General features: G+C 42.9%; 8 protein-coding genes across 8 annotated transcripts; 2 read left to right on the top strand and 6 right to left on the bottom strand.

Annotated features, from left to right (window-relative positions):
- Nucleotides 1–9,885: 9,885 nt before the first annotated feature.
- On the bottom strand, nucleotides 9,886–28,314 carry EIF4E (eukaryotic translation initiation factor 4E). Its single transcript, XM_072336822.1, has 7 exons — nucleotides 28,196–28,314; nucleotides 19,649–19,755; nucleotides 17,918–18,013; nucleotides 16,611–16,674; nucleotides 14,604–14,717; nucleotides 12,095–12,234; nucleotides 9,886–10,232 (listed from the first exon to the last, which is right to left on the bottom strand). Exons 1-7 carry the CDS (start codon nucleotides 28,211–28,213, stop codon nucleotides 10,118–10,120), a joined length of 654 nt encoding a protein of 217 aa, XP_072192923.1. The 5' UTR covers nucleotides 28,214–28,314; the 3' UTR covers nucleotides 9,886–10,117.
- Nucleotides 28,315–37,440: 9,126 nt separating this feature from the next.
- On the top strand, nucleotides 37,441–61,658 carry METAP1 (methionyl aminopeptidase 1). Its single transcript, XM_072336820.1, has 11 exons — nucleotides 37,441–37,674; nucleotides 47,560–47,611; nucleotides 49,755–49,867; nucleotides 51,170–51,230; nucleotides 52,397–52,488; nucleotides 53,371–53,454; nucleotides 54,351–54,489; nucleotides 55,416–55,547; nucleotides 56,128–56,271; nucleotides 58,894–58,959; nucleotides 59,174–61,658. Exons 1-11 carry the CDS (start codon nucleotides 37,561–37,563, stop codon nucleotides 59,332–59,334), a joined length of 1,158 nt encoding a protein of 385 aa, XP_072192921.1. The 5' UTR covers nucleotides 37,441–37,560; the 3' UTR covers nucleotides 59,335–61,658.
- Nucleotides 61,659–63,909: 2,251 nt separating this feature from the next.
- On the bottom strand, nucleotides 63,910–71,647 carry LOC140251872 (alcohol dehydrogenase class-3). The gene is made up of 9 exons (XM_072336029.1): nucleotides 71,517–71,647; nucleotides 70,302–70,403; nucleotides 69,602–69,743; nucleotides 68,949–69,036; nucleotides 67,545–67,764; nucleotides 66,721–66,981; nucleotides 65,892–66,027; nucleotides 64,994–65,132; nucleotides 63,910–64,224 (listed from the first exon to the last, which is right to left on the bottom strand). The coding sequence occupies exons 1-9, from the start codon at nucleotides 71,526–71,528 to the stop codon at nucleotides 64,200–64,202; spliced, it is 1,125 nt and encodes a 374-aa protein (XP_072192130.1). The 5' UTR covers nucleotides 71,529–71,647; the 3' UTR covers nucleotides 63,910–64,199.
- Nucleotides 71,648–80,047: 8,400 nt separating this feature from the next.
- LOC140251410 (alcohol dehydrogenase 1-like) lies at nucleotides 80,048–84,120 on the bottom strand. The gene is made up of 9 exons (XM_072335144.1): nucleotides 84,103–84,120; nucleotides 83,416–83,517; nucleotides 82,173–82,314; nucleotides 81,812–81,899; nucleotides 81,491–81,710; nucleotides 81,116–81,376; nucleotides 80,718–80,853; nucleotides 80,198–80,336; nucleotides 80,048–80,072 (listed from the first exon to the last, which is right to left on the bottom strand). Exons 1-9 carry the CDS (start codon nucleotides 84,118–84,120, stop codon nucleotides 80,048–80,050), a joined length of 1,131 nt encoding a protein of 376 aa, XP_072191245.1.
- Nucleotides 84,121–87,600: 3,480 nt separating this feature from the next.
- Nucleotides 87,601–92,599, bottom strand: LOC140251425 (alcohol dehydrogenase 1-like). The gene is made up of 9 exons (XM_072335182.1): nucleotides 92,582–92,599; nucleotides 91,898–91,999; nucleotides 89,852–89,993; nucleotides 89,491–89,578; nucleotides 89,159–89,378; nucleotides 88,784–89,044; nucleotides 88,386–88,521; nucleotides 87,751–87,889; nucleotides 87,601–87,625 (listed from the first exon to the last, which is right to left on the bottom strand). The coding sequence occupies exons 1-9, from the start codon at nucleotides 92,597–92,599 to the stop codon at nucleotides 87,601–87,603; spliced, it is 1,131 nt and encodes a 376-aa protein (XP_072191283.1).
- A 4,989-nt stretch (nucleotides 92,600–97,588) lies between these two features.
- Nucleotides 97,589–106,472, bottom strand: LOC140251380 (alcohol dehydrogenase 1). Its single transcript, XM_072335087.1, has 9 exons — nucleotides 106,338–106,472; nucleotides 104,405–104,506; nucleotides 103,757–103,895; nucleotides 102,455–102,542; nucleotides 102,139–102,361; nucleotides 101,214–101,474; nucleotides 100,597–100,732; nucleotides 99,102–99,240; nucleotides 97,589–97,774 (listed from the first exon to the last, which is right to left on the bottom strand). Exons 1-9 carry the CDS (start codon nucleotides 106,353–106,355, stop codon nucleotides 97,750–97,752), a joined length of 1,131 nt encoding a protein of 376 aa, XP_072191188.1. The 5' UTR covers nucleotides 106,356–106,472; the 3' UTR covers nucleotides 97,589–97,749.
- Nucleotides 106,473–110,005: 3,533 nt separating this feature from the next.
- On the top strand, nucleotides 110,006–121,430 carry C4H4orf17 (chromosome 4 C4orf17 homolog). The gene is made up of 8 exons (XM_072336411.1): nucleotides 110,006–113,071; nucleotides 115,569–115,775; nucleotides 116,572–116,636; nucleotides 118,087–118,248; nucleotides 118,508–118,589; nucleotides 118,965–119,133; nucleotides 119,417–119,460; nucleotides 119,790–121,430. The coding sequence occupies exons 1-8, from the start codon at nucleotides 112,966–112,968 to the stop codon at nucleotides 119,960–119,962; spliced, it is 1,008 nt and encodes a 335-aa protein (XP_072192512.1). The 5' UTR covers nucleotides 110,006–112,965; the 3' UTR covers nucleotides 119,963–121,430.
- Nucleotides 121,431–123,885: 2,455 nt separating this feature from the next.
- On the bottom strand, nucleotides 123,886–133,316 carry TRMT10A (tRNA methyltransferase 10A). Its single transcript, XM_072335086.1, has 8 exons — nucleotides 133,230–133,316; nucleotides 132,321–132,598; nucleotides 131,389–131,551; nucleotides 130,245–130,316; nucleotides 129,726–129,800; nucleotides 128,595–128,744; nucleotides 127,307–127,412; nucleotides 123,886–124,437 (listed from the first exon to the last, which is right to left on the bottom strand). The coding sequence occupies exons 2-8, from the start codon at nucleotides 132,515–132,517 to the stop codon at nucleotides 124,271–124,273; spliced, it is 930 nt and encodes a 309-aa protein (XP_072191187.1). The 5' UTR covers nucleotides 132,518–132,598; nucleotides 133,230–133,316; the 3' UTR covers nucleotides 123,886–124,270.
- Between the last annotated feature and the right edge of the window lie 2,230 nt (nucleotides 133,317–135,546).

Genomic DNA, 135,546 nt, shown 5'->3' with positions numbered 1-135,546 from the left:
ACAATGCAGGAAATTCAGCTGCCATAAGGACATGTGAGACCAATACATGTGAGACCTGGAAGGCAGGTCAGCCATCAGCTATTACACAGGATGGTCCAGATACAAGGTGGCCTTTGCTGCCAGGAGTTGAGAAAGATCTGTAGTGTGATCTTTCATTTCTTAAGCTGTTTTTGTTCATCTGTCTTCATCCTCTGTTGGAAGCAGGAAACTGGTTAAGTCCGAGTTATAAGCAAGCTGGGCCAGCGTTATAATCAAGTCAGCAGATAGCAGGACATTTCAGTTCTCAGCCCCTTAAAACAAGCATGGTCAAAAACACAGGTAAGGCAAATGGCAGCGCTCTCAGCTGAGCCAGGAAAGTAATTTTCTGCATGAAATGCTCAGGGTAATAAAGCATCATTTTTGTAGCTTTACTTGCAATAATGAAAAACCTTTTAAAAGTCTCTAAAGGGTAAACAGGCCCTGATTTCACCTCCTGGAGAAGACTAAAGCTTACCAGCTCCAGTGACGTCCCAGTCTATGGAAACATTAATTTAACAGAAGAAAATTGCTTGTCAGCTGCAGCCTCGCGTAAATATAATTCATTCTTTCCTTTTCTACCACAATTGATAGATAATAATTAAAAATGTGAACAAAAATATCACAGCTTTGTCCTCCTGAATGGAACGGAGAGCAACAGCTACCTCAAATGGAGGACTGAAGACTGCACTGACATAGGCGCTGTCTGAACCCACCGTGACTGAAGAGTTACCTTTCTAACCATGACGGCTGTAAGGAGCTGCTGTACCTGTGGCAGTGCCAATGTCTTGGACTGCAGCAAGGTGCAGGAACATTCTCTGCAAGTTATTTTCCTTTTCACACATTTCATGCCAATAGATAAAGAGGAACAAGCCATCAAAAGTGCTTGGTGTAAAAGGCACCTCACGCCGCCATCTGAAGTCTATTGATTTTTCCAAATGTTTCTCAAGTCCCTCTTTCTCAGGCAGATCTAAGCACAGGGCATGTTCTGTGTGACCCTGCAGATGAACATGATGCCAAGTGGTGGGAAAATGCAAGTTGCTGCTGACCTGTAGCTCGCTTCACCTGAGCCTATCAGCAGGGCTGCTATGGGGATGCGCTGCTTGTTGTAGTGCAGAACAGCTGCCTGTGTTTGTGCACTTACTGCCCAAAACTTTCCGTGTTAATACTTTATTACTGCTGGAGGGCAGATAATAGCTGGTGACCAGCAGCTGGAAAATGTGCTCCTGCAGGTATTTGAATTAACATCCAAGCACACGAGTCAGGAAATAGGTGGGAGCAGGCCCAGCTGCTCAGCCTTCCCAGAGCAAATGTGAGGTGATTGGTGCACCTGGACAAGCTCTCACAGCTCTCAGTACATGGTCTGCAGCTGCAGGGAAATGTGGCCATGCTCCTCAGCTCTGCTCTTTGTGCGGGAGAGGGAGGGCACACAAAGCCCAGGGAGATGGCAGCCCAGCCGGGCTGGAGCAAGGGTAACCCATGCCACTGGCACACCATCTCGCAGAGGGAGCGCTTCACCCTGCTTGATCTTCCTCATTTCTGCCTCTTGCCTTTACCCAAAGAAATTCTTAATGTGTACCACCATATCCCCATCCCTTCTATGGGCCTCTGCAACAAGATGTAGATTCCCCTGGGCTGCCCTCACAGTGCTTCATGCCAGAGCACAAACAGTAAAGCTTTGCTGAAAGGAAAAGAGAGAAATTGAGTTTTTTTTTTAAGCTGTCACTGTTTTCTGCATGGGTGAAAAGGGAGCTAAGAACGGGGTAAAAGAACTTGAAGTTACAGGGCAGGAGTTACTGGAAAACAACTCAGCTATCAGTGTTTGCTGGTGTTTGCCAACAAACAAATAAATCAAGAGGCCCTACAGGTGACAAAACAAAATGCTCAGTAGCTGCAGTTGCATTTTCTACTCCAACAGTCTGCACACACTGACACAGAGACTGAACAGCCTTAGACCAGGCAGACCTCGAGGGAACTCATGCTTTTCTCTGCCTTTCCTACTACTTTCATATCACCCAAGGCCCAAGGAGTATGTTATCCTCATGACAGAGTCAAGGTCTGTCCAGAGACCAGAGGCCTATCCTCCTGTGGTTGAGGATTGGTGTTTCCACAGGGATCTCACTGCACAGAACTGCACGTTCATTTCCCCTCGTATAGGCTTTCTTCACAGTCAGTGGTCTCAGGCTCAAGAGAGAGCTCAAGACTATAACCTGGAAAATCTGAACTGCCCCATTTGATGAAACACTTGGGCTGCTTCAGTGAGGGAGAAGCACGGGGTGGATCACAGCAACCCGAAACATCGCATAAAGATAAGGAATGATAAAGCTGTTGTGTGCTCAACAGTCACCTCATAGAGCAGCTGTCCTAACAACTGGATTTGATGCTAGCTGATCAGGAGTAGTAAAACCTGTTCTACCTTTATCATGTGTGATTCAGGCTCAGCATCTGCCCAAGGGAATGCAGTGGCTCAGCTGCTTTAAAACGTTTGTCTTTGTGACCATCGTTAACACTGGTTTCCTTGTGGCAATTAATGCTCAGATGATGCTTGCTCGCCAAGTCCTCTGGCACAGAATCTGCAGTATGAGTCACCCGCACCTTCGTGCCATTACGAGGTATGGAACAGCTCACACAGGCTATGCCTCTGAGTTGTGTTGGAATTTCATAGCCAGCAAAGGACTGTTTATTGCACGCAGCCCAGCAGCTGCCTTCTAGCCCAGCAGATCACCTGGGAAAGCTTGGCGCTCTGGCTGGCACAAAGGAACACTGCACAGAGCTCCCCTGGTGCTGCTCATACTGCACATCAATCAGCTCCTCCGGACAAAACCTACAGATTCTAATAGGCTTTGGGTTATCTCTTAGATCCAGCAGGAGCTGTTCCACTGCCCCAGCAGCTCAGGCACAGCTGAGTCATAGTTTCATTACCCTTTGGCACGCTCATATGAGCTTTTGCTTCTTCTTTTAGCTGGACTCTCTTCCCTAGATTTTCCTGAGCACCATTGAAAGATTGTTACAACCACGTGCATTCTCCACATTGCTGCAGCTCAGCTTTGGAAAACCCTTTCAATACACACACCAGGCCCCATGCAATTTGTTTTCCCTGCCTTTCCCAGCAAGTATACAAACCACCAGCCCAAGTTTAACTGCACCCAGCCTGCACGCAGGTGCACTCACCAGCACTGCTCAGAGGTTTTAATGCTCCACTGCTGCCAATACAACCAGCTGGGGACTGTTATAAAACAACACTGGGCTTCAGCTGAAGCTCACCTACATTACAGTGAAGGCACGTAGACTTCAGGAAAGCCAAGTCTGTTGTGTAAACGTATAGAAATAATAAAAATGGAGTAGGACTAAGTCGCCTCAGATAAATGCTATTAGAGATGACCCTAAATTGTATGTTTCAGCGTGTTTGAAATGGGGTTGTTTTCTGTTCAGAATTAATCACATTCTGGCAGCAGACCTGGTATTTCACATGAATACTCGTCCTGGATTGTATCACAACATCAAAAGAACCCCCGCAGGTGACAGGTTTAGTGCAATAACAGCAGGTGGATCAGACCCAAGAGCACATTCTTGCGCTATAATGAGCCCAGTTAGAGGACACGACCTTGGAGGGCAGAGCTGAAAACCTCACCTCAATCCTGCAGCTTACAGCAGCTCACAGACAGCACACGTGGCAAAAGCTAACGTCCAGCTCCACAGTCCACAAAGATGTGAAAGAACCATCTGCTCTTTAATGTATCGTGTCTAAATGTTGAAAAATTCACATCCCCGTTACTGGCTTTTGCAGCTTTTGACTGGTATTCACCACTACTTCAAACTCCAGTGCATTAGTAATTCCCACTGTACACACTTCTCACCTTTCCCCTTCACTGCAATCTGAAGTGCTCACATTAACGAGGTGAAGTGACCACGATTTCGAGGTTTCATGCTCCTTCTGCAGCCTTCTGTGCAGTACAGTGCAACCTACTGCTGGGAACCTGCTTGAGCAGGGGAACCGGACTCCATCCCCAGAGATCCCTTCCTACCCCTGCAATTCTATAACGCTTAATGCTCCTGCACACGTGTATATGTCGACTCCAAAGCAGTGAGAAACATTCACTACACAACAGCCTTTAAAGAGAAGGGATACAGGATACCAGTTCCTTGCAGCAGAGCTGATCTTGGAATAACGCTGCTTCCCAATATTCCTCTGAACAACTCTCATGGCCTGGGAAAACCTTGGTTCCGGCCTTATCCTTCACTCCTCGCTGCCCCCACTTTGTGTGCACAGGGACACTACATCTCTGTTGATGACTAAGATTTGAGAGGCCTCTTCCTACTCTCTCTAAAACCTCCAGTATTTGGAGTGTATGTGTTCCCAGATCCCAGCTTGCAGACATTTCCACCTTGCTTTAGGGAATGAACCCAAGGACGAATTCACCAGGTCCAGGGAAGCCTTAAAGCAGCATTCCCCACTTCTCCAAGTGAATACTCACCATTTCCTGCCTACACAATAACACTGCCACTTCACAAGCACAAGAAAACTGCAGCCAAATGAATTTACAGCAGCAGAGTTTAATATCTACACTTGTATCCCAAGGAAGTCTTCAGTATTAAGCGAACAGCTGTGCAATGATATGCCTACAGGGCAAGGGCCTTTTACAGCCCCTCATAGGCCACCCACACCCAAACTAAAGCCTTTCCTGAGGGTTGCAGGTATTGTCTCCAACTTAAGATCAGCTGCAATGTTCTGTTAGCTGGTACCACCAAACAAGTGCATTTAGTCTCCATTCCTTCCTGCTGGAGAAACTATGGTAAGCAAGGGAAGAGCAGCCAGCAGCATTTTTAATCACGCTGCATGCAGTGTTTGGAACAAGGCTGCAGAAGCCCTCTCTGTACAGAAGCTCCAACAAACTGAAGAGCGAACGTATTTCAAAGCAGCAGCTTATTCATTTATCCCTGATTCACATTTCTCAACAGCCCATTCAGAGTCAAGAAGCCGAGACATTCAGTTCCTCAGAAGCTTTATTTTCATTCAAGCTACAGAAATAAAGTACCACCTTTAAATTGGTCATCAAACTTTCTGCATATTTATATGGCTCAGGGTGAAATGCACTAAGATAACTACCCTGTACACAAGAAAGAAAAGGCTCCAATAAAACATAGCTCTAATTCCAAGAACGCCAAACCTTAGATGTAAGGTTGGCTTCAACTCTTCAATAACGTAACATCAATAGACAAAACATAAGGAAAAAGAGATAGAGCTAAACTATCTACCATAAGCGAAAGCCAAGATTAATTACAGAAAGTCACCCAAAGAAACCTTTTAGAAATAACGGTATTCTACTCTGAAAAATAGAAAAAATAGATGAGTCATTTTTGCTTTTATATGATATATTCACACACATACTTTCAAGTATCATTTCCATTATTATCATACACGGCTAAAAAAGAAGTGAACCCCATAAGCAGACCATGCCAAAGAAGTCACAGTCTTTATCTGAGGGGAAGGGTTAAGCAACAGCTGGAATTCCATGTTGTAGCACTGTAGTGACCAAAAAAGCAGTGACTGGACTTCGTAGTTTTTACCTTTAGTTTAAAACGTTTTAGAAAGAGAGAAGCCATGGGAGCAGTACAGGCAGTCATAAACCCCACCTAGCTGTGGTTAAGCTCGTCACAGGCTCAGTACTAGCAGGGGGTAAGAAAACTGAGTTTAGCACGCAACTGATACCAACAGACTGACTCCAGATCGGTTGTTTTTACATTTAAGGCATCACACAAAAAGTGCTGGGAAACAAAACAATCGCCATGTGCAGTCACCATTCACACTGAACTCTCTGGACATCAGAATCTGCTTTATTTCTAAACAGGGAGGCTTAAGGGGCATCCCGTGGCCTTTTGGCAAAACGTAGAAATGACCACAAAAAGGGATTTGATTGATAGGAATTTAAGTGCTTATTAAAGGCTTTGCTGCAGAGCTGGATGCATGCAAACAAGTTCTGGCAGAATCCAAAACCTCCACAGCTGAAGGGTAGCGATACCATTCAAGCAGCTACGCTGTAGAGATCAAAAACACAAAGTCTTCAAATTACAGCAGCTTCTGGAGCTTTGAAATGGTACCGGGGAGGTTCAGCAGGTGCACAGATAGCTAAGGCTGGTTGGTTCCACAGCTTGCACTCCTGCTCACCTTGCTGGGGTAGACTCTTGAAACAAAACGGTCAGGTATAAACTACTGCGATGTCACTTTCAGATAACTGGTAGCTGAGAGATGGGGATGTGGAGAGAGTAGAGCTGTAGTAGAAGATCAATAATCTAAGCAAACTCTTGCCACACAGCCTCAGTTCCCAAAAATGAAGATGTCTTGCTGAGTATGAGAAAGAACACATTCTCCATAAGAACTCTGTGAGACCTAATTCAAACCTACGCACTGAAAATCATAGAAACCATTGACTGTTCTTAAGAGAGTAATGGATTCAATATGGAAAACATCTAAAACTAAGGACCAGACAGCTTGAAGGCTCTATGAGTTTCACCAGAAGGCTCAACCACATTGTTTAGTTCTCCCCAGTGCAGGATGCCCTTTAAAGATCTAGTTTTAAAACCATCAGGTCCAGACTCAGATGTAAAGCTTCTTGGAAACAATGGAGGTTTCACATACCGAAGCTAATCCATATCACTTTACTAGGTTCAAATCTAATGTTTTTGCTTTTATTAAAGGTCCCATTGAGTGTTTTTCTCAGCCTGTCGGACAAGGTATCATTTTGTTAGGTAGAAGTTTGAAGCTCAGCTTAAGCTTTGCTAAAAAAAAATGAAAATACTATTCTGAATTCTCACAAGTCGATCAACTCAGTAAAAAAATGAGTTATCCTGAGCTACAGACAGTCTGAAACCAGACAGTGAAACAGACAAGAAAGGGATCATGAAAAACACTGCCTATTCCAAGACTTACAGGAGACCCAGAAGCTGTTGATTCATATGTACTCCTCATCTTTAATCCCTTCTTCCCAGCCTGTATCTTTGAGCGCAGTCATTTATTTATTTATTTTCCTTGCTTTGCTGGTTTTGTACCATATAAAAACACTTCAAAATTGACACTTCAGACATTTATTGTCCAGTCTTCTCAGGCTCACTGAAACACATTTAGGTAAATGGTTAGCTGCTGCCAGAGTTTAATGACATTAAATACTTTGTACAAAACTAGTTATTTAGACCAATTTAAGCGCCTACTGCCTCTTGTTCTATAAGGCAGTGGCCATTTTATTAATACACAGAATGGACAGCTCTCAGGTTTCTCCCATAGTATCCTGTAAGAATACAGACTACACCATCATAACAACATTATGCAGCACAAAACAGTTGGCAAGTTTGAGAGAGTGAGGTTGATGGCCGCTTTCTGGCAAGAAATCACAGGCATAGGTTAGATATTTGATAAAGTAAATATGTAATTTAATTTCCACCCGAGTTTCCTAGAAACGCAGCAATTGATGTTTCAGCAATCAGAAGCTTCAAGTCAACCTACTGCAAATTTTCAAGCTATGGTGCGAGCCAGATGGCTTCTTAAGTAGGCTCAGAAATTTGAGACCACACCGGAACTACCATCAGTCACCTTCCTAGGTGAGCAAACGCAGCAACCCTGAACAAGATTCAGTTCAGTCTTGCAGTGAAATTAAACAAAACCAACACTATATCCTTCTCACAAGAGCATTCAGTTTAAACTTGAAGCTCTTCACAGATGGACAGTGCTACCTACAGTTTTGAATTACACTCACTTTAGCGAGTCTAGATCCAGTGCTCCCAAATTACATGTGCCTAAACACTCTAATTTTACCATTCAAGAGACTGATTCACCTTAACCTCTCCATGCATGCAAATCTTACTTATTTAGGATAAATACGAGCTTATTAGGAAGTGTCAAAGCTATTATAAACTTTACTCATCTTGGGGATTATGATACAGAACATAAATGGTTTAAAGAAACTTAATTTGAGCTTACTTTAATTGAAAAGATGACTACTGAAGTAGTAAGCCTGAAAACGGGTAGAGATGACTATATTCTATGAATGGCCCTATGAAACAAACTCATCTTGCTCTACAATCCTGCTGAATCAGGGCAGGCAAACAGTTACACCAGAATCTACAGAAACCAGCACACAAACAGCCTAATGGTGCTCCCCACCTTCAGTGCCCATCCTAGTTAATGACCAATACTGAAGGCATAGTATCATTAGATGTCACGGGATACAGTTATCTGCTATGTAAGTGTTTCTTTCTAGATAGAGATTCAGAAGCTAACATAATGCCTTTTTGGTATTATCTAATGCACTACTTTCTCATAAACTGTGCAAGAAAGTGTTCAAGTCTACCTACGCATGTAGAAATACTGAACCAGAGGCAGATCAAAAAGCCTAATTCAACTAAAGCTTCATCACCGGTGAGTGACTAAACTTGCTTTAAGGAATTTCATTAAAGACCAACAAACCAACACACATCTGCCTTTAAGTTTAAAGAGCTATAATAGTCCTGTTAAGATCCTTAAGGACTAAAAATTCAGAACGCCACAACACTGATTTGCTGTATGTTCTACTTTTGTACAGAAAAGGAAGTTCTAGTATTGTACTCAACATGAGAACTGAACTCAGTGGCCTTCTCCAAAATTCTCCCCTAATCCTGCACGTCATTCTAACCTGCAGCTCCCTCAGGAACTTTCAGACCAAAGTTTTGTTTCAAAATAAGACATGCAAAACAGACTGTCTAGTTCCTCATACATTTGTTCTGTCGCCATTTCCTAGTGCTCTTGACTTTTGTTTCACACAGCAATTATATACTTATAACAGAACCATTCACTTCAGTGCTTCTACTGCAACTGCCACCTGAAACCAGACGGCCCCTTAAATACCTTCAAATTTCTTGGTAGGCACCGAAGCCAAAAGAGAAACGGTGCAAACCAGCATCAGTTAGACCAACCACTAAGAGAAAACAGTAGCCACATCAATATAACTTCACTTTCTTTTAGGGTGCTGTCTAATGGATTTAGTAAACGTTTCAATAAACCACAGCTCCAGGCTCATCTTTCTTGGAAGACACTACAAGAGAAGCCACAGCAGAGACTGCCTTGTCACAAGAAGTACAAATACTTGCTGTGCAGATGGAGAAATAAAAGGACAAATCTAGTTGTCTAAAAGACAATTCACTGTACACATTTTATTTACAGTTTTGTACACTGTCTTAATATGAATGGGACCGCTTTTCTACTTGAGCCATTTTAACCAAAGCAAAATAAACCTAAGGAATACAAAGTGTTAAAATACAGCGTAAGATACAAAAACAGACATACTATTTCTAGGAAGGAATGTAAATTATGGTGTTACATTAAAAAAAAAAAATCCACAATTCTGATTAGGAAATCACACAAACAAATCACCGAATTGGACTGAAATGCATCAATTTGTATCAAAGCTTCGAAGTTACAAAAAAACAAAAAATTACCAAAGAATGCACAAAATTAATGTTTATTCCACCTTTGTCATATTCCCAGATTCTTCACCAATGTTACATGAGCAAAAACAACTGAAATCAATATATCACTAATGTTATCAAATAGGGAAAACAAATAAATTAATCTAGCAGCCATCAGCATAGGTTACAGCAAAGGTGATGCTGTATAAAAAAATTGCTAGAAAACTGTATGCACCATACTCTTTTCCAAACCAGCAAAATGTTACTGCATACAATGCAAATGTAAAACAGAGTAATTTCCTGCAGGTACAGAAATGCAACTTTTCTGAATACTGTGGATCAACAAATGGTTTTTTGTAATAGTAATGTTTCTACCAAGCTATTACAGAGTGGGCCAGGAAAACATTTATGACTCGGGGCGGGGGGGGAAGGGGGGTGTACTAAAGTTCTGATCGGTAATGGTTACTTCAGCCAAAATAGAAGAAAAAAAATGAACACAGAAGTACAAGACAAAGGCGAATTCGACTTCTCACAAATCTTAGCAACATTTAGATGGAAATCAAATTTAAATGTAGTCCACTCTGCTTTTGAAGAGGCTTTGGTTCAGCTCCCAAATCTCGATTGCTTGACGCAGTCTCCTATGAAAGAATACTCAGAAGGTGTCTTCTTAAACAACAAACCTATTTTTAGTGGTGGAGCCGCTCTTAGTAGCTGTGTCTGCATGGGACTGATAACCAATCACTATCTTTGGAGGAAGTCCTAATCTTTCCTTGTATACTCTCCTGGAGAAGAGAAACAGAAGAATAACTTAAGCAATGCTCTTCCAAAGGAATAGGTAACAGGACAGCTGCATTTAACATCTTCTGCCATTTCCACGCCTAACTACATGAATGCACTTAGCTTCCCCACTAACTGAAACAGTTTAAAAAGTTTCTTGGGTACAAGTATGGACTTTAAACATGAATTTTCTAGCTCACTGCATCAAAAAAACTGTAAAATTCTTACCAAACAATAATGTGCATAACTGTAAAATAAATGCATGAAAAATAATGTACATAACCGATTCTACTGCATTCACACGAGTATCATCAATATTGAGCTCTATTCACACATACAAAGAACTGTCAAGAAGCCATCATCCAGTTCCAGAACTGCAGAGATGGTTAAGTAACTTGCATGAAATGAAACAGCAATTCCCTGAACTACAGGCAGCTTACCACCACGCTTATCAGCTGAATTGACTTGCAGTCCTTCCTTTGAAAAGTTAAGGAAAGCAGGACCCTGCTGCCCCCAGTTCATTCAAGTACTGTCACAGACACCTGCCATACCAAAGCTTTAAGAGAATCTCAGCTTGGATGTTTTGACTTCAGAGATCAAGTCATCGTGATCCCCCCCATACACACACTATGCTGCTTAGTTAAGAGTATAGGATGTAAGCTAGTGGCTGTAGGTTGCAACCTCTGACTAAGCCATAGAACAAGCTTTCTCAGCACTGTTAAAATTAAGTTAATTATTTTAGCTTACCCTGATCATGATGGGACAGTTTACAGGATTATAGCTTACTCCAGTTTTAACTGTTAAATAAAAGCTTGACACAGTGCATTTGGAGTTATGGCAACATGGCAATAGGTAGCTTACTCAAGCTTTTGTCAGTTTGTAAAGTCTCAGCTTTTACGGGTAGATCTTTAATGGAGGCATCTTAGCTGCAAACAACATATTAAACTGCGCTCAATCTTACATCAAACCTAGCAGATATTTTCCATCAGCAGAAGATGTGTACCACAGCTGGTTGTTTGTTGTTAGTCATCTTTCAGGTCTCAACAAGATCATACTGTAATTAAATAGTTGCTGTAAGTCTGACCTCACCAGATTCAGAGGTCCAAGTGAGGCACATGCTAAGAGCTATCCTGAAAGTCACTATGCCTGACAGTTGAATTTTGGCTTAAGACTGGAAACAACCTGTGTATATTCAAGAGGCCTTCAATGACTGAATGAAACATTAGGTAACTTTGAAACATCAATATCACAGCAAAAAGAATCCACAGGTTTTATCAATATTTGTTAAATAGCAGACTAAATGCATTCTCCTTAACAAAGACAGTCATTGTCTTTTACCAAAACAAAGACCAGAACACACTATTTTATGTGTCAGATCCATGAAATCCAGCATTTGGTTTGTATGTAAGTAGACAAAATGAAAACCAGCTCTAATGAAATATAAGAACATGCTGGTGAGCTTCATCTCCCATTCCCAAGCATCCTTTTCCCCAAGAACAAGCTTACCAATGCTCTATTGTTAGTAACCAGCCAGCTTTACAAACTGGCATGCTGCAACAGAATTTACACCACTTACAGAAACTACTTACAATACCTCATTATGAAACTAAAAGCTCCTGCCAAGATCTGTGTTGAACTCTTGATTATTTCTATACTACAGCAAATAGAGTACAGTAGTTCAAAGAAGTTGCTGATGTAAGCCCACAAAAACTAAGCAGTAAAGCAAACAACTTCATAGTGAGTTACTTGAACTTGGGATACAGCTCTGCTCAGGTTACATTTGCCAGAAGCTCAGCTTTTAAATTAAGTAGCTTTAAATGCATTGTTACACTTCACATTTGTTTGAGAAACAAATCACATTACTTACCCTATATGCGTAACAGCATCCCTGTTTTCACATTCAGTTGTCCATATTGCTATTTTATCACCTTTAGTTCTAACATTAACAACAGCACCACATACATCATCGCTGTAGTCATCAAATGACTCCCCAATAAGGCACAGCAGCTACAAAACAAACATTAACAATTAAAATAGCAGCTCCAAGTCAGAATCCTGCTCCACAGACAGAACACTAAGTGCATGAAGAACTTTGAGGAATGTTATGTCTTATAGCCACTAGCCATACAGCAACAGTATTCTGCTGTGTCTTATCAAAGTTCCAAATGTTACAAGTGATCGTAAGCTCAGCTGGCAGTAGCATCTTCCTCAAGTTTCTCTTCTGTTTTGATAGATGATCACTTATGTCTCCCTCTCAGTCCTCAATCCAAATAGGTGCAACAATTAAAGGAATTTATTATTCTTTATGAAGTACACAGACAGACAAATGGGAAACTTTAGTCTACATTCATTAACTGGAAAGAACCTGTGAAAAACTATTCGAGCAATGCACATCTGTCTAAGATCCGACTTCAATTCTGAAATGCACCAGTTCAAAGGCAAACTAAGTATCACTTTTAAAGTTGTATCTAATGAAGTACTTCCTTAGGAAAATTCAGAGTTCCTAAGAACAGTGAATTGGGAATCAGCATCCTCAACTGTTCACAATGCACGTGCATCAACACTAGTGTGCAAGTAATACAGGACTGTCTTCCCAGATTTCTAATGGCCAAGTTTGGAAGTGGCAAAAATGATAACTTGATGTGAGGTTTCTAAGGAGTTATGTCACTATCTGAAAGTGATGCTTAAAAGCTTCGACTTTCAACTTGCGCAACACAAATTCAGATACTCAAAGCTGGTACGTTCTTGTAGTTATTGTTCTCCACACTGAAGTACTCCTCTCTAAACGGTCATTTCTTTGACTTCACTAGTGCATTACATTTTAAACATACTGGTTATTATATTTATTTTCTGGAGTCACTTGGAACATTTGGAAATGCAAAATATTAAACAAAGCAGGTCTTTCAGTGCTCTCGGGAGCTGCAAAGTCTGATTTCATCAATGAAATAAAAAGGACAAAGTGTGCTACTGAATAAATCAAGTATAACTACATATACCAAAGATCACATCCAGCAGCAGTACACACATCCACCAAGTGGTGAAAGCCATAAAGATTTAAGGCTAAACCATAGGAACATTCAAAAACATTGCTCAACAGCACATAAGTTAAGCAAAGACAACTACAACACTCAATAAGGACCAGTCAAGCAAATTTTTCATGAATGTTACACAAGAGGAAAGTCTTCTCAAATTCAGTTTAATCTCTAGTTAAGAATGGTAAAGGCTGTTACATTTTAACAAAAACCTGCTCCAAAGGAGAGTGATAAATACTGATTTCTATTGGAGATGGCTGGTTACAAATAATTATGGGAATCAGATAGACAGGATTACTTTAAAATACATCTCAGTCACCTGGCCATTTGGGCTGTGCCATCACTTGTTAGTAAACAAAAAACAGAGCTTTCATAGAATCACAGACTATATGGACTGTGCATTTCCAATGCACATGAAATGGCTATCAGGAGTCAGAAGGACCTTCACGTATGTTTAAATGGAGTGGTCAAATGCACATATCAAGAGTTTCGTTTACTCACGTAAAACCATATTTTGTCCATTACGTATAATGTCTAATCTTCCTTCCCTCAAACCACAGTTATAGTGACCAGAATCAACTTAAATGCTTTGGTATTTTGGACACCCTAACCTTGATTCCAAAGGCCACTCTTCTCTTTTAGGAAGAATACTAAGGCAAAGAAAAGCTACTTGGATTAGTTTAGTTTTAAAGAAATTGCTTTGCATTATATTGCATATAATAGCTGCCCCTAAAAAACACAGATCGTATCTTTTAGACTACTTAATTGGTTCCTAGGCAGTACAATAGCATTCTTTTCTACAATATATCTACTGCAAAACAGTATCTCTGAAAGTACACTTAACATTTAGGTAACAGCAATGGGGAAAAAAGCATTTTTTTACAGTATACAGGAAGATTTTGCTATTCCTTCCTTACTCCAGCATTAGGACAAGCAAAGAAAGAAGAAAAGACAATTCTGAAACTTGCTTCAGCAAGATCAAAACCTCGGAACTATTCACCTGTAGGAGAATTTGTAAAGAAATAATTACCTGTAAGCAGTTAAAGTAAACTTAAGAGATCAAGTATTATTCTGATAGTTGTGCAAATATGCTGAGAACATCCTCTGGGACAAGGTTTGTATAACAAACAGATCAGGAAAATTCTAAGAAAATAATCAATAGCACACAACTACATCAAGCATCTTGTTGAAAGATTGTGTTTCAAATGCAGCTTGTCAATAAATTGTGGGAATAATATGTTGGCATGAAACTGTGAGTCCAGAGTGGCACACAGGAATAACAGAGCACTTAAAATATTAAACACAAGTTTCTTCAGCTGCAACTTTTAAGGCCTCATTACTTACTGTCTCTAGCCAGAAGCGATCAAGGTCACTTCGTCTCTGCTGTTTGGTTAGTGTAATTAGCCATCGGCCTCCTCGCTTGTTTTTTTCATCTTCCCACATAGGTTCAATCCCATCCTGGAAAGAACAGTCAGAAGTTAAATCAGACTTGGCTTATACTTGTCCTTGGGTATAACCAAAAGACCAACAATAACTGAAACAGCACCAAGAAGTATAGTTTGAGATACATACTTGTCTAGAAATACCTCTGGACCAACACTAAAGTTCCAAAACTGCTTAAAAACCACACCTTTCCTAGTGGTTTTTTTTAGCTGTCGTTTGTATGAAAGATTCTCAGCCCAAGCTGAAGCTTTAGCTACACACTATAGCATGAAATACATTGCAAAGTCAAACATCCACCCTGCCCTCTCTGAAACCAGATAAAATTAGCAGCCACATTCTGGAGTCTTTATTTTAAGTCTTGGACTCAGCACAACATTGGCCAAGTGCTCCACTTATGCGTGAAGATTACTTCACTAAAAACACTCTGTCAGTCTCTCTCTGACTTCCTGCACACATGGGGTGAAAATAAAAGGGTTCTAATCACTAGGGCCACAAAAAAGAAATAAAAGAGAATCAGCAGACCATTGAGAAATAAGTCACAGCCTCATTCATGCACTACCAGTGGCCCTGTACAACATTAAATGACTCTGCATTGATGCGTTGCAGCCGCTCCCATATCTACCAGCTACACTGAACTTCAGGAAAGAAGGTCAGTCATTAAAAAAAGCAGGTAATTGTCTGGTCAGAGAAATTCAGACAAGAAATAGCTATGAAGAGAGCCACACTATAGAATTTCAACTGCAACCTAATTAAATGCTCAACCTACAGGATGGAGCAGAGCCAGTTCACTTTCTCAAATTTCACACCCTCGCTGGCAGCTGCAGAGCTCAAACTGCTTCATCATCTTTAAGAGGAACTCTTATGAGGTCACAATTGAAGGACAACAGTAAGAGATCACTCAAGTCCGCAACAGCTGACAACTCTATACCTGTTCCACATAGATGGAAATTGAAGTTTCCTTTGATAACATGCAAACACTGAATAGATGCACATAGAGACAAATTTAGGATTCAGACAAGAATACAAGCATGATCTGTATTTTCCCTAAGATTTGAAGGGATCTGTTTCTTAACATTTACCAGTAAAGTTTCTCACAACATAAATATTGTTACCTTCTCAAAACCAAGCATAACTACCTCTTCACTGCCCAAAGCTGCTGGGATTTACAATTTGCGTACAGCCTACTGAGGGGTCCCAGCCAGGGTCTGTTTCATAAGCAAAGGAGAAGCCAGGCATCAGTACTTACAGGATTATTTACGTATCTGAATCCAGAAAGGAAGCTGTATGTTAGAAGCACTTCATAGAGGTTAGGAATTAATTTAGAGCTCCAAATCAGATGTCCACTCCAGACAAGAGGCAGGATTTCATGTATAATTTCTCCTCGGCATTTTCTGCTAGCTAACTTGAATGCTCAATAACTTGTCAGCCTTGTGTACAGTTTTCTATTTCATGCCTAAGGAATATGGCACTTATGGTGTCATAAAAATTAATTACAGGAGTGCTTTGCAGCTGCCTAGTAGCGTTCATTCTGAATGCTGAAGTACATCACAATTCTGCATAGAACTCAGCCATTTTGGCTAATTTCATGTGACAGTGACAACTTGAAAAATCTATTTTCATAAAACTAAGACTTAATTATTTGTACAAACATCTAAAAGTTAGAATGAAGATAAACATAACTACAGATCAAAGTGTGCTGGCTTTAAAATGCTAAAGGAATTACTTGCATTTTTAGTATCAGTAACTGTGATTTTCAGAGTGCACATTTTTGGAACTTCCTAAAAATTAAGACTTTTAGGACATCTCCAGCTGTGCTCCTGCATGTCTGAAATGAAATGTTTGGATGCTGTCTTGCTTAGTTGGGAAACCATCGATCAACATGTGAAGAAAAATGGTTAGCAAGCATACCTTAAACAGCGAGTAGTCACAACCAGGCATTAAATTACTAGAGAGCTGGATATGGTTGTATAAACTATTGGAGGGAAAAACAGCAGGATTAAAAACGAAACATTATTTTAAGGTACAAAACTCTTAAAGAATTTAGGACATGTCTGAATAAAATACAAAAATTAAACAGCACTAAAGTTATTCAGAAGCAACCCTGTTACCTAGGTTTTTTTCCCCCAGGAGTACAAAAGAATTAGCTTTAAGAAGTGCTAGCTCAAAGCAGCAGAATGGAAGCAGGTTTCATCAACGCTTGCTGGGCTCCAATACCACAGCATTTCCCAGAAATACCTTTCCTTCTTCTAAACTTAGTTCTAACAGTTAAAAAAAACAAACATAACTTATTTGAACTTTCATGCAACAAAGGAAGTTCCGTGCATGTGTACTCTTCCTCTATATATGCATAGAATAACAATTTATTCTCCTATGGTTATTCTCTCTGCAGAGAGAGATTTTAAAAAGTATTCAATTAGATTTTATTCACTAACGTACTCTGTAGTTGAAGACTGTAAGCCCGATAATTCAAACTGAAATAAGAACTCATAAGGCAAGAGAACAGATGATTGGAAGAACAATACAAAATACAGCCAAGAATTAAATTCACGACTACACAATTGAGAGCTAAAAAGTTGAGGCAGTTTATACAGCCTCCTCACAAGGAGGCAGGTGCTTTTCTTTCCTGCACTGCTAAGGTGACACTTCAGAAGATGGTCTGCATCTAACACTAAACCATAGTTCAAGACCAATTAGCACTTAGGCATGGTCCAGTACTAAAAAAGAGAACGAATTACTTCAACTTATTTTATACCTTGGCTGGAGACATCTGAACACTTTTCCACTACAGCCTTAGATTACACAGCTCAAAAACTTACCCTTCACCAACTATACTGATAAGCTTCAAACAACTTATTACATTTCCCACCAGGGGGGTACAAAAACTGGTTTCAAGAACCGAGTCCTACTCCCCTCCCTCCAATGACTGCACTGACAAACATCAGCTTAAAATCTTCAACATGTTTCTTCTCTGATGGTGCTACTTTCAATGATGTGCATTAAAAAAAATATAAAGAACATCTCCAATTACACATAATTCAAAGGTTATATTATTCTAGGTTACATTCTGACAAATTCTGAATAATCAAGAAGATCTGGCCATTAATCTTATAGGTATTTCCAAAGAGTTGTGGCTAATGAACTTTATGCCTTCTGATTTTGGCATACATTTAGCTATCGCGTATCAGCATTGTGCAGACTGAGGCATGTTTACTTACGCCCAAAAATCTTCAACAGTATCAAACTTTGAGATCAGACGGAGGTTTGCTTGCCAAGTTTTGCTCTTGTCATTTTTAAAAAACCAGAGCGCCCATCTAAAGGAGAACAGAATACAAAATAATAGCACCTAGAATTAAAGTACGTTACAAATAAAATTCAGTACTGATTATATACCAAGTAATCCCAAACCTCAAGAGGTTATTAGCATGGAAAGCAGTTTTCATTAACAGGCAACGTGAAAAACTCATTTCTAAAATCTAGCTCTACAGCATGTATCCTAGAGTTTCAGCAGTCATGGGAGACTTGGCTATTATATCAAGTAATTATATCATATCAAGTTATATTATCATTGAGGTAATTATTTCTAATGTGTTTGGGTCACTTCTAAGACTAAATCTCTAAGCCTCAGATGGTTCCCCTTTTTGCCACTGGTAAACTGCAAAGTCCTCCCACCAGTAACAATCACGGTTTGAAGCGCTGCCAACTAGTCCAATCTGGAACTCAGCTGCCTATTCCATAATTCCTCTGTAAAAGTCAAAAGCTAATTCTAGTGTATGCATACAGATGAATGTCTCCCGAGCATTCAACCACCGGGAGAACAAATTGAAATAGAAGTCACTTGAATTCATTTTTTTTATAAAACTACCAGCTTAAGCTTCACTTCGAGTTTTTAGATTCACATACGTGAATACTTAATTAAATTTTCCACCCTATTTTCTTCAATATCTCCACTGAGTACAAGTTTAAACACATACTATTAAAAAAATAAAAATAAAAAAATAATCTTTATACTCAAAGACATTCCTTAGGAATCAGAAGAACATTGTCTAAAATGCTGGAAGGAGGCGTTTAAGAAGAGGCCTATTTCTCATGTTGATCACTTCAGGAGCATTGAGCTGACTCAAGTTAGCACTAGAGTAGATTTATCTTCCCACAGTACTCCTGAAATCATCTGGTGTCCATTTGCTGAGACTTCCTGACTATTTCAAACCTTGCTTTAGAAGTTAACTATTTTCTAGAAAAAGTCAGCAAAATAATTACAGGAAAACAGACAGAAGACAGGAGACAGTGAAGGGAAAAGATGAAACATGACATACAGTTCTCATTTGCTCAAAACAGAAAAGAGGTCTGACACACAGCAATATTCTATTTAGGGCAGCACTTAACAGCAACTCCACAACAGCTCCTTAGCTGAGGAGATGAACAACCAGCTGCTCTATTTGAGGTACATGTACACTGCTGCAGTCACTTTGCACATTTAAACAAATTCAACCTGTAAGCAGCTTAAAACTTCTGTAGAAAGTCGGTCCAAGTGCTAGTTTATCAAGAAATTTTATACTTGAGGAGTCCTCGCTGTCTCTGCAGCGAAGTCAGAAAGCAATAGTAGCTTACTAATTTAAGTAGTGCCTATGTCTGCACACTAAACATAGAATTTAATTAGGAGGGCTTGTATTTCTCAATGCCTCTTCTTTATTTCCAACTGCGACTCCATATTTTTCTCAATAAAATTGAAAATTCAGGTGCCCTACAGCTTTTTCCCTTAATGAGATATTAATACAAGCATATGCATTAGCTCTTTACAGTGTTTCTTCTGCTGTGCTTCCTACAGGTGATGACATTATTATTGTAGACACCAGCCATTCTGGATATTTCAAGTCTAATAAGTAGTTTGGCTAAATAAGGCAGCTTTACTACTTTCAGTTCCATATCATGGCTTTCATACTACTCACCTGTTTTGTAGTGGATGCTTAATATACTGTTCAGGGCTGGCAACCTCCTGAGTAGGTGCTGGCTCGGTTTTCTCCTCTTCTGAAGGTTGAGGGTTGGGAGTGGTTTCCTGTTTGAAGAAAGGATTTATTAATAAGTTCCTTCTCAATTTTCATTGTTGCACTTTAACTCTTCCAAGTAACTTTAAGACCGCAGAAACTTAGAATTCCTCTAACTCAAATTGGATTGGGGGAGTGTCAAATCACATCACAGAAGCACAATTTGTATCCCTTTATCTTTCACCACCTGAACAGGCCCTATAATACCAGTTGCAGGGGTTCCCATTGAGCTGTTCATCAACTTGTTGCCTCTGTCGTTTGTCCCCACCTCTGTTTACTGGACAAGTTTGTCTTCAACTAAGATGCTGCTGAGTTATTTCGGAAATAATATTGTACATTATCTAGAACAGGCAGCTCTAAATCAATTCCCGGAACAGTAATAGCTTCACAATGAAAATATGATGATTTTTGGATAAAATAAAGCATCACTGGAAACAGAAAGTCTGTGCTTATTTAGAAAAATGTGCTATTACAAGTCTGAGATAGATCCAGAACTTCTCAATATAAAATCACTACTATAGGCAGGGAAAAAACTAAAATGGTAAGCAGGTATCTTTATTTGCAACATTACTACTAACAAAGTTTCAGGCACCAAGCAACACAATTTAAACAGTTATTAGTTCTCAAACATCAAGCTGATATTTAATTTCACACGGTTTACCACAGGTTTGCCCAATTCTACGTTCCACACCCTTCCCCCTCCCCAAATCTCTACAGAGTGTTACAGATATCAAAAGTTTCAACACAAAAGAGAAAGAACATTCCCTTTGCACATAACCCCCCCAGCCAAGCTTGTCATTTGAGAAACCACTGTGTCGGGTTTGCAATTCTAATGGCATACCTTCAAAGCCAGAATACAAAGCTTTATTGTGAGGCCAAATGCTCTCTCCAGTTACCACCATCTCTCCCTAACCTGCAATTGATGCTAGAATATTGCAATAAGACAAGAAATGAGCAATAGAGTTCATTTCCTCCAGTTAGCCCAGAAAAAGCACTTCAAGAATACAAACAAATATGAACTACAGCAGACCCAAAGACCTTAGGCATTCCTAAATGTAGCAAAGCAAAAGCAGTACTTAAATTGAGATTAAAGTTTGTGGTCTTAAAAGAATAAAGTAACATAGGAGTGGATTAAGTAAATCAGGGGATTAAGTCTGTCATCTAATGGAGGGAGCAATTTCCAAGTTACTCAGTTCCTCACGACCAGAGCTGCTGAAAAGTGGAATGGATTTGAAGTGATAACAAGCAGCACTTAACCTTCACCGGACCAGCTGACAAACTCTCCTGGCAACATCAAGAGACCTGGCTTAACACAGACGTTCATTATCAATACATCTAGTGCTACTGCTTAAGAACAGCAGTATAGTTAACTTCAGACAAACTACACTTTCACGCCTGGGGAAAAAGATGCTTATTTTAACAGTCTACCTAGCAAAGACATTAGTTCAAAAGCTGAACATAATTTATACCACATTGAAGAAGGCTTTCATATGCTCCCATGCTCAGACTGAGATAGGAAGGCCTCATGGGGATGCGACAATTAGGGTACTGCTTCGATTCACACACTACAAGGGGTAGGTAGTACAATCACTCACCTCTTTTAAGGGAATAAATGCTTTCTAAAGAGTCCCTAACGAGGGGCCATCACTACTTAACACTGCTTTCTGCGGGCATGTCAATCTGTCCTATTTCCTCCAGTGAAATACTCTAACAAACAGAACAGTCCTTGATGTATTAAACAGAGGACCAGTGAGAGTTTCAAATCCTTTCTAGTGTAAGATTTACAGTCTTAGACACATCTATTTTTAAATTGATGGGATGGGATTAGATCCATACCCTTCCCTTTAATCACAAACAGGAGTCCCAGAGAAGAAATTAAGATGGTCAGTGCACAAAGGCGACCAAATACACCAAAGAAGTATTTCAGCAGCTCCCTTGAGTTACAGCTTGCAGTATAATACATGAAATCAAGGTGTACACAGAACACCCTGTCAAACGCTTAATTTGAAGGGTATAAATAATAATAATAAAATAAAATAAATCAGTATTTGGGAAGTAAACTAAGTGCAAGGGTTCGTGCTAATACTTGCTTTCATTCACATTATTCTACAGTTGTAAATCAATTCTAAATAGCAGGTATCAAATGCTAAAGACTTTTACATCCAACAGTGTCTTGTCAAATTGTACTTTCCAAACTCATTCACATTTGCTCAGTAAAGAGCTTTAAACCAACAAACAAAGAGCTGATCCTGGCATCTCCCAGGTCACTCTTCCAGAAACACAACAATCCCAATTGGAAGGATTAATGCCTTCCAATTAAACCAAGCACATACAGGACTACCATATAAATGTAATTTCTCATTTCTAATGGAAGACAACATCAGAAAGGCTTAAGATAGCACCTGCAGACAATGCAAAAACACAATGAGCCTCAATACCTACCCTGCACACCAAAGGTCACCCTTGACAGGGTAACCACATGAAAGTCCATTTTGGAACAAATGAAGACATCTGACTCCACAGAAGTGTTTTTAAGTCACCATAATAATAACTCTCTTAAGATGCTTTGAAAGCTGCGTAACTTTAATGAAACTCAGACTATCCATCCTTTCAAGCTCTTGCCCAAAGCAGCACATGACAACTCACTTCTAAGACTTGGCCATGGTCTCAGCTCAGGACCATGTAGTTGTTGAGAACGAGCCCAGCCTGAGGAGGATTTCATCAAGGATAGGCACAGCTGCACACACCACAGTAAACTTGGAAACAGGTGTAAAGTTGGAAGCAGAGTCTTTTATCACAAAACTTTTCTACTTAATCTAAAGCAGAAGCTTAAAGCAGCTTGTGTGCACTCTACCTTTCTTTTCCCAGCATTATCCATCAAAATAAAAAGACTTTCATTTTCAGTTAGTTAACCATACCGGCTCCCTTTTCTTTTCATCTCATTTATCTCACCATTCTACCCAAACAGAAGTGTTTGCATAGCAAAGTATTTCCCATTAATCAAACACAAAGCATGCCAGTTCAGTAACCTCCAGAATCCCTTTCTTGTGCCCAACCTCTTCCCAGCTACTGAAATCCTACAACAAACCACAAGCATGCACCCAACACTGCCTTTACATGATTCTATAAATACAGCATGAATTAAAGTTATGTTTTGTGTATTTTACCATTTCACACCTCGAAGTCTTGCAATTGCTGCACTATTAACTTAAAACCAGATCGTCTCCACCCACAGTTTCTGGGCTTCTAGACTTGTATTCATTTACAGTATTTTACTATTGCTCATAACTAATGCCTTCTTTAACCTAAAATTGACACTGCGTCTACTATTAAACCATCACTGGGTTTGCTGCTTTTAAAACAGATGTAATAAAAGAGGGTAGCATTACCAGCCAGACTGGAAAGCTTCAAATGGCCAATCCTACTCCTCAAACACAATACAGCACGTAATTAGGAGTGACACTTGCTACCCACATGCTTCTTGATGTAGGAATCAGCTTGCAGGAGTCTACGAAATATTCACCTACTCAGCATTCAGTGACTGTGCCTATCTGCAGTTACCTGGATTCTGACACTTGCAGACTTAATTGGTGTTATTCATTCCTTCTCCACAGCACATAACGACCAGTGTATGAAAGGAAGGTGTGCATGTCGCTGGGACAGGAAATGGGTGCTGCTCACTGCAAGAACTGCATAGTCAGGTTATTTAAAAGAAGCAACCCGCTTGACTAGGTTCCACCCAGTGTTCGCAGATACCGCCCCGACCACATCCATGATTTAATCATCTACAAAAGTTGTTTAGGAAGTCCAGTTAAAAGGATGACATGTATGTTCCAGAAGGATGCAACCTCACACCTTTGTGCATTCCTAATGAAACTTCGGAGAATCCAGCTTGCAGAAGAAGCTTGTGCAGTTTCTTTGAATTAAACCAAACTAAGATACATCCGAGAGGTTCCACCCCCTCGCTTTGGGTGTCCAAAAGAAGAAAAAAAATGTGTGGCCCAATTTGCAGATGTCTATGACAAAAGTACATCACTTATCTCCTGATGCTTCTTGTAGATACCCGTACTGCACCATAGTTAGGACAGCTATTCACAAAGTACCAAAATCAAGAGTTACTTATCTCAAGTACTCTAGAAAAAAAAAGGATTTAAGCCCTCCCACATGCTGAGAGAAGACAAAACTACCATGGCATTCTACAGATCAGCAGGACTGATACCCAACTCAGAGGAATGACTACACAGAGGTAAAAATCACAGAGTATATGTGTTACTGATTGGAATAAAGGTACCAGTAGCACCACACTGCAAATCCAGCAATGTAAAATGGCTTTTCAGACAGCAGAACAAAAAATGTTCTAGGCATAACAGAACCAAGGCCTAACAGGGAACAACCACCCTGACAGTGTTTAACTTAGAACACCACAGATTTCTAGAAGGCATTCACCATTAGAAAACAAACATGGCTCGTGATTTTAAGTGAGTGATACCCCAACAAATCAGGAGAGAAATGCAACACGAGTACAGGAGGATAGGAACAAGAGATTGAGCAAGTAATGCCACATCTCACAGCAGTCTGTGCTCTGCTGCTGCCCATGCTACTGGAACATGAAACCTACAGGTGGGGAAAGATGACTAACAACCCTCAGTGCTAAACCCTAAGATACACACACACAAAAAAACCCTCCCCCAGAATTGCTGAGAACAGCTCCAATAACTCAAGGAAAAAAAGTTGTGTGTAACATCTCTCATTTCCATAATCAACTACTCTACACAACAGACAAAAAAGTACCCCAATTACTCTAAATATATAGAGCCGTTCTTGCAACTAAGGCTGGAATTGCACATTATCAACTGAAAAGATAAGATACTCAGTTTTCAGAAATGAATTTCATAATGTAATAGTGTAAGGATGCTTGGGAGGTCGCTCCTCAACCACAGAAACCAAACTGATAAGCCCAATTAAAGCAGATAACATACACAAGCAAACAGAACAAACAGCACTAGATGCAAGAAAAATGGAGCACTGATTAAAAGATTATGCGCTTGAACAACTGTTCCACACATTTAGAAAAAGCTTCAATAGTTAAAATTTTACAGCCTTACATCCATTACATAATAATCAAGGACAAGTGTCATCTTCAGGCAGTTAACAAAACATTAAATTGCACATAAATCTATAGACAACACTTTTAATACCTCCACAATATGAACAATTTTCTTCAAATTTACATTAATATTACATGTAATATCTAATATTACATTTTAGGATTTAAAGAATTTCCCTTTCATGCATCACACTGCCTTCTAGCACTGCTCATTTGATTCCCTGCACCGCTCATTTGACTCCCTGCCCTGTCCATTCAAAGCTCACATTGATCTTTACAGAGCTACCAAAGGGTCACACTTCATCTTCAACACTTCCTATGTATCCCTAGACCTGAAGGTTGAATCAACAGAAGCAGCATTAACACAGTCTCATAACTATTTTTAATGCATTAGCTCGAAATAAGTTTGAAATTCTATATGCACTGTGAAATGTATCTGTTCTTAAACTGCTTTCAGAAAGATGTTTATCTCAGTTACAAGATGTCCAACGCATTCCTTCTCTTAAAATAATACAGGAGGCATTGTATTGCCAGAAATGTAATCTACAGTGAGGAAGTCAACTTGTGCTCAATTATTCAACAGCACAGAAACATTTATGTTCACTGTACAATACGTGAGCTCTGTACAGATTTCAACCAGAGCTGGACAAGGCTATAGCTGAAGTATCTAGTAATAGGAGTAAATCTAAAGCTGAACCTGGCCTGCACTGAATGTACACACTAGTTCTCTGTCGCTAATACCTCTCAGCACACCTTGTATTTGAAGAGCTATTTCGAGCTTCCCAGAACGTCAAGACCCTATACCACTGTGCTTATATCCCTTCAGGAGTAATACCATTTCACTCAAAGAAAGATCAGCTCAGTTTTGAGTCCTACTTACTATTTTGCCCAAACAACTGTTTCTCAGGCTATATGACTTGAGTATACTCTTGAAATGGGAAGACAGATATCTAAGACCTACATTTGACCAAGTGCAAAAGTAGCTGTCACAAACCAAACCAAAGAACCATAACGTTTGTTTCCAATCTGAGCAATAAGGGATTAACTGCTCCCACATAAATTACTTCCACACAACTTACCCCACTGCACGTTCGTTTCTCCATGGCTACATTTTAAAGTCACCTTTGGTAAATTACTGTTTACTAAAGCACTACTATTTATTTTGTTGTTGACTTTGTGGACTTTTGTACAGTGCCATCTGATCACATTTAAGGCTACAGATGAACAAACTAATAGGACACACCTGCATATTTGGGCAAATCAATCTACAAGTCTTAAAAGAGCAACCGTCCAGGACAGCACAAGAACAAAATACATCCATAGTTCCTACTTCTCAATTTTGCAAACCATCACATTTTCTTTGCAGTGGAAGTATGAGCCACTGTACAACAGACTTACACATATATAGAATAATCTTGCTTTCCTTACCAGCTTCCATTGGAGATTCTGGAGTATCTCCGCCTCAAGTCTCAATATTCCTAAACAGTTCCAAAAAGTTTTTTCCAGCCCCTTAACATGATATAAAACATTTCTAGAACTTGCATGTTACTGAAAACATGCATCACCATTTTTTAGCAAGACCCTGCTAAACCTCAGACAACATTTTGAAGGTCTACAGGAAAAGAGACTCCCTGTGATCACAAGGTAATCAAATTCTTAATATCCCCATAGAATTAATTTGTTCAGTGGAATATTATGCAGTATTTATGCAACACTAAGCATCTAAGATCTCTGTTACTATGTGGGCTTGACTCAATGCTTAGGTAGAAACGTGAGACACCTATAAGAATAATAAACAAAGGTTTAGCTATTTAAAGACATTTAAAATGAAGCAAGCATAGCTGATAGTTGTTTCCTGAAGGAAAGCATATTTCATTGCAAGAAGACTCTTTGGCAGCAATGCTGCTTGAACAGTCATAAGTGTTGGTCCATCCTCTGCCCTCAATAGGTCAGTACAACTTCTTATCATTGCACAATAAGCTGGATCTGGGGAACCAATCTCACTGGGAAATGGTGTGACAAAAGCCATTGTTTCTATCTGGCTCAGTAAGGCCCCAGATCTAGTTCAGTATGCGATCACACACTTGTGCAATGGAGAGCAATTCAGAGATGATCGTGCTTGTGCCAGCATCACAGCTAAGGAAGTTACAAAGCTATGCTCTTTGCGTAGCTCCCATTCCAGCAGTCATCAACATCACATCAATATGACACACTGTTTATCCCAACACCTGCCAAGCCCAGCAACCATTACAAAGCAGTGAGTTGACACAAAGCTCTCACCTTGGGAAACGCGTCTATGGGACACCAAACCCAGAGCTCAACACTGTGGCTGGTGACCGTGGGCAGAGTACTGCAGCTCGCTGTCCTAACAACTGCTGCCCTGCCTTCCTGGAACTGCCAGGCAATTTACAGATACTGACCAACGCCATTGCTTCTTGTAAATAAAGGCACTTATTTTGTTCATAAAAGAAAATTGTGAGAGCCAACATCCTTTACAAAAGGGTATAGGACCATCTCCCTTACAAACTATCATTAATCTTTATTGAAAAACAGCAAAGCGGTTGTTGGATTTAAACACCAAGTGCTACAAAGGAGGCACCGGCTACTGAGGGTCGGTAAGCCGCAGCCACAAAGAACCCTTCCTTCAGCCTCTCCTCCTCGCCCTATAGCCAGGCGGTCACCCAGGGCCTACGGAGCGCATGGGACCAGAGCAACGGCAGGCCTGGGCCAGCTCCAGCTGCTCCAGTTCTTCGGGGAGACGCAGGCAAGTCCGGCGCCCGTAAGAGCGCGGTACCACGAGCACACGTAGGAAAAAAAAAGAATGACGTTTTTAGTTATGAACGAGTCCCCAGAAAGCTTCCATCCAACTGCGGGCTTCGAGGCGGAAAGGCGCCGTCCCGGGAAGGACGGACGGACGGCCCGCCCGCTCCGCCCTCCGCCGCTCTCACCCGTTAGCGCCGCCGTTAGCGGCGGGCCGCGCCGGCCCGGCAACATGGCCACCCCCGCGCGCCACACGCGGCGCCGCCGGCCTCCTCCTCTTCCCCCTCCGGCCGCCGCCGCTCACCTCCCGGCGGCCCCCGCCCGCCCCGGGCCCGGCACAAAGGGCGCCGCCGCGGCCCCGCCGCCTCCCGCGCCGCGCTCCCCTCCCCTCCCCCCGGCGCCGTGCGTGCGTGCGTGCGCTCCGCGCCGGCCCCGCCGCCCTGCCCGCCCCCGGCCCGGCACCGCGCGGCCCGGCCGGCACCGCCGGGGAACGGCGGCGAAAGGAACAGAGTGCGGCGGGCGGGAAGGAGGGGGCGGCGGGGCGCGAGGGAGCGGCGTGCGGCGAGCGGGAACGAGGCACTCACCGGTTCCACGGTCGCCATCTTAGCTCGGTCTGGCCGCAGCAGCCGCGGGGCGGGGAAGGGGCGGGGGGAGGAAAAGGGAAAAAAAAAAGGAAGGAAAAAAAAAACGGCTACGAACCCGGTTGGCCGCGCGGCGGTCACGTGGGCACCGCGGCCGTTTGGGAAGGGGGAGGGGCGGGCGCCGGCCGTCGGGCGCCGGGCGCGGCGAGGCGGCTGCCGGGAGCTGTAGTCCGGGCGCGGGGCAGGCCGGGAGCGCGAGGGCGCGCGGCGCCGCTCCGCCACGCGGGTGGCCGCGAGGGGCCCTCTGGCGGCCGGTGGGTCCGCGCGGGGAAGCCGGGCGTGCTTCGTCGTAACCGCGGTGCGCTGTGAGAAGGGGTAGAGCCGGGCCAAGAGGGGTCTCTAACGGGATACAGACGCGGTTGAGCTCGTTTGTAGGTCTGCGGGGGAGGGAAAGGGAGAAGCGCTCTCCACCCGAAGAATCAGGCAGATCGGAGCTTAGTCTGGTGCTGAATCTTTAGAGGTGGTGAGTAAACGAACGTGAGGCCCCTGGGCTCGTTCAGCCCGGAGCGGAGCAGGCCGAGGGGAGGCCTCGTGGCTGCCTACAGCTACCACGGGCGGCGGAGGGACGGCGCTGAGCTCTGCTCTGTGTGGCAACGACAGGACCTGAGAACGGCGTGGAGCTGTGTCAGGGGAGGGGCTGCTGAGGGTTAGGGACAGGGGCTGCACCAGAGGGCGCTGGGCGTGGAACAGGACGCCCGGGGCACTGGGCACGGCCACAGCTGCCAGAGCTCAAGAAGCGATGGATAGCGCTCTCAGGTCATACGGCCTGATGTCTGGGTGCTGCTGTGTGGAGCCAGGAGCTGGACTCCCTCATCCTTGTGCATCCCATTCCAACTCGGGATGTTGTTAATTAGCAAGTCCTGGGCACGTGGTCCAGTCTAGATCAGGAATTTGGTCGAAGTGTGCTGCATATCCCTCCTAGCTCGTGTGCCCTTGTTTCCTTCTTGCGTCATAAGGAGCAGAAGCAGAAAATGAACAGCTGCATCTACTCCCCCCAGAACGCTTTGGTTGTTGGCAAACGAAGCACAGATATTCTCGACTCTTAGGCACGTGTCTGTCGGGCATAAAACACTCTCCCCTATAATTCACTGCCATGAATCGTAGTCCGCTCCACAGCCAAGCCTCTACAAGGGCAAGGGCTGCATGGGTACTGCACTGCTGTAGGAGAGCTCCAGAGTCAGCTCTCACCCTCCTGACCATGCAGAGCTTGGTGTTCCTCAGCCCCTCTGGCAGTTCGTGGCACTGCAAGGCTCACCTGGGCACAGTGACCTCCAACCAAATGCCTAGTGTTCAGTGGGCCACAGAACATCTGGGGTTTAATCTGCAGTCACGCTTGCACATGAGCTGTCGTGCAGATGTGTCACCTTTCCTTGGTCAGGAAGTATCTGAAACTACAGAGGCGGGCTTACATTAAACATCTGGATGCCCATAACAACTCTAGAGTTGTTTTACTGGAAAGCTATGCTGCTAGGAGACCAATCACGTTTTATCCTATCAGATGGTAATATCTTTAAAGACAGAATCCCAAGAGGTGGGGTCCTCTTAAAGAGAGAAGACGAAGATGAAAGGGCTGCCATTTAAAAAACAAAAGGCTTTACCACTTGATGTTTTGCTCCAGTGTTTTAGCTGACTTTGTCCTGCTGCGAGTTCATTGTACATCTAACCACAACTAGGGGGTTGCAGCAGCTGTATTTTCCCACCCCTTGGCCCTTGATTAAATAAATTACAAGTCCTGAGAAATTTATCCCAGCCAAGATGAAAGAAAACTACCGCTTTGCTGTGTGCAAATAGCAGGGTGCAAGGAATCAAGCACAAAATGAGACCTGCCGCTGCTCAGATTGTTGATGGTTTCATGGGAGATCGAAAGAAGTGAAGGCTGCAGCACCCCTAATTCACCAGAATGGGCCAGAAATTAAGTGGAGCTATTCTTATAAATAATATCCTCATGCAGTAGAGTGCAGCCCATATTTTAGACTGCTATTCATGATGAGAAAATGCCACTTGCTCAGGTGAACAATAAAAACCCAGCAGTATGAGAGGGATAATAGTATGTTTGAGCCTTATGTTGGTTCCTTGGAAAAAGGCCGTAGAAGTGCAGAGAGAGCCTTCCTAGAGAGGCATTTCATTTTCCTTCTGAAATGTTCCCTTCACAGAGCCTGGTGTAGGCTCTGCATACATCCATTCTACTTTACCTGCTATTTGTTAGCAATCAGGGTATTTTCTGGCTTCCAGCATAGGTTTACTTATGCACATTCACGTAGCATCCCTTTTGTCAGGGAGATTTAGCAGATGAGGACTACTGTTTGTAATCACAATGATTAGAATGCTTTGCGGCCCCCTTAGAAATCTACCTTTTAAAGCTCTTCCCCTTGAAATCACTTTCCAGAGCCTGACCAATATTGCTCATCTCATAAAAGAAAGGAAGTACGATGTTACAGTCTTAAGGGAAGGGTAAGCTAGGAAGGTGACAGAGGGACTGAGCTGCACCACACTCAGCACGAAGTCTTAAGAGAACCAGATATTTCAGGAAGGTGTTGGGAAGAGGTGAGACAAGCAGCTGTTTAGCTGTTAAGCAATGTGAAATTGGAAATAGATCTTCCAGATACTTCAGCTAGGCTTGCATTCCCTTATCTGCTGCAGGCAGATAAGTGCAACTAGGCTACACAAGTCACTCCTTACAATGTGCAGGTTGACTCTTCCAGGAATTCAGTAGATTCATAAGAGAGATTTTCCCTCTACAAAAGTCATGTTGTCTCTGCAAAGTAAATAATATTTATCCAGCTGTCTACTGGTTCTGGAGAGTGAGCAGACTTCCTGGCCCAGCCTGTCAGGCTCCCTGCCTTCCCAGCAGCCCTTTTTAGAATTTGGCATCAAGTATGCAATCCTGCAGACACTGCTAGTAACTCCCATCTGTTCCTCATTGTTTCTTACTGCTCACGCTACCAGTTTTAGCAGTTTCCACTGGATATCTACTGGTGAATCTCCCACAAGGGTTTCCCCTTTCCTTCACTGGGAAAATTGACTCAGATAGTTTGTGAAGTTCTCTGGTTATCAGCGATACTACCAGTCTGGAAGGCGTCCCATTCCTAAGGTTTGAGGAAAGATTTATTAGTCATTTTGATTCCTTTAGGAAGGAGGCAATCTGTTTCCTTACACTTTATCAGCAGGAATCTACATTTCTTCCTACTACTTTTCCCCTTGAAGTATTTCTGCATCTTTTCTAAAGATGTCTTCTTGTTTCTAGTACCCTTCCTTAGCCTGCTGTTTACCTGTCTTTCCTTTTGCCTATTCTCAAACCTTCCTTAATAGTCCAAACATGTACTAAGTTTTTTTCCTATGTGCAATTTAAAATAGCTTCCTTCATTCTCGTAAGGATTTGATCATGGTAGCTGCACTTTTTAGTTACTTTTTAACTCATATAGATCCTCTTTTCAAACCTCGGGATAAATTTTGTGGGTTTTTTTTTTTTTGCTGGTGGCGATCCTGTAATGATATTGCATCAAAGTAAGGTAAGGTCACTGCTGAAGAATGACTCTCCAAATACGAGATTTCACACCAAATCCTGATTGTTATTCAAGAAGTCAAAACTGTCTGTCTTCACATGGGCTTTCTAACTCACTGCTCCATGAAAGAGACAGTGAAAATGTCTACAAAGTCATTCTCTTCGTATTGTTTAGACATAACATTGTACCATCTCTGTACAAGCAATGAAGTCTCCTGTTCCTGTTGTACCTTTTGTTCTTGCTGAACAACTTGATCTTCCTTGGCATTTTGTTATTAGTAAAACTGACCCAATATCTGGTCAGAACATGTCAGCAATCATTTGTGCCCTTCCACTGTCTCTCTCTTGGAGCTGGATGTAGGTCTCTGCACATACTGTTTGATTCCTAACAATAAATTTGTTAATTGGATTGATTGAAAGAGCTGCTTTTCCAAAACCAAACTGTTTTTAAGGGGAGGAGAACTTCCTGTTGCTCCATCAAATATAATTCCCTGCCTCTCTAAGTTCTATGGGGGCAGTGGTGTAGTGAGACTGTTACAGATACTTCTCTGCTGGCACAGCGTACCAGGAAGAGCTCATGGTATTCAGGCAGCTAACTTAGCTTTAGGACTTCAGGATTTTCTTAACAGGACTAGAGATGGGTGACATATATGTGAAAGTTTTATTAAAAAGTATATATCTCTGACAAAACCAGCCATAACACAATCCCAAAGAGAGGCCAAGCCGGAAGGGTGGCCTAGGGTATTCTGTTTTATTGTTTTTCTTTAGTACTGGGAGATGCAGTAAATATTGTTTGTAGATCACTGAAGCATCATCAGTTATCACCAAAATGTCTTGGAACAGTAAGTTTCTGCTGCATTCTCTCTGCCATTCAATTTACATAAGTGTTATGATTTTTTATTTAATAAAGGGACGAGGTTTAATGAAATAACATGTTATCTGCCACCTGGCATCTCTAAATAAAAACGCAGCAAAAGCATATTGAAGTTCTTAACCTTTTATAATACCATTATAAAAAATAAATGCTGAAAAAGACTCACAAGAAAGTAACTCGGGTGTTTCTTCTCAGTGATAACGCAGAAGTTGAGTAAGAAAAGAATTCTCCATTTTCAGTAGAGAGTTAAATCATGCTCAGGTGTTAGAAGAGCACAGACTCTAACCTGTACACTCAGAAGGTATGCCAATACATTCAGAAGCATTATTTTTTTGCCCTGTGACACGCTCTTTGATTTTATCTATTTTATAATATTTGGTTTCTAGTAATTGTTTACAGACTGTTTAATGTGAATACAGTAATTAATGAGCCTCTCTATTTATTTGCCTAATGTGCTGCCAGATGGATCCGATATTCCATTTTACTTGTTTGGCAACCACTCACATGCTTTGACTGCCTCTGTTTTAATCCTGCCTTTGAGCCTCTTAACATAGATAATCCATCCAGAATCCTCTTCCTCACTGATCATTTTCTCTTCCGCTTCTTTTGTGTTTAACTTTGCATTTTCATTCTTAATGAACCAAGTGTATAGAGCAATGTTTCATAGCTTTAAATGTCATTTTACTGAAAAGAAGCATGAATACATGCTAATAATCAAACAATACTGAATGCCATGTAGTAATTGGCTGCATTCTCATTTTCCTATGCATTGCAGCGGTAATTGTATAAAGTCCCTGACGAGACAGGTATGTTTCCTAATGGTTTTTAATAAGACAGACAAATATAGTACAACCTACCTTACTTCCAGTCAAAGAGGAACGCACTGTTATTTGTTACATGTTTTTCTTTGATTTCTTTAGTTAAAGAGACCCAAAGCCTACAAAAACGACATCAGAAGTTATCCAGCAACTTAGAACAGCGATGAGAGGATTATGAATTGCAGTAATCTTTCCTTTAAAACATCGACATATGTAAGCAAAGTCCTTGCAAATGGTGTGGCTACCTTGCTTAGTGACATCATCTTCAAACTAAAAGGAAAATCAAGATAGAAGTCAAAGAGGCATTATGTATACATCCACAAAGCCATACCTCTGGGCATTACAGTGGGGGAAAAAGGAATGTTCTGAAGTAAAGAAGTGTTAAATGCTTCTTCAGTAATCCTTGCACACTTCAGAGCTCTGTCAATTTTCAGTAGCTGTTCGGAACACCTGTTTCATCCTGCAAAGTACGGCATCAAAGTCAGAGGCACGCAAGTATAAGGTGTAATTGATCTACACACCCGGATCTCACGTTTGAAAGGAAATGTAGCAGATCACTCACATCACTGATCTCATCATCTTAGTTTGATTTTGAAACCTAGAAATAGAGAGAATTTTTAACTTTGGTGAAATACAAGTCAGTATAACATTCCCACTGAATTAATTGGGCCAGAACTATCATGGCTTTTCATATGTTCCTATAATTTAAAAAATGAAAGCTTTTATTGTCTCAAAAGACATCCACGGATTCTTGCTCATATGATATGTGGTGGACTTCCTTGTAACACTTTCACTGCTTAAGATCATGCTACACAAGTGTTGTTTTTTTGTGTAGTGATTATCATGTTTGTTTTCCTAAGCACTTGTGATGACTTTGCTATTTTGCATTCTTACATGCACATACAGATGCACGCAACCAACGTAACTGTTGCACTTGTTACAGGAATCCCAGTAAATTCCTGTACCACCTGGCCAAGCCATAGTTAGTATTTTCATATGGGCTCGTGCTCGGGTGGTATTTTTTCATTGCTTCAGCTATCACACAGCAAAATCATTTAAATGGGTCTTCAATGAGCCTGAACAGAAGACAGCTACTATACCCAAGAGCTTCAGTTGCAAAGTGCAATTATCCAATCTCCTCTACTGCAACATATAGAAGCAAAGAGAGCTAAAGCACTCCCTTAATTAAGCAATGTCAAATTCAATGGCCATTTTCTTTTTAAGTAGCAGCTGTCTCAGTTGCCAGCTGTGCTTGCTTTTTTGTGGCAACTACCTGACCCACAAGACACCACTGACCTCTCCTGCCCTTGTCTGCTACCCTCACTCACTCAGTCTCAGATCCCTTCTGGAGGAGCTCTGAGGATGGCAGGAATGCAGCACTGTCATAAATCGAGGATCATGAGAAGGCTGTAAAATTTCTGACTCACATTCCCCTCTTGTGTGTGTTTGTGACACAGGGGGACAAGCAGCTAGAAAGAGACAAGAAAAGCCTAGCAGAGAAAAAAAGAGCTCTATTCAAGTAAGGTCACAGTAAAGATCAATGAACTTCCCTGCTGAGAAAGAGCATACCACCAGATAATGGGAACTGGCAGCAGACAGGCCTCCAAGAGGCACCAATCAGTTCACTTATCAAATAAGAAAAGTCAAATTGGGAAAACCAAAGCACTGAAATATCAAATAATTTTTGTATGGGAATGATAACATAGGGCTGTTTAAAAGGTAAAAGACATCACAATGAAAAAATCTTGGGTCAAATCTTTCAGAGTTTGCTGCTCAAGGTTGATGTGCAAACACAGTTAGAGTCCTCTCCAAACACAGAAGAGGATAAATAAGCAACTTCATCAGTTCCTCAGCTGGGGAGTTCACTGTTCTTCTAATTACGTGCATTTCAAAAACACTTTGTTAATGCACACATCATTGGCTTCTCAAAGTAAGCAGTCAAACAGAATGCTTTTATTTGGCACTTCAGAAAAGCAGTAAATAAGCAAAATTAAGGATCAGAAGGAGCCCTATCTACTTGTTACAACAGGACACCTCTTGTTCCCCCAGCTTACATGACTGTCAGCTGCTACAAAATTAGCCCAAACCTACAGCAACATTGTACCATCAAGGCTACTGACAATTCATGCCCACGTTACACTCAGCCATGAAATTAAATGTCATTTAAATACCCATAAAATTTAGTAAAGTATCCAAAATTAATAAAGATGATTAAACTGAGATCTCATCAAGAAGCAGATGACATCCAGTGAGCAGAATACACTGGATTACAACAACCACTTGTTGCACTCCAGGTTTTTTATACCACACCAGTAGCACACAGTACTTGTAAACCTTGTATAACCAGTTAAGTGATGCCTACAGCTCCTTAGGGTTCTTTACATTGCACAAAGTGGCAGCTAAGGTGTACAAAGAAACAAAGAAGGCGATGAGTAACTCAGCCTTCCCCTCGTCCTTGTTGGTGATGTTCCCCACTGCACTCAATGAAGGATGGAGATTCTCCTCAGCCCTCCATTTGTCATCAGTGTATTTACAAAAACATATCGTAAAGATATTTCATGGTGTTTGTTGCCAATTGGTTTCCTGTCTTCAGTATTTGGACCAAAATGCTGCCATAGCGTGAAGGGTATAAATCAATACATAGCTATTTTTACCCACTGAAGAAAATAAGAAGTGTAATCTTCACACCTTGAGAGCATCCTAGAAACAGTTACTAATTCACCCTCAAGTATTTCTACAGAAACCAGGCTGATGCAACATGACTGACGTTAGAAAAATGAAGGCGAGAATAGTCAGAAGTATTCACAGATAGGTGAATTACGCTTCAGAAACAGCATGGTATCAAATTCCTTTGGTGGTTTGACTATCCCAGCACTAATGGTTGGATCTAGCAAACGTGACCTGAAGTCTCTGCAGCTATTCTCCTAAGCAACAGGTATCTTGTTGTGTTCTTTTCAAAAGGCAACTTCCTCTTGATGTATAAGCCAGAGAGAAGCGCCCCACACTGGATGAGATGTTTTAGTACATACGAAGAATAGTTTCGACATCAGTGTTCAGAGAACATAAACACAACAAGCTTTATCAGCACAGACGGTACCTTCATCGAGATCAACTCATGTAAATGAGAAAATACAACACGTATTAGTCACGTGTTCTTATGGGATGGAAAAAGATCATTTATATCTGGTGTTTCTCTTCAGGAAGAAAACCAGCAGCCTCCTGTGACAGTGGTACTGCAGACTGCTTTCCTAATGTTAATTACTCCCTTATTGAATGTGACAGCTTTTCCCTCCAAATGAGCTGAAAATAGGATTATTGTAAGCTACATAGTCCTACAAACAAGTATCAAGTGCCGTAATTCTTTGTGTAAGAAGGCATGACATAAGAATCAAATTTATAATATAGCTGCATTGATTAGAACCACAAAAGTGACGCAGTTAGAAACACGCATTTACTTCAGCACTCGTTTCAAGTGCGATCAGACAAAAGACCCAGTGCATCGTGCACACCTCCGTGTCCCGAGGAGCAGATCCCTCATCCTAAACGCTGTTTTCAGGTCACTCCTCAGCAGCGCACCGAAGGGCTGCAGCCGTGAGGCGAACAGCCGAGATCCCGGCTCCACACTCACCCCGCCACCAACCTGCCAGGCCGTTCCGCCGCGCGGCCCTCCCCGGCTGCCGTTCCGCGCCTCGGGGACCGCGCTTCCGAAGCACATCTGTAAGACACGCGGAAACGCGACGTCAGCACGAAGCCGCCACGCACCGCGCCTCGTTTCCCCACGGCTCCATTTCCCCGCACCACCCCTCCGCCCTGCCGCAGAAGGACGCTGGGGCCACACGAGCGCCGCTCGAGGCAAAGCCCCAGGCGCGCTCTCTCTCCCAGCTGTCTCAGAGTTCCTTTCAGGAGCCACCGTCCAGCCCCGCTGCCGCCCCGTCTCTAACCGCCGCCTGCCGCCACCGTTACCTCCCGTCCCTCGCAGGTCCCACTGCCGGCAGCCGCCGCTCTGAGTTTGCGCGGAGGGCGAGAGGGAAGGGAAGGGCATCGGCTCCGCCCAGCCCAGCCGGCGGCTCCTCCCCCGCCGCTCGCCGCGCCGCGCCTGTGGCAGCCCGGCAGCATGGCGGCCGTAGAGACCCGCGTCTGCGAGACGGCGGGCTGCAGCAGCGAGGCCAAGCTGCAGTGCCCCACCTGTCTCAAGCTGGGTATCCAGGGCTCCTACTTCTGCTCTCAGGTGAGGCCTCGGCGACGTCGCTCTAGCCTCCTCGCCCCGCTTCCTCCCCGCTTCCCGCTCGCCCTGCCGGCTCCGAGGGGCGCCCGCCCGGTGTCCGCTGCGGGTCGGCCCTCCCTCATAGCCCCGGGGAGTGGCGAGGCGCCGGGCCGGGCCGCCGGCGGCAGGTGTCGGCCGGAGCCTTTCGCCGGGCCCGCGGCCGCTTCGCGTGCGGGAGCACCCTCGGCTCCGAGTGCGGACTCGGGTAGCGCTGCCCCGCGCCGGAGAGCGCTTTGCCTCCCGCGGGGAGGAAACGTAGAGGCGCGGGGGGACGCTGTGGTGAGATTTCCAGTTGTCGAATGAGACCGGCGCGCCAATGCCGGCGGCGGGCTGCTCCCCGCCTCGCGTGCCTCACGCCGGCCTGGGCTCGGCTCCCAGCGGGCGCGGATCTGCCGCTCGGCCCCGCGGGAAGTTCCCCGCCCGGAGGAGGCGGGACGGCTCGGCTCGGCGTGCCGCGGGGTCCGAGGCGCTGGGAAAGGCTCCTGAGGGGCTGTGCGGTTCCCTGTGAGCGGTGCCCCCTTCCCGAGCACGGGCTTAACGAGCACAATGAGGCGCGTTCGTCAGGATCCGGCGTGGGTGCCTTTGGGTCTGCATCAGCTCCGGGTCCGGAGTTTCGAGGCTTTACCGAACGCAGAGGACTTGTTGCTCTGCAGGCGGTGCTTTTCCCTTTAACTAGAGAAGAGCTTTGGGGAGAATGATTTGGTGCTCTGTTCCTTTTTTTTTTTTCTTCTAAGTGTGTGTGGATATTTTACTTCCAGGATAGAGTGAAGAGGTTCAGGTTGGGCCAGTTCCCATGCAGCCACGCGTTCTGCGGGCCTCGTCTTTCCTCACATCTCACCACAGTCCTAGTGTGCTTAGGTCCTTCTGTTGAACAAAAAGGGCTGCCTGATGGCTGTGTGGTGCGTTGGTTTGTTTGTGTCTTTGGAAATGCTTGGTAAAATACATAGCTGAGGACTTTGAGCCTTTTGTATGTGCCATTCCTGTTAGCGTCCAGCAAGGAAATGTGATTCACAGGCCAATGGTGGAGTTGATGCAAGAAAGTCATTGGAAGTCTGTTGATAAACTTCATAAAAGCTTTTAACCTCCTCAGCTAGGCTATTATACTAATTGAGCAACATAGTTCTGAGTCGGGATATAAGCTGATAGTTATCATTTGCATAGGGCTCGAGGAGTACTCCTCATTTGAATGTAAGGTGCTCACTGTGCTGTGTCTGCTGCTTCCCCAGAGCCTCTGGGCTGTATGCTGGGAGTCAGTGCTGTTACATGGACTGCAACCCAGAGTTGTTGTGATGATTCTGTGTGCATTTAGCTCCAGCGTGGTTCTTGAAGGTGGCTCGTAGGGTTTGCTCTGCATTGTAGTACCTGTTTTGACATGTCTGATGCTCATCATAAATGCATGTTCAGCAAGTGTGAGTATTAGCTGATGTTGGCAATACCATTTTTTAACAGATCAAGAAGGCTCATGAGCAAAGTAATATCTTTGCTCCCCTCTGTCCCATCCCCAACTCTGTTAAGTTCAAATAGGTTGCAGAGATTCTTGTCTACACACTGGGTTTAATTATTTTGAAACATCTGCTAGCACCGTAAGGCAAAATTACCAGAAATATTTATTGGCTTATTAAAATAGGCTTGTAAAACTGCCTTGCCTAGGAGATAAAATACTGGACTGTTAGTTCTGAGTGACCGTGTGTTGTTTCTCATTATTCCTTGGTCAGTCAAGTAGGTAAGCATAGTTGTTTCCCACATGAAAGGTGCTTTGAAAGTCTGGAGTGAGTGAAGCATGTCATAGAAAAGACAAGGGAGTTAACAGCAGGCTGCTTTTGAGATATGCAAATAAACATCATGTATTGGGAGACCTTGTGTTCGGCCTGCAGGGAGGAGCATCAATCCCCCATAGTCCTCTATGTTGTCTGCTGTGTGCCTTGGTGGAGATGGAGACTCACAAGCATCCTGCGAGCACCGAGTGCTGTTGAGAAGGTAGCTTAGGTGCTGATGGCAACCTGGCTGTCTGTTTTTGTGGGCACTGAGCGGCTTATTGTCACTGCTCAGAGGGATCCTCAGAACCAGGATGTTTTCTCTGAGCTCCCAGCAAGTTTCAGCCAATAGCTCTGGAGTGATCAGCATCTGTTTAACTCTTTCTAAGATTTCTCCTGAGTGGTTTCCTTTCCATTGTGGCATTGCATGCATAAATAACTTCTTAATAAGCTAGTAAGTGAAACTAGGGTGTTATTCCACCTTAGAGCATAGCCTGCTTTGTAGCTGTCTGTTACCTAAAGGCATAGTCTATTCCCTCCCTCTGAAGTTGCAGGTTTCAACCCCTTCCATTGAGCTGGACCCAGTCCTTTGATGAGCAGCTTCTGGGGTTTTTAAGACTTTCTTTTAATGGAGGAACAGCATTTGCATCAAGTTTGCTGCTACTTTAGCTTCCTGAAGCTTTGCTAGATCAGAAAGCATGAGTGTTTCAGGAGCATTCTGCCTGAGTGCAGACTTGTGCCCAGTCTGGCCCAGCTGTGAAGTTCCTCTGTTCTTACTGAACACACGCAGTGGTAATCGCACACGTGCAGCCTCTTGCTCTGGGCAAAGTGCAGGACTGGAGTGGCAAGCAACCTGGTGTCTCTGTACAGGCACATGTGCTAGGTTAATCAATCTCCTTGAAGTCTGCAGTAGCTTGCTCGTACTGACAAAGCCCCAGTAAAAGCTGAAGTCACATTTGGAGGAGTGCATTTTCTCTGGTGCTGAGATGAAGCAATAGAAGACTGAACTGCTCTAAAAGGTAACAGATATGAAATAACATATTTGGATTATAAATTGTGATGTGTGCTTTGTTAAGACAAATGAACATAGGTAGCATAGGGCTGAGAATCTCAGTGTGGTGAGTAAGTCACCCTAGGACTTACTAAACATCATTTTTTCATCACTGCACATACAGAATTGAAGTGAACTATTCAGGTAAGCTGTATTAAGACAGTGATTTTCCCCAGTGAATTTATGGGTTGTATTTCTCCTTTCTTTGATAAAGGGCATTATTCTAGTGCCTGTTCCCCTTCTGCATCAAAAAAGGACATCTCAACAACGTGCCATGAAAGTGCTTACTCTGAAGTAATTCGGCATCCTCAAAAATGCCTTTCAGACAACACAGGTTCATCTCTGGATCTATGCATCTCATAAGCTGGCTACACAGCTGAAGGGTGTGCTGGTGGTGGGTTGTGAGTGGAAAGAGGCTGAGGCAGCTGGGCACCAGCCTCACCTGGGGTTTGAGGCAGGGTATACGTGGCTTGGAAGTATACCAGTTGAACCCTGGCAGTGTATTTTTTTCTTTCAGTCCAGTATGTAATGAGAGGGCATGTTCTGCTGAGGGATTCTGTCGGCTGTTAACCTTTGGTGTCTCCTTTAGCCTAGTCAGTCAAGTCCTGTCGCTGCTAGCTGTCTTTCACTGCCTTGCTTTCTCTTTTGTAGAGACTTGCTGCAGTTACTGTGGATTTATCAGCATAGATTCAGTTACTCTGTGTCCCCAGAGTGGAAATAAGAGACACCCAGTGTTGCATCTCCAGTGTGCCATTTCTCTTACAAGGATAAATCTGTGATTTTAAAATCTGTCTTTATAGATATGTGTCACTTCTGTGTAAATTATACGTATTGTGCCTATTCAGTTGGTGTTTAAATGCACAATCTGTATTTTTACGTGCCTTCTAAAAGCTGCTGAATGATGGGCAGAAGTATTAACTGCTCTTGAGATTTTTATTTACCACTTTTATATGACCCTTCTAATTATAAATTGCTCTCGTACTGATAGTTTTGCAGTGCTTTGCTGAACTCTTCCTCTCTGGTGCTATCCCCTATCTATATGAGTGTCTCAGACTAGACAGAGCTGAGATGTTCTGTGCTGTGGACTGTGTACTGGTGTGGGTTCATTTCCCTGCCAAATTTGGAGGGATCTATTTCTAGGCACGTCACGGAAGCTTCCTCTTATTATCAATTGAGGAGCCTGCACTGCCTATTTATTTCTCTCTGATATTTGAAGGCCACAGATAGCTTTTCTGAACTGTATGCTGTGCAGCTTCATTCTCACAGGGCTGGATGCCTGCTGATGGGCTCCTTCCATCTGGAGTGGGTTTTAAAATCCCACTGAGAAAGATGTGCTCCTGTCTTTTTGGTGACCGTGTACTGATGATGCACCTTCTTTCTGGGAGGTACATTTTCCCTGTTACTTACACCTGATTTACTCCCAGATCTGGGCCCTGGATATCTTTGGGTACTCAAGGTCACAGTAATTTATTAAGAACTGGGATCTTGAAGAAAGCAGTGCTATCCCCCCAAACCCATCACTGGCATCACACACCTTGCTGTTTCCTTTCACCTTCAGTGCGTTGGTTGTGGGGAATGGGGACCAGAAGAAACTATTTTTTGTCCTCTCTCATGTCAGACCATAAGACGTGAGTGCTGTATTTTATTCTTGGTGTGCTGTTCTTTGCTGTGCCTAAAATAGGCTACAGCCCGCTGCTTGAATCCAGCTGCAACAGCTACATGGTTTTCTTTTGATATAAGTGGCACGCTGCGGATAACTTTCTTCTAGGTCTTTTGACAGATTGCCTACGTGGGGAAGTTGGCATTTTTCATTGCTTATAAATCCCCATGCCTGTGGTAAGTGCTTGCTTATTGTTGAGACAAATGCAAAGTATGCGTAACTTTCTGAAAGCAAAACTTTGGGCTGCCAGGCAGGCTTCCTGAGCTGGTGTTCATTGTACTGAGGAGCTGGTCCAGGCTGCAGTTCTCTTAGAAACACAGAATCCTTAGAGTTGGAAGGAACCATTGAAGGTGGTCTAGTGCAACTCCCCTGCAATGAGCAGGGACAGCTAGAGCTAGATCAGGTTGCTTAGAGCTCTGAGTCCTGCCTGACCTGCAGTTGTCTCTGGGGATGGGGCAACAACGTCTCTGGGCAACCTGTTCTTTATTGGTTGTTCCTTCACTACTCTCAGAAACCACTTGTATACCTCTGTAAATCTGATGGAGAGCTGCAAATCTGATAGAGAGTCCTTTCCTCAAAAAAGGACTCCTTCCAGGAGTCTTGGGGTGAGGTCAGGCTTTAGATGGAAAAACACGAGCTTTTCTGATATCAAGATGCTGTCACACGTAGGTGCTTCCCTTGAATCTGCAAGCATGCATTCACTTCATCTGAAAGTCTGGCAGGTCAGCTATGCTGCACAGGTTGCTCTGTGCATTTTGCAGTGAGATTTTTAGGCCAGCGGCCGTGTCTTCTGGGCACTTTCAGCATATTGAGTTTGATATGGTAAAAGACAACTGTTAACTGTTTTGTTCTAACGTCAAATGTATTAATGGGGTTGCGCTCCCCAAGTCCCTTATATTTATGGATAAAATGTAAGGTTAAGCTGTGTTGTATTAGATACACATTGCTGGTAACGTAATATTTTCTGAAGCTAAATGCCGTCCTTTTTGTTAGTCTTGTTTTGTTTGCATACCTTAAAGGGGGTTTGGTTAAACTCCAGTTCTCGTTAAATAAAGTATCACATGATCTCAGATTAAGCCTGAGGCAATCTTACACTTCAAAGGACACTTTAAAAATCTATTTTAAAGAATTGCTCAGCATATTTTTCAATACAGCATACTTCTTGGCACTGTTTCCTAGACGTTTGCCTGACTATTACATCTCAGGGCATAATTACATGCAGAGTGCCAGCCAGTCTGTCCCCACAGTCTCAGTTCCAGCTGTCTCCCTTTTTGCTGCAGAACGTGTATTTTTTGGAAATTCAGCTCCATGGTTCTAAATGATGAGCAGTGTGGATGGAGAAGGGTGCTTCTGTGGAAGCCAGATGTGAGCTGGAGCTCCTGCCAGCTGCTTGCACCAGGCTTTGGGCAGTGTCTGCGCACCTGCCAATGCATGCAGTGTCCAGGGCCAGGTTGCATGGAGCAGCTGTACCCAAAGGGGAAGGGGAGCCCGCAGAAGGCCGTGACGGCCCCAGGGCTGATGGCAGAGTGCTCTTCAGCTGAGCTGCTGCCTTAAACTCATTCAGAAAAGCATGCAAATAAGTGTGTCTTGAATTTTGCAGTGCCTACACGGCTTCCTGTACTTGAGTAACTTATTTAAAGCTAGTTTGGGTATGTCTGTGCTCTACAGAGGTTTGCACTGTAAATATAACCTTGGTTAATTGGCCCTTTCTTCTCTTCTGGCAGTTGGCATTAGTTGTTCTTTGCTACCACTTAATCCCACTGTATTGACAGTGAGCCACTTTCCTTCTACTACTGTAAAAATGTTAAAACAGGAGAAAACCTCCTGCTGAGTCGATCAGTTATTTTAAAGGTGTTTATTCTTATTGTTCTTCCAATGGCTGATTTAGACTCAAAACAAAACAAACGTATTTGGTAGTGAACTCTGTGTGCGTACAGAAGTGCTCTCTACTGTGAAACCAATTCTGCCAAGCTGCACGAGTCTGCATCTATTTTAGCCAGCTGATGCAGGACTAAGTCCTTCAGGTGGAAGTAATTTAGAGAAATAACTTGGCTTCCATCAGCTGTTCCAAGAGGAATCTTTCCAGCTTTGTGATGGTGGTGGTGTCTTTAGTTACCTTATGGTAAATGTACAGGACCTGGTAAAAACTGTATTGAACTTGTCTGTACGCACAGAATCAGCAGGGTTGGTTTCAGGATGGTTCAAGGCCAGAATTGTTGTTTCAGGTTTATGTATACTAATGGTCTCTAGCAAAAACAGTTGTGTTTTTTGTCCTAATAGAATAGTCGTATGCAAGATTACTCTAAACAAATTCAGGACTGCTCACCTGCATGTTCCCTTTCACCTCTGCTTTTACTTTGTTGGGATTCTTCTAAGTATCAGGAATACTGATGGAGTTTGTAATGTTTGAAAGAAAATCCAGGAAGTCTTTCATGAAGCTTGAAACCAAAATGATGTTATCCCTGTGTGCTTTCCCTCTGAAGGTGGTTAATTTTGTCAAACACAGCCGTGCAAATCCGTGTGTTCCTTTCCATTTAATTTAAAATAAAGAAATAAAAACAATAGGAAGGTACCTTGTCCACTTTTCCATTTTATTATTGAAATTCAACCTGGATATTGGATATTTTTCCCTGGATTTCATTTATTTAATCACTGAAAAATTTCTGTGCTGATCTGTATGTGACATAGGAACATAGAAGTATCAGTAGAGGCAGGAAGGGTAGCGGGAAAGTTGAAGTAAATGTCTCAGCAGAAGGTTGAGAGGAGGTTCAGCAGAGAAGGCTTATCATAAAGCAGGATTTTCTCCAGGAAATTCTCTGCAAAGTGTCCCAGATGGAGAGAAAGAGTGGCTTTCTTCTATAGCTTAGCAGGAAGTCTGCTGTACAGAAGGTGAGGGTGTCTGAAGCGTTCAGAGGTCTGTTGGTAGAGCCACAGCAATGATTCTCCAACCTGTGAGGTAACAGCTGCTGGATTTTATCTGAAATGGCCAAAGCAGAGCTATGCAGATATGCCCAACGTAGTATTTGTGCAGTCGGTTGTTGGATGCGAGTGGTTTCTTTGTACCCAATAAGTCCAGTGCTTACGGGATGCGCGTGACTGAGCCTACGCAAACTGGATGGGTTGGTGGTGGATGCACAGTTACCCTCTGAGTGCCTTCCAGAAGTGTCGGACCAGCACAGAGGTATTCATTGATGATACACCGCACGTGGAATAGCCTGTGCTTGCACAAATGTTTTGGGCTTGCTGTGTGTACTTGTTGCTGTTGATTGATGTGCATGTAGGGCACGTGTCTGGGACGCTTGGCTGTACAAGGGCAGTTGACTGAGCTGCTTTTCTTTTGGAAATAGAGGACAAGTGAAATCTGGGAAACATGTTGGAGAGAGCTCAGACACGTGGCAGCCTTACGCTGGGATCCTCTTATGTTGCTTACAGCTGCAGGGAATAAAAAGCCAACATAGAGGTTGTCAGGTTATGGTGCTGGCAGCAGCGTGGTGCTCGCATGGTGTTTGCTGGTTATGAGCCAGCAAGAAGAAAAGGCCTCGGAGAAGGGAATGGGATTTGAGAATACCTCTCCGAATTTTGTGGGGAAAGAAAAATGTGATTACATCCAGTAATTACCACAGCAGACAGATGTGTTCGTTCCTCAGTACTCCCTTATCTCCCAAGAAGTGGATTCTAGGTTTGCAGACCTGGTTCCTCATAGTTGCTGCTGTAAGTTGTGTAATCTTCCTTCCTTTGGCACATCGGGTCTCTGTTCTGAAGTGTAAGGAGATTAAAAGCATATTGGTCCTTCTGGTGTTCTTGAAATAGGGCTTTTAGCCTTTTTCTCTGAGCGTGTGTGTCTTAAAATAGCCCTCAGTTAAAACCTACTCCTTTTCCCTCAGCTTTCCAGCAGAAAACAGATAATAATGTGGCACAAAGGTCTTAGTGTGCAGCAGGTTATACAAGCATGACAATAAAACCTACTGCTGCTTGTTCAACAAGATGTTCTCCCTTTCATCTACAGTGGTGCTTTCAAAGTGACCTGTTATCTGGCCCGCTGCGTGGTACCGTGGTGTGCTGAGTGCCCATCTGGAGATAGCAGAGACTTAAGTGTGGTGCAAAACAAGACAGCAAGGACAATTCCTTGGTTGTGGTAATGAAGGCAGCTGGGTCTCTGAGCACAGGCACAGTTGTGCACCACTTTAGTGTGGGCTTTTGGATACAACTTGTTAACCACTGTTTGCAGGGAAAACGGGCAGAAGATGGTGCTGCAGGAGCAGATGGTTATGATGGTGCAGTAACAGCTTTAAACCAGGGGCAGAATCTCACCCACAGGACTTAACTTGCAGCTCTGCTGTCTTGCATTGGTTTAGGGTTGTGTATGTTAGGTTGAATCTGTTGTTGGCTCCAGACAGTAGTTTTATGATGATGATTCAGCATTAGTCTTTCCTTATAAAGAAAAGCAGTTTACTTCATGCTTTTTTCCTCAGAAGTTTAGCAGTTATCGTAAACAATTGGAATTAGCAGTTTTCTACCAGTTGGTTTCATAGCTATCTTTAGTCAAAACAAGTAATTTTCTAATTAGCACCATAGAGGATCGCCTCTAAATGCTTTCTCCAGCAGCATTTTTACTTCCACCTTTCCCTTTTTTCCATGCCTTTCCCTCACCTTAATCTTTCTGTATCTTTTCCAGCAGCCAGGCATTTCCTCTGCTCCTTTGCTGATTCATTGCTCGTCGCATGAAGTGCTCTATTTGTGCTTGGGAGGAAGAGAAAAATCATAAACTCCTTCATGCACGCTCTTTCCTTGCTTTCCATCTCAGTTTCATCTATTGTTATGATTTGCATTTCCTATTTACATTCAGTAGCTTAGTCTTTTTCCCCACATTAATCTCTTTAATTTGCTCCCTTGTGATTATACTGGCTGACCTTTGTTGCTTCCTTATGCTGGAGAAGGAGGCTGAAGGGCTGCAGTTAGCAGGAGCGGATCACCCTGCCTGCTGCATTATCCCAGCATATAAGTATGGAGATGGACCAGTTGAACTCTTACCTCTGCAGTTCCTGGAGCAGTGCAGTATTTCAGTGAGCCTAGAGTAAGCACGGTGTTTAATTATTCTTTAAAATGACGAGGGGATGATATTTAGTGTTAGGATTAGCTCAGTGTTCTTCATTTCCATGTTTGGCTATTCTTTGCGACTGTTCTTACTCATAAGCAGTTGAAGGTTGTATTTTCTAGCACTAAGGCTGTCAGAGTAGCATTTACTACAAGTTGCTACACGGGTTAATACGTTCCATCTTTTGGTATTCTAAAGCACAGTTGCTTCTCAGTTTTTGTGGGAATGGCACGTCTGTCCAGGATGAAGCTACTTAAAAGTATAATTGTTGTTTTCTTTGCAATTCTAGGAATGCTTTAAGGGAAGCTGGGCTACTCACAAGTTATTACACAAGAAAGCAAGTAAGTTTTTTACCCATATTAAAATTCTGTTATGAATGTGCATATGGAAATCCTTTTGGTGCATTTGCTCCCCCTTTCCCCCGATAGTGCATCATTGTTTTGTTTAATATAGTTTAAAAATAAAGTGTGGGAGATGGGGAGTATATCGATGATGAAGTCATATAGTGCAGTTTGCTTTGTGTCATTCCACATGTAAGTGTGCAGCTACATCTGGGGTACCATACTCAGTTTTGGGCTTCCCAGTACATGAAAGACTTGGCTACAATGGTGAGAGTCCAGCAAATTGCCACAAGGATGATGAAGGAACTGGAGCCTCTTACTTATGAGAGTCTGACAGAGCTGGGGCTGTTCAGCATAGAGAAGGCTCAGATCCCCTCAATGTGTATGAATACCCTAGAGAAAGAGCACAAACAGGACAGAGCCACTCTCTTTCCAGTGGGGCCCAGTGCTGGGACAAGAGGCTGTGGTCACAAACCAGAGCACAAGGGGTTCCATGTAAACACCAGGCAGCACTTCTGCGCTTTGCAGGTGATGGAGCATTGACACAGGTTGCGCAGAGGCTGTGGAGTTTCCTCCTTGGAGATGTGCAAAAGCCACCTGGATGTGGCCCTGGACATCCTGCTCTGGGTGGCCCTTCTGGAGCAGGGGCTGGAATAGATGGACCCAGAAATGCCAGCCTTAACCATTTTGTGATCCTTTGTCAAAGAATGCTATGGATTTTTCCAAAATACCTGTCACTGTGTTCCACACACCTGAAATTGCATCCAGTTCCTTGTAATCTACAGGTTAAGTATTTCTCAGTAAAAATGTAAAATTTCAGACTGTGGAACACAAATCTGTGTTTCTGTTCCTCTTTTATTTTTTCCCTGACGTATTCCTAGCTGAAGTGCTAGGTATATAAGCAGAGATCCTGAAATAGAGGGCAAGGAGAATAATAAATCATAAGTCGTTGCCAAGATTGTACCATCAATAGCATTTTGATTCTCGATGTAGAAAAAGGCAGCGAGGTGAGAACGGTTTGGGGAGTTCTTTGTGATTCAGCTCTTGATGAAATGCAAGCAAGCCAGTCGGAGTGCAGCCGTTCCGCACATTTCCCACTTTGAGGGGAAAAAACCTGACAAAAATGTCATTGTGCACTGATGCAGCTATTGAAAGGAGGATATATTATAGGTAGGATTTTGCCCAGCTTAGCTGAAGGTAGTAGAGATATATGTATGTCTTAGTTACAGCTTGTAGATCTGGTATGGAAGCACTGATAGACTTATAGATTCTCCCTTATCTGGGGAACTAAGATAATTTATAAGTTTACAACCAGCCCATAAAAAGGGAAAGCAAACCTCAGTTCTGTACCTGCCTTCCTCAGCTCAAAGGGAGCCTAACTTAAAAGGGAGTTGGAATTATAGAACGGTATGGCAGAAAGCCAAATCCTCACGTCACTTACCTCCCTCTTTCCTATAAGCTCCAGAAATTCTTCTTTTTATTTTTTTGCCCATGATAACTTATAATAGCTGGAAATAGCACAGACAGTTATGAATGCTTTCTCTCTGCCTTCTCACTGTAGAGTTCTCATAGTTCACACATGCATTCTGTGTCCTTTTCATACCTGTAGGAATAGAAAATTGCCTTCATGTTCAGTGTAATTAATATAGTTATGGTAATCCTCTGGTGTGTTCCCCTAAAGCTGCTCATCTGACAGTAACTTCTTAATCATACCACTAAATCCATGATCTTGCTGGCTTCTTGGGTAACTGTTGAGCCCAGTATGAGTGGGCTTGGTTCTGGTAGCCCTCAAATCCTTGATGTTAGAAACTGGTGAATCATCTCGAAGGAATCTTTTGTTTTTTTAAGTTATTATTTCTCAGTGGTTTATCTAAACTAATGTTACGTGGGCAGATGATTCAGATGTCAACTACAGGGACTGAGAAACTCATGTTAGGGTGTGCTGTGGTAGAACTCTCGCCATTTCTTCGTTCTCATGAGATATGAAAAGGGGAAACAATCTTAACTTACCAGGTTATGAGTTAATGACGAGTACTGCCATTTCTATGTGCTTCTGGGTTGCCCTTGGGACCCCAGGGCCCTTATTCATAGTAGGAATGATTTTGCCTCTGGAACTTATTATTGATTTATTTTGTCTTTTCAGAAGATGAAAAAGCTAAACGTGAGGTATCCTCTTGGACCCTGGAAGGTGACATCAACACAAATCCCTGGTCTGGTTATCGATATACTGGCAAACTCAGGCCACATTATCCTCTGGTAAGTAATAAGTGCCACTGTGCTCCAACACTAGTGGAAAAAGTACACGTTATGTTCTGTAGCTACTAATGGACCAGAATTCCTGTCCTTATTGCCTTCCACATTTTAGCTGGAGGAGGAGAGCTTCTTTTACAGTCCTAACTTTATGGCAAAGATGTGTGTGACTGTGCCATTATTGTGCAGCTTATTTTGATTTAACTTGATCTCTTGGTATATTTAAAAGGAAGGAAAAGCCTATGAGGGAGCATGCATCAGAAACAGATTTCAGTTCATATTCTGAGATTTATTCTGCAAAAAGCTGCTGCTAATTAAGAGTTAAGATGGCATCTTCTAGCTGTTTACTGCTCTTATCGCTAATGGAGCAGTCTGCTTCAAAAAAAGTCAAGATGAATTTAGAACTCAAATAAGTACCTTGATATAATTGTATGTAAATGGTTTGAAATAAATTAGTGAATATGCTGGTGGACTGTTCTGCTGAAGGAACAAAGAATAAAGCAATAGAATGTTATGTTCTCCTGCAGTAGAGTAATGAAGGATAACTGAAGTCAGTAACATCTCCAGCTGTGAAAAGTGGGCTGAGAAATTAACCTCAGTATAACTGTTTTTAAACTGGTAGAAGTTTGTATGTGGAATAAGCCAAAACTTACAGAATTAATGACATTTTATTTACAGGTGTCTTTTCTAATTGTCATGTACTAGAAATTCTTCCTCTGTGGCATCCTCTCCAGAGTATCTGTTACAGAGAACAGATTAACAGTGCCTGGGCACGTGCATGTTAGTGTCATTGGAGAAAGGATTTTTTTTTTTGGATATGTCACTACTAATTTCCTAGTGTTACTGCTGAGCATTGCTTTTTTGTCTCCTGACTCCTGTAGGTCTGTTACATATGAAACAAAAGTCCTGATAAATAGGATGGTGATCAAAAATCTTACTAATATACACTAACAATCAGAGAGAGGAAGGATGTGCCTGGAATGAGTGCATTCACAGTCTGGGAAGTACCTGAATAAACACTACATTACGAAGCCAATTTTATTTATATGATGCTTTGATGGCTTAATTGAAGACTGGTTTAACAAAGCTATGAAGCTGGCTATTAGAGGCTGTATAACAGAAAAGCAATTCAGAGTAACAGAAGATTCTTTGAGAAGTGGATATTTTTGGACTGTTTTTTTTTTTTTTTTCTTTTTGTATAGAATTAACCATGTTTCAGAGTATGCGATTTTGCAGTGTGGGTTTCTCCTTTTGTGACTGTTAGATGTATTCTTGCAATCTAACCACCTTTCTCTATGATTTATTTAGACACCAACAAGACCTGTGCCAAGTTACATTCAGAGACCAGATTATGCTGATCATCCACTAGGTAACCTGGAACAATTCACAGTTATGGAACTATATTTGCTTTTTCTTTACTTTGATTAAGGAAACATTTAGAGCGTGAAGGATGTGCTGGAAATGGGAGTCTTTTCTTATTCGTTTGTTCTTTTGTGTGTTATTTTCACTTTACTTCTTCCACCTCCTCCCTCCCCCCCACACACACTTAATTTTCCCATATAAAACAATAAAACTAAAAGTAGTTACAAGGTTATATTTTGTTTTGCTTTGCTTTTCAAGCCGAAAGTTTGTAATGAGTTATGTTTCAGAGGTGTTCAGGGAAGAAAAGGCAAAAACATGCAAATTCTGTTTCTCTTGTTAACTTCACAACAAGTTGCAAATGTAGCAAAAGTTGCCTGACACAGATGAACTTTGGTAAGCCTTTGTCAGTGACATGTTGGAAACGGGCTGAAACACCAACAAGGACTACTCCAGTAAGCAATACCTATAAGAAAACTATTAAATGACTTCCAGCTGTCTTTAGATGCAGAAAGGATAGATGCAAAATTACTTGCTTACTTTCCACTTTTCTCTTTGGCTTTGAACTTCTTTGTTTCTCAAAAAGCTGCTTAGAAGTCCGTTGGATTTATTTCTATATTTTCAACAAGTCTTTAATTATTCTTTAGAGAATATAAATATTTAAACAACACAAAATGCTGTTTTTTGGAGGGCATTCATCTAATAAAACCAAGCTTGTGTAGAATCTGATAGGAAAAACAGAGATGTATTTATCAGTTAGTTATTGCAGTAGCTTAACTAGAGATATTTGCAAGTTTATATAATCCTTTAATGGCTATTTTAGATTATTATTTATTTCCAAAGTAGCTTAAAAAACACTTTTGTATAAACAAAACACTTCCCTTAAAATTATGATCTTCATTGTATTTTGAGAATATTTTGACTGGCTGGATAAGTTGTATGCAGGAAGTGAATGGGTTTTCTGAACACATTTGAGTGTTACAATGTTGAGGAAGGTTTATGAGTTCAAATTAATCGGGCTAATGGTAATAATGCTACGGCTGGTGTCAAAGTACATATTTTTATTGCCATTGGTAAGCTAATTAAGTTCCTTGGTTGGTCATGTGTAGCAATCATTCCTCCATATGTTTTCTGTTTGTTTACCTCCTCTCTTTTTTTATTCGTCATTTCCCCCAGGAATGTCTGAATCAGAGCAGGCTTTAAAAGGAACCTCTCAAATAAAAATACTCTCACCTGAGGATATAGAAGGGATGCGAGTAGTGTGTAGGGTAAGGAGGTCTTGATTTTTATTACAAAATGCTTTTATTCTTTAAAAACATACAGTAAAATAACCAGTTAGTGACAACATGCTTGAGAGTACAGATTTCAAACTATGTTTGAGCTCTAAAAAATAGTTTGAGAAACCTTGTGTTTTCTTTCTCTCCTCATGGCTCCAAGTTGCAGTGAGTTATTTTGTAAACAGAAAGGTGACTTTTATCCATTTTCTGGCTTTGTTGTTACTTGTGAGAAATACCTTGTGGCTGAAATATTGCTGTTAAGAACATATTTTATGGCACAAATGAGCTCAGTGTAATTTTTCTCTTCCAGTTAGTGCCAAGTTAAAACTAAAAAGCAAAACCAAAACAATACCCCATAACTAAGAGTTTATTAAAAGGAGCTGTTCACAGAATCATTTGAGTACGATGGGATCTGTTCGGTTGTAATTGGTAACTTGTGTATAAAATCAAACTTTGAAATATATGTAGGTGGTCTGGTTTATGTTTGTGGTATTTGAGGAAATTGTTATTTGGTGCTGTCTAAACATTGGCCCTGGGCAGCCTGCTCTCAGTGGCCCTTCTCATACAGAGAGGTTGGACCAGATGACCTCCAGAGGTCCCTTCCCACTTTAGTGGTTCTGCGAAATCTGAATTGGGTTATTTTCAAATGGAGCTTTTGCAATTCCGATTGCAGTGTCTTCAAAATATTCTGCAACGTCACTGAGGTGATTTAGTAATACAAGCTGCAGAAATCTGGAAGATCTTCTGGAGTCCGAGTCTGCCCTGCTTTCTTATCAGTCTCAGTGTAGCTGTCTGTAGAAAATGGGTTGGTAATTTTCCAAGGATCTGATCTCATTTTTAAGTCAGTGGTTTTTATTGTTTCCTCATTTGCAGCTTGCTAGAGAAGTACTGGATGTTGCTGCCATGATGGTGAAAGCAGGTGTAACTACTGAAGAAATTGATCATGCTGTCCATTTAGTAAGGTTATTTTATTGTTTTTCTGGTGTTTTCAATTGCTTTCTTCTCTATTTTGGAACTAATGTTGTGGAGTTTTCATTGTTGTTGCATGAATTCTTCCTTTATTTTGAACTATTTCCCACTTTGAAGCTAGTAAGTAGTGCAGATGTTAGAAGTGTGTTATATTGCACAATGGTAGATTCAAAATAAGCCCCAGATTAGGAAATCCTGTGGCTCTAAATCAGTGTCTTAGATATTTCCAGATTCAGACTCCCTCTGAGTTTCTTCACCTGTTTTCCCTGTTAACATAACACAGTTTTATTTCCTTTCAATCCTTTGAGCTCCACAAATTCCACTATATAAAGAGTATCATATGATGGTATGTATTTAGGCCATGCACTTTTGTGCTCAGCGTTGTTAGTTTAAGATGTACAGAGGAGAAAGTTGATTTATGATTGGGAGTCGGAAATGGGGAGCCTGAGATAGAATTGAAAAGAAGCAGCTTAGGGTTTTAAAAATGGTGAGTAAAAAAAAGTGGTGCTAAATATTGTTTGGTTCAGTGGCTTTTTTGAAACTGTGAAAAATTTTAGACCTGGTGCTTAAAAAACAGTCATTGAAAACTGCTGTTTTTTCACTGGATTAAATATTTCCATGCTTCGTTCTGCACCTGAAAGCTTTGGCATTCATAGTTGAACATAAAAAAAAAAAATGAATAGAAGCCAAATGAAGACATCTTTGCTGTCTCCCTGTTTAAAAAAATAGGAAGCATAGCAGAATACCACAGTGCTACAAAAATGCTTGTAGAATCTTATTTTTAGGAGTCGCAGCATTTCAGAATATTCCTACTGGAAGGCAGTTGTGTTTATGATTTTATTTTCTACAAGATGTGCTAATGCAGAGTGTATTTTCTCAATTAGGCTTGTATTGCAAGGAATTGCTATCCTTCTCCTCTGAATTATTATAATTTCCCTAAGTCATGTTGTACATCAGTGAATGAAGTGATCTGTCATGGAATTCCTGACAGGAGGCCATTACAGGAGGGAGATATCGTTAATGGTAAGGGCTATGAGAATTAACTTCCACATTTCTAATCTTCAACACTTTTACTTTCTATCCAGTTAAACCATTCAGTAAAGTGAAGTTTATCTAGCAGGCAGCACGATTGAAATAGCTTCTTAATGGAAGCTTTTGTTCTCATTTACTGGTTAACATCTCTGCACATTTAAATTAATGACACTAGAACAATTTCAAAAGCACTTTAAGAGCTTTATAGTTCTTCTACACTGCTCTGTTTATAGATTACTGTAGCGCCTGAGTATTCCTGAATGTTTGAATTATTGTGTTCAGAAGAAAAAAAGTTTTAAGCCATCTGGTGTATTTTTGTTGTTGTTTTTTTACTTAGGAATAATACTGGAAGGTTCTGATGTATTTAATGTTCACAGTGAAACTTTACTCTTTTGTCTGGAAGTGATGCGTTTTGGCATTTCAATTTTTGCAAAAATGCGACTCATTTTAAACTTGCATAGAAATAGCTGCAGTTAAAGTATGACTTGGAACAGGTTTACTTACCTACTTTAATTTAATTTTGTCCTCTTCGTGCTGGGGTTGATTCCCAGGAAATATATTAACCAGGTAAATCATCCTGGAGTAATGAGATTCTCTTCTGCCTTCTTGTATTTTACATAGAAAACCAATCATAAGCTATTCAAGGCTGTGTTGCATACATGTTGGGTTTTCTGACCTTTTTGTCTTAAATTGTTGACCAGTGAAACACTACCTTATTGATTTGATTCTATAATAGTAATGGCATAAGTGCAAGAATTTGTTCTGCTGGAACAGTTTATGTCAGGAATTCTTCGGAAGTGTTCTTGTATCTTCACAATTACAATACTGTGTCGTATGTCATTTTGTCCTTTTGATAATCAAGAGACAGTGAGAGAAATGCAGAGGTAGCATTATTATGTGCTTGGTATTCTTTGCAGTGGATATTACTGTCTATCGTAATGGCTACCATGGAGATCTGAATGAGACATTTTACGTTGGAGAAGTTGATGAGGGTGCAAAGAGGCTTGTCCAAACGACGTATGAGTGCCTAATGCAAGCCATTGATGCAGGTAAATCCTCATTCTACAGCCTGAAGTGTTACAGTTTTGGCTCTCAAACATAAGTGACATAATATGACATCTGCTATATATAGTACATTGGTTATTTTTAAAGATATGCTTCTGTATGTGGTGGTTGCAACATTCTATTTTAGATGTGGCTTTACAAGTAAAATGTAAGTGATGCTGAGGTGATCCACATATGATGATATTTTCATAGAGACAACATTATTGGACAATTATATGTATAAAACATCCTTAATTTGAATTGGTTAGAGTGTGTGAAGAGCCAAGTTTGTTTTGGAAGACCAGTATGGCTTTCTTCTTCTCTAATTTACATGGTGTAAATGCAAAATATTTTGAAGACTTAAACAAGACATCTCGTTGCCCCTGCAAACTGAAGTGTTTGGTGTTACACCCACTTACATAGTTGGTGAATTAAGTGATCATAGTGGAGGAAGGAAGTTGCTTACTAGAACAGGTGTGCACACGAAACATGAATGTTACAGAGGTGATGTTAGCCTGAATGGCGTTAGGTGATGGGTTTCAGTGAAAGAAAGCTCTATAAATTTGTATCTTTTACATTTTGCAGTAAAACCTGGCGTTCGGTATAGAGAACTAGGAAACATTATTCAGAAACATGCTCAAGCAAATGGATTCTCAGTTGTTCGGAGCTACTGTGGGCATGGAATCCATAAACTCTTCCATACAGCCCCTAATGTGCCACACTATGCCAGTAAGTATTCCTTTTGTACTGTGCTACAGACAGGGCATGCTTTGGGATGAATGCACCCAACATAGTTCTTGCTCATATTTTAATAAAGCAGCATATTGTCTAGCAGTCATGGCATTAGCATTTGTACACTTACGAAATAATTCGTTTTTTGAACTTGGGATCATAACGTGTTTCATGAAACTAAGTAAGGTGGATGTGTCATATACTCTTTCTACGTAATGACTGGGCAAGTTGTCAACTTTTTTGTACCATTTTCCAATGAATCCCTCAGATCAATCCCTATCTTGTGTGAGTAGGTAAGTATTTTCAGTCAGAAGATCAAAGTGAAAACTTTATGCCAATTCATGATGTATATAAAAGCAGGGTGTTTCTGTTATGTTTGTTTGTTTGTAGAATGATGTAGACAGGTGATGTGCCGGATCCCTGGATCCTGTTTCAGTTCCCTTTTCTCCATTTGAATGTTATGGTGTGGCACTGTGCAGAGGAGGAGGGATCTACCCTTCCTACCTCCCTGGTGTTCTCAGCTTTAGTTTTTGGAAATGGCCATGTCCCTATGACTTCGGCAGCAGGACTAAGGTGCAGCATCCGCAGAGGCAATAGAGAGAAGCTTAAGGATGAACGGGCAACTAAGGACAGGAAAAATATCACAAAGCAGTGATAAACAATCCAAACTCACTTCAGCTGCATAGCTCTCCTGATAGGACCTTCGTTTCCTCATGTCTGATGGATGTCTCTATCTCTGCTTATTCCAAAAAACTTTAACAGAAGATGTACTTGTATCATGGGAGTCCAATCTTTTGGCTTTCCTGAGCCACACTGAGTGAAAAGGAATTGTCTTGGGCCACTTATAAAATATACAACATAGCCAGTGTACATCAATAACAAAACTTCCTTTTTAATAAATTTATGTATTTTTAATTAAAATGTGTTTGAAAGGCAACAAAAGCATAAAACTACTTTTTGGGCACGTGAGTTGTAGATTATAATCAATTCTGTAAAGCGATTTTTAAGGAATAGAAAAAGGCTGTTAATCATCAGGTAGGAGGATATTAATTCCTAGTATTTAAATGTTGTGATGTGTGATGAAGAAAATGGGCTGCTCAGAGAAGTTAGGCCAAGTTAGATGGGCCCTTGAGCAGCCTGGTCTCACGGAAGGTGTCCCTGCTTATGGAAGGGGATTGGATGTGGGTGATCTTTAAGGTCCCTACCAACCCAAACTGTTCTTGAATTTTAAGAGAATCTGAATTCTGGACATGGAGGGGCATTTTATATAAAATAAAACAGAATGTGAGAAAGAGACCATTTTTCTTTCTGGGTTGTTGGGGACTTGGATCTTTTTGCCTTTTTTTGACTGAGCCAAAAAGTCTGTTGCCAAGAAGGAAGTAATACGGGGTGGTTTTCCCTGTTTGTATTTGTTTCCTTCTCCCTTTTGGTTTTGTGTTTTTATTTATTTATTTAAACATAGATTGGCAACAAATGCAAAGTGGAAAAACTTGAAGCCCGTTGGACAAGAAAAAATGGAAGCTGCTACCTATTTCTGGCTTAATATGAATGGAAATTTTAAAAGCAAAAGCTCATTTTATGACCTTTTGAATTATTTAGCAAAAATCCTGAAAATTTACAGGAGCAGGGAAAAGGATAAAACTTGTGCAGATGCAGAAAACTAGAAACTGAAATGTAAGCACAAGGAATAGCAATAGATGATAAGGACAGAGGCGAGACCCTTTAAGTAAATGCAGTGTTCTGTATGCTGTTGTGCCTCCTCAGTGTCTGAAGTTTTCAAGACATCCAGGTGATGTAGACATCTTAATAGGTTTCTACAACTAGAGAACTATAGGGAGGGTGAATCTGTATGTAAGAGTCGATGCAAATTTCCGTGCAGTGGTTGAAATACTGGCTTGTGTTTGAGCTCTCACGTGGTCGACGTAGTTAGATCTAAGCTGTACTGACATTCAAGGTAAAACAGGGCAAAGGAAAAGTGCTGAAGCCTTTCTTCAAAGCGCACTCCTACTCGTATACTGTGCATCACTTCATGAGCCTCCATGTAAAGACTTATGGCTTATCTAACATCAGAAAGTTCCAATGTTAGAAGTTCTCTGACTATTTTTTCTTTAATGTTACCCAAAGAAATACCTGATTATCATCCTGATAATGTCTTCTTTAGTATTCCAGAGGAATGAAGGGGACAGCGTCTATCAGGAATGGAGTCATGGGATTACTGGACTGTTAACTTATTTCAAAGTTTACTGGAGGTTCAGGGGAACTGAATGAAGAAGTCATCAAACCTTCTCCAAGCATCTTCCATGCATATTTTTACTAGATTTTTTTTAATTGTTCACTTTCATCATAAAAGTTTGCAGGACTTTTTTTATTGAATTGAAGTTAAGACAACAATTAATTCTGAACTCCTCGAGTCAATATTGCAGTGCTGGGGGAAGGAGAGAAAGAGAGGAGTAAGGGAAATTTTAACGTGAGGTTAAAAATGAATGGGCGAGTGAATGTGTCATCTCTCAAGGGCTTTTCTGACTTTCTCATATTCTTACTATCTTTTTCTAGGACAAAGATTCATCTGTTACCTAATGTGTGATCAGTTTTCTAAGTCGAATGTTTATTTTATTGCAGAAAATAAGGCGGTTGGAGTCATGAAGCCAGGTCACGTTTTTACAATTGAACCAATGATCTGTGAAGGTGAGCAGTTTGGCAAGAGCCAGAAATCACTTAATTAAACTGATTCTCCATAATGCCTGGATGGAGTACAATGGTTTGCTCCATGCTTATTAAGAAGTGATGAAATAGGAAGCCGGTCCTATTCTGTACAGTTGACAGACTTCTTTCAGTTCTTTTGGGGGAACTGATATCTGGTATTTAAATGATGAATTTTTGTCTGGTTTTACATTTGTAGGTGGTTGGCAAGATGAAACGTGGCCTGATGGTTGGACTGCAGTAACAAGAGATGGAAAGCGATCTGCTCAGTTCGAACACACTCTTCTGGTTACTGACACAGGCTGTGAGATCCTCACCCGGCGTCTGGATAGTATTTGTCCCCATTTCATGTCCCAGTGATAGTCTAGACTGAGCAGGTGGATCTGAACGACACTTATTTGTCTCTGTACTATGCATTTTTTTAAGAGTACAGAATAGAGAGGAGTTCCGTCATTTGCTTTGTTCTCGCTGATTGTAGATAAGAGGAATTCATTGAAGAACCTGACGCAGTGTCAGGTAAAGCAGAGAAGAATTTAAAGGATTTTCTGCTTTCCTCCTACCTACAACACTCGTGCTATATTTTTCTTTCTTCTTCCATTATCTCTTTTGCACCTTTCTTCCAATTAGACCTGCGGATGCTTCTGTTGCTGCCATATTAGCTAGAAAAGTATGGGTAACCTTTCCCACCTGGACTTGTTATTCTGGGATCCAGTTTTCTTTTCACTTCAGCGTGCCCTGTTTCTCTTGGTGTGTGAGTGGCACCTGAGATTTTATGCGTTTCTAGTTCCAAAGACCCGTTCCTGCTTCTGCAGATACTGTTCTAATGGGCTGGGCCTCATTTGTCATTTTTCTCATCAGTTGAGAAACGGTTTAAGGGAGGACGTGCATGTTGCCAAGAATAGATGACCCCTTACCTTTAATTCTGTTCCCATCTTCTTGCTGGTGATCTCTGTGGTAATTGTGACTGTAGGTGACAGTATTAATGCAGGACTGATTTCTTTTGCTAGAGATTTCTAGAATGGGCTTCCTACAGGGAAAACTGCTAAATTCTGTCTTAACTGCAGCTCTCTGCAACAGGCCGCCTCTCTGTGGAGCAGTGTTTGCAGGCAGTCTCCTGCTCCAAAAGCTTGGTGAAAACAATGCATCAGACGTGGCTAGAGAAAAGAATAAAAACAAGAACCAAAAAGATCCCACGATTCATAGGATCCCTACGTGGGTCAGCTGTGGGACATTTGTTATAGGTACATCCACAGTAGCTGTGGGGGACTGGATTTGTAAGACTTACAGTGAGATGAGCATAAATCTCATATATCTCAAAAGTCTGAGTATGAGAAGATGAAACATTCAATGCTGTATTTTTTTTTTGTTAGTTCTGAAACAGCTGTTTCTCCCTCATCAAACACTTGTCTGAGTTTCATGGTTTTAGAGGGACATAGGAAAACTCATCTCTTCCCTCAGGCTCTGTAGAATGGGCAATCTTAATTTTAGTACAATGCACACATTTTTTCCTTGTCTATCTGTGGATCACAATCAGCTGGTAACTGTCACCTTAAGGAGTCTGTCTATATGAAGCCTCTGTCTTCTCTGTACCCTTTCTTTTCCCCTGCTCACTTCCTTTCCATTATCTCTGGTGTCTTTGCTGAGGAAATTTATTTTTTCTTTTCTGAAATGTGACAAAGTTTTTTTTCAGACCCCACTGCAAACTTTATTCACTGTAATGCAAGAAACAGTCAAACCAATGGAGACATTAAATCATACAATTGCGGGCATAAAAGACACCTTTTACAAGGTATCTAGTGAATTTGTTGTCACATTAGATCCAAGCATGAGGTACTGCAGAATTTAGATGGGAAAACATGTTGGTACTTCACAGAACTGGACTGACATGGATATTAGCAAATACCAAATTCACCAGAAAACATCTTCTCTGCCCTGAGTGCCTCAGACCTCCATTGCTGTAAGAGTATCATTGCAATGTTTTCGTTACCTTTATTATTAATTATGCAGCAAAGTGACCTGAAATGATGCATAGTGTGTGTGTGTGTGTGCGTGTGTATAGATTTTAACGAAACAGACTGTAGTGCTCTGAGTGGAATTACCCGTGTTGAATGAAACGTAACATATTGAGAGGACTGTCCTGGAGGTTTGCCCACCATCTCACTCATGTGAATGGTTCCAGTGGTCTTGCCTTTAGTGTGTGTGTGCGTGTGTGTGTGTGTGCGTGTGATGGGGGGCCTCATTTTTGTTCTACAAAATAAAAACTGCAGCTGCTTTTAACAGAAATCACATTTTTTTTTGTGATTCAAAACTAGATATAGCATTCTCAAGGTTCCTCCAGGTTTGCTTGCAACAGTGCAAGCCTACTAGTAGATGCATGCAGCCAATTAAAAAGTCACACTTAAACCTGTGCATGTGTAACGTGGGTACCTCTCTGTTGTTGCACAAATACAACCAAATTTAGCACTGCAAGTTTACACCACAGGTAATCTACGATGCTATGCATTTCTGTCTATACATTGAAATCGCAGTAAGAAAGCTGTTTCTACTGCGTTCATACTGTTGCAGTATTTTTAAACAAGTGATAAGTTTGGACAACATCTACACCTGTTCTCTGACCACGAGACAGGTAACAAGACAGCCTGGAGAACAGAATTATTTAATAAAAATGTTGTGAAAGACCTTTTTCAGCTATCTAGCTGTAGCTTTGCTTCAATGTTATGCACTACGCATATTGGGATTGGGAAAATGATGCATTTTTCATTCTTACATTGATATCCACTACAAGATACAACACAACAACAAAAAACCTTACACCAGTTTTCTAATTATGGGTTTTCCCCCCCCCCATTAATTCTTGCCAAAAATATAATTGTACAATCTGCTCCCAAACAATCTCTTGAAGTATTTTTCCCTTTACTGTCACCTCCAATTCAAGAGTCATTCAAGACAGTACTGAAAGCATTCATATTGCTTTTGCAAACTGATACGGATATTTAAGTAGAGAAGATGTGATAAGTAGCATTGATTAAAAATAACAGTATGAGAACAAGGAACAGGTGATATTTTAGCGCTGCTGCTGCATTGTTATGCAGCAGGTAGCAGAGTATGTACACATGTAATGTATGGTCATTTGGTTGAAAAGTTCTGTCCATTGAATCCTTGCAGTTGACATGACAGTTGTAGTTCAGTACAGAGTCTCAGTCACCAAGAAGGGGTGTGAGGAAGAGAACTTGTGTTAATAAGCCCCTCTCACATGAGAAACTTCAAAGACAATGCCTTTACATAACGGCTCTGCTGGGCAAAATAATCTGTAAACGCCAACAAGTAGGACATCAGTTCTTCAGCTGCAACTCTTTTAAACTCAATTCTTGTATTGCTGAATGTCTCTGTCTTACCCTGCTGTCACAGGGCTAAGCTTTCCATAAACACAGTAAGCTACAGATTCTCAAGAGTAACAATATAATCCAAACCACGTGTTTGTGTAGTCTTTAGTACATGAAACCTAGAGGAACAACTATTATGAAATAAACACCTTAATTTTGTTACTTCAGTTAGGAAGATAAGATGAGCCTTAGTAAGATGCAAAGTGAATGCCATATTGATATAATCTTGTAGATCAGAGTGCCCTAGTGGGAACTACTTATTAACAGTACGTTTTTTGTATCAAATTACCTAATTCTCAGCCAGTAGGTGAAGGAGCTTATAAGGTACTGGGAATCATCTCACTGCTCTGTAGGAGGACTTGCTTTCCTGCTAGAAATTAACTTATTTTTTACTAGTTACTTAAAATTCGATTCTTATGACATTTAACAGGAGTTAATTTGTCATTTAGTCAGTCTGAAATGAAGTTAGAACTGCAGCGACCTCAGCTGTTTTCAGAATGCTTTCGGGATCTCTTTCCAGAAACAAATGGAAAATATGTAATTGTCCCAGTTATATAGCAGATTACTGGAGCAAGGCAATTACAAGAAGGAAAAAAACCTTTTAACCCTAATGTGATTACTGCTTGCATTCTGTTTTCTGAACAGCATCCCTTGGAGGGAAAAAAGAAAAGGAACTTTTCACTTAACAAGCGTCCTTGGCTTGTTACGTATATAACCTTCTTTTAAACTAGGCAGATTTTCTGCCTCTGCTTTGCAGGTAGTTTTTCCAGACCTGCCTACTGCTTCCACGTTTCAATTCTAATAAGTTGAGTTGTGTCCAGTCAGAACACATCAGCTATAGTTAACGAAACCCTACAACTTTAAAACTACACCAGCAACAAAATAAACACAAGGAAACCTGCTGCCTTTGTTGGACCCAGCCCTTTACTAACTCCCTACTTCAATAACATGATCCTATTTCTGAAACTAAGTCAAGCTGTATCTGCTCCGTTTTGGTTTCTTTTTTGTAGTACTGGCTACAAATGTTACTTCAGTTGCCAGTAAGTTTAAGGAAACAGCAGAATTTTCTCTGCTACTGAAGTCTTGGAGGTGACCCCATTAGGGCAAGTCAACAAAGTAGTTTTATGCTATCAATGACCTTTACAAAAATTCTGCCTTCTGCCACTGCAATTTGCCAGACTGGAATTAAGGCAGATTATAGATTTGACTTTCCAAGGAAACATGAGTAACAGACATTTTTTAGGTCATTCATCCAACCAGTCTCTTTCCTAGTTGGCTTCACAGTAGAGCTGGGTAGTAGGTCCTTCGTAGTCCCTGAGCGGCCTCAGAAGCTTGCCAGCTCTACAGTTTTTACTCCTCTCTGTGCAGTTGCAGCACATCAACACTGCTTCTCAACCCTGCTATGCTTACCAAACCATCTGGTGGAATGAATCCCCCATCATTTGCTAATGAGTTTGAAAAATGCTCATCCATATACTGTAAAACCACCTAAGGAAAACAGTAAGATACAGCTATCAATGTCTTAACAACCAACAAGTTCAACACCACTGTTTAGAAATATGCTTTTATTAAGTAAATCAAGTTAGGCACAATTACATTTGAGGAACAGGTACAGAAGTCCCCAAACCAGTGTTCGTTCTTTATGTAACACTACCCTGTGGTTACTCGTTATTTTACTTTTTCCCCAGACAAACAGCTCATTTAATATGTAGAATGCTCACCCTCAAATCTTCCTAAAGTCCCGGTGAGTTTTCAGCTGTCGGGTCCTACTCCTTGTCAGAAATTCCATTATAAAAGGACGGTTACCACACAGCTGGCCAACTGGAAGCTTCGTGGCTGGCTCTAAAACTTTAGAACTGTTCGAATGCTTAAAATGGAAAAGAACAAATATTAAAGAGTTACAAATACGTCACTTTTCAGGTATGCCAAGACATGCTCCCATTTAACTTCTACTTTTTCTAAGAATAAAATAATATCTCTAACAATTATTAAAAAAACTGCCTAAAAAGGTGTTGATAACGCTCATTATCCTTCATCTTTAGTGTGTTCCCAAAGAAGATACATTCAGCAGGAAAGCTTTTCAAGTGATGTGCATCAGTTTTCATAACTAGTTTTCATAGCCAAGATATCTATGAGGAAAACTAATGTTTACAGGCATTCCCTCTTTTTGCAACTTGGGAGTATTTTAAGTAACTTACACTGCTATTTTTTCCCCCACCATCTGCAATCAACTGCAGAACGTGTGAACAGTCCAGATTGCTGTTTATCTTAATAAAGGAAGAAGCTATCTTAAGTAATTGTCTGAAAATAAGTAAATAGTAGATTTCAGCGTAACCGCTAAATGAGAATCACGGTTTAATGAATTGTACAAATCTATTTGGAAAAAACTGTCCTTTGATTTCTTTGTGTTTTTCTACAAAGGAATGTTTTAGCAGTAGTTTTGGAAATACAAAGCTAAGAATAGCTCATCCCCTTTACCTGTGCATTTCCCTTATATGTTGCTTGCTTTTTACCCTGCCTCTGATTTGGCATGAGTTTAGAAGCTCAGATAAAGCGTACCTGTCTCAGAATGAACGTGCACAGTATATGCCAGCCCCTAAAGAAACATCTACACCTTTCAGTGTTAGGAACATTACCTCTTTCCATGATGCATCAGATCAAAAGCCTCGTTAATTTTATCAAAAGGCAGGGTGTGAGTCACAAACTCATCTACTTTGATCTTTTTGGACATGTAGTCAGTCACCAGCTTTGGTACACTGTCTACGCTCTTCCAGCCTGAAAGACAGCAAGCACACATTTGTTTTTGCCCTTTCCACCCACCTCTGAACAAAGAGGAAAGAAAACGTAACAATCTTTATGTGGGTGTTTGTCTGATGAATCTGAAAAGGAACAGAGATTGGTGCTGTCTGTCCCTCCTGCTTTAGTCAGGCAGTGAATTAAGAACAAAAGGAGAGTACAAACCTTTCATTAGTATTTCAAAACTCAATAACCCTCACCTAGAAAAATCACGTAGTAGGCACCACTGTCAGCCCATCAATAGACCTTTATAACCCAACTAAGTTTTGTATTACTTGGAAAAAGAGCTCCATAAAGAAATCCACCAAGTGTGGGTACTTCACTAACTTCAGCAATTACTGAATCCCCAGATCACTGGTAACTAAAATTCTGAACAGGTTTCTGGTTTGACAGAAGAAAAGGTCTATCAAGAAGTTGCTGCTTATTATAGAAGAGCTTTAACATAAAAGCATTCCCACTTTAGCCCCACAATCTACTTACTGACTGAGCAACACAAACACATTTAGGTGAACTCCCATCTCCACAAAGGTCATTTTACTACATCCCAAACCTCCAGCGGATAAGAAAGCAATTACTCAATATGTCATTCCCTTAGAACTTTACGGTTGTATGGCTGTATTTTCCCTTTGAAATATGTGATACGTCATACCAATGTGTATGCAGCCTGTTAGCAGGAGCATCAGATAAAGTATTCTCACATCTTGTAAATTAGTTTTATCCCCAAAGCAGAAGAGTTACCTCCAAACGCAGTGCCTTTCCATGTCCGTCCGGTTACTAGCTGGAACGGCCGCGTTGAGATCTCCTCACCAGCACCAGCTACTCCGATTATCACACTGACTCCCCAGCCTTTGTGGCAGGCTTCCAAGGCAGCCCTCTACACACATGGACAGGACAAAACACAGCGTGTATAGCTAATGTTTACACCTCCTAGACTGGCACAGATTTCAATTCCTCTCCCTCAGCCACGTTAATATCCAAGGGACAGTAAATACACTGAAAGTTACATTAAGTCTCCCATTTGTTCAGACTCCTCATTCTTCTAATGATTCACTTTGCTCTTTTTATTTCCTGTCTGGCTTCCAGAGATGTCATTGTGAACTCCTACAGGGAGCTGGGATAAACTAAGCAGAGACCACACAGACCATGAAGCTGACAGCTTAGCAAGGTTGTTGTCATTCCTGAAAACCAAGCCTTACACTCACTGTTTCTAAAGGTTAAATTCACTACCTGGGGGTGAAGGGAGATACTTAGCAGTCCTTGAGATTTTACTATTTGTAGTACAGTATATTTCATATTGTTTTCGTTAATTAAAACTATTTCAAGGAGAAAACATTTGCATAGTATAAGAAAACTATTTTAACCTAAGAAGTAGCATTTTCACTATTAAGGTTGGATATAAATTGTCCTTTTTAGTCATAGTAGTTACCATTACTATTTAAAAATAAACTAACGAATTACTATGGCATGTTTTCCATAACAAGAAAGCAGCTCATTTTCCTATTCAGCTGAACAACTAAGTGGCACCTAGCTAACCATCCCCACGTGCTGCATTTATGCAAACACTCACCATGACTCCAACGTTACCGATACACTCAAATGAGTAGTCTACACCACCATCAGTCATCTCAATCAGCACCTCCTGTATGGGCTTCTCGAAGTCTTGAGGGCTAATGCACTCAGTAGCTCCAAACTCCTTGGCTCTGGCATAGGTATTCTTGTTTATGTCAATGCCAATGATCCGGGATGCTCCTGCTGCTTTACAGCCCATAATTGCAGCCAGCCCAACTCCTCCTAAACCAAAGACTGCACATGTGGAGCCATGTTCCACCTAGGGGAAAAATAGAGAGCCATGAGCAACAGAGAAAATTCGTCCTTCCATGAGTGGGAAATACTGATTTAAAGATCTATTATGAAGAAAAAGTGGGGACAAATACAATAGCTACAAGACTTTATCACTTAGATAAGGAAAACTATCGAATGTTCACACAAGAACTCTTTAGGTGCCAGGCTTTCCTTTTAACCCAGACTCCACTCCAGAACCTGCCCGAGCCTCATGTGCACTCACCTACCAGCTCCCTTTCTCACTCTGACCTTCAGAATTATCAGACAGATTTGCACCGAGATTAAGATGACTTGGTAATATCCGGAAAAGTTGGTATCAAAAAGTGACACAGAACCTTTTATGTGCATTTCCTCTAACTTTCTTCTAACCTGATCTGGCCTTTCTGGAGACGTTAGAGATTCTCTGTTAAACTTCATCAGTTGAACAGCACAAAAATCCCAGAAATCTTGTACATCATGGTTCCAGTCCCAGCACAGTCCCTAAAGTGTTAGTGTACTTCGGCTCAAATACAGTTGCGGAGAAAGGCCAAAAGCAATCATAGCCTTTACCTTAGCAGTGTTAACAGCAGCCCCATAGCCTGTAGAGATGCCACAACCCAGCAGGCACACTTTATCGAGAGGTGCTGCAGGGTCTATCTTAGCTACTGAGATATCGGCCACCACCGTGTACTCTGAGAAGGTGCTAGTCCCCATGAAGTGGTAAATCTGCTTTCCTTTGCAGGTGAATCTGGTGGTACCATCAGGCATGAGTCCTTTCCCTTGAGTAACTCTTAAGGCAAAGACAGGAAAGTAGAGTCAGAGTCTTTAGCAGTAATCAATCTCACCAGAAAGTATCCTTTAAGTCTACCATAAGTAGACTTAAAGCCTACAAGTAGTCTAGTTATAGTTACATAGTTGCACCATAGATTTTTGAAACATTGCAATAAACCATAAGTTGACAGAAATCAGACACTAGATTCCTAACACTTTGTGCCCTTAATTCCTCCAAGGAAGCACAGAAAGAACTGCAGAATGTATCAGCATACTAACAATCCAAGCTGCTTGTGCCACAGTACCATACTCTCCTCTTCACCTCCTTCAGTCCACTTCCCTGGAATAGCACCTGCAGTTACGTCGCTCTGCCTTTTGGTTTTGCAAGACTGTTTCTTTCAGAATGGAGTCTATGCTGTAATCTCACTTATTTTTAAACAGGGATTTATATAGAGTGCCCAAACAGTGGGCATATTATTCCTGCGGCCCGCTGCTAGATGAGTTTTTCACCCAAGCATGCTGCCAAAGAAATTCCAGCTGAAACTGCAGCAGAGTATCTTTAAAACATGAAAGGTTTGGAGAGCAGCTCTTAATTTATGGAAGGAAACACCATATTCCTATGGGCTGCAGTTAGTGACCAGAGACAGATATTCTCCCCCATCACCAGGACTCATTGCAGTACCACTTGGTTCCACCTGGTGAATCCAAGCTAGACCACCTATCAAACAATATTAACGGTATGTCTGTCCCAATGACAGAGAGTCCTTCCCTTTGATTTACTACCTCCACTGCTTACCAGACCCAGCTGGAGATTCAGCATGGAAGCAGGTGTTCAGGAAAAACAACTTTCTCTGTAATTCTGTACCACTCAAAGCCTCCAATGTTTGCACCAAGAGCTAAATTCCCTAAAGTACTTCCCTTAAGTACGGATTAAATACGGAATCAGGGCATTTATGTTTTCAGAGCTGTGGAAAGAAGCTAACAGCTCACACCTTCACAAACATGAAAACAGAAAGATTTATTCAAGAAATATTAAGGAAGAACGTGAAGTAATTTATAACTGACTCCCTAAAGCACATACTTTCCATGTCGGAAAATGATTCACTAAGAGCTTTACTTCTCAAAGAATCCATCGATTCCTTTTGAAAACTAGAACAGGCATACATTCAACAGACTGTGTGTCAAGGCAAAAAGCATACAGACCTTATCTTTTGGCACAGATTAGTTTTAGGATTCTTGCAGAACTTGCACTCGCCACACTGGGGGATGTATAGGGGGATCATGGTATCCCCTAGTGAAGAAAAGAATCTGGCTATTATGGAGTCAACCAAGGCTTTAGGAGAAAAGTGAAGTTACTCAGTTTTTACAGCTCATTTAAAACTTCTCTGTGTTAGAGACTGCTTAGAGTATGGAGTAGCGCTGTTTATGGAGTTCTAGCTAGAACACTTTCTCACACCTGAACAGAAAGCTAATCAGAAGTTTATCATTCCAGAACAAACAGGAACGTGACTGTAAAGCAAAACAACTTCAAGCTAATAGAAACATGATAAGACATTTTTAAGCTCTTCAATTAAAACAACAGGTGATAACTGTCATTTCTTCTCATTATACTGATCCAACTTCAAGTAAGAAATATGGAGTCTTCCAATCATTAAACCACAAGCACATAGAACAATTAGCATTATCCCTCAGTGTCCCTCACAGACAAAAGAAAAGCATGCAGACGTACTCCCTAAAATAAAACATTAATTCCTGCAATATACCATGCGAGTAGCCAGATTTGAGAGCTGATCTTGTAGTAAAGCATCACTTGTAAGGGAATCATAAAACACGGAAGATGTCAGATATTTTCTTACCGGGCTTTACTTTTGTTACTCCTTCCCCAACACTTTCTACAATTCCTGCTCCTTCATGACCCAAAATCACAGGGAAACGTCCCTCAGGATCTGCACCACTCAGAGTATAGGCATCAGTGTGACAGAGAGCAGTGGCAACTATCTGTAAAGAAACATATAAAGCTCAGGCATCTTGGAAAACAGTAACGCGGGTTTAAATATTTCCCTTTGGTTAGTAATCCAGAAACAATGCCAATAGAAGCTTTCTGATTCAAGCAATATTTGTGGCACAACAAGCATACTTTCACTGCTGGTGAGGCAGCTGGTATATCATACTGTGGAAAAGGGAAATTTATGATGGTACATCTTCTCATTTCCATCAACTACACCCTGATGTTATAACAGGCAAAATACGTCCATCTGGTTTCCTCAAGGTAGGAATTCGTGCAAGTCTTCTTAATGCAAGCCAGGGTCCCAGATTTGAAATTACTGATGCCCAAGTCTAGCTATGATTATTAGACCAGACTGAATTAAGATCAATAGAAATTTAAAATGTCTTCCATAATCAGAAGATCTAAACCCCATAATTTTCTCCTTTGTAAAGCCAGCTGAGTTGAGAATGAACTAACACTTTTCATTCAACATTTCTTCTGTTGGTAAACAAACAGCTTTAATACTCAGTGTCCCAAAATACAACGCATACTGTTACCAATTTAATTACCTTGATGCGAACTTCGTGAGCTTTTGGCGGAGCAACCTCCACCTCCTCAATAGAGAGAGGTTTACCCGCCTCCCAGGCAACAGCAGCCTTGCATTTAATAACCTAAAAGACAACAAAATGAAAAGAGGACAGAGCACTGATTGTTTCATTAAAGCGTAATTCTTCTTCAGCCAAGCAAAGAAGTGAGAGAAAGGCAAGTAGCTTTGGGGAAGAATGCCAGATCTGAACTATGCGATTTTAGCACAAAGACTTATTTAAATGCCCTACATTTCACAAAGTTAATGAGTGAACCGAGATGTGGAATTTGAATGTTAGTCTCTTACTCAACAGAAGTATAATAAGGGAAGGAGAAAACAGGCAGGGGATCATATAGTCCATACTTTGCCTTCTGGCAGATCCACCTTTCTGACAATGCAATGTAGAGTAACATGAAAGAACACCAGTGCAAGAAGGACTCAGCCACTGCTATGATGGCTGAAAGGATGAAGTATTGCATAGTGTGCACTACCAGCTGATATAAAACATGCTGAGTTTGCTGTACTTGATTCATCAACTATATTCAACAACATAATGGGCACTTTATGGGTTTTTTTGCAGTACTTTTTGTCCTGCGCTGCCAGGTATGTGTAAAAGGAACAGCTACAGGCACTGTGGCTCAAAGCACGCACAAGTGACTGCTGCCAACCCCAAGGGGCTGAAGTACAGCCCTACAAAAAGGCACACGGGCACCATCCCCACAGCCCAGGGCACCGCGATTGGATGCAGTTGCCCCTTGCTTTTTACACCCTGGGTACACATTACAAAAGCGCACCGTGTTCAGATCCGAGTTGCTGACTCCTAACCGCTGAGCGTGCCAGATTTCGGCAGGAAGTCTGAATTCGACAAGGCAAGAGCAAAAGGCGTCGATACCCTGCACAGCACTGCCCCATTCCACAGAGAAAATCCCGCTCCTCGCGGGAAGCGGCTCCTCCTGGGGGCAGGCCCGAAACTCGCGTTCCGGTGAGCTCCGGCAGGCAGGCAGATGGCGGGGGGTAGGGGAGGGGGAGGCAAAGACTCCCAGAAGGCTCAGTTCGAATGTCTCTAAAGTTCATAGCCCGCAGCCCCGCACCGCCTCCTGGAAGAACATTCTTAGAGGAAAAAAAAAGGGGGGGAAAAGAAGCGAGAAAGACCGCTACGCTGATAGCAGAAAAGCTTCAGACCCGCCCGCCGTCTCACCCCGCTGGCCATGGCGCTCCGCCGTCGTTCCCAGACGGAGAGGAAACGCAGCTCCACCCCCTTCGCTTGCAGAGCGCAGGCGCAGTGAGCGCGGCCGCTGTGGGGCGGCGGCCGTTGTGAGGATGGGGCGGGTATTGGGGGGCGGCCCCTGAGGGACTGCCGGCTGCAGTCAGCCCGTTTAGTGTCGGTAGCTGAGGCTGAAACCCAAGCGTGGTTTGTCCCTTTCCCTTGTTAAGTTTAGCTCCGCCGGCCCCTCCTGTGGCTTATTGCTGCTGGTCACCTCTGGTTTGTCAGTGCTTCCAGTACACCTCAGCATTCTGTGTGTTTCGGTAACTCCACTGGTGCTTGGCTTTTGCCAGCAGCCCTATAACCCGTGTTCTGGAAGCTGCAGTTTCTGATTCTGATAGACAAAAACGTAAGTACATGAATCACGAACACTTTATAAGTCACTGTGCTCACTGTCCAATTTCAAAGATAAATTTGTTTTTTTCTCTTCCCCTTGCAGTTTTGTAACCTTGTCTCTAGTATTGCCTCTATTCTTGGAGACCCATGGAAATTTTAGGGGGTTTTACAACTTCTGTTCTCCAAACTGTGCAAGCATATAAAGTTACCATGCCATGCTGTTGGCTAAATTGTATATGCTTTATCATCTATGCTTCAGGTTTATACAGCAGTGATCAGTAGGTGAAGATTCCCAGTGCTGCACTGTTTCTTACACTGGGTAGGTTTTGGTGTGTACTATTCAGAAACATCAGTCTAGACTGAGAAGAGAGAGGAGCCTGGAAACACTGTGAGCATGTTGGACAAAGGCCTGGCAGCTGGGGTTTAGCTTGGAGGATGTTCTTTGTTCTGTGTTGCAAGTGCAGGGAGAAAAACCACAGCAGTTAGAGATCTGCATTTCTACTGCTTCGTTGTTTCTGTTGTACCTCCCAAAGGCAGTAATTTTTAGCATGGAGCCTGTTGCCCAAGGAGGCTGTGGATGCCCCATCCCTGGAGGCATTCAAGGCCAGGCTGGATGTGGCTCTGGGCAGCCTGGTCTGGTGGTTGGAGACCCTGCACATAGCAGGGGGGTTGAAACTGGGTGATCATCGTGGTCCTTTTCAACCCAGGTCATTCTGTGATTCTGTGAGAATCCAAGTAAGTCTTTTGCAAGCTTGGCAGCTTGGTGCTCATCTCTGAGCAGTCTAACTGCAAAAGGGAAAAACTAGCCGTATGCCAGTAAAAGAATGGAAAGGTGATGGCACTGTGATTGCTGGCTGCTACCTCACACGCTGGAGAATGGAGTGGCCAGGTGTAAGTAGACAGAGGGGACTGACACATAAAACTGAAATGCATTCCCTGAAAAAAAAAAGGACCATGCCAGAAATTTTTTCTACTATTAATACCACTTCCTAAATAAGATCATATGATTAGTTTTGATAGATACTTCGTTAGAGCTATCCCATTGATCCTGTAATACTTGTACCCCTATTCCACAAGTTCCTGTGTGCAAGTGAAACAGTGAAGCTTGATACATTTTGACATTGGCTGCTCTAGTGCATCAGGCCTCTTGTGGGACTTAGCTCTCAAAATCGGCCTTCTGATTTAAGCTCTCCTACATTCTCCCTATAAATCACTGAGGGATACTTGTGTAGAATTCAAGAAAATTATAAACTCTTGTTGCTCTTCAAATCAGCAGTTTGTTTTGTAAAATACATCTATAGATGGTTGGAAAATAGGAATCAAACTTTAAAGGACTGATCTTCCATGTGTTGATTCTAGTGTTTAGATGAAAATGAGGGAAGGGTTGTGATGGCAGTGCCTTGCTTGCTCTTGATAGCACCTTCTAATACATACTAATGTCTTGCTAGTCCTTGAAAGGTAATTATTTGATCACCTGCGGAACCGGTGATGGTCTAGGAATTAAGCAGGATTTGAGGAGCTCGGTAATTAGCTGCTGAGATCCAAAGTCCTGGAGGGCTTGTAGCCCTTATCAAAGGTGCAGGAGGATCTCCAGGTTGTTGGAAAGTTAATAGTGATGCGTTTGCTGCCTGGAGGAATGGAGCTGAAGTGCTTCTCGCTAGCATTCGGCATATAGGGCTGCGGTAAGAACCCACCAGGTGGCGCTGCGAGAGTAGCAGAGCCCGGCGCACCCGGCAGCGCTTCACACGTTTTTCGCTGGAGCTCCCTGACTTAAAGCAGGATGATTTTGCTGCAGTCAAATTTTGTCTCGTCAAAGTGTTGTTGTTGTTTTCTTTCGTAAGTGGAAAATAAACGGTTCTGTCAAATTAGCAAAGCTAGGAATAATGCATGATGATACAGGCGGAGGAACTGTTTAGTTTCTAGCATGTCTGGTGTCTTGTTTTTTTGGGTTTTTTTATCAGTCACTATACACGTGTTTAAGTTAACTGTAGAGTTACTAGGCTAACTGGTGGCTTTTTGAAGGCTTCCTGCTGGTATATGATTAAAACTACATGTGCAAAGAAGCAGTATTACAGACATATTGCTTATTGAAAGGAGATTGCAAGGTTTTCTTGTGTAGAGAACTGCTAGAACTCAAAACATTTAGTGAGCTCTTTTGGTGTCCCTTCATTACCTGTTACCTTATTGTTTTGTAACTAAATAGTAATTAGTAGAAGTAAAGGTATTTTTAAAAGCAGGGGAAGTGGATTCTGTTTGCAGTCATCACTATGAACTGGCAGCAAGGTGGAATTCGTTATCCTCTGATAACTCATTTGTGTGTTTATGATGTGCTGTTGTTGAATGTGCTGAGAGATTTCTAGAAGTTCAAAGGACTGCCTGCTGGGATAGGAGTTTCTCAAAGGAGGTCAAAAGGCATTAATCTTACAGCTCCAAGTAAGTGTTGATTTACTAGAATCACCTGCTCATGGAGGCAGCCCTGTTCTTTGGGCAAGATTTTGCTTTCTAACTATGTTCCTGTATGCATATATAGCTGTCATGTGATGATGAGAAACTTATGTACTGTCTTATACAGCATGCTTTAAATTAAATGACTGGCACAATAAGCTTTAAAAGTTCCCCCTTGAAACTGTCCTTGCACTGGAGAGAAAGTTCTCTTCCTTTGGATGGGCTCTCTTGTTCTTTGCTAAATGTTCTTGATACAGATAAAGTCACACTAAAAGAGAGTATCACAAAAACGTTTGCGAAGACTTAATATTTTCAGACATTTTCCAGTGAAGAGACCTCTGTGATCTGCTAAATGATTCTCTGCACCCCATGATTCCTGTGCTTTCTCCCATCCCATGTTTTTTGTGTGAAATAAGACAAATGTTTTCTTGCTCCATTGTGTCCGTTTATAGTGGTTATACTGTCTGGCAATGAAACTTTTCCAGCAAGGTAGAAGTTTGCTCAAAGGTACTGCAGCCATCTGGGGTGTGGATTTATGAAGCTGCCACTTAAGCTATCTCCTTGAAACCTGAAGCTGTGGAAATGCATAGCCTCATCGATTGTATGTCAGTTTTCCTGTGTAGATATGAATTACTGTACCAAATGAGGTGTTCTTGGAGTGTTTGAAAAAGTTTTTGTTTGCTTGCTTTTTTAATGCAACCAAGCTGATGCACTCACAAGGCTAGATAACAAAATATCCAGCTTCTAAGATATAATATAATGCAATATAATGTAGATTTAATTTCTTGGTACCTTGCCCTTCTTTTGCAATCATAAAGTCAAAAGCATCACTGGTTTATGACAACAAGGCAACCAGATCAAATTTGTTTGCCATATAATCAGACACCAGGTTTTGTGCACTCTCCACACTCTTCCAACCTGCAACAAAGCCCATAAATCCAAGTTTCGTTAACAGTGAACAAACTGAATTTAGTCAATAAATCGTGTTTCTGAGATTGCTGGAGGAGAGTTGGTTTTGGGATGAACTGTGTTAGGATTTTAAAGTAGTTTAAAGCAAATGCCAGTTATGCTGCATCCCTCTACATACTGCTGACAAAACAGCTAGATGAATATAAAAAGTTTTGCAGTTCATGAACTGCAGGAGGAAACTTATCCAATTAAAGAACATATGTATTTATAGTTAATCACTCTAACATAAATAATACAGTGGTGTGTATTTGGACAGCTTCTAGGCTATTGGAAGTTAGAGGAGATGTAGCTGTAATTAGTGTGATTACTGGAAATGACAAAGCTGTTTCTCAGTGCTTGAATAACTAGTGAAAGCAGTCATTAAGAGAGGCTGCCTCTGCCTGTTATAAAAACTGACCTCCAGTGAAGACATTTATATTCTGCTCCATTATCAGCTACATCGGACAGATTTGAGATTCATGCTAGTTACAACAAAAAATATGCATACGTTCTCTTGCGTAGGCAGACTTTGTGAAACTGAATATTTAAAAGACTGCTGGAACTGGAAATTAACCTCTACATACAAGTTACTACTACATGCCTCTGGCTTTGAATTATTTTGTTTTGCCTGGTAGACTTTCTGGGCACACTGACTTGAATGTGAAACTCTGATTAACTTCTTATATTTAACAATATGTTCTCCCTTACTTTAGTACTGTTTCAAATTTACACTAGTGTAAGAGAATAATCCTGACTGAACAGCAGAATCATACCCTGAGTAAAAGTTGACGTGGTTGTGCATTAAACTGTGTGTTATATCAGTTATAACATACACTTACTGAATGAGCATTTCTCTGAGCAATGGGTGACTTTTCAAATTTAAATTGGGATTTGAGGATGTGAAAGAAAAGGCACGACTGGTACTTAAATGTGTCACAAGGGAAAATGGTTTCAAACTAAGAGAGGAGAGATTTGACTTGATAGAAGGAAGGTGGTTGTTGTTGTTGTTTTTACTGTAAGGGTAGTGAGGCAGTGGAACGCGCTGCCTGCTGAGGTGGTGAGTGCCCTATCCTTGGAGACTTTCAGGGTCAGGCTGAATGGGGCTCTGAGCAACTTGAACTAGCTGAACTAACTGCAGAAATGTTTGTTGCAGGGGTGTTATACTAGGTGACCTTTAGGGGCCTCTTTCCACTCGAAGAAGTCAACAATTCTAATACACACTAAGCATCTGGATTCTGATGGTGTTAGGAATGGATGCTTTCACAAGGCAGAAAATAATTATTTGCTATGGAAGCGAGATTCTGCATATCTTATATTTGTCTTCCTCATTCATTTCAGAATAAGAAAGCTGAGCAGTATTTTGTTGCTTGCATAGATACTGAGCTATAAACATGCCACCTCTGCTTAAAAATATGTAACAGTCTGTAAAGTCATCTTTGACTGCTTTGATCTTTCTGGTGTTTGAATTTTCTTCTCCAGACACATGCACAGTTATATAAATACTAGTATGGAAATATAATTGCTATGGGTAGAAATAGGTACCAATATGATATAATAGAGGGATGCACATAACTTAAAGCAAAACCTAAAACTTTCACACTGGCAAAAAATAAAATAAAAAAACAAACATGAGGTTGCTTCGTGTTAAGACTACAAAGGGAAATTACCATCAGTATGATTGATGGCCTTAGGTGATGCTGGTAATTGAAGTGTCCCCCTGGGCTATAATTTGCATACAAAAATATACTGTAAAGGGCTCTCATGTCAAGATTCTAAACGTGCTTCCCTTGCTATGATTCTGGCCATTTTGGGAAACTATTGGTAGGCTTTAGTGAGGGATTAGTTATTTGGTATATGCTAGTCTGAATTTAAGGATATGTTGAGTGGTGTCCTTCAAGAGTCTGTTGGTCTGAATCTAGTCAATAATAGAGTACACTTATTAAATATGCAGATAGGAGAAGACAGAAAAAGAAATGCTTTTAAATAACTGAGTTGCAATTCAGTAACATTAAGTGCAAGATTCTAGGCATGCAGGTCTAATGTTCAGTACAGGATGGTGACGGAGAGTTCTGCAGGGAAAAAAAACACAAAAACCAAAAAACTTGCAAGAGATAGTGCGTGACAAAGTGAGTATGACTTAGTAACACCCTACTATTTGGAGGTGGAGGAAAGGGCAACATCATAAACCAGTGACAAGTGGCATTCCTCAGGGACTGGATTTGGGACTTGTGTTATTTAACTTCTTTGTAGGTGACAGTGGGATCAAGCCTCACACCTCAGCAAATGAAACCAAGCTGGGTGGTGCAGGTGACATGCTAGAAGGAAGGACTGCTATCCAGGTGGACCTGGATAGGCTTGAGAGGTGGGCCCATGCCAATCTCATGAAGTTCAACAAAGCCACGTGTAAGGTCCTACACCTGCGTTGGGGCAGTTCCAAGCACAAGACAAAGGTTGGATGGAGGATGGCTTGAGAGCAGCACTGAGGATAAGGATTTGGGAGTGTCAGTTGATGAAAAATTCAACATGAGCCAGCAATGTGTATTTGCAGTCCAGAAGGCCAACTGTATCCTGGGTTGCATCAATAGAAACATGATCAGCAGGTCAAGAGAGATGATTCTGCCCCTCTATTCTGCTCTTGTAAGACCTCACCTGGAGTACTGCATTCAATTCTGGGGCCTCCAACACAAGAAGGACGTGAAGCTGTTGAAGTGGGTCCAGAGGAGGTCTGTGAAGATGATCAGAGGGGCCGGAGGACCTGCAGTATGAAAACAGGCTGAGAGAGCTGGAACAATTTGACCTGGAGAAGAGAAGGTTCCATGGGGATCTTATAGTGATCTTCCAGTACCTGAAGGGGACCTACAAGAAAGCTGGGGAGAGAATTTTCATAAGGGCATGTAGTGACAGGAAGAGGGGAAATGGCTTAAAACCCAAAAAGGGTAGATTTAGACTAGATAATAGGAAGAAATTCTGAGGGTGGTGAGACATTGGAACAGTTTGCCCAGCAAGGTTGTGGATTCCCCCTCCCTGGAAGTGTTCAAAGCCAGGCTGGATGGGGCTTTGAGAATCCTGGTCCAGTGGAAGGTGTACTTGCCTGTAGCAGGGGGGTTGAAACTGTTATTGCAGTTCACAACTGCAATAATGGCTGTGGAATCAGGAATAGGGTTGTCAGGATGTGAAGTAGTGCTTTGTGAAGAGAAGGGGAGGGACATAATAACAGTATTTGGAGTCATAAAAAGTGGCTATCAGATTGAGCACCTCTCTAAGGAGGTTAAACATTGACAATATGATACGCTTTCAAATGATAATGAAATAGAGCTCAGAGAGAGTTTTTTTTCCAGTTGCTGGTGAAAGAACTGGGGGGAGGAGACTCGTATCACCAGTCGTGATTCCTTAGACACCACTTGTTATCAAGCAGAGACCTTTGTCCTGCTGGGGGCAGCAGTTTGCCCCCAGTATTTGTGAAATGGTTAATATTTAAAATATTAAACAAAAAAAAAAAAAAAAAAAGTAAAATGTCCAAACTGATATGGTGAGGTCAGCTTTCTCCTTTCTATTGTCAAAGAGGCCCAAAACCCAACTTGCAAGTCATGTGAGCCCTCTCAAGCTTCCCCAGCACAGAGACGCCTTGCTAATGTGCCTTTCAAGTGGCTGAGCTGTCCCCTGGGGCTCGGTGGCCCTGTTGTGTGACTGTGGTTTCAGCCCTGTGGAAGTACAGCTGGGCAGCCTGTTCTCCAGCGCTGCTGGTTGAACCCAACATCTGTGCGGTGAAGATCAAGTTCTGCCATGCTGCTGTCAGGAGCATGAGCACTTGGTATTCTAAAACCTGTGGGCTCTTAGGACAGCAAAAATGGATTTTGCATGCTCTTGAACAGGACAGAATTGAAGAAGTTTTTTGTACTTTTTTCCCTAGCTCTTTTTTTGTTTGTTTGTTTGTTTCATTTTTTTATTTTTTTTTTTGATCCTCCACCCTGAAGACTGCTGTTATATTCTGTAAAATTCATGCAATAGGAAGTGCATCAGAAGCACCATGTATCTGGCACGTGGAGGACAATTTCTCTCTCGGGCCTTTCTGCACTAGCTAGGTTTTATCAAACCTTTTTTGAGTTCTCTGGAGCTCATGATTTAGCTGCATCATGGCTGTTAGAGAAAAGTGGCTTTGCTTCCACAGAAAATGTTTTCTTAGATGCCACTGTGAGCTGAGCCATTATTCCACTCTTGTTTCTACTGAATCCATGTTACTGCAGACGGGATCAGTTACTGCAGATGGGATCAGATGTTGAAATGAAAGTTTGGAATGATGGACTGTGTCAGCAAATGACATGGAACGAATGAAAGACGCGGTGATCCAGAGAGAGGAAAGACTGGCAGCAGTGCGGGCGCTCTGTCCCTTGGGCTGAGTCACAGCCTTCAGCCAGATGAGATGGTGGTCACGGTGGACATGCAAAAGTGTGTGAGGTGAGTGGTGTGAAAGTGTGCAAAGAATGTGCAGGTCAGAAACATCAGCACCTGTTGTTTCACAGCACTCTGCAGGAAGAGTTTGTAAGACAGCCTTTATTAATGTAATTGTTTTCTCAGGAGAGGATGGGCGCAGGAGCGCTGGTGGCAGCAGCACAGCTGACAGGTTCCTTGTGCTTCTGTCTGTACGCTCCATGAAAGGCAATGGGGGAGGGAAGGGCCCGCACAGGGGGGCATCTGCTGGACTGTGTGCTGCATTTGTGCTGCCCTGATCGCATCCTTCAGAAGAGCAGCACGGTGCGGATGCTGGAGAGGGAGGAATGGAAGGCAGGAGTTACAAGTGGTGCTACTGACAGTGTCCACGAGCTGACAGAGGTGCACCTTCAACAGCCAGCGTGCATCACTCCTGCTAGTCAGAATCAGGATCTCACCTTTTGCCTGCACGTAGCAATTCGAATCCCTCGTTGATTTTAGCAAATGGCAGCGTGTGTGTGATCAGCAAGTCGGAGTTAAATTTCTTCTCCATGTAGCTGGCAACTAATTTGGGGATGGAGTCTCTCATTTTCCAGCCTGGAAATGGGAGAAATCGCATGCAGTGAATAGCTGGGAAAACGCTGTTTTGGTAAAGAATATCTGGTGAATTTGTTTGGTGCCTGGGTGTTGCAAGTGGGTCAGCAAGCTGATAAATAGCTGCAGATTTAATATAGTTACATGCTTAATATAAGGTGAAAATGTAGTGTTTTCATTTGTAGCTTTAACATCAACAGCCCCTCAAGAGACTTTCTGACACTCTGGAGCCCAGTACATTGTTGAACTTGAGTAAATTGAGTAACTGCATTCTCAAGGGGTGGGTTAATGTACGCCCTGGAGTGTATTTCTTCCAGAGACATTTGGGAATTCCCATCAAAGCTGAAGACTGAAATGGCTAAAATGTCTTTCTCAGCTTCCTACCTCCAGCTAGTGTGCCTTTACAGGTGCGCCCACTTAGTAGAAGGAAAGGATCAATGGGAGCTGTTGTACCAGCAGGGGTTACTCCAACCAACACACAGACGCCAGTGTTCATATTGCAAGAGGCCAGGGCAGCAATCTGGTGGGACAAGCAAGCACATCAGATGAATTTGTCATAAATGCATTCGTTTCTTGCAGACTTGGTGCCTCCCTGGTACCTAATAACAGAGGCTGTTTTCTACACCAGCCTTGGTAAGCTCCATTCCTGTTTTGACCCTCCTGGATCATTTCTCCCCAAGCAGAATGGCCTGAAGCGCAGTCAGCACGCAAGACACCATGTGCTGTGATGGAATTTGTCTGATGTGATTCTGGAAAAGAGGGTATACTAAAATGTCACATACCAGGGTATCTGCAGTCCCAACAACCTCAAAGGAGTAGTCCACACCATGTCCGGTCATCTCAGTGAGCACCTGCTGGATCGGCTTCTTGAAGTCTTTAGGGTTGATGCACTCAGTGGCTCCCAGCTCTTTGGCCCTGGCAAACTTGTCCTTGTTGATATCAATGGCAATGATGCGGGACGCTCCGGATGCCTTGCAGCCCATGACAACGGAAAGGCCAACTCCTCCAAGGCCAAAGACGGCACAGGTAGAGCCGGGTTTTACCTACATGACATGGGGCTGGGTTGGTCTCCCATGTGAGCAGGAAGTCCCTGTTGCTTTTTTGAGGATGTGAAAGTGGATGTGGAGTGCTTAATTTCAACATGTCTGAATACCAACCTTGGCAGTGTTGATGGCAGCCCCATATCCTGTAGAAAAGCCACAGCCAAGCAAGCAGACTTTGTCCAGAGGTGCAGCAGCATCTATCTTGGCCAGGGCGTACTCAGGCACAACAGTGTATTCTGCAAAGGTGCTGATCCAGAGGTAGTGGTGGATCTGTTTCCCTTTGCAAGTGAACCTGCTGGTCTTGTCAGGTAGCAGGTTTTGTGGTTCAGTGAGGCTGTTGGAAGCATATGTATGTGTTGTTCATTACATCTGTGTGTCTCAGAACTGATGACAGCTGAGCCTGTTTGGGTAAAGGGTTGGTGAAAACAAACTCACTGTGATTTCAGGCAGTAGTTGGAGTCGGGATTCAAGCAGAAGCTGCACTCTCCACACTGAGGAAGTGGAATGAGGATGACTTTGTCTCCTGGAACAAAGCAGATCCAGTGTTAGGTGTTCCTAACTCAGCATCGTGTAGGTGTGCCTCAGCTGAGCTTTCTGATGACAGCACCCCGGTGCGAACTGTCTGCTTCCCCTGTTCACAGAAGCTGTTCAGAGCCTGCCTCAAGCACTTTGTGGTACTGATGAGGAAAGTGTGTGTGATAGTGCAGCACAACTGGTGTGCAGGCAGAGGGACTTTCTGATCTCTGGGCAGCCTTATGGACTTCGAGAGCTGTGTCTGTTTGCATGCGCTGGTTACCTGGTTTCACAGAGGTCACTCCTTCTCCAGTGCTCTCCACTATTCCAGCTCCTTCGTGGCCTAGGATGACTGGAAATTCTACATTAGGGAAGGTACCTCCTAGAACATGTTCGTCTGTGTGACAGATCCCCGTGGCCACAACCTGTTGGAGTGGAGAGACTGGGTGAGCTGTTGAAACAACAGGCTTTCAAAAGACCAAGCTGGTGCAGCAGTTTTTGTCGGTACCACCCAAGTTGGTGCTACAACCTAATGCTGGTGCCCCTGTGCTCAAGCCAGGCACAAGTCCTCTGCTCACGCTGAATGCTTTGTATGGCTTTCCTCTGTGCGCTGCTGCAGGGCTGTATAGAGGTTTTTTGCTGGAATGTCTCTGGCTTTTGGGTATGGGTATTCCCAGGTGACTGTCAGACACAGCATGGTGTAACTTAGCGGTGTGCAGAGTGCTACACTTTGCAGTTGTCATGTGATATTTCAGTGGAGACTGTTCTATTCTGTTTACCTGAATATCAGTGGTGCCAAAAGCTGGGGAGAGGTCTGTGGCACGTAGGGCACTGATTTGTTACTGGTAAGTTACAGCGGTCCACCTTCTCAGAACATTGCTGTACATAGCTGTGTGCTTCTGTCTACAAGCTGGCACATTCAAAAAGGTGTTTGCATTTAATCCAAATATTAATATTTTTCCTAATAAATAAATAAGTGCAGCTCTCATTAGCGCTGTGCAATCCACGGTGATGATCGCAGGACAGCATGGATTGCACCACTCACTGGGTTCTGGAAGTTGGATGTTGCTTCGTTTTTTTCACAGTGCTCATGAGATTCATAGCTGTCAAACATGGGAGCCTGGTAAGAATGGGACTGCGCTGACATATTTATTGTCAATGGTAAGTGGTTCTCATGTGGCAAAACTGCAAACTTTCATTCATATAATTTTTTCTGGTTATTTTTCTTCTTTTTGTTTTTGTCCTGCTTCAGCAACTCTTCCCTGATGCTCTTTTGAAAGAAAAGCGTGTAAAATGGTATGGAAAGGGAGCAGCAAGATCTGAGCTGAGCTGCATGGTAAGATGAACCAGAAGCCAAGCACAAACAATGGTGATCAGAAAGATCCTTTACTGCGGAATCAAAATATTATGTGCAGTATGTAACGCAAGGAAGAGGTTACCATACCACCATGCCAAGCAAACAGTATATCCAAAAGAACAGCAATTTCCATGGGAGAGGGAAATAAAAAATTAAAACATGCTTTTACCTTGACACGCACTTCATGTGCCTTTGGAGGAGCAACCTCTATCTCCTCAACAGAGAGTGATTTGCCTGCTGCCCAGGCAACTGCAGCTCTGCAGCGGATAACCTGGAAGAATGGAAGCGGTGAGGCTGTGTGAGAAGATGCGCCTCTGAGAAAGAGAAACTGATTACAAAGAAGTAAACTGATGGTTTGTCGACCTCTGTCAATAGCTCCGCTGCAAGGAAGTACTAAACGCTAACTCTGCCCTGGCCTGTGCCCTTCCAACGACCAGTTCAGCATCCTGTACTTTCAATGGGATCCTGCGGTCTCCCTCTTGCAAGCTGTCCTCTAGGAGAGGAGAGGGCAGAGGCACTTCAGGAAGGATACTGAGTTGCACAGCGCAATCCTGGAGAAGGAGTGTGGAGCAGAGGAGCATCTGGCATTCTGGTAGCATTCATAGCAAAACAGCTACTCAGTTTCCAGTGGGAGAAAGCTGTGAGAAGCCCCCCTATGCTGGGTAAACTACTGCCTCATGCAGATACTGATGTTCTGCAGGTATATGAGAGCAGAGGCTTGTGTAACTCAAGGAGGTTTGAGTGAGAGAGGGAAGTCAGAGAAAGGATGGTCTGCAGCCCAGGTGTGCTGGCTGAGCCATTCCCAGGGAATCTCAGTGGGTGGGGGGAAGGAGAAAAGGCAACAAGGTACCCTTACTTTTCCAGAAGTGGCCATGTGGTCTGAGAGGAGCTGTGTCCAGCAGTGGCAGAAGATGGAGGCTTGGTGCCGTCTGTCCGTCCAGACCCGTGTCTTGCGTGGAACCCCTGAGTGCAGCTGTGCACCACTGGCTGCAGGTGAAGGCAAGGCAGGGGCATGCTGGGAGTCCTGGAGGAGGGCCAGAGGAAGCTCAGAAGAGAGTGGGAGAGGTGGTTCTCCTGCATACAGGGCTGGGTGCTGAGAGTTCAGTGAGGGCGGAGGATGTGGGTAGCAGCAGTGAGGTACCGCTGGTTGGCAGCTGTGCTCTGTGGGGAATTAGAAGTCCTCCAGGAAGGCTTTTGTTGTGGCTCTGCCTTTTGGGGAGACTTCCATGCCCTCTGAAGGGCACATCAGAGCTCAGAGTTTTTTTTCCAGTTGCTGGTGAAAGAGCTGGAGGGAGGAGATCATATCACCAGTTGTGATTCCTTAAACACCACTTGTTGCCAAGGGGAAACCTTTGTCCTGGCTGCAGTTTGCCCCCAGTATTTGTGAAAAGATTAATAATTACAAAACAAAAAAGATAACTGTAAAACATGATACAGTGAAGTCAGCAGTGAGAGCTTGTGCTTGCCATCGTCAAAGAGGCCCAAAACCCAACTTGCAAGTCATGTGAGCCCTCTCAAGCTTCCCCAGCACAGAGACGCCTTGCTAATGTGCCTTTCAAGTGGCTGAGCTGTCCCCTGGGGCTCGGTGGCCCTGTTGTGTGACTGTGGTTTCAGCCCTGTGGAAGTACAGCTGGGCAGCCTGTTCTCCAGCCCTGCTGGTTGAACCCAACATCTGTGCTGTGAAGATCAAGTTCTGCCATGCTGCTGTCAGGAGCCTGAGCACTTGGTGTTCTCAAACCTGTGTACTCTTAGGACAGCGAAAATGGACTTTGTGTGCTTTTGAACAGGACAGAATTGAAGAAGTTTTTTGTACTTTTTTCCCTAGCTCTTTTTTTGTTTGTTTCATTTTGGTTTTTTTGATCCTCCACCCTGAAGACTGCTGTTATATTCTGTAAAATTCATGCAATAGGAAGTGCCTCAGAAGCACCATGTATCTGGCACGTGGAGGACAATTTCTCTCTCGGGCCTTTCTATCTGCACTAGCTAGGTTTTATCAAACCTTTTTTGAGTTCTCTTGAGCTCATGATTTAGCTGCATCATGGCTGTTAGAGAAAAGTGGCTTTGCTTCCACAGAAAATGTTTTCTTAGATGCCACTGTGAGCCATTATTCCACTCTTGTTTCTACTGAATCCATGTTACTGCAGACGGGATCAGTTACATAGCATTGAAACCCTTCTCCCTCTCTTCTGAGCAGACATGTGCGTGATCTGGTTCATGCTGTTGGTTCTCATGCAGTCTGCCCTGAGGGCAATGAAGTTCTTCTGCTGAGCTTCACCAACATAGACTGCATTTATGGCCCACAAATCCCCTTGGACCTGACTGCACAGCTACTGCCACAGAAAGAAATCCTTGATGTTTGGGTTTTAATTGCTGCACAAGCTGAGTTTACTAGGGGCATAAATGTTTGAGCAGCTCCTTCTGATAAGTCTAATCTCTCAGTAAACCTGTCTTCAAATCATTAACCCTGCGGGGCTGATCAAGAACTTGTTCTGCTGACACACACATGTAAGTTGTTTTCTCTGTCCCCTTATTTCAGTCTCCTTTACCCAGCTATTGAGCAAGCCCTGTAAGTCTGCCTTGTGTACTTGGGACTACTGGAAATGGCTGTCATCTCTTTAAAAAGTTGATACTGACCATGTTTTCCAAGACAGAAGTACCTCTGTCCCTGCTTTGAGGTTGCTGAAAGTAGCCAGATTCTGTATTTGCTTTGTCGGCCTCTGGGATTCACTGCTATGGTGCAGAAGTTCCCTAGGGGAGGTTCAGGCTTTGTAGTAAGAAATTTGGTTTCTCCTGTGCCATCAAATGTAGGAACAGGTTTTGTAGTGTGGTGGTTGAATAGAAATAGCTTCTGTTCCTGTTTCCAGACTACAAATGCAGAAAAAGCCATAAAAGCCTTAGTTTGATTTTTTTTTTTTGCAGTCTTTTACCTGTCACCTATTTCTTTGCAATGATTCAGAATTCACTGATAAGAGTTGGGAACGCTTCCTTCTGTTTAATGGAAATTAGTAAAAATAAATTGAGTTCACGAAAGATCAAGTAGAATGTAAGAAAATAAGAAAAGAAACTCATGAAAAGCTCAGAAGCTTTATAAGAAAGTACCAGCTTGTTCTGGGCTGGTACCTCCCCTGTGAGGGAAGGGGCCTTTCCAGTGTGCCAGCTAAAACAGAGGAAGGGGCAGAATGAGACACAGAGAAATCTGTGGCACTGTGCAGCGCTGCAAACCACTGAGTCAGCATTGTGCTTTTGTGGCCAGGAAGGCCAATGCCATTGTGGGATGCATTGAAAGGAGCAAAGCCTACAGCAGGTTGAGGGAAGTTATCCTCCCTCAGTACTCTGCCCTGGTGATGCCACCTCTGGAGTACCATTCCCAGTTCAAGAAACAAAGGGAATTTCTAGAGAGACTCCATTGGAGGGCTGGAAAGAGGATGAGTGGCCTGGAGTGCCTCCTTTAGGAGGAAAGGCTGATAGACTGGGAACTGTTCAGCCTGGTGAGAAGACTGAGGGGACCTTATCAGTGCTTGTAATTGTCTCATTGGGAGGAGTCACATGGATGGAGCCAGGCTCTTTTCAGTGGTGCTCAGCAGGTGACCAAGTGTGAATGGCACAAATTGAAGCACAGGAAGTTCTGTAGAAGCATGAGGAAAATCTTCTTTCCTTAGAGTGTTTACAGAGCACTGGAACAAACTGCCCAGTGATGATGTGGAGTGTCCTTCTCTGGAGATATTCAAAACCTGTCTGGACTCTTTCCTGTATATCCTAGTCAAGGGAACCAGATTTAGCAGGCAGGTAGGACTAGAAAATCTGCATGAGTCCCTTCCAACACCTACCATCCTGTGATTCTGTGAAGAAGAGAAAATTGAGAGAGAAAGACATTGTGTTGCAATGAGAAGAAGCTGATGTTGAAATGAAAGTCTGGAATGATGGGCTGTGTCAGCAAATGACATGGAATGAATAAAACACGCAGTGGGTGATCCTAAGAGAGGAAAGACTGGCAGCAGTGCGGGCGCTCTGTCCCTTGGGCTGAGTCACAGCCTTCAGCCAGATGAGATGGTGGCCGTGCAAAAGTGTGTGAGGTGAGTGGTGTGAAAGTGTGCAAAGAATGTGCAGCTCAGAAACATCAGCACCTGTTGTTTCACAGCACTCTGCAGGAAGAGTTTGTAAGACAGCCTTTATTAATGTAATTGTTTGCTCAGGAGAGGATGGGCGCAGGAGTGCTGGCGGCAGCAGCACAGCTGACAGGTTCCTTGTGCTTCTGTCTGTACGCTCCATGAAAGGCAATGGGGGAGGGAAGGGCCCGCACAGGGAGGCATCTGCTGGACTGTGTGCTGCATTCGTGCTGCCCTGATCGCATCCTTCAGAAGAGCAGCACAGTGCGGATGCTGGAGAGGGAGGAATGGAAGGCAGGAGTTACAAGTGGTGCTACTGACAGTGTCCGCGAGCTGACAGAGGTGCACCTTCAACAGCCGGCATGCATCACTCCTGCTAGTCAGAATCAGGATCTCACCTTTTGCCTGCACGTAGCAATTCGAATCCCTCATTGATTTTAGCAAATGGCAGCGTGTGTGTGATCAGCAAGTCGGAGTTAAATTTCTTCTCCATGTAGCTGACAACTAATTTGGGGATGGAGTCTCTCATTTTCCAGCCTGGAAATGGGAGAAATTGCATGCAGTGAATAGCTGGGAAAAAGATGTTTCGGTAAAAAGACCCTGGTGGAGTTGTTTGGTGCCTGGGTGTTGCAAGTGGGTCAGCAAGCTGATAAAATATTTGCAGATTTATTATAGTTACATGCTGAATTACATGTACCTTCAAACACAGAATGTTCTATGATTCTACTGTTCTATGATGTGGAATTTCACTGTTCTTTTTCACTTGAGGCTTTAACATCTGCACCCTCCCAAGAAAACTTTCTGGGTTGCTGCCAACCTTGAAATCTTCACAATATTTAAGAGGCAAGTAGATAACAACTACTAGGTAGAGTTCGCTTTGGGATGGAACCGAGTACATTGCTGAACCATGTAATTGCATTCTCAAAGAAAGCATTATTTGTATGTCCTGGAGCATATTTATTCCAGTGACATTTGGGAGTACCCATGAAGGGAGAAAATTAAAATGACTAAAATTGCTTTCTTGGCTTCCTACCTCCAACTAGTGTGCCTTTACAGGTGCGCCCACTTAGTAGAAGGAAAGGATCAATGGGAACTGTTGTACCAGCAGGTGGTTCCCCAATCAGCACACAGATGCCAGTGTTCATATTGCAAGAGGCCAGGGCAGCAATCTGGTGGGACAAGCAAGCACATCAGATGAATTTGTCATAAATGCATTTGTTCCTTGCAGGCTTGGTGCCTCCCTGGTACCTAATAATAGAGGCTGTTTTCTACACCAGCCTTGGTAAGCTCCATTCCTGTTTTGACCCTCCTGGATCATTTCTCCCCAAGCAGAATGGACTGAAGCTCAGTCAGCACGCAAGACACCATGTGCTGTGATGGAATTTGTCTGATGTGATTCTGGAAAGGAGGGTATACTAAAATGTCACATACCAGGGTATCTGCAGTCCCAACAGCCTCAAAGGAGTAGTCCACACCATGTCTGGTCATCTCAGTGAGCACCTGCTGGATCGGCTTCTTGAAGTCTTTAGGGTTGATGCACTCAGTGGCTCCCAGCTCTTTGGCCCTGGCAAACTTGTCCTTGTTGATATCAATGGCAATGATGCGGGACGCTCCAGCTGCCTTGCAGCCCATGACAACGGGAAGGCCAACTCCTCCAAGGCCAAAGACGGCACAGGTAGAGCCGGGTTTTACCTACATGACATGGGGCTGGGTTGGTCTACTGTGTGAGCAGGAAGTCCCTGTTGCTTTTTTGAGGATGTGAAAGTGGATGTGGAGTGCTTAATTTCAACATGTCTGAATACCAACTTTGGCGATGTTGATGGCAGCCCCATATCCTGTAGGAAAACCACAGGCAAACACACAGGCTTTGTCCAGAGGTGCAGCAGCATCTATCTTGGCCAGGGTGTACTCAGGCACAACAGTGTATTCTGCAAAGGTGCTGTTCCAGAGGAAGTGGTGGATCTGTTTCCCGTTGCAAGTGAACCTGCTGGTCTTGTCAGGTAGCAGGTTTTGTGGTTCAGTGAAGCTGTTGGAAGTATGTGTATATGTTGTTCATTACATTAGGTACATGTGTGTGCATATCAGAACTGATGACAGCTGAGCCTGTTTGGGTAAAGGGTTGGTGAAAACAAACTCACTGTGATTTCAGGCAGTAGTTGGAGTCGGGATTCAAGCAGAAGCTGCACTCTCCACACTGAGGATGTGGAACGAGGATGACTTTGTCTCCTGGAACAAAGCAGATCCAGCGTTAGGTGTCTCTAACTCAGCATCGTGTAGGTGTGCCTCAGTTGAGCTTTCTGATGACAGCACCCCAGTGTGAACCGTCTGCTTTCCCTGTTCACAGAAGCTGTTCAGAGCCTGCCTCAAGCACTTCGTGGTATTGATGAGGAAAGTGTGTGTGATAGTGCAGCACAACTGGTGTGCAGGCAGAGGGACTTTCTGATCTCTGGGCAGCCTTACGGACTTTGAGAGCTGTGTCTAGTTTCATGCGTTGGTTACCTGGTTTCACAGAGGTCACTCCTTCTCCAGTGCTCTCCACTATTCCAGCTCCTTCGTGGCCTGGGATGACTGGAAATTCTAGATCAGGAAATGTACCATCAAGAACATGGTCGTCTGTGCGACAGATCCCTGTTGCCACGATCTATTAGTGATGAAAGTGCAGAGAGCATTTGGAACAATGTTGATTGGCTATGAGACCCTCACAGCCTTTACTGTACTAACTGTGAAATGCCACATAACTGCACTTCTGTGATTTAATTGCTCCACCTGGATGCATATAGATCTGTGGGCCCCAATGTTGTTTGCCCCACGGTTCTCAAAGATCTGGCTGATTTCATCATGGGTCCACTCTTAATTATTTTCCCATGTTTGGGAAGACTGGAAATGTTCCTTTCTACGAGAAGGTGGTAAACATCTCAGTTGTCATGAAGAATGAGAAAGGCAATCCTGGTAATTACAGGTCTGTCAGTCTCATTTCTTTGCTTGACAGAATTGTGGTGTGATTATTCTGAGAGATACTGTAAAACATTTGAAATGCAATTGGTCATATCCAATATGGTTTCATATGGGGAATCTCCTTTTATGACAAGGCTAACCCCCCCCAACCCACCCTCCCTCCCAGCTGACCAAGACAAGCCTTCTTGGCTTTCAGCAAATCTTTCAGTGCTCTTTCTTACTTTATTCTTCTGGACCAAATATCCAGTGTGCAGCTAGACTGAAACATAGTTCAGTGGATGAACATCTGGCTGATGGGCTGGGATCACATGGCTACACTAAATGTGGTCATAACTGCCTGGTGATGAGTTTTATCAGGGCTCCATCTTGGGGCCAGTTTCTTTAATGATTTCCTCAGTGATTTTGATATGGAACTTAATGCCATACTAATAATACCATACTAATAAGTTTGCAAGTAATTCTAAATTGGGAGGGGCTGTTGACTGTCTAGAAGGTAGAAACATCTTGAAGAGAGATCTTGATAAAATGGAGAACTGGGCAGTCTCCAACATATGAACTTAACAGGAGCATGTGCTATATTCTGCGGCTGGTGAGGGCAACCCAAGATTTTTGTACAGACTGGGGGATGAGAGCCTACAGAGCTGCTCTGTGAAGAAGGACCTTGGGGTTCTGATTGCTGGCAAGTTGAATCTAAGTCAGCAGTGTGCCCTGGAACAGCCCAACAACACCCTGGGGTGCATCACATCCAGCGCTACCTGCCAGTCAAGGGAAGAGATTGTCTCACTCTGCTCTGCACTGGGCCAGCCTCACCTCTAGCATTGTTTGCAGTTTTGGCACCACAAGATAGGAAGAACATAAAACTAGAATTATTTGAGAGTGCCCAAAAGAGACTTACAAAGATGGTGAAGGCTCTGGAGAGCAGGATGTATGAGTGACTGAAGTCCCTTGGTTATTATAAGTCCCTTGGCACAGAGAAGTGGAGACTGAGGTGTGGACTTATAGTGACCTTACTCCTTCCTCATGAGGGGAGCAAATCAGCAGGTGCTGAGCTCTGCATGATAGTGGCAGGGTCCAAGGGAATGCAGTGGAGCTGCACCAGGAGAGGTGAGACTGTGTGTCAGGAAAAGGTTCTTCACCAGATGTTAGTCAGACATGGAACAGTCACTCCAGGGTAGTGATCACAGCGTGAAGCTGCTGGTGTTCAAAAAGCATTTAGACTGGGTTCTCAGATATAGGACTTGAATTTGGGGTGGTCCTATGTGAAGACAGGAATTGGATTCATTGATTCTGTTGTGAGTCTCTTCTAGCTTTGGATACTCTATGGTTATTTGATTCTAGAAACAGCTTGTGGATCCCTATGACTGATCCAGGAAATTGGGAAGGAGACAAACACACTAACCTAGGGAAAGACTGAGCTTCAGTGCAACCTGATTCCCATTGCCAACATTCAAGCAAAATCCACAGAAAAAAATATCCCACAGCAGAAGGGGGAACAAAAAGAAAGTGAGAAAGAAAACAAACAATAAAACAACAACAGAAAAAAAAATGAAAGAAAAAAAAAAAGAAAAAAAAGAAACAACATGCTTTTACCTTGACACGCACTTCATGTGCCTTTGGAGGTGCAACCTCTATCTCCTCAACAGAGAGTGATTTGCCTGCTGCCCAGGCAACTGCAGCTTTGCAGCGGATAACCTGGAAGAATGGAAGTGGTGAGGCTGTGTGAGAAGATGCGCCTCTGAGAAAGAGAAACTGATTACAAAGTAAACTGATGGTTTGTCGACCTCTGTCAATAGCTCCATTGCAAGGAAGTACTAAACGCTAACTCTGCCCTGGCCTGTGCCCTTCCAACGACCAGTTCAGCATCCTGTACATTTAATGGGATCCTGCAGTCTCCCTCTTGCAAGCTGTCCTCTAGGAGAGGAGAGGACAGAGGCACTTCAGGAAGGATACTGAGTTGCACAGCGCAATCCTGGAGAAGGAGTGTGGAGCAGAGGAGCATCTGGCATTCTGGTAGCATTCATAGCAAAACAGCTACTCAGTTTCCAGTGGGAGAAAGCTGTGAGAAGCCCCCCCATGCTGGGTAAACTACTGCCTCGCACAGATACTGATGTTCTGCAGGTATATGAGAGCAGAGGCTTGTGTAACTCAAGGAGGTTTGAGTGAGAGAGGGAAGTCAGAGAAAGGATGGTCTGCAGCCCAGGTGTGCTGGCTGAGCCATTCCCAGGGAATCTCAGTGAGTGGGGGGAAGGAGAAAAGGCAACAAGGTACCCTTACTTTTCCAGAAGTGGCCATGTGGTCTGAGAGGAGCTGTGTCCAGCAGTGGCAGAGGATGGAGGCTTGGTGCCGTCTGTCCGTCCAGACCCGTGTCTTGCGTGGAACCCCTGAGTGCAGCTGTGCACCGCTGGCTGCAGGTGGAGGCAAGGCAGGGGCATGCTGGGAGTCCTGGAGGAGGGCCAGAGGAAGCTCAGAGGAGAGTGGGAGAGGTGGTTCTCCTGCATACAGGGCTGGGTGCTGTGAGTTCAGTGAGGGCGGAGGATGTGGGTAGCAGCAGTGAGGTACCGCTGGTTGGCAGCTGTGCTCTGTGGGGAATTAGAAGTCCTCCAGGAAGGCTTTTGTTGTGGCTCTGCCTTTTGGGGAGACTTCCATGCCCTCTGAAAGGCACATCAGAGCTCAGAGAGAGTTTTTTATTCATTTGCTGGTGAAAGAGCTGGAGGGAGGAGACTCACATCACCGGTCGTGATTCCTTAGACACCACTTGTTATCAAGCGGAGACCTTTGTTCTGGCTGCAATTTGCCCCCAGTATTTGTGAAAAGATTAATAATTACAAAACAAAAAAGATAACTGTAAAACATGATACAGTGAAGTCAGCAGTGAGAGCTTGTGCTTGCCATTGTCAAAGAGGCCCAAAACCCAACTTGCAAGTCATGTGAGCCCTCTCAAGCTTCCCCAGCACAGAGACGCCTTGCTAATGTGCCTTTCAACTGGCTGAGCTGTCCCCTGGGGCTCGGTGGCCCTGTTGTGTGACTGTGGTTTCAGCCCTGTGGAAATACAGCTGGGCAGCCTGTTCTCCAGCCCTGCTGGTTGAACCCAACATCTGTGCTGTGAAGATCAAGTTCTGCCGTGCTGCTGTCAGGTGCACTTGGTGTTCTCGAACCTGTGGGTTCTTAGGACAGCGGAAGTGGACTTTGCATGCTCTTGAACAGGACTAAATTGAAGAATTTTGTTGTACTTTATTCCCTTGCTCGGTGTTACTGAATGGGTGGAGGTAGGAACTGGGCATGGCTGAACAAGGAACTGCTGCTCAGGCTGAGGGAAAAAAAGGAAATGTATAAGTAGTGGAAACAGGGATTGTCACCTGTAAAGAATGCAGGGATCCCCTTTGAATGTGCAGAGATGGGATCAGGAATGCCAAGGCACAGACAGAACTGAGCTTGATGAAGAATGTAAAAAATAACATGAAGGGGTTCTTACAGATACAGTGTTCAGAATAGGCAAAGGAAAGTGTACTGCCTCTGGTGAATGAGATGGGAGGTCTGGGTTTCAACAGTCCTATAGAAAGCTGAGGTACTCAAGTTCTTAGCCACAATGTTCATTGATAGTCAGGCTTCCTATGTCTCTCTTGTGTACCTGAACCTCTAGGAAGTCAGGGGTGCAAAATCCCTTCCACTGAAAGAGCAGAGCAAGTCAGATACTGCCTCATGAGGCTGAATTTGTACTAATCTACAGGGCCAGATGGCATGCATAGCAGGGTCCTAATGAAATGAGTTGATGTGGCCACCATGCCCATCTCCATCATATTTGAAAAGTCATGGCTGACTGGAAGAAGGAAAACATTACTCCCATCTCTAAGAAAGGAAGAAAGGGGGACTATGGACTGGAGAGTGTTGTGTCTGTGCCTGGGAAGATTACAGAAGGGATCCTCCTGGAAGCTAGGTTGAGGCGCATGAGAGACACGGAGGTGATGAGACTGTCAGCACAGCTTTTTATCTTCATCGGTGACATCAGCTGTGTCGAGTGCACCCTCAGCAAGCTTACTGATGACAACAAACTGTGGGGTCAACACACCAGAAGGATGAGATGCCATTCAGATGGGGGTGCTGGTGGATGGGAAGCTGGACATGAACCAGCAGTGTGCCTTCACAGCCCAGAAAGCCAACCATGTGGCCAGCAGGTCAATGGAGGTGATCCTGCCCCTCTACTCTGTGCTAGTGAGGCCTCACTTGGAGTACTGCATCCAGATGTGGAGTCCTCAGTACAGGAGAGTGATAGACCTGTTGGAGTGCATCCAGAGGAGGGCCACAAAAATGATCCAAGGAATGGAACACCTCTCCTATGAGGACAGACTGAGAGAGCTGGGGCTGTTGATCCCGGAGAAGAGAAGGCTGCAAAGTGACCTGATAGCGGCCTGTTAGTATCCAAAGGAGAGTTACAGGAAAGAAGAGGACAGACTTTTTAGCAGAGTCTGTGGCAATAGAAAAAGGGGAAATGGCTTTAAGCTCAGTGAGGGTAGATTTAGGTTAGTTGTAAGGAAAAAATATTTTACGGTTAGGAGGGTGAGGCACTGAAACAGATTACCTGGCAATTTGGCTGATGCCCTGTCCCTGGAGATTTTCAAGGCAAGGCTGAATCAGGCCCTGGGCAACCCGATCTAGTAGTGGTGTCCCTGATCATTGCAAGGGAGTTGGACTAGATGGCCATCAGAAGTCCCTTCCAATTCTAAGGATTCTATGATTCATCATGTCTGACCAACCTGGTGGCCTTCTGTGATTGAGTGATTGCAGTGGTTGACAAAGGAAAGGCAATTGATGTAATTTACATGGACTTCTGCAAGGCCTTTGATATGGTACCATACCACATCCTCATTTCTAAATTGGAGAGATACAGATTTGGAGGCTGGACTATTTGGTGAAAAACAAATTGGTTGGATGGTCACAGCCAGAGGGTTGTGGTCAGCAGCTCTATGTCCAGATGGAGGTTGGGATTGGTGCACTTCAACATCAGTGACCTAGACTGTAAGATAAGTGCACCTTCAGCAAACTGCCTGATGAGACTGAGTGGTGCAGTTGTTACAACAGGAAGAAGAGACATCATCCAGAGGGACCTGGACAGACTTGAGAAGAGGGCCCATGAGAACCTAATGAAATGAAGTGCAACAAAGTCAAGTGCAAGGTGTTGAAGTGGGGTCAGGGTAATCCCAGATATGTGTACAGACTGGGAGAAATGCCCACTGAGAGTAGCCCTGTGGAGAAGGAGAAGGTCCTGGTGGATGAAAAGCTGGACATGAGCCAGCAGTGTGCACTTGCAGCCCAGAAGGACAACAGTACCTTGGCCTGCATCAAAAGAGGTATGGCTGGCAGGGCAATGGAGGTGACTGTCTCCCTCAACTCAGCCCTTGTGAGGTCCCATCTGGAGTACTGTGTCTAGGTCAGGGGTTCCCAGTAAAGGAGGGGTGCAGAACTGCTGGATCTCAGATAAAGAAAGGGGGAGGGAGCTGGACTTGTTTAGCTTGGAGAAGAGAAGACTCTGAGGAGACCTCACTGCAGTTTTCTAGTAGATGAAGGGTGCTTATAAGCAGCAGGGAGACTGACTTTTTACACAATCTGACAGTGATAGGACAAAGGGAAAATAGCTTGAAACTAAAGGATGGGAGATTTAAGATGGATTTTAGATGTAAGTTCCTTACTTAGAGGCACTGGAACAGGCTGCCCAGAGAAGCTGTGGATATGCCATTACTGAAGGTGTTCAAGCCAAGGGCAGATGGGGTCCTGGTCTGGTGGGTGGCAACCTTGACCACAGCAGGGGTTTGGTGGGTGGCAACCTTGACCACAGCAGGGGTTTGGAGCTTGATGATCTTTAAGGTCTTCTACAACCCAAGCATGATCTCTAGCTTCCGCGGTACAGAATGGCAATGCTAATGGGCCTGACAGCTGGTCAAACTGTCTCCTGAGGCATGGTGGCCCTGTGCTGTGACAGTGGCTTCTGCTTTGTGGCAATACAGCTGAACAGCCCATTTCCCAGCCCTACCAGTTCAGCCAAACATCGGTGTACTTATGGTCAATTAATTACTTTCTATTCCCACTAGCTAGGTTTAATCAAACTGTTGTTTTTTTTTCCTTCTGTTGAGTTCATGATTAAGATTCATCTTAGCTGATACAGAAAAGTTTTGCCTCCACAGAAAATGTTTTTTTAGAAGCTACTGAGAACTGAGACAATATTCGACTCTTGTTTCTACTGAGTTATTACAGATGGGGGGATCAATTAAGTAGAACTGAAACCCTTCCCCTCTCTTTTGAACGAACATGTCAGTGATCCCGTTCATGCTGTGGTTCTCACACACTATCTGCCCTGCTGTTCAAGCCCAACATCTGTGTGCTGATGATCAAGTTCTGCCATGCTGCTGTTGGGTGTCTGAGCCCTTGGCATTTCCAAACCTGTTGGCACTTAGGACAGCAGAAATGGACACTGAATGTGCTTTAGACTGCTTTTATGGTCCACAAAACTCTTTGGACCTGACCGCACAGCTAATGCCACAGAAAGAAATCCTTGATGTTTTAATTGCTGCACAAGCTGAGCTTATTGAAGCATATATGTTTGAGCAGCTCCTTCTGACAGGTCTAATCTCTCAGTAAACCTGTCTTCAAATCATTAACCCTGCAGGGCTGCTCAACAACTTGTTCTGCTGACACACACGCGTAAGTTGTTGTTTTCTCTGTCCCCTTATTTCAATCTCCTTTACCCAGCTATTGAGCAAGCCTTTTTGTACTTAGGACTACTGGAAATGCCTATCATCTCTTTAAAAAGATAAGTCGATATTGACCATTTTTTTACAAGATCTCTGTCCACAGATCCCGTCCCAGCTTTGAGGTTGCTGAAAGCAGCCAGATTCTGTATTTGTTTTGGCAGCCACTGGGTTGCATTGCAATGGTGCAGAGGTGCCCTAGGGGAGATGTTGAGATAGATAGTAGCTAATTTTTTCTCTTCACTGTTTGGAACAGGTTTTGTAGTGCAGTGGTTGGACAGAAATAGCTTTTGTTCCTGTTTCCAGATTACAAATGCAGAAAAAGCCATAAGATTCTTAGTTTTATCTTTTGCAGACTGTCACCTGTCACTTGTTTCTTCCCAATTGCTCAGTATTCACAATCAAAGGTCAGAAACCAAGCCAAACCTTTCATAACACCTGATCCAGCAGCACAGATTGTAATATCAATTCTGGATATTAAGAGAAATACGCATTACGATGCAGAAACTTGAAAGCAGGAATAAAGAACAAAAGATGGGAGGAAAGATTATTATTTCCATTCTAAGTGCTTTGCTTGAAGTCTTGATGCTGAGTTTGATCCTTTTAAGTGAAGGCAGTGGTGACACTTTCAGAAATGTCTGATTTGTATCAGTTGTACTGGAGCACAATGAAGTTTGCACTGCTGCTAAGCCATCGAGAAAATTACAATACAAGGACGCTGCGAATACTGCAATATAAAATGACAAATTAGTGATTATACAAAGGGCTGTTTTCTCTGAAAATCAGTCTATCACTGACACCCAGAGTAGTCTACCCCTCCCCATCCCTAGCTGTACTAAAATGATGAAGAAGATACTGTGTGGAATCCTTAGGTACATCCCTCCCGTTCCCAATGGCTCTAGAGGTAGCTTCTGGATGGTGAAGCTTACTGTGGGCTGGTATGTCCCCTCGGAGGAAATGGGCCTATCCTCACTGTGAGCTCTGATTCAGTCCTGTTTATTTCATTGCCTTGATTGTTATGTGCTCACATTCTGCTTCTATTCAGGTACATTGCTGAGCAAAGTCCAGCAAGCTAAATACACTCAGTATCGAATGAGGAAAAAGAAGGGAGAACAGGGTAGTGAGACCATCAGCACTAGAATGGAAAGCATCTTCTTTCCCTTAGAAGGCATTCAAAACAAGCTGTCAGTGTAGAGACACCTGCCACAATGAATCTAAAAAAAACCTACCACCATGGTATTAACATTCCCATTCACTTTTTGAGGCTATTTGTTTCTCTTTTTGCTGATTATAAATGGCATGCAAGACAATAATTAGCTCTACTCTGACTCCTTTCTCAAGCAGGTTATGTTGATTTCAGGCATAGATAATGAATGAAGGGGCCTGGAAAATGCTAGCAACTGGCAGTAAAAAGTAAGTATGAATGCAGTTATTCAGACTGCAAGTAACATCTAGAACCTTCAAGAAGGGTAGCCTGAACACATATTAAAATATATAGATGTACTTCCCTCTTATGCCAGTGAGAATGTTCAGTTTTTCTGTGGTGAATCTCATCAAACATCTCTAGCAAACAATATTCCTGATTCCAGTATCCCATAAAAGCACCATCTGAGCTGGACTCTCTAAATATTTGAAAAAATATGCATAACGGCCAAATTGTAAACCAGCAAGAGCTAGTTAGAATTAACTTCCCATGCTTTCTGCAGGTTGATGGTTTCAGTTTCCTTGTGTGCTTGTTTCCAATGGGTGCTGACTTGCTGTTCCGTGTGAGCTTTTCTCCCTCTGCCACAGAGACTCTTTGCTTCAACTGGACAGGAAGAAGAATCTAAAAATCCCTCTGGAAAGAACTAAAGCACCCAATACATTCCAAAATCTAAAACTCTGCTACCGTTTGTTACTACAGCAGCCGCTCGTGGACACTTACTATTCTGGCCAAGAGTAATGGGCACTGTGGATTGCTTTCACTGTTCTCTGTCACAGAGCAAGTCATGCTCTGTCTCACTGTGCAGTTCTTAAAGTTGTTTATAAACAGCTTCTACAATTAAGTAGTTTACCTCTTCCCTGTCCTCAGCAGATCGAATCCCTCATTGATTTTAGTGAAAGGAAGGGTGTGGGTTATTAATGGATCCAAAACAAACTTTTTCTTCATGTAATCAGCAACCAGTTTGGGCACTGCATCTTTACTCTTCCAGCCTGAAAGAAAACCACAGACAATGGATAATGAACCATTAAATGCTAGTCAAAATAGATAAAACTTATAGGGGTTTAAATTCTTAGATATACTTTCTACAGCAGAATAGCATGATGAAACACTGCAGTATAACTTTACCTTTGTAATTTAGAGTGCCAAGAGGAAGTACTGTACTAAGTGCCATTAGTCTACAGTGGAGTGGAGTCTGTATGACAAATCAAGCAAGTACTGTACTGGTACAAGTCTAAGTTTCTGACATTTGAATCTTAAAAGAATCAAAAGCTCCCCCCTTCCTCCCCAATACTGTTTCATCCTGTTTATTGATGCTTCATTCCCTAAATCACGCCCAAAAAAACTACAGTGCTGACATTTCTGTGGGTGACTGGAAACTTCATAGAAGCAAAATAGGGGTTGTCTGTTTGTTTCTTGGCTTTATCTAGCACTGCTTCTATCTCTAATAATAGGATCTTCTCCCAGAATAACCTAATTTGTCATTTGCTCTTTTAGTCAGGTGTCTATTGAATGTGCCAGAGGAACTGGTTGCAAAAGGGAAAACCTGCTGCTGGAAATAAACTTCCTCTGTTCTTTAGTTCTTTCGGTTTTGTGTTCAGTGAGTTAGGCCTTGCTGAGTGTGGGAATCCTCTGGAAAAACTCAGAAAAGAGAGCAACTGCAAGTGATGGTGGTTTAATGGGGCTTAGCCTGGCAAGCAGGTTGGTCTGAACTGAATGTCCTTTACAGTTCCCAATTCTCTGTGTTCGCTTGCTCTCTTCCTTTTTTCTCTCTTCACCTTTTCTACTCTTTTACTCTCCTTATCTTTTTCTTGCCCCATTTTTCTTAATAACTCCCTCTTCTGCTCTTTCCTGTCTTTCATTTTCTTTTTTTCCCCCACTTTCTTTTCTCTCCTTTTTCTCCTTCCTTTCTTCATTCTTCCCATCTTTCTTTTCTTCCTTTTATGCTCCTTTTCTCCCTCTGTCCTTTACCCACATCTTTCTCCTTCTCACTCCTTTTTCTTATCCATTTTATCTACCCCTCCTTCTGCACGCACCGGTCCATCTATGATTTCCATCCTTCTGGCCCCCTCACCTGTTTGTTTGTTTGTTTGTTTTTCCTTCACTCTCCTGTTTGTTCTTTCTTTTTTATTGTTGACATTTTTGTGCCTCTCCTTCCCCTCTCCCTCTCTGTTTTTCTCTTTCCTCCACTCTTCAGTAACCATACGTTCATGAATTCTCTTTGTGCTGCTTTGTTAGTAAATTAGTTATCAATAGTAGTAGTCCAGCTATCAATAATAACTCCCTTTGGTTCAAGTTAATAGACAAGTTTCACAAGCTGGCCAAATCACATGTTTCCAAGTCCTCACCTCCAAAGACAGACCCTTTCCAGGTGCGACCACTGAAGATAAGCATGGGATCAAAACTAATCTTTTGTGCTGCAGGGGGCACTCCCACAATCACACTGACTCCGTAGTTGTAGTGGCAAGAGGCCAAGGCTTCAGTCTGCATTTAAAACACAGAGGGACATGCCAGTGTCATACAATTCTTCCTTTGGGGCACAAAAATTTGATTCCTTCTCTCAGGGATCAGCTTTCATTTCCAAATCAATCAGTTTCTGCAGCTAATACCATTGTATCTGCTCTTATGTTTTAGTTTGTTCTATTTTCTACTTTTGTCTTATTAATGATAAGACACTGCCGGATAAACAATAGTGAGTTTAGTGACTTACGTGAAATCAAGTCACCCTGCATTTATTCCTTTTCTACTAGAATTTCGAGGTACTACATTTAAGTTCCTTTTCCTAAGTTTTAGGGTATGCTTCTGTCCCTGCATCTCAGTGGCCAATAGACAAGCTTCACAGGTTTCAAGTTAGCTTAACACTTTGCCAGTGGTTCTCAGCTCCTCACTATTGGTGCTCAGTGATTTAGAGAAGAGACAGCTAATGACTTAATGCCTCTTTTGACCACATCTTTTGTTTGCATACCATAGTTTCAGTACGGCCAATGACCTCAAAGGAGTAGTCCACACCCTGGCCAGTCATTTCAGTCAGCACTTCATGAATGGGCTTCTTGAAGTCTTTAGGGTTGATGCACTCGGTGGCTCCCAGCTCCTTGGCCTTGGCAAACTTGTCCTTGTTGATATCGATGGCAATGATGCGGGATGCTCCAGCTGCCTTGCAGCCCATGACAACAGAGAGACCGACTCCTCCAAGGCCAAAGACAGCACAGGTGGAGCCAGGTTCTACCTACATAAACACGACATCCTATTACAGTCCACATAAAGTATGTTGCATTTTCTTACTATGTTTTCACCTAATCTACTTCTTGTAACTTAGAGATCACCTGTTGAGAAGAAACTTGCTTACGCATGTAAACTAGCGCAATAACCAGATACACTGTTATTATCCTATATGTTGCGAAGATAAATTATCCCTAGAATACATTTTAAAGACTAGATTTTCATTACAGTATTCAGCTTCAAGTTAATGGATCATTTTTATCCTGCTCAGTGGCATTAAGATCTGTAGTGTCACTCCACTGGAAATAGTGACAGCTGTAAAAAGTCTCATTCATGTACGGCTACAAATTCGTCGAATTTACCTTGTAAAGTTGCAGAGTATAGGAAGCCTAAAGCTACAGTAAAATATATTGGCTCTGTCATAACATTTTGGGGGGACTGATGAAGCTAGAGGTCTGAAAGAAAACTTAGCAGATCGCAATAAGGTTTTTTATTGGATTTTCTATTAAAGACTTCTAAATACCTTAGAGGAACTAAGGAAGGCAAAGAACTAATATCTTCTTTCCACCCTGAACACAGCAAAAAGAGCATACAGCTGCTGGCTGCCATGCTGGCACCCTGCTCACAGGCCACACAATCCTGAACAGGGCAGAAACACCTATGGTGCTTACCTTGGCAGTCTGCAGAACAGCCCCATAACCAGTTGAGAATCCACAGCCAATCAGACAAACTTTTTCCAGAGGAGCAGCGGAATCTATTTTGGCTGCAGCAGTTTCGTGCACTACCGTGTATTCAGTGAACGTACTTGTACCAATAAAGTGATGAATTGCTTTCCCTTTACAGGTAAACCTAGTGGTACCATCAGCCATTAATCCAGTAGGTGAAGAAGAAAGACTGTTTGAAAGATAACCAGACGTAATGGCAAATTAGATCTGTCATATGTGGTCAGTTTTGAAACAAGGGCTACAAGTAACCTAGGAAACTCACTCATTTTTAATGCACAAATTGCCCTTGGTGCTTAAGCAAGATCTGCACTCCCCACACTGTGGAACAAAGAGTGGAATAACTGCATCTCCTAGAAAGAAAACAGTAATGATTAAGCAAACAGGCACACAAGAAGCATTCAGGTAAAAAAACAAAACAAGTACTTTTAATTCCTAAAGAAAGGGTATTAGGAGTGCAGTGCTGGACTTATTTCCTTCCACTGCCTCTCTCTGACATAGCAGACATCATTAATGCATGTCTGACAACCGCTTTCAACATACAAAATCCCTGGTGTCTTTCACAGCAGTGAGACTGAGCTATGCGTTAACTCTTCAAAGTTACTGCCATTCACAAAGTATTCATTCAGCAGCTTTTTGCATCTGCTACTTAACTAATATGCAGGTGAGGAAACTGAGATAAAAACTGACACGTTCTAGGACAGGAGGTTGGCGTGTTAAGATAACAGAACTGTAAACTGTTGGTACAAATGGGAAATAAGCATTCATTTGCTGGCCCTCTTGAGTCTCCTTCTTATTTAAAGTATTTATCAGAGAAGCAGCGATGCACGCAAGGTAAGGCATCTCAGATTCTTTAGTACAATGATGCCAGTTAACAAAGTAACCCCTGTTCTCTGTGCAACCATTTATTTCTTTTACCATTTCCCACAGCAATGAAGTACGATAAATTCCTAAACTGATAACCTCTGCTGCAGATCTATTTGTGATTTGGCAGTTCTGAAATGTGGCCAATACTCCACGTGTTCAAAGCCGGTTTCTGATTTCCACTGAAAAGTGGAAAGTGACCTTCAGAGCACAACATGCACAACATGCAGGCTTAGGAATCATTCTGCTAAAACAACTTTGCAGGTCTTGGCGTTTTGTTTTGTTTTGTTTTTTCTCCTCAGAACTCAGAGGCAGGTGGGGGTGGTGTGTGGATACATGAGCCCATGCTGCTGTTCCAGCTCACCTGGAAGCACACAGTATCTGGCATTACACAACAGAGTGATGCATCAAGTTCTGGAGCCAAAACTTATTAGCAAAAGCAGCTAGGGCTGTAATTGAAATTTAAAATATGTATTTTTCTTAAAACAGAGATCTCCAATACAACTTATTATATATACTGACCTGCTTTGGACAGACTTCATACTTGTGACCAGTGAAAACAAAGACACTTGAAGTACAGAGGTGTTAAAAGAGAATTACAAAGGTAGCCCTCTGCAATACAAGTGTTCACACGCAATAAGCTTCAACTTAAACAGAAGTCTGAAAACTGAGCACAGATTTTGTGTGCAGTGCTGTTTCTTACCTGGCTTTAACGAAGTTACTTTCTCCCCAACACTTTCTACGACACCAGCTGCCTCGTGCCCAAGGATTATTGGAAAAGGCATAGCCAGTGCACCAGTCACCACGTGGTCATCAGAGCGACAGATCCCCGTGGCTACAATCTGATTTAGAAGAAAGGTGGAAATGTTTCAGCATTTCACTATGTCATGCCATATACGTAAGTTATGTCATGTATTCAGAGCATTCCCTTGCTTCTCTCCAAAATTACATATGCACATAATAAAACTAAGGGGAAAAACACTTAATTGCTCAACTCCTGATCCTCACTGTTTGCATGTCTCTAATGTACAAAGCAAGACTCCTCTGTGAATGCTTGCTGTGCATCCCTGTATTGGGAGTCCCGCTGATTGCTGGGCAGAACAGTGCTATTTTCTAGCATGCATCCAAAGCAAGGCAGAAAGTAGTTCAAAACAAACAAGAAAACCTGACTGACAAAAAAGACACATGATTAGATGTAGGGCTTGCAGCATGTTGCACAGGAGCTCACTGAAAAGTAACCATTTACCTACTGAATATTTTCCAAGACCACATCCTACGAAGCTACAGAGATAACTGGCTAAGCAACATTAAATGCAACTCATAACACTTCTTTTTAAAACTTTTTAGATACCTTAATACGAACTTCATGTGCTTTTGGTGGGGCAACTTCTACTTCCTCAAGAGAAAATGGTTTATTCGCCTCCCACAATACCGCTGCCTTGCATTTAATAACCTGCAAGAAGAGCAAGGGAAAAGGGAGCGACTGTTGTAATGAGAAGGTCACCACAATAAGACAGATTCTTAACGTTTGTACTGGCAGAATTCCTGCTCGCATCTGGGGAACAGGGAAAACTAGGAAAAAAATAAACAACCAACACCAAAGTCAGTGTCCATAAGTCAGGGGTTTGTTTTGCAACCAGGATCATGAACGACTTTGTTCATGTCTCTGTCCCTGTTATTTGCTCCTGTTCCTTTGCGGTGCAGTCTTCTTATCACAGAACTTCACACAGCTACAGATTGTAGAATAAGATTTTTCCACATCTCCCTTAAGGGGAGCAGTCACTCCATTAAGTAAGATGTATTAACTGCAAGTGCTCAGGTGATATTATCTCACGAGTAAAACAGAAGAGAGTTGAGTCTATGACACCAGAAGTTCAGCATGTGCCCAAGTATCCTTTGTGACCTGGGACCCTGCCATGCAGTGTGACACTGCTGTGCTGTACGCTTCTGGGAAAGAACAATAAGAAGCTTTGATATGAAAAGGCTGCTAAGTAAAAATAGGCGTGTCCAGCAACAAAACGTCTACCGGTAATGAAGAAAGCAAGTACTAGGAAATAACCAACCTGCAATGTAGAATAGTGCACTTGCAGTAGCCAGATGTAAAGTGGGAAAGAGCAAAAGCTTTCAAAAAGAGACCTGAGAAGTCTGCACTAAATCTAATGCTTCCAGTAAATAAATAAATAAATAAATTACAAGTGAAGCAAGATTGCGTTTTAAAGGGCAAGAAGAGTTTCAAGAAAACCTCCCTGAAAAGAGAAAAAGAACTTTATTGCGCATTGCTCGCTAATGATTTCACAATTTGCAAACACAAAGCATGTGCAATGTTTGTAAGGGCAAAGATAGCCAATAACGGCAGATCGCTAAGAGCAAATGAATCTCTCATACAACTAGATGTCGGTTAACTAGGCTGTGTTCTAGGGCTGACTCTCCGTGAGCTTTTGTCAGCTGTAACAGGATCCCCCAGACGAGCCAACAGCACTCTTGCTCTATTATGGCAAGCACTAACTGCAGTCACAGCATATATTTTCTGCTCATGTTTTCTACCAACTTTACAAGTTGTGGCAGCAGAGGAAAAGCAAGCTGTAGAAACACACCCTTATACAGAGGAGGAAGATCATGCTGCATGGTCACATAAACTGCAAGGTAACTTGCATACTGCCTCAGAGATAAATACACTGAAAACAAAGTGTGGTCGCTCCACCACAACACCTTATCATGCTCAGGCAAAGGCTGAACAAAGAACTGAACTGGGTGAATTTACCTTTGTTTGATGCTTGTAACATATGCACAGTTACACCCTAAAACTTAACACAGTTACACCCTAAAACTTAACACAATGTTTTCTAAAGAAGACAAAGCGTTAATAAACTTACATGAAATGGAAAAAAAAGCTAGAAATAGTTGGAACCAGCCTGAGATTTCAGAAGGGAAAGTGGTGCAGCTGATAAATACATTAATTTGTCCAAATACTTACTACATTATATTTTATATTAACACAGTCAATGGGAGCTTGAAATTAATATTATTCTTACTCTAGCGTTATTATGTTGTCTCACTATTTAAATAAATAAATAGAAATTATTGCCTTGAAGAGCCTAGCAGCCATTTCCTAGGAGAGTACAGTGGTCTGCAAGGAAAGGCAGCTCTACTGCACCAGCTTTCTCCTGAACTGTCATTTATACGACCCTGTTGGTATTTATGGTGTCCCTGCAAAGAAACTGCATTTAAAATGCATCACTCAGCTGCAGCAAAGAAACTTTTTCTACAAACAAAATCCCGCTTACTTTTCCCGCCGTGCTCATGTTGACCGGCTCGTCTGTTTTGTTGCTCCCACAGGTTTCTTGAGCTGAGTCAAGCTGCTGAATCCACAGTCCTGCCCAATGCCCGAGAAGCTGGTCTTACAAAATGCCTCTGCAAGCACGTAGCTCCAACATTTAGCCAAGCTGCTGAGCTCAGAGTCCCACCCCTTACACAGCTAAAGCACCAGCAAGAAAATGAGCCACCCATCCACTGAAATCTTTACAGTTTTTCCAGGCCCTTTGTTGTGCTCATCCCACCCTTCTCACAGCCCATTGAGGCTGGTCTCAGTGTCATGGGAAGAAGGTACAAGCCCTGTCTGGAAGCTCTCCCCTCTTTCCCTCTGGGAGGCTGCCTTCCAGACCTACTGCTCTCAGGGGCACTGTGAAAGCAAGGAGAAGGGGCGAGTGGCTCCTGAACGGAGGGTCATGGGAACATAAAGCCTTTGCTGAATTATATTGCTAAGAGCTCAGCTGATGTATCAAAACACATTTGCAAGCTGCTTAAGAAACATGCACTGTCAATCTGTGGCTCTATCTGCTCCTCAGATTCCTTAAGTTTTACCATCTGGCTACTTATTGATCTGTTGGAATGGCTTTCAGTGATCAGTGACCAAAGACTACGTGCTTTGTCATGCTGACTGGAAAACAAAAGGACACGTGTTTCTTGACATGTGCAACAGCCTGCTGATTTAGCAAGTGATTGCCTGACCCATTGAATCCAACTATACCAGCAAACCCAGGCCCCATCACTCCTCACACACCCAAGCACTCACCTTCTCTGGGTACCAGTGCCCTGGTGTGAGGGGTTGTGTTGCCCACAGGCCATGAGCAGAGACCACAAGTGAAGGTGCAGGTGTGGTGGGGTGTCTTTCGCAGACTCATTGGACCAGATTAAGTTCCAGACTTCTGTAACCACAGGTGAATCCGTCAGAGACAGCAGGATGTTCCAGCAGCCTTAGAGGTGAACCTCCACCCTACTAGGAGTAAACTACTAAGTTTAGTCCAGGCTAGAGGAGCAGAGATCATGAGTCCATGCTAAAGTATTTAAAAGATTCATGGAGATGACTTAAGGCTTCCTATGGAAAGAGGCTAACAGAGTCCAGAAATGGTGACCTGACTCATCTCTGGGGCAAGCAGACATCAGGGAATTGATCCATACAGTCTTTTCTCCTCTTCTGAAGCTCATCTCTTCCTACCTCCAGAGCCTTTACAGTATGATACAGCAGTAGTCATAATTCATCTCGATTGATCTTGAAAATACAGGCAACACAGAAACTTCATCTGCTCTCAGTAAAGATCATAGGCAGCCTAATAGCATAAATATGTTGATTTATGATAATTCCACTGATCAGCTATTACTGCCCGTAGTATAGCAGATACTACATGATATGCTGAGATACTTTGTGAACTGTATGATCTTCATGGCATGTCTAAGGCAGAGGACCCACAGATAAGCCCCCCATTGGTGAAGCTCACAGATAGACACTAACTGGGCCATTACATCTACGGAAGTAATAACTGCTTTCTCCTGTGTCTGCTTGCAGTAATACACTGACAGCAACTTACTACCTAACATCAAGATTTTGCAGCTAATCCTCATGACTGAACTTTCTGTTGTCATACCAAATGGGCCAGCTTAGCCTGTGCCCTCTCATGAAGCTGCTTGAATGTGGGCTTGTAACCACCTTGATCTGAGCCCCTCTCCCTACCAGTCAGAGACCTCATGCTGCAACTTTGACACATTGGCTGGAAGACCATGAATACAGATGGGCAACCTCAATAAACTAGAAGCACTCATCTCTCACCCAGCAAGAGGAGAATCTGCTCTCCGAGTCACTATACATCCCATGCAACCATACATCTCTGAGTGGAGTGATGGATAAAAAGCTCAAAGTAAATGGCTGAGAGCCCCTAGGAAAATGTGATACCGCTCACCTTAGGTGTTGCCTTGTTCTGTCATGTTTAGAATTTATGAGGTGTGGTGCTATTAAAAAATTGGTAGCATAACACAGAATGTCAACACAAAAATCACGTGTACAAAGAAGCTTCTGAATTCACCCCCCCAGGGCCTTCAAGGTAGAGAATGTTCCGTGTGCTCTGTGTGGAAATACACCCAAAACACCATGGTATTCATTCCTGTGTCACGTGCAGGCTTCTTTCACAGTGCCTAAGGAGGCAAGACCTGGAGACCTGTACTTCCTAGAGAAACCTCAAAAGAAAGAATCAAGGAATGGCCCAGGTGGGAAGGGACCTCAAGGTTCACAAAGCTCCAACCCCCCCACCACAGGCAGAGCCATCAACCTCCACAAGTAATATTGGCTGCCCACAGCCCCATCCAACCTGGCAATGAACACCTCCAGGGACAGTGCATCCACAACCTCCCTGGGCAGCCTGTTGCAGCACTTCACCACTCTAATGGTAAAGAACTTAAGGAATAGACTGGACTAGAAATTCTTCGACAGTTATATATTTCCTTTCTTCCCTTCTTCCAAAGTTCCCATCTCTTTTTCCTTGTCAGTTTATCCACTGATCCCTTTGTTTCCTTTCCCTTACAACTCTCCTCGTCTTTACTTTTTGGCACACTGACTCCTTGGAAAGGTTTTTCAGGGAATGGAATGGAAGCCATGAACTACCTCCCTTTGCCAGACTGAGTGCCGCTGGTCTGTAGGTGTAGGTGGAAATGGTCTTTAGGAACAAGGTAGTAAGAGAAAGAAACACACACGAAGCCAGTGAAATACAGGCTGACATGCACGAGCATGCTGCAGCAACTGCTTTATCTGTGTTGTTCTGTCGGATTGCTCAAGATGCTGGAAGCAGGGCATAGGCTCAAAGCCCTGGCATGTGGAGAAGTTGCAGTGCCTCCTTTTTTTGGCTTGCTTTAACAGGCCCTCAGGTTCAGTGTTCTGTGATTTGATACTCAACACAAAACATGCAGCTGGGCCCTAGGCTCTATCCTGTCCCCTGTCCCTGTAGTGTGGGACACGCAGTCTTACTCTTGGCTGATGAGAGACAAATAGGAGTCTGCATTGCTTCCACGGTAGCGTGCGCAGCTCAGGTGTGTCACAAAGAACAGGAGGGATTCCATGGTCTCCAACCCTCATCACTCCCCTGGCTGCTTGTGGGCTGCTCAGCACAAGCCAGACTGCAGCCTCCTCAGCTGCAAACCCCTACCCAAGGAAGGTTGCTGCCTACTGAGGGAAGTTAACCTGGTGTAGCTGATTGGAGGGAACTTCCAACCTGGCATGGTGGTGAGGAGGCCTCTGCAGCGCTGCTTCTCAGGTAGTTTGATCTTCCTGCACATTTCAACACTGCAACTTCTTCCATGCTTCCCAAGCAGAGCTGAGAACTGGCCATAAAACAATCAACAGGTGAAGTTACGTTGTCTCTCACGAGCCTGTTAAAGGAGTCACATATAAGACCGCTCTAAATAACTTCTGTATGCACCTTCCCAAAGGAGCATTTTTGGACATAACAATGATAACCCACATTCTGGCTATGATTTTATCTGCAGTATGATAACAACAGTGCTAGCTAGTAGCATTGTTAACGGTACCACTACACTTCATTGTACTAATTTAAATATTAACGCAGCGTTGTGACAAAGAAACACCCATAAACTCCCCAAAACATGTTGTACCAGCAATAACTTTATGTAACACTTTGAGGTTTTTAAACAATTGGTGAGGCTTTAAGCTTCAGTTAGACACAGTTCATCCTTTATAGGCAGCCAACATACAAACATAAGTACTGTATGCAGAAAACCAGAAGACTCGGGAAGAGAAAGTATCTTCCACTCCTATAACTTTGTTTATAGGCTATTTTTAGTAAGCATTTAATCTTAAGCTTATGGCCATGTAATGGTAAGTAACACATAATGGGAAATAATACAAAAGGGCTTTGGAAAAGCCAGTCTGACAATTCATTTATCTTTAAATTAGAATTCTCAATGCTTGCTATGAAAACAAACACAATTCGATGTAATACGAACCAGCTGCTTGCATTATTCCAATGAGTCCGCCAACCCACTACAACCAATACCTTTTTCTGTCAAGATATGCATGCATTGTTCATCTGTATCACATACTCTGCATCCCATCTACAGAAAGATGTACCTAAAAAAAGAGTATTTCTATGTTGTCGCACTATCTTTACAAAAACCCAATTCTTATCAACTTCTTTGCTGCTATATTTTGGTATTTATGTTGTGTGTAGATGAAAGCTAGGCTAGACTGCAGTGCCAGTATAGACATAAAAGCTTAATGGCACAGAGGCGTTATTTTTGCAGCCTTTAAAGCAGCCTTTGGATAGACAGGTGCCTGATGGTGAACAATCCCGGTACAATGATCAACAACCATTTAACATAGAAATCAGACCAAGCAGAAGGCACGTTCTTTACTGAAATCACAGCAAAATGGCAGCTCTGAAAGTCAGTACCTAACATCTGTAGGGAGCAGAACAGGCAAGCTTTAGCTAACCAGTGTTCCCTGCTTACCAGTGCTGCATGTGGCTTATAATTCATATCCTTGAAAACAAGACAGTTTCCTTTCTTGCAGGAGAAAATCAGAAGTCAATTTTCTTTCCTCTTTCTGTGTTGACCAGTTAAATATCACTAAATGCGGTGTAAATACAAACAAAAAATAAAGTTCAATTTGCTCTACGATTCAGAGACAAAAGGCTTTGGAAAAGTACAGAAATCATTACATTCTATTGCAGGGAATTCAACTGGAACTTTGAACTATGACGATTAATCCATTATGCCATATTTTTTCCACAATCTATCATTTCTGTACGCTAAAACCTTTACAATAACAAAGAATAACACAAGCCCATCAAATACTTACCCATCGTTATAGAAGATGGTGTTAACTGGCAAGAGCAACTGCTTCGAACCAAAAGTTCTGCTCCGAAATTGGTGTTCATGTTTATTGCCTTCTCCTAAATAAAGCACCAACTTCTCACTTCATCCCATAAAACTTTAGAAGAAGCCAGCAGAGCTCCAGTAATAGAAAACGTGGTAGTGAGGTAAAAATTGACTTTAATCAATCAATTGATGAATCATTACGTGCCAAAATGATTAAATTAATGAACGCACTCTAAGTGGTATCAAAGAGCGTGAGCAGCACTAAGTCCATTTGTGATGGCCGCCATGAAATCAGGCTATCTGGCAGACCGCTTGGTGTTTTTGATCAGGAATAGTTTGTGCAAGTCAGTGGTCTGCAGGAATAACATCAGGGAACCTGCAGTGTACCAGTATTGCTGCATGTGATCAGAACGGCACTAAATGGTACTGCAAACCATATGTAACTGAGTAGATAGGCTTTTAATGATTCACTCCTTCCTGCTTTCTGCCTTGTTGTTCTCAGCTTCTGTGCTTAAGTCTCGTTATTTCCTCAGGCAGTCCATGTGCCCCAGGTGTGTACAGAAAAGACAAAGATCTTGCCATGAGATACAGAAAAATCCCTGTGAAACGCCAGTTCCCCACCACCACCATTTGCCCTGGACTGTCATCGTCACAAGGGACAAACACTGACCTCTCCTTGGCTGTCTGTCAGGGCGCACAATGACCTTAACACAAGAGCTCCAGCTCTGGGATTTACACTCTTTGTTTTCACATGGGGCAACCTCACATCCGATGGCCTTCTGCACGCGTTGTGAAATCCCTCCCTTCACTCAATCATTTCTTTCTAAGTCAGACACAGTTATGGAGTAAAACTGGAACCACGCAAGGAGTTGCTTGAAAAGATGTCCTCATCCTTTTCCAATCATCTTTTCTCCACACTATCCTATTCCTTAAAACATGAACAGCAACCACACGCTGCTTCCTTACCCTAACAGATAACTGATGAATGCTTATTCTGCTCCCAGCCTGTAAGGTTAATTTTCCATTTTTTTATTAACTTGATTCTGAATCATCACAAGGTGCCTTAAATACAGCACCACTCTGACGATGTTCTTAAGATGTTCATGTAGTAGATATTCTAACCAAGGAGGCAGGAGCAATGAGCACTGAACACTGGTCATTTGTACTACATGGAAGGTAAGAATAATAAAGGTAATGGTAAAAACAGCCATTAGTCTATTGGTCAACTTCTAAACCCAAAATCTAGAAGCAGACACCAAGCATTTAGAGAAATACGACTTCCTCTCTGCATACGCCACCTTCAGAAATCAAGGCCTCAGCATTTCCTTTGCTGCTATTACTTATCCCTTCATTTCCCAAGCCAGAAAGCAACCTTCTCCTGCTTCAATATACTCTGTTACAAAAAGGGGTCTCAGTAGGCATTGACAGTGGGCAGCTGAGCAGAAACAGCAAGGCAACAGAAGCAGCTTCAAAGAGACCACAGTCATTATTAGTTGTCAGAGGTAACTACTTAGGCATGGAGCAGTAGGCGCCTCGCTTCCACCCTCCTGTGCTTACCGATTCTCCAAAATGCTCATGGAAGAGGTAAAATAGCAGTGAAATGTTTAAAAGAAAAACAGTAATTGAAGCTTCCTCTATTTTTCTATGTCAATTCCTGTTCTTCACTTCCAGCACTTGGCCTCATTTGGAGAGCGTAAGAGCCAACCTGCTCTACAGTAAGACACTCTGCAAGGGAACTAGAAAGCTTACACAATGAATACCTGCCATACCTGCCAGCACTGTTCTCGCTCCAGCAGCACATGGGTAACATACTCCTATAGGAACACCCCCCACCCTCGGAGGCTTTGCCTCATACCAGGTAAGAGCTGTTCAGAGATCACATAACAACCTCAGGAGATTGCCCTAGCAAGCATAGAGAAATGTGAGCATTTCTGATCTAAAAAGCACCCAATGCTCCCATTCTATGTATCTAAAATAAGCATTTAATGAGTATTCACAGCTCAGTAAGAAATGTCAATTGTGGAACTGATTAGTCACGGCCAACGTACTAAGAGCCCTTGGGGGCAATATGGGTAAGCAGTGCCCCTACCATGACAGCAGTATCACCTGCATGATGGCATTCATTACATAGAGAGCAGTGAAGGAAAGCTTACTCAGAGACTGAAAACATTCTCCTAAAATCCTCTGCACTACAAATGTGTTGCTCCTAACCTTAAAGTGTGCCCCGAACGCTCTCCTCTCTGCACACACAGTTACTGCCCCCACTTCGTTCCACTGCTGTCTTTACCTGTCCTCGGTGATGAATAATCTCTGACTGTTTGGCTGATGGTGTAGAAGTTATGAGCACCACATTCTTTACGCTTTACCACTAAAACCATTTCATCAAAACACCTGCCTGAGGCTTCATTTAAGCTAGAGCAATTTCTTTCTCTTTCCTTCTGTGCTCACAAGTGTACCTCAAAAGCCAAAGACTGCACACTTACAAAGACATGTTCTCACTTGTTTTTTTTTAAATCCACTCCACTCTCACCCATATCATTCTGATACTTTTCCAGGAACAACATATTGTGCAACACGGTATTTCATGCTCACCTCGTGCTCTAAAAATGCTGTGCTATTTTATTGCATGCCAAATGTAGCTGATTACTGTTCCTGCTCCTGAAAGGAACGCAGTAAAAATCAGCACATGGTGAACATCAGCAAAACAAACAGTACTTCTAGGGATGGGCTTCTGTTTCTGAAGCCGAGCCTGCGTGTTTTGTACAAAGACGGCTTTTTGGCTGAAGGAAAACTGTTGATGCACGGCCACGTTTACGTTGCAGAAGATCTGTAAGGGCCATAAAGGGGACACGAAAATCTCTACCATAGAGTTCCTTAAGAACTATAAGGATAAGTAAATACTGTTAGAGGATTTATATCGGTAGTAGACGAGTTTGTAATAAAACTTCTGCAATAAGGTACAAAGGGTGATGCAGGCCAAACTGCTTCTGAAAAGGCCCAATTTCTTTCAATTCAGAATGAATGCCTTTGAAGGGAAAAAAAACCCAGGCTTCTTTGACACTGACCACACGGCTTAAAATGCACAACGTTTTGTGCTCCTCTGTGTGCAAATAGATAATCCACATAAACTCAGGCTCTAAAATACATTAAACATATAAAACATTTTCAAAGATAAATGTATGTATAAAATACATAAAAATACTGTAAATACTTCTATCTCTTTCTGCATCCTGACTTATATTGCTTAGCCAGATTAACTCTAATTTGGTGGCCATCTTTCAATCTCAGCATATTAACATTAAGCTGTAACTTCTTTCTGCTTCAGATTGGTCTTATCTCAGATGCCTACAAGAATCAAGGGTCTGAAAAGCACTTATCAACTGCTTAATAGAACTGCTTCTTTTCCGTGCCAAATTCAGTTTGGCTAATGATAAAACTAAAGGTTGGTTTAAAACTCCAGCTAAGAAAGGAGTTTTCTAGCTCTTCATTAACTGCTGCTACTCCCACTGAAGACAACGAGCTTCTTAAGTTAGACACGACAGTTATACTTATTTCCTGGTTATCATTGCTTCTCTCTATCTGACCGCTCTCCAAGATTTCATTTGGAGCATTGTATCTGTTAGGCAGAGCTTGATCACACCATCCTCGGGAGCAGAATGCTTATGGCTCTCAGCCACGCTTACTCACTGTTTAAACCCCTTTTGTTTGCTGTGCTATCAAACTCACTTCTTTGGTTAAATAGTCAGGATCAAAAGTCTGTGTGTTAACTGTTTACAGCCTCTACTTCGGTGTGTCCAACTCAGCCTCTGTGTGCTCCCCACACGGGGTTTTGTTGTCAAGATGACTCAAGAACTGACGAATGCAGAATGAGACTCGTTGAACGGTCAAAAGCAAAGAGCAAGGTTTTAGAAAAACACTTGGGAGAAATGAAAGTGCCATTTCACTTGGCACGCGAAGCAGTGGGCAGAGCTCACCCATTTGTAATGCTGGCTGTAGGGTCATTCTCAAACGGCCGTAGGTGTCCTCGTATGTGGCACCGACCACTTGTGCCGCACTTCTGGTCTAGAAGCAGATTGTGAGAGGTCAGTCATGGGCCAAAAGCAACGATGGTCACACACAGTTTGCAGGCCGAGTGATATTTTTTCCTGTTAGGCTTCTCAGACTTCTGAAATGCCCTTTGACACATTCTGTAAGCCCTATAATATTATACAAAACCTAAATTTTGATGCATTTGTTTTCCGTTCATCTTGACTCTCCTTGGAGATCACCTGATAAGTTACTATGCTTGTTTACTGTAGTAAAGACTGTAGCCACTTCTTTTGCTTGTATTGTTTTGGTGGTCTTTTTTTGCACAGGGTTAGACAACAGCCCAATCTGTTCTGTACGACACAGCTGTTTTGGAGAACTCCCGTATGCTGACAGAACAGCCATCCTCAAGCAAAAAGCTGACAGAGAGACTGTGCTAAGTGGGAATGCCAGAGGCAACTCACCTGCCAACAACTGCCTTCCCAGGCTTGAGGCTTTCATGCAAAGAAGGCCTGGCTCTTCACAGCTTGCAGCACGTGAGTAGGGGCACCAAATGCTGCATTACACAGCAACAGCGGAACCCAAACTGTTAAAGGTGGAAGCAGGTCTCAGCCAGGGCACTGTGTTAGAACAGGTCAGGCCCAGGCAAATGGAACCTAGGGTGATCCATTCAAAAGGCAAGTGCTTCTCCCTTGCCCATCTTAACAGATCTCTTCTTGCTGACTACAAAGGCATCTCTATAGGTCTTAAACATTCTATGCTTACTAGATATCTAACAATTTCACAGTAATCAGCAATTATCGCATCTGTGAGCAACATTCTGCAGTAGCAGTTACATAACACCACAAGCACACATCTCTGATGTGGTTTCCAGGACTTTCTTCAGCTTTGTTAGGCAGCCCAACAAACAGCTGCAATGATGTACTATGTGATATAGTAAAAGCAAATGAAAAAGGAAGGAAATCATAGAATCCTAGAATGACCCGGGTTGGAAGGGACCTCAAGGATCATGTAGTTCCAACCTCCTTACCTAGCAAGGCCACCAAACATACACCTTTACTAGATCAGGTTGCCCAGGGCCCCATCCAACCTGGCCTTAAACACCTCCAAGGACGGGGCATCCACAACCTCCCTGGGCAGCCTGTTCCAGGACCTAACCACTTTCCTAGTAAAGAACTTCCCCCTAACATCCAACCTAAATATGAAATACAGACTTCTACAATATGACTAGTGTATTTTTGTAATTAAAAGGGACCCCTCAGATGCAACCTAAGGTGGATCTTATGTTCATTATTTCCAACCTGACAAAACACTCTGCCTGTTGATTTCCAGAGCATGGAGAAGGACTTGCAAATGTTCCAGAAAGGACTCAAAGCAGCCCTAATTTACCTGAAAAGGTGAGTGGAAAAAAGAATCAAACCAACAAACCATCATAGTGCTTCATTTCAGCACTTTCCCTCTCACTTCTGAATACTGCAAACCAAACTCACCTCAGGCTGCTAAGGAAGAAACACACCCAAAAAGAGGGATATGGGGAGAACCTGTAAGGGATATAGTATCAGAGTTGTGTCTTAATCATCACCAGATCGATTATCAGTTTCAGCTCTGTAATATCACTATTCTTTGCTAGCAAGAAATATGGTCAAATCCAATGAATACAGGAATAAAAGAATCACTTTGCCTCAAACTGCTGTAGAAAAGATCCCATTATTCTGCAAACAAGTACAAGACAAATCCCGCCCTTTTAACACAAAGACTCTCCACATTTCAGCTGCCAATGGTTTTACTTTTGCTCATACCATTTTGTAGAAGTAACACCTAACTTTGCAGCTGTGTTCATAACCACCATTAAAAGGTTCTCCTTGCAGCAGCTCTTTAGTCTCAAGCTGCACCTTAACCAATGACTCACCTTTATAGGTGACTGTCCAATAGCTGATTGATTGCCAAGTTCTTATTTTATTACAAGGGTAGCAAGAAAAGAACACAAATGCTGCTATACTGGCACTGAACAACAGAGGGCATTACTCAGATGCCAAAAATAACAACTGTGTGCTCTTCTAACTTTCCTATTTTTACTTTTTTCTGCCTAAATGTTGCTCTTTGATTCCCAACACGGGCATAGTAAAGAGCCTCTCTCACTTTTCCTGCATGCATTCAGAACGCAGTTCTTCAGTTTGTTTACTGTTTTAGCTGCAAAATAACTTCCCAATGGCCAGATCCAGCCCTGCGGTGACACACACAGAGGGCTACTGTTGCTAATAACTGTGAGGTGCATTTTGCTTTCTCTCTGCCTTCCCCTGTGCACTTTGAAACAAAACCTTCTGCTAATCACAGCTCCCAGACTCTCACTATACCAGCTAAGCCCGCACACAGGGAAATGAAGAGCTGCTGAGGAGCACACAGCAAATCCATGATGGTAAAGCAAACAAAGCACAGTGGTCCAGATTTAACTGCTTCCTCATCCAATTTCCCTTAGTTGTTATCCAGCATCACTTTCATTCTTATACCAAAACCTGGATCTTTCCAGAAAACACAGACTTTCAAAAAAGATGATTCAAAGCAAAGTTTGGTGTGAGGTTCTGCACATGTTCTTCAGCAGTAAGGGGAAAAATCCAACATGATGCCACGGATATCTGACATTATTCCTGGTGACTGTGTGTTAGAACCTCTAGTCATTAACCCATGCATTTCATTTCTGGCCATATTCAGCCAAATCACAGTTTTACATGTATTTACTGCCGAACATCCTTTCTGGGGATCACTGTAAGACATATTTCACATTGCTTTGATTGCTACTTCAACGGAGCCAAGGCATTTCCTTACAGATTGTTTTCTACTTTGGAAAAGCTTTTGAGAAGACGACCCCAAACCTCTGCACAACCTGCATCTACGCGGGGAGTCCTCCAGAGTCTCTCCCAGCCTTCCTCTGCACGCCTCAACTCGAGTCACGGTCCTCACGTCCAGCAGGATGCAGATTTTGACCTAAGCTACCTGCATGGGGAAATACAGGTAAGATGTGAATGCTGCAACGATGCAATACATTTTTCTTTCTCAAGGATAGCATGAGACATTATTTGACAGACCTATTATCCCCAGTGTGGATTCTACTGACTTAATTTTGTCTTTGGCTATTGCTCTGCAAGACAGTTTGTGTAGCTGTAGAATCTCTGCGTGCTCACACTGCTAGAGCTAAACTAACACACACAGCAGAACTGTGCTGCCAATCAGCTTCTCCTTCTTCATGGCAACTATCTTGTACTTCTCCCAGGTGCTTGAAAAACTGAAGAATGTTTTGCAGACAGATTCTCTTACAGAGATCCAGGAATGGCTCTCAAAGGCAAGTCTAAAAGGTAACAAGCGCATGCATTCATTTTTGAAGGGAACAATCTCTCACATACTTGTATAAACCCCAGCAATTCTCGCAGGCCTGAGCTGTGTGGGATTGCTGGGTTGGAAGGACTCACTGAGGTGTGCCCAGATGTGGCCATTCTGAACAGAAATCAGTCACTCGGGTCTCAGCAGACTGAAGGTTTTCCACAGGGTAGGAAAACCTCACACCCTCAGCAGTGCTTTGGGCTGCTGCAGGAAGGCAGAAAACAAACGTTATCTCTCATGTCCTTAAGTCCCTCAAAAATCCCAGGTAACGGAACTCTCAGATTCACCTCTAATCATCCAAATCAGCAAGAAATAACATAAATAAAATCTCCATTGTTTTCCAATTCCAGAGAAAGTCCTTGTGTCCAGAATGATATACTCTGAACTGGCTGACAGAGGCAGGCTGAATAACCAGCCACATGCAATGCAGGAAGGCGCAGGAGAGAACACGAATATCCAGAGTTTGCTAAAGCCTCGGCCTCCTTCTCAGGGAGGTCCAGAAGGAGATACAAACAACAGGTAAATCTGTGGCAAGGGATAAGCAAAACCTTACTAGAAAGTTCTGTTTTCTTTGCATCTACATTTTGAGACAAATGCAATTTTGTGACTGAAATGTATCACGTCGATACTGAACCAGAAACACACTTAACTATAAAGGAGCTCACACGCTCTGATACAAACGCAGTTACTACAGCAACAGGACAGAGCTTTCAGAGCACTTGGAAGCTCTTAGGGGAAAAAAGGCAAGCCTCCTGTATATTGCAGACAGTTACACTGTTGACTTTTGCTCTTTTTCATTCAGGCCTTCAACTAATGGATCAGAAACAAGTCAAAACACGAAACACGGTAAGTACTGGAAATGATGAATGTTAAGATGCCATGTGCCAGGATGCTACCGAACAGGGACTGTGAGTGGTCAGCAGCCTTAGCTCTTCTCATTGCAGCAGGACCCAAATTCAGTGACAATATGAGAAATGAAATTGAAAAGCAGAACTTAAGTTCCCTCAGCTAGAAACCAAGGCTTGTAAGAACAAGGACAAAAGAAAAAACCTTTGAAGCATCAGTTTCTCCTTCAAAGTGCTGTTGGGGATGCGGGAGGGGCACCCTTTCTCAAGTGTCTACCTAAATTCTAAGTCTAACCTTGTAACATACAGCTTTTTCCACATCTTTTCCAGAGATGGATAAAGACTCAAGGCTGAGCAGCAGAGGTTCAGCACATGCAGACACACCGTCTCCAGAGAAGAGCCATGGCTGGCAATGGAAACAAAGAGACGTGCCCTCACAGGCTGCCCTGAAGCAAGTCAAACAACAGACAGCCCCCTTCCAAGGGAGGCCCATGTCTTCATAGCCACCAACGTAGTTACAATGACAGAAAAATACCTGGCCCTTTCTTACCTCGTGTGAACTGTGAAAGCAGAATTGGATTTTACCTGCTCTGAACACGCCTCTGTCAATTCACTCTCACAAAACCAAAGCATGCTGATAAATAAGCTACAGTTCCATTGATTTTCTAGAGAAGAAAATATTCAGTGAAAATAAGCTCTTTCAAAACAATTGCCTGTTTGTGGGGAGAGAAATTCTGCTAGCACAGCGTTATGGAAAAAGGAGCTCAGCTCTGAGCAGAGCTTAGCTTACTCTTCTAACAGCCCCTGTCATCATGTCCAACCATTTCTACCATGACAGATGCTGCCTTCCCATTTCTCTATGCAGGACAGGAGCGTGCTGTGACCCGGGTGACAGTCCCAACTCCCAGTGAAAAACCACTTGCACAGAGCAGTCACTGCTCAGGTGCATTTGCCGACTCATACCACAGATGCAGAAACTCATTTGTACAAAATGATTTCAATGGGTATCAGTTTCTGGGATACGTTAGGCATATGTCGTTTCCCTACAGCTGTCCAACAGTATTAGCTTGTATGGTAGCATGGTAAATGGGAACACAGCTTCAAATGGGAGGAGTTGGCAAGCATTATATTGTACAAGACGAATCTCCTTTCCTTCTACAGCGCTTTGAAATTTCCCTTGTGTCTCAGGTAATAACACGACAAAAGAGCTGGAAACCAAATAGCAGCAAAACTGAACAGCAGGGCTGAGTGACCATACATTAAGTGAACAGAAACGATATCTGTGTGTGTACTTCTGGGCCACATTCACAGTGCCTTAACTCTACATAAAGCTCTGCCCTAAGTGTTTCTTATCAGCTGTCTCTCAGCATCATGCTGCGTTAATTGAGCCTGAAAAGCTTAATTAAATCTCAGAGAACCTGGAGACTCATTACTGAACAGAATCAGAATGAAAGCAACAACTTCAGTACAGCTTCTCAAAAGCTCAGTTATGTTTCCTCCATGAAGCTGGCAGGCTACTGAGCAAACACGTTAGAGCCATTAAGTGAGACAGTTTGCAAGGTTAGTTTCAATCAACCACATCTTCAAAGTTATTTCCCTTCAAAACCATGGGCTACTGCTTTAGTCTGTAAACAAATGGTTTGGGTTAGAAGGGACCTTTAGGATCATCCAGTTCCAACCCACTTCCCACTAGACCAGGATGCTTGAAGCCCCATCCAGCCTGGCCTTGAATACTCCAGGGAGAGGCATCCACAACCTCACTGGGCAACCTGTTCCAGTGTCTCACCGCCCTCACAGTACAGTATTTCTCCCCAACATCTACATCCCTCTTGTGTTGGGGGGGCCCAGAACTGGATGCAGCACTCCAGGTGAGATCTTACAAGAGCATTATAGAGGGGCAGAATCACCTCTCTCAACCTGCTGGTCATGCTTCTATTGATGCAACCCAAGATACAGTTGGCCACCTGGACTGCATGCACAAAAGGCAAACAAATTCAAACATGTGAATCATAAGACAATAATGAAAGTCATTTATGTTTAGAGGATAATGGCAAAAATCACACCAGATCAACAGGCTACAGCCTAATACAGGTGTTAACCAGTCATGCTGTGCACCTGTCCTGACTCCTTCCCTGTCCGACCTGCCTGCTCTATTGACAACATAGGTTCTCTAGCAGGAAGAGCTGAAACAGATTCTTACAAACACCAAGGCACAGCAAGGATGGAGATCCTTGTAAGACTATTCTGGTGAGGCAGCTGCATTTCTTTGTCCTGTAATAAAATTAGATGCCTCATCTTCAGAACTATCATTTGCTCTTCCCACCAACAGCTGGGAGTCTGCAGCCTTTTGGAACCATCCTCTGTTACTGAGAGGAATCAGACAGCACGCTAATTTAAACAGTCATGCAGCAATGTCAAACATTTCTAAATGCTTCATGAACTACTCGGGCTGCAAACCGATCTCCCCTGCATTTATTCCTATTCCTCTTCAGAGGTTACACTGCCACTGTGGATTGAGCCCACCCACTAAACCCCTGCAGTGTCCAGTTAAAACAGAAAAGAGTTACGCACCTCACTGCAGTAACTAAATATGGGTAAATTTGCAGAGTTTTCAGGGAAAAACATAGTACAAGCCCTTCCTGCTCCATCTACAGCAGTTAACACAACCTGAGAACAGCATCTTGTAGAGACAGAGCGTGACAAGACACACAGACATCAGCACAGTATGACCAACGAGGTTAGCATGATCAGAGAAAAGGTCAACAACAGCAACAGAAATTACTGGCAAAGGCACTAACAAGGACATGGAGACCAAAGTGATTTAGACAAGCAACATGAATGAACACCCAACGACTGGTCATAATGTATCACTACTGTGAAATTACAGAGCAACACTTGGGAGTTTTACAAAAGCAGCATGCTAGAATTACCCTAATCGGAAGTTAAATGTGTCACTAGACAGGAAGTGGGAGCCAAGTGACACTTCCAGACAGCACATCCTTGTTCTGTAAGGCCATATACATCCTACCAACTTTAGAACTTGCTGTAAATCACTGCCCAGGTCTCTCACAAACTCACAGCTTCCCCCTGCTTTGTGTCAGTCACAATTTGGTTACATGCCTCCTCAGTACCACAGGCCAGTACTGTCAGCTGCATTAAGTGGGACACTGGACCTCTAAGTTGCAGGTACTCACTCCCAATCTGCTGGAAACACTTGGGTGTAGTGTTTGATCACTCAAATCCTGCCATCATTCATACATCCTGTAGATTACAGCGAGGACAGGAACACGGCCTGGATTTATCCACAGACAGGAAAGCTTCAGATTTGCAACAGCTTGATTTTAGAATATGCACAGTTTGCTGATTTCACTGCTTATACTTGCACTGCTCTTGTTACAGATCTAACGCCAGCAGTGCTCTTATGAAAAAGCGAAGCTAGTCGGTGGAACAAAAGAAATCATGTTTTTATGTAGACTAACAAAACCAAACCAAAAACGACTTGAGGAAAAAAAGCCATCCCTTCAAAAGAAGAAACTTTTCTCTGGTTCTTTTACACGTATAGGGAGAGGTCTGAGAAGTCACGACCAGTTCACTGCCAACCCTTTAGGGACCACAGGGACTCTGCAGGAATCCCACTTTGAATTTTAAAGCAATAACAGAGGAAGGAATACAAAAGATACAAAGTCACGTCTGCATCTCCTCTCTGATTCCAGGTCAACAGTCACAGTAAGGTGGGATTTAGCTCTTCAGTAACCTATGTGAGAGCCATACTTTTCCACATTCCAAAATGCCCCAGCAGTACCTGGATAGCCCCTACACAGTAAGGGAACGGGACGCTTTCTCACAGGTTGAGAAGCAAAGGCACACCTCCAAAGTGTCCACTTCTGAACTTGGAAAAAGCACAAACTGGCGCACAGTTTCCAGCCAGGATCAATACTACAGCTTTAAAAGCACTTGACAGGCAACACTGTTAACATAGTGGGGAAAAAGCCAACAAAACAACAACAAACAGGTATACTGAAACTGAAGAATAACTTGTAACTAAGAGATCCTGACTTCCAGTATTACTCTGAGACTGCAGGTTACATCTTACTAAGATGATCAACAAATAAAAAGCGATTGTGTCACCTGAACTCACTGCACACGTACCAACAAATGTATCACACAGCAACCAAGGCACGCGCTATGCATGTACACAGACAACCAGCCTACTCAAACTGAAGCACTAAGCATTGGCTTGACCCCGCTCTTCTATTTCCTCCTCCACCACAGCTAACTAAAATCAGGGGTACAAATCAGAGTGGCTCAGCTGACAAAGGCAGCTCAGTTGCTTGTGACTGTCTGTTGAGATGCTCAGGAAAACCTTTTCACTTCCGTTCTTAAGTGCTCACAAACACCTTGCAACAGGCACCAGCGGTACAGGTTTTGAGGTTACAAGATCATTTGTAATTCATAGATTAGAACTGCAACAGAGATAAATGCACAGATTAAAACAATGATTAAGTATTTTAGGTAATATACCCAAGCAATTATTACAAAAACGAAACAAAAAAAAACCCATAAATAACATAGTTTCCTTAGTAAACAAAATAAATTCTGCATTTACTATTCATTTATTTTTTAAAGCTATTAATATAGAAGTTTCAGGATAAAAACTGCATTTGTTTTTACCCTTTCTGTCCAAGAACAACCTTGACCCAACTACAAAGCCACCAGGCACTGAGACAATTAAGTATCACAAGGGAAGCAGATGATCTTCAGAGCTTAACTGCTTCATGTCCCAGTGTTATCCCATCTTCTTATTCCGCAGACTAGCTGCTGTCTGAGTCGTTGTCTTCACCTTCTTTCTCAAACAGAGCATTTTGGGATGAATCATTGGCTTCTCCCAATGGAACTGCCCCTTTCCTCTGCGGCAAGACACTGAAAAAGGCCTCCTTCCAGTCTTTCTTCTCCAGGTATGCAAGGATGATTTCAAACACTGCAAAGTCAAGAAAGACTATCAGCTCTTTTACAAGAAAGCAACTGAAGTGCTGATAGGAACACAGCTCCAAATCTATTTTGACAGATATTTACATGCATTTGGGTAAAGCTGAGGAAGTGAAGGAAGAAGCAGAAGTGGCAATTCTGATACTGCTGCAGTTCAAAGCCAAGCACTTTCAGTCTCTGGTTGAAGTCTCTGTAGTTTCTCAGTTACCACAGTGACACTTTCCTGTAGTTGCTCCACTTTGACCTGACCTCTCTCAGGGACACAGGAATATCCCCCCAGTCCTTCAGGTCTCACAAGTGCCTTTCCACTAATATTAACACTTCCCATCTTAGAAAGGAATACTCTTGCGGATGAGCTTTAACAACGATGTTGCTTCCCTCCCAAATTATAACACACAGGCAGCCCCAAGACTTCCTAAAACCCATTATAACCTCATTATCTTTACCTTCCACTTCTACCTGATGAAATCTGAGCTTAGAGCAAAAACTCTTATTATCCCCCCTTTCAGCATTCCTTAACAATACAAGCTTATTGCTGTTGCTATTATACTAACCAAACTGTTACCCAGTTCCTCTCTGTTTCACCTCCCAAAACTTTCCCTAATTGACAATAGCCCTAAAGCGCATCAGATACAAACATAATCACCACATTCTTATTGAGAAAAATCCCAGGCTGCCCCCCAGAAAACTGTTAACATCCATAATTGTAGCTCTGGAGCAGCAGGGAAGGCAGGAGGAGGCCCTATGGCTTGTACATAAACCAGACATGGCTGACAAATTTGGGGCACAAGGGCAATTCCTCAAGCTTGAGGCTACAGGAATAGTGCTAACAACACTTGAGAATGCAGACTTCAAAGAATGCACCCAGTGCAAATGTTCTTGATGCCAGGTGACACCATATGAGATAGGATCAGAGGAGCTATGGGGGAGGAGCTGCACAGATCTCATGCTGAGAGTCAAGTTACAGAAAAGCATTGCATTTACTAGAGGTTTCCTAGATCCATGTTTCCCAGACAGCCTGCCAGGATGCCCAGATTACAGGACACTGTGACACTGACATAGATGGCCAATTCTCTGAGCAGGTTATTCATCCTGGAAGTACTGTGAAAGTATGACCTCTCAAAGGACTACATTAAGATCACTCTGCATTACTCCAGAAAGCATCTGTGGCAAAAATGATTGCTCAAGAAACAAGAAGAATACAAGGAACAGCTTTGCTTTGGAAATCCCTTGATCTGCATAGTAAAATTAGAACTGATGGAAAGAGAGAGGCTCCAAGAGGGCGACAGAGGCTTCCATAATATGCTGCAATAGCAACAGAAGCATTTAGCAAGGATGGGAAAAGGCAATGGGAACAGTTAATAGACATCAGTGCAGAGTGGAATGGAACAGTATGGTACTATAACGTACACTAAAATGTATTAGCTCTGGGATCTGAACAGATATCTGTGTTCCTCATGCCATTATAACATGGCAATGCAGGCTCTGAAACACTGATGGAAGTATACAGAGACATGACCCCAATAAAGGGTACAAATAAGCAAATAAATGAAAAGCAGCGCACGGTCTCTAATGTCAACAACGCTAGCGATTTCTCACCACCAGAGGGCCCCATTCAATTTAAGTGCGTCAAAGACTGACAAAGAAGTTAATAAAGAATTTCTTCTTCTGTGAGATTTTTCAAATTCACCACTATTAAAAGTGGCTCCATAGTGGCCAAGCAGGTCCCAGTCTCAAGTATCACCTACTCTGGTCTTCTAGCTTCAATCCCTGCACCAAGAGCAGGCACAGAAATAGTAAGCTATTGCAGTACCAACAAGATGCGTTCTCAGGAAAACACAAAAAATCTCAGTGCAAATAAGCTTCTCTCTAGCACGAAATTTATATGAGGCTTGAGAGACTGCCTGATTATAAAGCAAATAAATGAATGCGCGAATGTAAGCCATCTTTTTTTCCCTCAGAAAATAGCCTTCAAAAATGCTGACACTAGAGGTCAGTATAAGACTACTGTAGAAAAATTCTCCAATAAAACTCCAGCTAGCAGAGCTTCTAGTAAGTATCATCATAGTATCATAGTATCGTGCGAGTTGGAAGGGACCTTAAAGATCATCGAGTCCAACTCCCAGGATTTGAGTAGCACAAAGAGCTGCTAGTGCCCATATAAAGAACGTGTAAAGATGAAGTTTTAGAAGCCGCTTCCTTTACATTTAAATAATCTTAATTATCATGCAAATACACAACTCAATCAATCACTGGACTTTCATGAAATTAAAGCTATCATGCAAGGTGTTAATGTAACCAACTTGATACAAGGCAAGACAAATAAACTGAATGAACACGAAGTGAGACAAAATGAAAACCTGCATGCCATGTTAAGAAAAATCCCACAATGGTCTGCGTGGCCCCTATTTTCCATGTATTTTTGTTTAATGACACTGAAAAATAATAAGAGAACAGGAAGACTAAAAGGTGTCAAGGCTTTGTTAAGCATGATTGTACACTTCAACCAAAGCCAGGAAGCCAGGTAAAAATGCACTTATGAAAGCTCAACAGATGGAGTACTGCTTCGTCAGACGAGGTCTCCAGACAGGCACCTAAGAAGTTACAACTGAACAAAGCTGCCAGAAGAGGCAGAAAAAGCATCACATATGCTTAATCTCTAATTGAACAAATAAAGTACGTGAGATGGTTTTCAATATTTTCCTCACTAAGTCTAGAAATAAGGCTGGGGTGGTAGCAATGCCAAAATTAACCATGGAACAAGTTAAGTTTTCACTTTGGCACATATTCTGAGCTTTCAAATTCTTAACACTGCAGGTGTATCCTGCAATAGCACAACCATTCTGTATTTCAGAACTCACCATGGTTGACTGCTAACACTTTGCGACTGTTCATCTTCACGAAGTTTCCCAGAGGGAGCTGTGCGTGACCAATTCCTTGCTCTACAGCTTTTTTATAAGTAATGCCCTGGAGGAAAGGCATAAAAACAATCGGACTGAGAATCACAATTCCATATCAGTGCATATAGATAAGATTACAAGCAGCATCTTCTGTCCAGAGTCTTGCCAGTACCACCTCACTATCGCTGTATAAGATATATAAAAACAGAAACCTACCCAGGTAAGACGGTACCTGCTTCAAGGGTTTCCTCTAGAAAACACACAACCTCAAATACATGTCACTCTGTGATGTGTAGTCGAAAGGATGGCAAACAAGATTTGGTCACACAGCTCCAGAACATGCTGGGCATAGCCTGTTTCAAAGGCAGGCCTGAGCTTATGCACTAAGTCACTCAGTTTAAAGTAACCATTTTTGTTGTTGTTGTTGCGTTAGTTTTTTGAGGAAGAAATACAGGGGGAAAAAAAGCAAATTCAGTACCTGAGAAACAAACAAACAAAAAGCTTTGGAAGGTGAGTGTAATCGGGTTATCTAGAGCAGCACAAAACCATGACAGTGAGTAACCATTTATAGCATAATGACCATAAGGGATTTGCTTTAGTTTCCTCCTAGCCTTTAGCTGTGGACTAACTGCTTTAGTATCATTTGGGATGCTAAAAAAAATAGAAATGAATCTTAAGACCATGTCACCAGAAATGACATCGGGGTTTCTTTGAAGGAAAGCAGTAACAGCGCTTTAATTTCCCAGCTGCGCTCCCCATGACTTTCCAGGTTCACACAGCACGGTCCCACGCGTAGCTATGGAACCAGATCTCTGAGGCATTTGCATTACTTCACTAGATTCTCCTGACAAGCAAACTCATTAAAAGGGGACATTTAAGATTCAAGCGCTGCTCTTCATCTATTTTTGGGTGCGTGCACGTACAAGCACACACACAAGTGCATGAACAGAAACCAAACCCTTCTGTCTGAAAATACGGCCCTCAGTAAGCTGAGCAGTGTTATTAATTCCACTCCTATATTTAAAATGAAAAGAATAAATCCCAAAGAGCCTCAGCGTGTCTGCACTCTGGGACACAAGTCACTGATACCACCACCAGTTTTGCTTTCTCATTTCTCCGACAAGTTTTTAATGAAATTGTTTTGAAGCAGTTTTCTTAATATTTATTTTTGTTAGTTTATGTGTGTGTGTTATTTATGTAAAAGAAGATGTGAATGCAAGAACTGTAAAGAAGCATACCCACAGTTTACCTTGTGGTGATTATGATCCACCAGCCCTCCAATCACATACGCCTTCGTCTCATCAAGCTCACTGAGAACATCTGGGGAATCTGAGGTGAGGTACACCAGGTCTTCTTTCTTTATTAGCTCACTGTAGTGCTCTGTTCTAATTTGGATATCCTAAAAAAAAGAAAAGGAGTTTAAAAAGATACATTTAACTGATGAGTTGCTGGGCAATCTTTACAGACCCAAGACTGAAGCAGCAAAAATAAGAGTCGCTTTATGCCCCTCATTCATGTTTCAGTACATCCCATAGTACAGACTGCATTCTGCACGAATCATCCACAGCCTCACCATAGCTCCCTAAAGCAGTGGCCTGTAAAACAGTCACTGGGAAGCTTTCTGAAACCACAAAAGAACTCTGCAAAACCTTAAGTTCTTGTGATTCCCTTCAAGCGTTACTTAGGGATCCCAGTCATGTTCAAGACCACCTTTCCAAAAGAGCAAAGCCAGATGCAAATGGTAACTAAATGCCAACTAAATTGTTTGGATTTGGTATGAGACGTTTATTCTGTGCCTTTGAAAACTGATGATCACACAGAATTTGCTCAAAGTGGAACCATTCTTCAATCACACAAAGTGCTCCTATTTGCTGGAATGCTTGTTTAACAGGGAGACACAAGGAAAACCAAGATGATTCAAGCCATTTCTCTAAAGAACACTTCAATGTTGAGAGGTGATATAATGAAGAAGTGAACAGAGGAATCACCTCATTATTCCAAAGCAGTACTCTTCCCAATAAGAAATTAAAAATAAAAAATAGAAAACAAAAGGAGCACTGCCATACAGATGACTGTCAGGGCGGCCTGAATCAAGCAGTCTATAAGAGAACAGAATCTGTTCAAGAAGAACAAATGAAGACTGTGTGTGAAATGTTTAAAGCTAAAATAAAATCTAGATTCATCAAGACAAGCACTCCTTGACTTACTTAAGGTACATTATTTTAGAGCACAAAGAGCCTCACTTTAATATGATATTGCTCTGAAGTCACAGAAAAAAACAACCATAGACAAAGCACTGGTCCTTCACAATACATAACCTAGCTAACACTTGTAAGGAACATTTCTTTTTCCCTTCTTATAGAAACAGTCAAATATTCACCTTCCAGTTGACCCATCCTTTGTCATTTTCATTCATGTTGCTCTTCAGCTGTCCTCCATGGCTGGTCAAGTAGAACTTTGAAGAGAACAAACAAAAGGTACGCAGTACTAAATTGTTAATGTGTCAATTTGTTTTCCCACTGTACAGTTTTTTCCTTCTCCTAAGTAATAGCTAAAACTCTCACTTACTATCTAGCTAAAAGCGGTAGTGGTACTAAGACCACGCTCACGCAGTTAGGAACATAAAGGCCCCTTTTTTCCACCTGTATGTGTCACAGCCAAAACTGACTATCAACACTGCTTTAGTGGCACACCAGTATCCAGCACTGCACCAACAGGCACATACCTTTTTATGTGTGTATTTTTATAACTTTTGGGTTGAAAATTCATCACCTAAAATAGATGTAACTTTCTTATTAAAAAATACAAAGCTTATATTTTATGTCCACTTGGATTGCAGCTGCCTTTCTGACACTTAGTATGTGGCAATACAGTCAGTACTCAGTTTGTTTCAACATACCTGCACAGGATGGAATGCTTTGCGATTTTCTGCATAACATCTCTGAATTTGCTTGTGAAGCTTCTTAACATCCTGCACACAACACAATTTGTTGTTACATAGTCCTTCAGACAGACCACCACAAAATGTTTACCATGAGCCAGAAGCTAAAGAGAGAAAAAGGAGGCTTTTAACTGGCAAAAATGACTGCTGACTGAGAGCAGACATCAGACCCTGAGAGAAGGAACAGCCTTTGAGAAGGGATTCTGTTGACATGGAAACATATATGTACAAAAGTGTATTTAAACACCTCTATGCACGTTCTCGATTCGCACAGTTCAAGGAAACAAACAAAACAAAAATCACTGAGATTTAAGTACACATTTAAACATTCAAAACTAATCTCAGGAATCACTGAGATTTGCCGCACTACAACAACACTCAGTCAGTGCTAAGCATGCCCCACGTTACGGTCAAAGAGCAGACAGATGGGCTTTGCAAAAGCTCAAATTCACACAGGCTTGCAGGACAGTGAAGTCAGAGCAGTAGAAAGGCTCAGGGTAAAAGCAAGGCGAGAGGTCTGCCTTAGACACTGTGGGCTGCACTCATAAAGAAGGCTGCAAAGGCTGCATGTTCCTTGTAGGAGTAAAGCTGTTCTGATCTCAAAATGGCAGATCAAGTGTCTTGATCAGTGCTGTCCTGTCCCAGTCACCTCTGGCATACCTAAGAGAAAAAGCTCAGTACCCTCATAATGCTAAGAGTTCTAATTTCCATGGATTCTCTCTAACACTGTTGGAAACCTCACATCAATTTCAAAGGAAAAAGTAATTGGATGTGGCATTTACAGCCTTTCCAGCAAAATCATTTTGAAGCAGAATTGCATACAGCTTCATAGAGTACACGCCGCACAAACTGTCTCTATATTCCTGTGTTTTGGAATCAAACCAACTCACCACATCTCCATGAATGTGATCAGAATCTTCAGCAAGCATACATAAAGGTACATTCCAAACCCTGAAAATATCTGCAACTGACATGAGCAGTTCTGCAAGTCATTACAACCTGAGAAATGCTAACTATCCGCTACCGTCTGCTCTGATATTGCATCAGCGCTGCAACCCGACAATCTTCCAACACTTGCATTTGATGGGCAAATCTGATTTACCTTCAGCACCATCAAGTCATCAAAGCTGCAGTCCACAATGAGGCGAAGTGTACTGGGAACGACTTCCCTTCGCAGACGTTTTCTGTCATTCCCTTCATTACTGGTGTCTGACTTTGACTGACGTTCTAGTTTTCTCTTCTGGCGTTTTTCTTTTCGCTTCTGCCTACACAAACAAACAGAGAAACCTTTGAAAAATGATGCCAGATCTGCTGAGGGGCACATTATGCACATAAATGCACAGTTGTAGGATGAAGGCGGATGGCCCATAACAGTGGTAGTTTAATTTCTCTCTGTTGCTCACATCTGTGCTAACAGAACTGTGAAACTGCTCCCCCAACTCTGCTTGTGAAGTTCTGGATATACGCTGAAAGACAGATAGATGTGATGATTCAAATGAAGACAACAGTGAGAGTTTCACAGACTTAAAGGTGCCCTGAGTCAAGTCTTCTGCCCAGATATGCTTCCTCCCAACAAGAACAACACAGAAGCTCACCATCGTCCAAAAACATTTGCACAGTAAGTCCACGTAACTAACAGTGCAGCATTTCACGTGTCAAAAGAGGGGAAAAAAAACAAACAAGAAAAAGACACAACCCGGTGCTTTGCAAGATCTGCTGGCAACAAGGAAAGGCACAGCCCATTCCTGAGATTCCTCCCTCCCGACAAGACAGTAACATGCAATTTTGAAGCCCTCCTCCTATCTGCTTCAAGCTGAGGAACACTTCTAGCATGGAGCAAACGCTTACCTTTACAGCTTCTTCAAACTCAGATGGAGCAGGCTGTGACTACTGCTTTAAACCTAGCACGGGAAAAAACTGGTTCAAGAGCCCTGATTTGCTAGAGCTATCTACGCACAGATTCTGCTGACACATTATGACTACTACAACAAACTCGCACACGCAATCCCAAGAAAGCCATTTTGAGAGCCATACCTCCGGAGATCCTTCTGCTCTTCCCACTGTTTCTGCTTCAGTAGTTTCTTCCTTTGCCTTTTGGACATGGACTCGAGGCATTCTGCGTTGTCTGTGCCTTCCTGTCTTTCTACTTGCCTGTCACATGATTTCACCTTTCCTTCCAGCTCAGGTGCATCGGGGGGCATGGTGTTTCCTGTTGGCGCTCCCGATGACATTAGCTTCTGGCTGCCTTACTGACTTGTATCTCATACACTTGATAAATATCTCATGAAAACCAACTTTTCATCTCACCGGTTCTATAAGAAACAATAGAGCAGTCACCAGAGAGCTACTAACAGTAAGTCCAGTTAGAACAAGTATCATCCTACGCCTATCATAAGAACCACAGTGCCCTTTTTTGGGCTTGCTTAAAGCCAGCTTAGTACACACAAAGCACCGGAGCCGCGTTGCACACCCCTCAGAGCCATTCGGCTACCTCAGCGAGCTGACAGCCTGTCCCACCTGGGGTGCCCGGGGCACAAGGCCTAAGAAGGCCGAGCGGCACAGCCCGGCATCACACAGCTACACACAGCTACACACAGCCTGGCCGCAGCACAGCCGGCTGCTTCCTCAGGGCTTCCACACACACACACACACGCACCTGCACATACATACACCTGCACATACATACACACACGCGTACATACGTTTTGGCGCACACGTACATTCTCATCTCCATACACACACACGCGCGCGCGATTCTTAGCTCACCTCATAACTCCCCAGGCTCCACACCCCGGCCCACGGCACCTCCCCAGAGGCGACAGCCGCGCTCCGCAGGCGGCAGAGGGGCTGGCACGGGGCCCGCTGTTAGGCGGCCACCTCCGCCTTCCCCCCCTCCCGCTCCCCTCATGCCAACCGGCGGCGGTGCGCGATGTCCGCACGTACCCGCTCTCCAGGCCCGCTCCCACCAGCCGCCTGACGGGCGCACGCCCGCGCCCTTCCCGCCCGCCGCGACTCCAAACCCCAGCAGGCACCGGGCGGTTGTCACGTGGTGCTGGCGGTCGCGCCCCGCCGCTTCCGTCGGAAACCGCCCGAGGAGCCGCGTGGGCTCTGCGGGTTAAAGGGGGCAAAACAGTCAGGGCAGCGTTATGGGCTGGTTCCGACGGCGCTGGCGGGTTCGCACAGAGGGCGGCAGAGCCCTTCTGAGCGCTGCCGTTCCTCGGGGCAGATCTGTAGCCGCCGCGGTCCCGTGTGCGCTCTGCCCCTCTTTCTTCCAGCTCCACATCTAACAGCCGCCACCATCTGGCTCTCGTGCCCTTGGTGCCAACAGGGAGTGCGCCCCTTGCGTCCCTTCCCCTCCTGAGCGCTTTGTGCACAGCGCCTCCCGGGTACAGGAGCTAATACTGGAGCCTGGGGTTACGAGAAAAAACAGTTTGGGCGGCCTAATTCTGTTCGCCTCTGGCTAATGGGGTGCGTGCAGCAAACAGGAGAGTGCGTGCTGCCATCATCTCTTCTCCTCCGTGCACATCGGTGTTTGTCTCGGGTTTCACTGGCTCCAGATACACACGCTCCTCCAGTCCTGGTGCTGGTTTCAGATTTGCCGCAGCTAAATTAAAGTCGCAGAGCTGTATGGGGTCACTACTGTAAGGCGCTGACCTTTAGCTGCAGTTCGTGCTGGATATTTGCTGTAATACTTGATTTCATTTGTGATTATTTCCTGCATTGCTTTATAAATAACCAGATTTGCATTCACTTCTGCTCGCGTCTATTAAAAGCCTGGTTATGTTACTATTAGCATCTAGATTTACACACCAGGTTTGGCTGTGCGTCTCCCTCTCCCGAAGCAGAAAGAAGGATGTGTTGGGAGCACTGCTCACCGAACCCCCAGCACGAGCTGGAGGGCAAAGATGGGCTCCGGGTGCTTTGGTTTGAGGAGAGAACCATGAGTGTCACATCAGCGTTTGTGTAGGGAAGACGAAAATGTTTTATCAGCCCCAGAAAAATGTGAGGAAATCTCATTAGTTTTATAAGGCCGTATAAAGATATGAGCTTTATTGTTTGGACTCTGGAAAATGAGCAGCAACACTAATATACTTTGACCCTAATACATATGCCAGCATGGCGTGAGGTGTCCATTAAAGGGCTGATCCTACAACCTCTGCCTTTAGTGGACTTTGGTGGGTGCAAGACCTTTTAAGTGGCTGTCATTTGATGTTAAGGAAGTCACTGCTGATTTAGCCCTGGCATAACTGAGGAGAGGCTCAGGCCTCCCCTTTCCCAGGGATTCTAAGACTACAACAAGTGTGCTTTAAATGAACATATGTAGTTTTTTAGCTATAAATATACACGCACGTGGAAGTACGCAACGCTGTTTCTCTGCACATACATGATGGTTAGATACTTAGTTCTGTAATGGGCATACAATTGGCTGATGTACAAACGACTACACCAATTGGAATGATGAGGGAATCTGGCCTCTAATATTCTGGTCCTGAGAGAGGCCTTTCTTCCTTTACCTTCATTTTAGGGAAAACATACATTTCCTATGTCCCACGAGTGTAAGAGGAGGAATACAGCAAAAGGATCAGCTGGAATGCAGAAACACACACACACGTTACCTAACTCTTACATGCAGCAGAACAGCACACAGAAAATGTAAGTGTAGAGCTTAGGGCAGCACACGAGGAAACAGCAATATGAAAGTGTATGTCCTCCTGATAACATTTCCTCTTGCAGACTGGGACAAGGACTTGGCTTATGGAGTCAGGGATATACTCAAATATATAGAGACTGGAAGTGTCTCCTGGAGACCCCATCTGGCCTGTGTGTGCTCTGGGCACTGTTTAGATATCTCCCCTGGTGTGTACATGAGGCTGTGCCTCCAGTCCCTTCAGCCTGAGAAGCAGAGTACCTAATAGACCAGGGAGCAGCAGGAGCAAGGCTTGCTTTTATGAGTCCCCCCCTGCCTCTTTCCATCTACACACACACACACACACAGAGTGCAGAGAACTTCCAGGGGGCTTCCACCAGGTGTGAAGATATGAAGGAGGGAACCAGTTGTGGCTCTGCTGCTTCTCACCATTGCATGACATTTGCAGCCACTGTACCCAGCTTCTCTGTCAGCACAAGGCAATGAAGAAGGCATTTATGCTATCCAAGGTTGTTCTCACCTAACAGTCCTTCACTCATACAGAAGACCTGATTACAGAAATGGTATTGCTAGTAGTTAAATACAGCCTGAGGCAGCATTGCTCTAGTTGGG

Source organism: Excalfactoria chinensis, chromosome 4, assembly GCF_039878825.1.
Source record: "Excalfactoria chinensis isolate bCotChi1 chromosome 4, bCotChi1.hap2, whole genome shotgun sequence".
NCBI classification, from domain to species: Eukaryota; Metazoa; Chordata; class Aves; order Galliformes; family Phasianidae; genus Excalfactoria; species Excalfactoria chinensis.
Note: the sequence above shows the minus strand (reverse complement) of the source record. Positions and strands in the feature narration are given on the sequence as shown.

Excerpts from the sequence above, each read along its gene's own strand:
- EIF4E (XM_072336822.1), bottom strand. Across the intron at positions 18,014-19,648 it reads AAGCATCCACTACAAAACAG|ATGGGCGCTCTGGTTTTTTA; the intron begins GTGAGTAGTATG and ends GTTCTCCTTTAG. Across the intron at positions 14,718-16,610 it reads GTGACTACTCGCTGTTTAAG|GATGGGATTGAACCTATGTG; the intron begins GTATGCTTGCTA and ends TGTTCTTTCCAG.
- METAP1 (XM_072336820.1), top strand. The coding sequence starts at position 37,561 with ATGGCGGCCGTAGAGACCCGCGTCTGCGAGACGGCGGGCTGCAGCAGC. Across the intron at positions 51,231-52,396 it reads TTATGCTGATCATCCACTAG|GAATGTCTGAATCAGAGCAG; the intron begins GTAACCTGGAAC and ends CATTTCCCCCAG. Across the intron at positions 53,455-54,350 it reads TTGATCATGCTGTCCATTTA|GCTTGTATTGCAAGGAATTG; the intron begins GTAAGGTTATTT and ends TTTCTCAATTAG.
- LOC140251872 (XM_072336029.1), bottom strand. Across the intron at positions 69,037-69,601 it reads AGTAACAAAAGTAAAGCCCG|GGGATACCATGATCCCCCTA; the intron begins GTAAGAAAATAT and ends TTTCTTCACTAG. Across the intron at positions 65,133-65,891 it reads GAAAGGCACTGCGTTTGGAG|GCTGGAAGAGCGTAGACAGT; the intron begins GTAACTCTTCTG and ends GCTGTCTTTCAG.
- LOC140251410 (XM_072335144.1), bottom strand. Across the intron at positions 82,315-83,415 it reads CACATGAAGTGCGTGTCAAG|GTTGTGGCCACGGGGATCTG; the intron begins GTAAAAGCATGT and ends CCACTCCAACAG. Across the intron at positions 80,073-80,197 it reads TTGCTACGTGCAGGCAAAAG|CATCCGCACCGTGCTGCTCT; the intron begins GTGAGATCCTGA and ends CTCCCTCTCCAG.
- LOC140251425 (XM_072335182.1), bottom strand. Across the intron at positions 89,379-89,490 it reads AACTACTGCCTGAAATCACA|CTTCACTGAACCACAAAACC; the intron begins GTGAGTTTGTTT and ends TACTTCCAACAG. Across the intron at positions 87,626-87,750 it reads TTGCTACGTGCAGGCAAAAG|CATCCGCACTGTGCTGCTCT; the intron begins GTGAGATCCTGA and ends CTCCCTCTCCAG.
- LOC140251380 (XM_072335087.1), bottom strand. Across the intron at positions 102,543-103,756 it reads AGTAACTTCGTTAAAGCCAG|GAGATGCAGTTATTCCACTC; the intron begins GTAAGAAACAGC and ends TTTTCTTTCTAG. Across the intron at positions 97,775-99,101 it reads CTGCTGAGGACAGGGAAGAG|TATTCGCAGCGTCCTTGTAT; the intron begins GTAAACTACTTA and ends TTTATATTGCAG.
- C4H4orf17 (XM_072336411.1), top strand. The coding sequence starts at position 112,966 with ATGAATACCTGCCATACCTGCCAGCACTGTTCTCGCTCCAGCAGCACA. Across the intron at positions 115,776-116,571 it reads CTCTTCACAGCTTGCAGCAC|AGCATGGAGAAGGACTTGCA; the intron begins GTGAGTAGGGGC and ends GTTGATTTCCAG. Across the intron at positions 119,461-119,789 it reads AAGTCAAAACACGAAACACG|AGATGGATAAAGACTCAAGG; the intron begins GTAAGTACTGGA and ends CATCTTTTCCAG.
- TRMT10A (XM_072335086.1), bottom strand. The coding sequence starts at position 132,517 with ATGTCATCGGGAGCGCCAACAGGAAACACCATGCCCCCCGATGCACCT. Across the intron at positions 128,745-129,725 it reads AAGGATGGGTCAACTGGAAG|GATATCCAAATTAGAACAGA; the intron begins GTGAATATTTGA and ends TCTTTTTTTTAG. Across the intron at positions 124,438-127,306 it reads AGTGTTAGCAGTCAACCATG|TGTTTGAAATCATCCTTGCA; the intron begins GTGAGTTCTGAA and ends TTGACTTTGCAG.